Raw genomic sequence first — 144,179 nt, 5'->3', positions numbered from 1 at the left:
TAACCACGTTCGTCTGTTGTAAGAAGAGAGTCAGACCGAAATGCAGCGTGTAGGTTACTCATGACTTTAATGAAATATATCGCGGTACATGAAATAACTGAATAAAGACAAAAACAACAAACGGAACGTGAAACCTATTACAGCCTATCTGGTGAACACTACACAGACAGGAACAAACACCCACAAAATACAACGCGAAAGTCAGGCTGTCTAAATACGGTTCTCAATCAGAGACAACGACAAGCACCTGACTCTGATTGAGAATCGCCCCAGGCAGCCAAGCCTAACTAGACACACCCCTAATCAGTCGCAATCCCAAATAATACAAACCCCAATACGAATACAACATATAAACCCATGTCACACCCTGGCCTACCCAAACATATAACAAAAACACAAAATACAATGACCAAGGCGTGACACTCCTCTACTTCACCACAGGAAAACCCTTACAGGACATTTCTAAGTGACCCCAAACTTTTCAACTGTAGTGTATATTGGGTGATTGAAATTAGGTAGAATTTCAGACTTGATTAGACATATTTTATTTGACCTTGTATCAATGTTGATAGTAAAATAGTATGTTTGAATCAACATCATTGTTTCAACCTCATGCTATCAACTTAAACAAAGAGGTATATTGAAATAAAATGAGAAGCCACAGTCCAAAGATTTCTGCATGAACAGTGACTCCTCCAGGTATATGAGGGGTAATGGACATCTAAATCTGCCATCTAAATGACTACCTCTATGGACCCTGCTTAACTTGGAAACAAGCTGCATACACGTGAAATAGCTTAATCACTGTCAAATATACAATGTGAAAACAGAGCTCCTATTTTAGAGCAATAAGGATTTAAATCTTAAGAAATGTTTGATATTTAACTCCAAGAGCACTGTGAGCTTCCCCTTGCTCCCACCACGTCCTGTCCGCTCTCTCTCTCCCTCCCTCCTGCTCTATGCTTTCTCCACGCCATTCCACTACATCTTTTGTTTCTTCCTTCATCTCCATTATGATGTTACACTCCTGACAATAGAGGGACAAATGGAAGATAGAGAGGGTTTTACATCACCTTCTCCTTGTTCACAACCTGTTTCAGAACCACTCTGTCACTCCTGGAACCTTTTCTTCAAAGACAACACTGCAACATTGCCAGTTTAGGGTTTCACATTATGAAATCAAACTTTCTGCTGCACAGTTGAAGTCGGAAGTTTACATACACTTAGGTTGGAGTCATCAAAACTAGTTTTTCAACCAGTCCACAAATGTATTGTTAACAAACCATAGTTTTGGCAATTCGGTTAGGACATCAACTTTGTGCATGACACAAGTAGTTTTTCCAACATTTTTTACAGACAGATTGTTTCACTTATAATTCACTGTATCACAATTCCAGTGGCTCAGAAGTTTACATACACTAAGTTGACTGTGCCTTTAAACAGCTTGGAAAATTCCAGAAAATTATGTAATGGCTTTAGAAGCTTCTGATAGGCTAATTGACATAATTTGAGACAATTGGAGGTGTACCTGTGGATGTATTTCAAGGCCTACCTTCAAACTCAATGCATCTTTGCTTGACATCATAGGAAAATCAAAAGAAATCAGTCAAGACCTCAGAAAAAAATTGTGGACCTCCACAAGTCTGGTTCATCCTTGGGAGCAATTTCCAAACGCCTGAAGGTACCATGTTCATCTGTACAAACAATAGTATGCAAGTATAAACACCATGGAACCATGCAGCTGTCATACCACTCAGGAAGGAGGCGCGTTCTGTCTCCTAGAGATGAACATACTTTGGTGCGAAAAGTGAAAATCAATCCCAGAACAACAGCGCAAAGGCCCTTGTGAAGATGCTGGAGGAAACAGGTACAAAAGTATCTATGTCCCCAGTAAAACAAGTCCTATATCGACATAACCTTAAAGGACGCTCAGCAAGGAAGAAGCCACTGCTCAAAAACCGCCATAGAAAGCCAGACTACGGTTTGCAACTGCACATGGGGACAAAGATCATACTTTTTGAAGAAATGTCCTCTGGTCTGATGATACAAAAATAGAACTGTTTGGCCATAATGACCATCGTTGTGTTTGGAGGAAAAAGAGTGAGGCTTGCAAGCCCGAAGAACACCAACCCAACCGCGAAGCACGGGGTGGCAGCATCATGTTGTGGGGGTGCTTTGCTGCAGGGGGAACTGGTGCACTTCACAAAATAGATGGCATCATGAGGGAGGAAAATGATGTGGATATATTGAAGCAACATCTCAAGACATCAGTGAGGAAGTTAAAGCTTGGTCGCAAATGGGTCTTCCAAATGGATAATGACCGCAAGCATACTTCCAAAGTTGTGGCAAAATGGCGTAAGGACAACAAAGTCAGTGTATTGGAGCGGCCATCACAAAGTCCTGACCTTAATCGTATAGAAAATGTGTGGGCAGAACTGAAAAAGCATGTGCGAACAAGGAGGTCTACAAACCTGACTCATTTACACCAGCTCTGTCAGGAGGAATGGGCCAAAATGCACCCAACTTATTGTGGGGAACTTGTGGAAGGCTAACCGAAACGTTTGACCCAAGTTAAACCATTTAAAGGCAATTTACCAAATACTAATTGAGTGTATGTAAACGTCTGACCCACTGGGAATGTGATGAAAGAAATAAAAGCTCAAATAAATCATTCTCTACTATTATTCTGATATTTCACATTTGGCAAAAGTGTATATAAACTTCCGACTTCAACTGTATCCACATACGGGCACGTAGGCACAAATAGCCACACACACACACACACACACACACACACACACACACACACACACACACACACACACACACACACACACACACACACACACACACACACACACACACACACACACACACACACACACACACACACACACACACACACACGTTTGGAAAAGGAAGAAAAAAGAGACACTGGCTCAATGATCCTGAACATGCTTTTTCTGCATCACATCAGAGCATAGTTGATCTATAATGATTTAGATCATTCAGAACATGGTAAAAACATAACTATTGCCTCTACTTTATTATTGAAATATTCACACAAGCTTATGCCAGTCATCATTAGGGTGGCTTGCGACAGCAGCCACACTTTAGCTATTGTCATAGGTACTTCTGACTTACAGGTGTTCTTATTCTTTACAACGCAACTCCTATTAAGCTGGAAATGCCGTTCAATCTTTAATAGTGAAATAGTGTGCTTTTACACAACTTTTTGTACTTTTTGTCATGTTTTTGTCCTCCATCCATTCTATTCTATTCACTGTAAATAATGTGACTTTTATACAAATCAGCCACTTTGACCATTTTACCAACAACTTAGACAAAGAGTTTGTGAATGGAATCTTTCTCTACTTCCCTCCTATTCAAATCTGAAATCAGAACAGAATTATCTGGTACCAATCAAACATTACAGCGGTTTAAGTAAGCTTATCAACAACATTTTCATCTCAACTTTTACAAACAACTGAAATGTTGACCACTTACCCAGCACTTTAGACAAAAACTTAAATCTGCAATTAGTACAGAATGTTCTACTACTAATCAAGAGGTACGGGTGTTTTAGTAATCCCACCACCTAATTTAGATAACTTCCCACTGTTGAATTAACTGCCATGTAACTTTGTAGAACTTTCAAATGAGAACAATGGGAGAGTACATCAGACTTCTTATGCCACACAGTTTACTCCAACCCACTAAACTAACCTACCACTGTTGGGCTACATTTAGTTATCATGTACCTTTAGTACTGGTCTGAAGGTTGCCTTGACAGTAGTAAACACCCATCCAGCTGGCAGCGCTGATGTGCAATTCTGTGCTCGCCACCCACATGATCCAAGCAATTTGAACAGAACACGGAACTAGAATTGAAAACGACTTTGTTTTTATTTGAAAGATTCTTTGTGTGGAGTATAGAAAGACATTCTGACTTACCCCACACATTCACAACCCTCATTCAACCGAAAATGTCCATTCATCCATATTGCACTTAGCTGTCTGTTTGAACTACTGGTGCACAGCTCAAACACCCATGCATACCCCACAAGACATGCCACAAGAAGTCTCTTCACAGTCCCCAAGTCCAGAACAGACTATGGGATGCGCACAGTACTTCATAGAGCTATGACTCAATGGAACTCTATTCCACATCAAGTAACTGATGCAAGAGGTAAAATTAGATTGCAGATATGAGGTAGTGGTGGAATAGGGGGCTGAGGGAAAACAGTGTGTTGTGAAATTTGTTAATATATTGTACTGTTTTTAAAATGGTTTAACTGCTTTAATTTTGCTGGACCCCTGGAGCAGCTAATGGGGAGCCATAATAAATACAAAAACAAATTCCATAACTTCCTTTATCTTTGCATTCATCCCGCTGGGTCTTTCATCCCATGTACTTATTTTATTTATTTATAATAAATGTATGGTATAAGGGAGGTTACTATAGCTAAAAACAAACTTCTAAACGTCTTCCACTCGAGGCACCATCCTATTTCTCTCCCTAAATGATAGCCTAAAACTTTTCTAATTCCTTATGAGTAATTATTACAGTTTGCATATACTGTGGTTTTCTAGTAGGAGACTGTGTAAAAGTGTAGTAGTCTTACTTGGAATGAAATACAGTTAGCTTCTACTTTAAATCGTATTATTAGACAACACACGGTCTGCATGTCTGTGTGGACTCTATATGCTCCATGGAGTTGTTGGATGAAAGAAAGAAATGACTTGTGCTCTAAGAGGAAACTAGTAACCATTACAGTTTCCTGTCTGAGGTAAATCAAACACCTGACCAATCAAAAACTCCCATAGTAAGCCAATTTCACACAGACCGGCGCTAGCAGCAAGTTCAACAGGGGGAATTGTGGTGTCACAGTGATTTATGTCCCCACAGCTCCCAGCAGCAGCTCCCTACCTCCCAGCAGCCACTGACTTTGACACAACAGCCATTACTTTTTAAAGATTTGAAATGGAGATCATGAGGAATCCCAGTGGTTTCTTTGGCTTCAAAAGAGCCTTGCGTGTGAAAACAAAAGAGCCTGGGTCTGAATACTAGCTCTGTGGCCTTCCCTCCACCCATCCTTCACAACTGTATTGAGTGCCAGCCAAAGGCCCTGAAAAAGGGGAAGTGGCCCTTTCACCCTCCACCACCACCTGAGGAAAGATAGGTCACGTGACACGGTGACTGGGGGACAAGAGATTTCAAAGATTTTCCTGAGTTACAGTTCATATAAAGTCATTAGGCCCTAATCTATGGATTTCACATGACTGGGAATAAAGATGTGCATCTGTTGGTCATAAATGCTGTACATCCATGGCTGTCCTCCACATGCTGCTGTGTTGAATATGATGCTGGGGAATATGATGCTTGTCCTAATTGAAAGACAGATTACATCAATAAAGTTTCTAGAACTTGTTTCTCCTCTGAAATTCCATCAGTATTTCACAGGACAGAATACATGATCCAATGGATTTTTTTTTGCATTCGGACTCTTGACCCTTTGAAGTGGTGTCTGTGTTATAGGGGAGCAACGGGGGTGTCAGCAAAAGGTGTACCTGAAACAGCCGAATCCACTAATTTGAAGAATTTTCCACATACTTTTGTATATATAGTGTACCTTAAAAAAATCTGGCATCTTTATTTCAGCTCATTTTATTTCATTGTTTATTTAACCCTTATTTTACCAGGTAAGTTGATTGAGAACACATTCTCATTTACAGCAACGGACTGGGGAATAGTTAAAGGGGAGAGGAGGGTGGATGAATGAGCCAATTGTAAGCTGGGAATGATTAGGTGACCATGATGGTATGAGGGCCATATTGGGAATTTAGGCAGGACACCAGGGTTAACTCTTATGATAAATGTCATGGGATCTTTCGTGAGCACAGAGTCAGGACACCGTTTAACGTCCCATCTGAAAGACGGAATGAAACATGTGACCAATACTTTACATGTTGCCTTTATATTTGTTCAAAATAAAGGGATGTTCTTCATTTGAATACCGTTTAACTTTGTTAAAATCAAATCAAACATTATTTGTCACATGCGACGAATACAACAGGTGTAGGTAGACCTTACCGTGAAATGCTTACTTACATGCTTACTCGTGAGCTGTCTGAATCGCCATGTCTCCAGCTCGCCCAGCTACTCACTGGACCCAATGATCACTCGGCTACGCATGCCTCTCCCTAATGTCAATATGCCTTGTCCATTGCTGTTTTGGTTATTTATTACTACCTTATTTCACTGTAGAGCCTCTAGCCCTGCTCAATACGCCTTAGCTAAAATGGCATTGTTGGTTAAGGGCTTGTGAATTCTCGGCCCGAGAATTTAACCCTTTGGCACCCCCATAGACTGCTAGAGGTCCGGACAACAGGCCCTCTGATTTGATACACTGAACTATATTTGAGAAGTAGTTTATCGAACCAGGCGAGGCAGTCATTTGAGAAACCAAGGCTGTTGAGTCTGCCGATAAGAATGTGGTGATTGACAGAGTCGAAAGCCTTGGTCAGGTCGATGAATACAGCTGCACAGTATTGTCTCTTATCGATGACGGTTATGATATCATTTAGGACCTTGAGCGTGGCTGAGGTGCACCCATAACCAGCTCGGAAGCCAGATTGCATATCGGAGAAGTTACGGTGGGATTCGAAATGGTCCGTGATCTGTTTGTTCACTTGGCTTTCAAAGAACTTAGAAAGGCAGGGTAGGATAGATATAGGTCTGTAGCAGTTTGGTTCTAGAGTGTCTCCATCCTTTGAAGAGGGGGATGACCGCAGCTGCTTTCCAATCTTTGGGGATCTCAGACGATACGAAAGAGGTTGAACAGGTTAGTAATACGGGTTGAAACAATTTCAGCTGATAAATTTAGAAAGAGATGGTTCAGGTTGTCTAGCCTGGATGATTTGTAGGGGTCCAGATTTTGTAGCTCTTTCAGAACATCAGCTATCTGGATTTGGGTGAAAGAGAAATGGGAGAGGCTTGGGCAAGTTGCTGTGGGGGGTGCAGGGCTGTTGACCGGGGTAGGGGTAGCCAGGCTAGCCTTTGCTTTCCCAACTGCCTGTGTATAATGATTCCTAACTTCCCTGAAAAGTTGCATATCGCGGGAGCTATAATGTTATAGTTAGGGATGGAAATTTCAGGGGTTTTGGTGGTCTTCCTAAACCAGGATTCAGACACGGCTAAGACATCTGGGTTGGCAGAGTGTGCTAAAGCAGTGAATAAAACAAACTTAGGGAGGAGGCTTCTAATGTTAACATGCATGAAACCAAGGCTTTTACGGTTACAGAAGTCAACAAAAGAGAGCACCTGGGTAATAGGAGTGGTGCTAGGCACTGCAGCGCCTGGATTAACCTCTACATCACCAGAGGAACAGAGAAGGAGTAGGATAAGGGTACGGCTAAAGGCTATAAGAACTGGTCGTCTAGTACGTTCAGGACAGAGAGTAAAAGGAGCAGGTTTCTGGGCACGGTAGAATATATTCAAGGCATAATGTACAGACAAAGGTCTGGTAGGATGTGAATGCAGTGGAGGTAAACCTATTAATTGAGTGACGATGAGAGAGATATTGTCTCAAGAAACATCATTTAAATCAGGTGAGGTCACCGCATGTGTGGGAGATTGATCTAAAGTTTAAGAAAAATAAGTTTTACTAAATAAACTCAGGTTTTTAAAAGTAATGTGTGGGGGTACAGGTTAGTTGAGGTAATTGAGGAAATATGTACATGTAGGTAGGGGTAAAGTAACTATACATAGATAATATGCAGTAGCAGCATTGTAAAGAAAAAGGGGAGAGCACAGAGAGAGAAAAAAAGAGCTCAACCAGGCCAGGAGAGTGGAAGAAGCGCCAAGGGGCTGTAGGGACTATAAAAGTGGATATACCAGGGTTTTAGGGCTGGTGTGAAGGAGTGGCTGGGGGTAGTTGAGGGGGGCTAGGGAGATGGTCAAAAGAAGCATTTGGGCAGATGAAGAAGTCATCATCATTAAGCTGCTGGAAGTTTACTGTCCAGTTCTAAAAGTCATTTCTAAATTAGGGAATGGGGGAGTGCATGTGAAAGGGGTGAAGGGCTCCGAGTGATTGAGAAGGTCTGGGGGCGGTGCAGAGTAAAGCTGTGGCCTGTGGGTCTGAGGGACTCTGTGGGACTGGGGGGAAATTCATTAGGGGCACAGCCCAGCCTTTGTTCTGGCAGTAGGTTGATTGGAATGCTGACCTTGCATCCCAGCCTGCCCTGCACACTCTGCTCTGACTGGCCCAGTGGAGGTTGAGTTTAAGGGCAATGCATTTAACCTTCAACTAAATTCCAACCTCAGCCAAAGCAGACAAAGGTTGGCATAATTTATTAGCAAAGGCTTGCCTAAACAACCGCTATTAGGATGATATAGATGCTATACAAACCGAAACAATGAGTTGAAAAACTCTGTTGTGTCTCCCGGGAGGATATTTTGTCAGCTCTACGTGAAAAATCAGTTTCTGGTTCTGATTCTGACGAGTACAGTCGTGGCCAAAAGTTTTGAGAATGACACAAATATTAATTTCCACAAAGTTTGCTGCTTCAGTGTCTTTAGATATTTTTGTGAGAAGTTACTATGGAATACTGAAGTATAACTACAAGCATTTCATCAGTGTCAAAGGCTTTTATTGACAATTACATGAAGTTGATGCAAAGAGTCAATATTTGCAGTGTTGCAGTGTTTTTCAAGACCTCTGCAATCTGCCCTGGCATGCTGTCAATTAACTTCTGGGCCACGTCCTGACTGATGGCAGCTCATTCTTGCATAATCAATGCTTGGATTTTGTAATAATTTGTGGGTTTTTGTTTGTCCACCTGCCTCTTGAGGATTGACCACAAGTTCTCAATGGGATTAAGGTCTGTGGAGTTTCCTGACCATGGACCCAAAATATCTATGTTTTGTTCCCCAAGCCACTTAGTTATCACTTTTGCCTTATGACAAGGCGCTCCATCATGCTGGATTGCTGAAATGCATTGTTGGTCACCAAACTGTTTCTGGATGGTTGGGAGAGGTTGCTCTCGGAGGAAGTGTTGGTACCAATTTTTATTCATGGTTGTGTTCTTAGGCAAAATTCTGAGTGAGCCCACTCCCTTGGCTGAGAAACAACCCCACACATGAATGGTCTCAGGATGCTTTACTGTTGGCATGACACAGGACTGATGGTAGCGCTCACCTTGTCTTCTCCGGACAAGCTTTTTTCCAGATGCCCCAAACAATGGGAAAGGGGATTCATCAGAGATAATGACTTTACCCCAGTCTTCAGCAGTCCAATCCCTGTACCTTTTGCAGAATATCAGTCTGTCCCTGATGTTTTTCCTGGAGAGAAGTGGCTTCTTTGCTGCCCTTTTTGACACCAGGCCATCCTCCAAAAGTGTTCGCCTTACTGTGCGTGCAGATGCACTCACACCTGCCTGCTGCCATTCCTGAGCAAGCTCTGTACTGGTGGTGCCCCGATCCCGCAGCTGAATCAACTTTAGGAGACGGTCCTGGCACTTGCTGGACTTTCTTGGGCACCCTGAAGCCTTCTTCACAACAATTGAGCCGCTCTCTTTGAAGTTCTTGATGATCCAATAAATGGTTGATTTAGGTGCAATCTTACTGGCAGCAATATCCTTGCCTATGAAGCCCTTTTTGTGCAAAGCAATGATGACGGCACATGTTTCCTTGCAGGTAACCATGGTTGACAGAGGAAGAAAAATGATTCCAAGCACCACCCTCCTTTTGAAGCTTCCAGTCTGTTATTCGAACTCAATCAGCATGACAGAGTGATTTCCAGCCTTGTCCTCGTCAACAATCACATCTGTGTTAACAAGAGAATCACAGACATGATGTCAGCTGGTCCTTTTGTCGCAGGGCTGAAATGCAGTGGAAATGTTTTTTTGGGGGGGATTCAGTTCATTTGCATGGCAAATAGGGACTTTGCAATTAATTGCAATTCATCTGATTAGTCTTAATAACATTCTAGAGTATATGCAAATTTCCATCATACAAACTGAGGCAGCAGACTTTGTGAAAATTAATATTTGTGTCATTCTCAAAACTTTTGGTCACGACTGTATATAATGTTGGTATAATTTATTTGCATAACAGAAAAAAATGCATTCTAGGCAGCTAAATCTAAACAATATTGAAGATCACAAAATGAATTTAAATGCACATGGTCATAATTTCCTGAACAAAATACCACACTTGACCTTTTTGCTATCAGTTTAGCTATGTGATTGTGAAAAAATACCCTACTACATTTTCACTTAGTGTTCTATTTTCAACAACAAAAATGCCTGCTTTCATTTTAGGCATTGTTGACAAACTCAATCAATCCCCCTCCAAGGAACTATTATAAAATCTAACCTCATTTACTGTATTTCCACACAATTTAAAAACAAAAAATGCAATTTGGAGAACAGCAAAAACAAGCCACATTGACTCCAGACATATCCAAAAAATGTCTGCTTTCATTTAATTTAATTTCAGGCCTGGTGGACAAATCCAATTAATATGGGGGAATTACTGATCATTTTCAATGCTGCGGCTCAATGAGTAAGTCTAATAAAATGGAAGCCCTGCGAGTGAACCCACTCAGGATTTTACAATGCTGCCCAGCCTGGGGTGAACACCAGGGTTGTGTGTTCGATTGCCATGAGGGGCCAGTACAAAAATGTATGCACTCACTACTCTAAGTCGGTCTGGATAAGAACGTCTGCTAAAACGACAAAATGTATGTAAATGTAACTCTATTTGGACAAGGACAGCTTTCATAGAGCCTTAATGTATTTGCTCAGATATTCAGAGCTGCCATATTGACAGAGTAAACATGGAGATCCAGTTCCCCCATACTGACAGGCCGTCAGTATTACTGATCATTACAATTCTGTGGATAGCTGAGGAAGCCCTTTCTAAACACTTCTACATTCATGTGGATGCGTTACAGATAGTCCTGAATGAATTGTGAATAATAACGAGTGAGAACGTTACAAACGCACAAATATCAGACCCCACCAAAAATGCTAATCTCCTCTGTTATTGTCATGGTGAGAGGTTGCATGTCTTGGAGGTATGATATTTGTGTGGCTGTAACTTTCTCACTCCTCATTATTCACAATTCATTCAGGGCTATCCATAATCATTGTAGAATCCACATTAATGTAGAGGTGTTAAGAAACATATTCTATTCTTATTTACAATAGACGTGACTCCAAAATGACACAATACATTATTTACCATTCATTTCTATTCGGCACAAAATAATCTGAAACACAAACAAAACAAACAGCAAATACATCCAACAAATGTGAAGAGTCAAGCATGTAGTCACTGCATACTATGAATATGGGACTACGGCTTGTGAATTGGTCCCAATACATTTGGGACCCTAAAATGGAGGGACTATGTACAAAAAGTGAAAACACAAATGAAAACTGACAGTTCGCACTTTAACGTTATAGTCACTGTATCATTTCAAATCCAAAGCTCCCGGAGTACGGAGCCAAAACGACAGCAAATGTGTCACTGTCCCAATACTTTTGGAGGTCACTGTACATCAATAGTTCCTCCATTCTTATTAAAGAGATAGAACCTTTCTGAATGGACATAGAGAGAGTTAACAAACTCACACCACCAATCAAAGCCACCAGCTCATCTCCGACACAAGAACAGATCACATTTCTCCTTTCCTAAAAACATATAAATCTAGGCCTACCATAAAATCCTGGCTGTATGCTATCAGAAAGTAGGCAACATTAGGATAATGCTAAAACAATGTAGGAAAGGAAAAGTGTGAAGGGGGGATAGAGAGACAGCTATACATTTTTGTGTATCTGTCTTGCATAGCAGAGGTGGTCACCTAAATTGACTGTATTATCCAAGCCTAGGCTGGTGGTGATAAATTGATACATTGCAACACTGATGCATTATAAACATAGCCTACAGGACAGACAGAGACAAATGCATGCATTCATTCATTCAAACAACGAACATGTCAAATGGCAGAACACTTGTCCAGGGGAACACTTGCTATTGGTTGAACCAAAGGTTCAATAGGGGAGACACTAGCCCAACATGTTTGTGGCGTCCATGTTCCAGTTCTTTGGGGAAACAGATAGCTAATTATAATGAACAAAAAAAGTGTTGGTCCCATGTTTCATGAGCTGAAATAAAAGATCCCAGAAATGTTACATTCACACAAAAAGCTTATTTCTCTATAACGTTGTGCACAAATTTGTTTACATCCCTGATTAATGTGCATTTCCCCTTTGCCAAGATAGTCTATCCACCTGACAGGTATGACATTTCAAGAAGCTGATTAAACAGCATGATGATAACACAGGTGTACCTTGTGCTGGGGGAAATAAAAAGACCACTCTAAAATGTGCAGTTTTGTCACACACCATAATGCCACAGATGTCTCAAGATTTGAAAGAGTGTGCAATTGGCATACTGACGTCCGGAATGTCCACCAGAGCTGTTGCCAGAGAATTTCATGTTCATTTCTCTACCACAAGCCGCTTCCAACGTCATTTTAGATAATTTGGCAGTATGTCTAACTGGCCTCACATCCGCAGACCATGTGAACCCCGCCAGCCCAGGACGTCCACATCCGGCTTCTTCACCTGCGGGATCGACTGAGACCATGCAACTGTGGGTTTGCAGAACTGAACTGAAGAATTTCTGCACAAAGTGTCAGAAACCGTCTCAGGGAAGCTCATCTGCATGCTCGTTGTCCTCACCAGGGTCTTGACCTGACTGCAGTTTGGAGTCATAAGCGACTTCAGTGGGCAAATGCTCAACTTTGATGGCCACTGGCACGTTGGAGAAGTGTGCTCTTCACATGTTGTGCTTATATTTTTGTTCAGTGTAGCAGAGGTACGCCTCTGTCTTTCGTCTGTTTTCCGTAAACAAGTTCTGTAACATAGAAATATGACCGTGTGGGAACCCTAACCCCAGTCTCCCAAATTTTCCGGATTTGGTGGCTGAGGGAATGGTTTCTTGTGTGTATATATCTCTGTGCTCCATTTAGTTAGTCTGCCTTTTAATTAGTTTGTCTTTTAATTAGTTTGTGAACAACAAATGTGTTGTTCGTAACATTAGGCCAGTAAGAAATTCATGAAATTCCTCAAACCTAGTGTAGTAATTTAACGTCATTTTTATTTTAAAAAACAACATTTTTTGATGATATGAAAGATCTAGTACTTTCCTTATGTTTCCAAAACTGTACCGCAAAATATGCATTTTAACGTTCAGAAAGAGCGTCGGGGCTTGTAACAAAACTCCCCCGGCCAGAAGATACTATTGCCAATAGGCGCTAAAGGTAGTTAGCGTCTATGAATGAGCTAGGGGAGGCGAATGCAAGCAGGATGGAATAAAATATATAGGAAAACTTCCAAAACACCAAACGTAAACCGGGGAAATAACGCACAATCCTCCCCTGTGTCCAATACAAAACTTTGTAGGAAAATAAAAGTACAGTAGGCCTACCTTACAACATTAGAATGTGTTGCTGCCTTGCAATGTTGTGGTCTTAGGTCTCTCTTTATGTGGTGTTGTATTGTCTCTTTTGTCGTGATGTATGTTTTGTCCTATATATATATATATATATATATATATATATATATATATATATATATATATATATATATATATATATATGATATTTATTTATTTTAATCCCAGCCCCTGTATCCGCAGGAGGTCTTTTGCCTTTTGGTAGGTCGTCATTGAAAATAAGAATTTGTTCTTAACTGATTTAAAAGGTTAATAAAGGTTAAATAAAATAAAAGAACATCCCAGGCTTCATTTTCATCAATATCATGGAAATCATTACATGTGACATCAGAAAATTGCGAATGAAAACATGGGTAGTTCACTGGTGAGTTGAGATCAAGTTACAAGGGTTCCGGTCTCGAAGCACAGTAATGGCTGCTCCTACAGTTTTGTTTCGGTTCTGCAGTGTAACTGCCGCCTGGCCGAAAAATACAGTTTCCATACACGGCCACATAGAAAAGTCAGATTAGAAAAGTCCTAATACGATACCTTAGTCATCACTCAATTAAATTCAGGATGAGTCGTCAGGCAACCTGTTGACAGGGTTTACACTTTAAATCCCATTCCCCATAGCTGACCACAGCACAGCCATGACCCACAGTGGTCACAGTGGCAGCAGGGCTTCTCCTCTCTTCTTCTTTTTGTCTTAATGGAACAATGGTGGCCGGGGGGCCTTTGTTAGGCCATGACACAAACCTCACCGATGAGAACAGTGACAGTAAACCTATTTAGGCATAGTGCACACTTCTTAATCGGTATTGATCCTGCGGGAGAAGGGGATATTTTCCTGACAGATGTGCCAGTCAAGGCTGAGAGGAGATGAGACTGTCTCTTTGGGTCTTGATGTGGGTTGAGACAGAGACAGAGACAGAGAGACAGAGAATCAGCCCATGCCCCTGTTCTTCTCAGGTAAATATTTACTCTCCCTGAGAGAGAGAAGGGAGGAGTGAAAGAGATCTGATAGAGAGAGTTGAGAGAGAAAGAGAGAGAGAGATGGAGGGAGAAAGAGATTTCCTCTACTGTTCTTACTACAACTATATGCACATTGTTAAAAACACTACACATAGCTGATAATAGAACATTTGAAACATCCTTATAGTTGAAATCTTTATGAGTGCAGTGTTTAACGTACATTTTGTTGATGTTGTTTGTTTCTAATCAGTTTTGTTTATTGTTTAATTCACTTGCTTTGGCAATGTGTTTCCAATGCCAATAAAGCGCCTTTGAATTGACAGAGAGATAAACCAGAGAGATGGAGTGAGAGAGAGAGATGCCATACTGTTTACAGGCCACACTGTTTCCTATTACTCACTTCTTGGCCACAAGAAGTGAGTAATAGGAAACAGTGTGGCCCGTAAACAGTATGGCACCTCTCTCTCTCTCTCTCTCTCACTCCATGAATCCAGACATTGACCCTTTCTCTCTCAGCTCATTCACCGTCAAGCCACTAACACCACTGTCTGATCACAGCCAAATTACGTTGTTCCTCAAAAAAACAGACATGGAAACAACCACACATTCACAACCCAGTAAGCTGTACAACATCAGAAATTCATACAGATAGGCCCAAAACAGCACAGAAAAATACCAAAAAGCAACCTGGAATCAAAATATCCAAACACTGTTAGATAACTTTCTGGATACAACATTCACTCACAGTAAAGAAGTTAGTTAGTTAGTTAAAAAAAGTTAAAGTAAAAAAAAAAATATATATATATATCTATATATATATATATATCTATATATATATATCTATATATATATATATATATTCAGGAAAACGGCAAAAGAAGCACAACTGAAATTGATAAAACAAAAAAACTAAAAGACCACAGATGATAACTGGTTTGACACATTTTTTTTAAAAACACTATCAAACCAAAAGCACAGAGACCCAAATAATGGTGAATTATGCCTTCAATACTGTGAGACTTTAAAACTCTATAAACATACACTCTAAACCAAAAAAGCACAGTACAACAGCAAGCAGTTGACACTGAGGAGTCCATAAACACAAACAACTTCTGTCAAAATTGGAAAAAACAAATCTAAACAAGAGTGATACAAAATGTTGACATATGTACAACCCATTTTAAAACACTCTACAACTGTCACACCCTGACCATAGTTTGCTTTGTATGTTTCTATGTTTTGTTTGGTCAGGGTGTGATCCGAGTGGGCATTCTATGTTACATGTCTAGTTTGTCTATTTCTATGTTGGCCTGATATGGTTCTCAATCAGAGGCAGGTGTTAGTCATTGTCATTGATTGGGAACCATATTTAGGTAACCTGTTTGGTGTTAGGTTTTGTGAGTGATTGTTCCTGTCTCTGTGTCGTTTCACCAGATAGGTGCGGTCACTTTGGTTTTTCTTTTTACTTGTTTTGGAAGAAGAGAACGAGCGCCATTCTCCTTGCGGAGATGGTGCTAAATACATCTACACGGTCGGTCCCTGGGATTGGGCTGGCCAACACGATTCGGTTTGCTTGGAAGGAAAAGGAGTTGGAGCCTTTAGGACGGGAATCCTTTGGAAGGATAATATTGATGGGGATTCTAAAGCTGACGGTGAAGGACGTGTTTTGTTTCCAAGGCAACTCGCTGGAGGGAGCATACGACGTGGCACTATATACAGAGGAAAAACACTATGATATCCTGAGAAGGGCAAGAGCAGTGGGAGGTGAGAGGCAGATGTGCCACTACGATATAACAAGCCTGGCGAAGAATAACTTTAGGGTTGTAACTGTCAACATTTACAACCCTTATGTTAAGGACGAAGAGGTGAGGGCTTTTCTGGGGAGATACATGGATAACATCTCCTCAGCAAGGCACCTCAAAGACTCCCTTGGGTTTTGGAATGGGAGGAGAGGCTTCCAGGCCCTCCTCAAAGAGGACCCAAAGGGACATGGTGGCTACCTCCATCCTCCTGCTATGTTCTCCCTAGGGGCTGACAGGGGGACGTTGTTTTATGCACGTCAGCCCCCATTTTGCAGGCGCTGTATGGCCTACGGTCACATATTCGCCTCGTGCAGTACACGAAAATGCAGATTTTGTGCATCTGAGGATCACGAGGCGAGAGATTGTGACAAGCCTAGGACGTGCCATGGGTGTGGCTCGTCAGCACACCTGTGGCGGGGGTGCCCGGCCCGTTAGAGGTCATATGCATCTGCGGCTGGGGGGAGCAGGAGCGGGGGATGGGGGAAGAAGAGGAGGGGAAGGAAGCACGCCTCATGACCAGAGTACAGGTCCAGAGGGGAAGGCCACAAGGAAGGAGGAGGAGCAATGTCATGCAGGTGAAAGAGGACCCAAAAGCGACTTGGCGAAAACAGAGTCTTTAATCCAGTAAAGTAAATACAAACAAAAAACACAACTTTCACTCGAAATGACGAGGACAAACTGGAGACTCGATCTTGAACAGCAGGTGAACAGCAGGTTGCCTCGGGAAGGCACTTGAACCAGACAGACTCAGACACCTGCTCACCACGCAGCATCTGAGGAAAACACGACACGACAGGGCGATACACAAACACAGCACGGTGAATTCTAGACAAGGAACCGACAGGACAGGAACGGAACACAAAGGAAGAAATAGGGACTCTAATCAGGGGAAAGGATCGGGAACAGGTGTGGGAAGACTAAATGATTGATTAGGGGAATAGGAACAGCTGGGAGCAGGAACGGAACGATAGAGAGAAGAGAGAGCGAGAGAGTGAGAGAGGGAGGGGGAGAGAGAGGGATAGAAAGAGGGAAAGAACCTAATAAGACCAGCAGAGGGAAACGAATAGAATGGGAAGCACAGGGACAAGACAAGATAATAAATGACAAAACATGACAGTACCCCCCACTCACCGAGCGCCTCCTGGCGCACTCGAGGAGGAATCCTGGCGGCAACGGAGGAAATCATCAATGAGTGAACGGTCCAGCACGTCCCGAGACGGAACCCAACTCCTCTCCTCAGGACCGTAACCCTCCCAATCCACTAAGTATTGGTGACCCCGTCCCCGAGAACGCATGTCCATGATCTTATGTACCTTGTAAATAGGTGCGCTCTCGACAAGGACGGGAGGGGGAGGGAAGACGAACGGGGTGCGAAGAAAGGGCTTGACACAGGAGACATGGAAGACAGGATGGACGCGACGAAGATGTCGCGGAAGAAGCAGACAGCGACAGGATTGACGACCTGGGAGACACGGAACGGACCAATGAACCGCGGAGTCAACTTACGAGAAGCTGTCGTAAGAGGAAGGTTGCGAGTGGAAAGCCACACTCTCTGGCCGCAACAATACCTTGGACTCTTAATCCTGCGTTTATTGGCGGCTCTCACAGTCTGTGCCCTGTAACGGCAAAGTGCAGACCTCACCCTCCTCCAGGTGCGCTCACAACGTTGGACAAACGCTGAGCGGAGGGAACGCTGGACTCGGCAAGCTGGGATGAGAACAGAGGAGGCTGGTAACCCAGACTACTCTGAAACGGAGATAACCCGGTAGCAGACGAAGGAAGCGAATTGTGAGCGTATTCTGCCCAGGGGAGCTGTTCTGCCCAAGACGCAGGGTTTCTGAAAGAAAGGCTGCGTAGTATGCGACCAATCGTCTGATTGGCCCTCTCTGCTTGACCGTTAGACTGGGGATGAAACCCGGAAGAGAGACTGACGGACGCACCAATCAAACGACAGAACTCCCTCCAAAACTGTGACGTGAATTGCGGGCCTCTGTCTGAAACGGCGTCTAACGGGAGGCCATGAATTCTGAATACATTCTCGATAATGATTTGTGCCGTCTCCTTAGCGGAAGGAAGTTTAGCGAGGGGAATGAAATGTGCCGCCTTAGAGAACCTATCGACAACCGTAAGAATCACAGTCTTCCCCGCAGACAAAGGCAGACCGGTAATGAAGTCTAGGGCGATGTGAGACCATGGTCGAGAAGGAATGGGGAGCGGTCTGAGACGACCGGCAGGAGGAGAGTTACCCGACTTAGTCTGCGCGCAGTCCGAACAAGCAGCCACGAAACGGCGCGTGTCACGCTCCTGAGTCGGCCACCAAAAGCGCTGATAGACGCAAGAGTGCCTCGAACACCGGGATGACCAGCTAACTTGGCAGAGTGAGCCCACTGAAGAACAGCCAGACGAGTGGAAACAGGAACGAAAAGGAGGTTACTAGGACAAGCGCGCGGCGACGGTGTGCGTGAGTGCTTGCTTAACCTGTCTTTCAATTCCCCAGACTGTTAACCCGACAACACGCCCATAAGGAAGAATCCCCTCGGGATCAGTAGAAGCCACAGAAGAACTAAACAGACGGGATAAGGCATCAGGCTTGGTGTTCTTGCTACCCGGACGGTAAGAAATCACAAACTCGAAACGAGCGAAAAACAACGCCCAACGAGCTTGACGGGCATTAAGTCGTTTGGCAGAACGGATGTAGTCAAGGTTCTTATGGTCTGTCCAAACGACAAAAGGAACGGTCGCCCCTCCAACCACTGTCGCCATTCGCCTAGGGCTAAGCGGATGGCGAGCAGTTCACGGTTACCCACATCATAGTTGCGCTCAGATGGCGACAGGCGATGAGAAAAATAAGCGCAAGGATGAACCTTATCGTCAGACTGGAAGCGCTGGGATAGAATGGCTCCCACGCCTACCTCTGAAGCGTCAACCTCGACAATGAATTGTCTAGTGACGTCAGGAGTAACGAGGATAGGAGCGGACGTAAAACGTTCTTTTAGAAGATCAAAAGCTCCCTGGGCGGAACCGGACCACTTAAAACACGTCTTGACAGAAGTAAGAGCTGTGAGAGGGGCAGCAACTTGACCGAAATTACGAATGAAACGCCGATAGAAATTAGCGAAACCTAAAAAGCGCTGCAACTCGACACGTGACCTTGGAACGGGCCAATCACTGACAGCTTGGACCTTAGCGGAATCCATCTGAATGCCTTCAGCGGAAATAACGGAACCGAGAAAAGTAACGGAGGAGACATGAAAAGAGCACTTCTCAGACTTTACGTAGAGACAATTCTCTAAAAGGCGCTGTAGAACACGTCGAACGTGCTGAACATGAATCTCGAGTGACGGAGAAAAAATCAGGATATCGTCAAGATAGACAAAAACAAAGATGTTCAGCATGTCTCTCAGAACATCATTAACTAATGCCTGAAAAACAGCTGGCGCATTGGCGAGACCAAACGGCAGAACCCGGTACTCAAAATGCCCTAACGGAGTGTTAAACGCCGTTTTCCACTCGTCCCCCTCTCTGATGCGCACGAGATGGTAAGCGTTACGAAGGTCCAACTTAGTAAAGCACCTGGCTCCCTGCAGAATCTCGAAGGCTGATGACATAAGGGGAAGCGGATAACGATTCTTAACCGTTATGTCATTCAGCCCTCGATAATCCACGCAGGGGCGCAGAGTACCGTCCTTCTTCTTAACAAAAAGAACCCCGCCCCGGCCGGAGAGGAAGAAGGCACTATGGTACCGGCGTCAAGAGACACAGACAAATAATCCTCGAGAGCCTTACGTTCGGGAGCCGACAGAGAGTATAGTCTACCCCGAGGAGGAGTGGTCCCCGGAAGGAGATCAATACTACAATCATACGACCGGTGAGGAGGAAGGGAGTTGGCTCGGGACCGACTGAAGACCGTGCGCAGATCATGATATTCCTCCGGCACTCCTGTCAAATCGCCAGGTTCCTCCTGAGAAGTAGGGACAGAAGAAACGGGAGGGATGGCAGACATTAAACACTTCACATGACAAGAAACGTTCCAGGATAGGATAGAATTACTAGACCAATTAATAGAAGGATTATGACATACTAGCCAGGGATGACCCAAAACAACAGGTGTAAACGGTGAACGAAAAATCAAAAAAGAAATAGTCTCACTGTGGTTACCAGATACTGTGAGGGTTAAAGGTAGTGTCTCAAATCTGATACTGGGAAGATGACTACCATCTAAGGCGAACATGGGCGTAGGCTTCTCTAACTCTCTGAAAGGAATGTCATGTTTCCGAACCCATGCTTCGTCCATGAAACAACCCTCAGCCCCAGAGTCTATCAAGGCACTACATGTAGCACCCGAACCGGTCCAGCGTAGATGGACCGACAAAGTAGTACAGGATTTTGATGGAGAGACTTGAGTAGTTGCGCTCACCTGTAGCCCTCCGCTTACAGATGAGCTCTGGCTTTTACTGGACATGAATTAACAAAATGTCCAGCAACTCCGCAATAGAGGCACAGGCGGTTGGTGATCCTCCGTTCCCTCTCCTTAGTCGAGATGCGAATCCCTCCCAGCTGCATGGGCTCAGACTCTGAGCCAGAGGAGGGAGATGGTAGCGATGCGGAGCAGGGAAACACCGTTGATGCGAGCTCTCTTCCACGAGCCCGGTGACGAAGATCTACCCGTCGTTCTATGCGGATGGCGAGAGCAATCAAAGAGTCCACATCTGAAGGAACCTCCCGGGAGAGAATCTCATCCTTAACCACTGCGTGGAGTCCCTCCAGAAAACGAGCGAGCAGCGCCGGCTCGTTCCACTCACTAGAGGCAGCAAGAGTGCGAAACTCAACAGAATAATCCGTTATGGACCGTTCACCTTGGCATAAGGAAGCCAGGGCCCTAGAAGCCTCCCTACCAAAAACTGAACGGTCAAAAACCCGAATCATCTCCTCTTTAAAGTTCTGGAACTTGTTAGAGCAATCAGCCCTTGCCTCCCAGATAGCTGTGCCCCATTCTCGAGCCCGGCCAGTAAGGAGTGAAATGACGTAAGCAACCCGAGCTCTCTCTCTAGAGTATGTGTTGGGTTGGAGAGAGAACACAATCTCACACTGCGTGAGAAAGGAGCGGCACTCAGTGGGCTGCCCGGAGTAGCAAGGTGGGTTATTAACCCTAGGTTCTGGAGGCTCGGCAGGCCAGGAAGTAACAGGTGGCACGAGACGTAGACTCTGGAACTGTCCAGAGAGGTCGGAAACCTGAGCGGCCAGGTTCTCCACGGCATGGCGAGCAGCAGACAATTCCTGCTCGTGTCTGCCGAGCATGGCTCCTTGGATCTCGACGGCAGTGTAACGAGCGTCTGAAGTCGCTGGGTCCATTCCTTGGTCGGTTCCTTCTGTCATGCAGGTGAAAGAGGACCCAAAAGCGACTTGGCGAAAACAGAGTCTTTAATCCAGTAAAGTAAATACAAACAAAAAACACAACTTTCACTCGAAATGACGAGGACAAACTGGAGACTCGATCTTGAACAGCAGGTGAACAGCAGGTTGCCTCGGGAAGGCACTTGAACCAGACAGACTCAGACACCTGCTCACCACGCAGCATCTGAGGAAAACACGACACGACAGGGCGATACACAAACACAGCACGGTGAATTCTAGACAAGGAACCGACAGGACAGGAACGGAACACAAAGGAAGAAATAGGGACTCTAATCAGGGGAAAGGATCGGGAACAGGTGTGGGAAGACTAAATGATTGATTAGGGGAATAGGAACAGCTGGGAGCAGGAACGGAACGATAGAGAGAAGAGAGAGCGAGAGAGTGAGAGAGGGAGGGGGAGAGAGAGGGATAGAAAGAGGGAAAGAACCTAATAAGACCAGCAGAGGGAAACGAATAGAATGGGAAGCACAGGGACAAGACAAGATAATAAATGACAAAACATGACAAGCAAGAAGCGGCGGATGGAAGAGAGAAGGAAACGGAAGGCACGGGAGTAGGAGAACCAGAAAAAGCGTCGGAAGAAGGCAACCGAGCGGAGGAGCATGAGAGAGAAGAAAGCGAGGGAGGAGTGGTGGAGAAGGAGACTGTGGAAGAGAAAGTGGACTGGGGGGAAAGTGCAGGGCACTTTGGAAGAGATGAGGGGTATGGTGGAGGAGCTGGCGGGGGGGGGGGTGGTATCTCTCCACTGCCGCCATCACCAAAGAAGAGTATGAAGAGGAGGGGGCGATTGGCCGACAGTGAGGGGGAGGGGATGTCCAAGAGAGTGATGGGGGCGGGAGAAACCTCTGGGTTGCTGCTGGTTTCCCCAGGCCCTCAACTTCTGTTGGGTGGGGACACACCTAACAAGACTCAGGACTGGGTACAAGAGGTGGGGAGTTTTTTGTTTGGGGACTCAGCCTCCCCAATTTTTTTCCAAACCTGCTGCAACACTGGGGAGGAGGAGGATTGTGGGGGTAGACCCAGGGTGCAGGGCACCCCGGAGCCAAACACTATTCCTGCATCCTGGGATGGTGTGATGGAGGAAGAGTGGGGGATGTCGGGATTACGGATGGTGTTCTCACCGGTAGATATAGAGCAGGGGAGCATCGGGTGAGTCTCCTGTTTATGTTTTTTTTCTGTCTGGGTTTAGAATGAGTGTATTACATGTTTTTATTTTTTTCATGGAGTCTAATTTTACTTTTGTTAGTGTAAATGTAAGGGGTTTAAGGGATTTCGTTAAGAGGAGGGCGGTTTTTAGTTATTTGGAGGGTGTGGGGTTTGAATTTTGTTTTTTACAGGAGGTTCACCTGAGGGATGGAGGGGATGTTAGTAGGTTTAAGAGGGAGTGGGACAAGGGGGAGTCGGTTTGGGGTGTTGGGGGGTGCACTCATCGGGGGTAGGGATATTGTGTGGGCACAGGGAGGTAAAAGTGGAGGATTCTTTTGTGGTAATGCAGGGGAGGGTTATAGAGGTGGATGTCACGATAAGGGATTGTAAATTTAGATTAGTGGTGGTATATGGGCCACAAGTGGTGGCAGACAGGAGGGAGATGGTGGACTGTCTGACGCCCCTGTGTGTCAAAATAGGAAATTTGTGATAGGGGGGGATTTTAATACAGATTTAGGAAGAGGGGGGGATAGCAGTGCGGGCACCATTGCCAGGCTAATGGCTTGCCATGGTCTGGTAGATGGTGGTCTGCACACTAATCCGAAAATGGACGGTCCTACATGGCGCAACTCCAGGGGGGTTGAGCGGAGGCTCGACTATATTTTTGTACCCAGTTCTTTGGGTAAGTTGTCTGGGCGGCTGTTGACTGTTTTCTTTTCGGATCATGACGGGGTGCTCCTGCAGGTGGGGTCACCAGTCTGCCTCTTTGGTAGGGGGTACTGGAAGCTAGATCGGGATGTGCTAGAGGAGCAGGATTTTGTTGACGGGTTTCATGGTTTCTTTTGGAGGCTTCAGGGCCTCCGGTCCATGTGCGAGGGGGTGTTAGAGTGGTGGGAATTAGTTAAGGTGAGGATTAAGGATTTTATAATAGGGTATTGCAAGAGGGAAAAAAGGGAGGAGAGGAGGGAGGTGGATCGTATCCAGAGGTTAATTGAACTCGAATACGAGGCAGGCAACCTCGGCGGGTCGTTTGACTGGGAGAGATCCGCAACCCTAAAGGAGCAGCTCAGGGAGTTGCAGGAGCGGAAGGCTCGAGCTTTCCTTGAGCGTGCGCATAGTGGCTTTCTAGAACATAATGAGACTTGTTTTGCTATGTTCTTTAAGTTGGTTAGGGCCAGACAGAGTAGGAAGGTAATGCATGGTGTTAGGGAAGAAAATGGTAGTATAGTTAGAGAACCAGAGGATATGGTCAGGGTGACAACTGATCATTTCCAAGGTTTATTTAAGGAAAGGGAAATAGATGTAGAGCAGGGAAATGTGTTTTTAGAACACTTGTCCAGGCGGTTGCCGGAGGACATTAGAGAAGTGATGGAGGCCCAGATCTCACTAGAAGAGGTTGAGAGCACTCTTAGGAGGATGGGAAAAGGGAAGGTGCCTGGGATGGATGGGCTGCCGGCTGAGTTTTATCTCAAGTTTTGGGGTATACTTGGACCAGTCGTCCTCGAAGTCTTGAAGGCCATCCTTGAGACGGGGTCCCGGGGGGATCAATGGCTGTTGGTGTGCTGTCACTTTTATATAAGAAGGGGGAAGTAACAGACCTTGGCAACTGGCGGCCGTTGACCATGCTGTGTGTAGATTACAAGCTACTTGCAAAGGTTTTAGCTGACCGGTTGCGCACAGCCCTTCCCTACGTCGTTCATGAGGATCAGACGTGCGGGGTAGAGGGCCGCTCTATTAGATGGAACCTACAGTTAATCAGGGACTCCATCGCTTGGGTTGAAGATAGAGGACTGCCTTTAATGGTAGCAGCGCTAGATCAGGCGAAAGCCTTCGATCGCGTGAATAGATCCTTTTTATTCAGAGTGTTAGGTCGATTAGGATTTGGGGAGAAGTTTATAGGATGGATTCGTACATTATATGTCGGAGCGGGGTGGCGAGTTAGTGTAAATAGTCACTTGGGTGACGTTTTTGACCTCTCGTCTGGGGTCAGGCAGGGGTGCCCACTCTCGGCTCTCCTCTTTGTTCTGTACATGGAGCTTCCCGGGGCTGCCATTAGGGCAGACACAAGGGTGGAAGGCTTGCTGATCCCTGGAAGTGGTGGGCTGCGTGTTAAGATGACGCAGTACGCCGACGACACTTCCTTGCTGTTGTGCAAGGACTCGTGCCTGACAAGGTCCCTTGCCATCTTTGGGGATTTCACCCGATTTCACCCGAGCGTCAGGAACCATGCAAAGTCTTCCGTCAAGTTTTTCGGAAGATGGCGCGGTAGAACGGATGTGCCTGGGGGGGTTCTCTCTGTGAGGGGGCCCTGAGGATTCTCGGGGTCCATTTTGAGACCTCCGGCTCAGCGACGCTAAACTGGAACATGCGTATCGCAGTGGTACAGAGGAAGCTAGCAATGTGGAAAGCTAGGTATTTGTCTTTTATGGGCAAAGTCCTGGTCCTAAAGGTGGATGTGTTGCCGTCTCTTTTGTATTTGGCGTACATCTACCCATTGCCGGCTTGTCTGAGGAGGCCTCTAGTGAGGCTTGTGTTTCAGTTTATGTGGAGTGGCAGGTGCGAGTGGGTCGCCAGGGCACGCATGATCTGTCCCATCGGGGAGGGAGGTAGGGGGGGTACCACATTTCCCCCTCAAGCTGGACACAATTTTTGTTTCTTTCTTGTTAACGGAGCTTGCTCAGCCAGTGATACACCCGTCCGGTTACCTCCTGCGGGTGTTTTTCTCGTATCAGGCGAGAAGCATAATGGTGTGGTCTAACACGGGTCCTCGGGCGGAACAGCTGCCGTGGCACTTTGGTCATGCGGCCAAGTGGCTGCGTGCGCACCCTGAGGTTGAAGTTGCCCGAGTAGGTTTAGATCACAGGCACTTGTATGAGGAGGTCAGAAAGGCAGGGAGTCCGGCGCCTGTAGTGGGCATCTCGGAAGTGGTCTGGGAGGGAGTGCAGGCGCGGGGTCTGGATAACAGGCTCAAGGACCTGAATTGGTTGAGCCTTCATAAGTGTTTGCCGGTACGTTCCATCTTGTACCGGTATAATTTGGTGCAATCTCCCACCTGTCTAAGATCCTCTTGTGGCAGGGAGGAGACTGTGCGCCATGTCTTTTGGGACTGTGCCTTTGTCTGAGTAGTATGGGCTAGGGCACGGGTGTTGTTAGGTTTGGTAAAGGGGGATTTTGTATTGACGTGGGCCAGGTTAGAGAGGGGTGTAGGGAGAGCGAGAGGGACGGATAGGGACAGGTTTCTGCTCTGGCTTCTCATGAGTCTCTTTAAACGGGGGCTGTGGGAAGCAAGGCAGAACATGGTGAAGACAGGGAGAGATTGGGGGGTGGAAGGGATAGTGAGGAGGGTGGAAGGAGATTTGAGGGGGAGGATGAAGAGGGAGGAGAGGAAGTGGGGGCAGCATGCTGCTTGGGAGAGGTGGAAGGGGGGGGTTTAGGGCTGGGTGTCATTTAGATTTGTAAGAGGATAGATTAGGGACGGGGAGATAGGGAGAGGTATTTTGTAGGGTGACAGGGAGGGAAGATGCTCCCCTGAGGTTTTGTTTGGGGTTTATGTTTTAGTTTAATTAGTTTAGTTTATTTAAAATACCATTATTTGTGTATGTATGTAAATTATGAGTTGTAAAGAATGAATGGTATTGAAGATAATAAATTATTTTTTATAAAAAATTTTTTTTTAAAGATAGGCTGTTTAGGTTTTCATGTTTATTGTTTTTGTATACTGTTTGTGTAACCACGCTGCATTTTGGTCTGCCTCTCCTTCGATGGAAGAATCCCGTTACAACAACACCGTTCAAATTGACACAAACGCAGAACAATGCCAAATTCATGAAAAATTTAATGGATTAGAAAAAGCTATAAAGGACAATCAAAAATCCATTGGACTCCCCAATTACTGACCAGGAGTTCTATAAGAAACTTCAGGCCCTCAAATGTAAAAAAGCATGCGGACCTGATGGAATCCTAAATGAGATGCTCAAACTCACTAGTGCAAAATGTCAGTTAGCTATATTAAAACTGTTTAATTTGAACCTGAGTGTAGGTTATTTTCCTGACATCTGGAATCAAGGACTCATAACCCCAATCTTCAAGAACAGAGACAAATTTGACCCTAACAATTAGAGGCATTTGTGTGAACAGTAACCTGGGGAAGGTTTTCTGTAGTATTATAAATGTAAGAGTTCTAAACTTCCTTAATAAGCACAATGTCTTGAGTAAAAGCCAAATTGGATTTATACCAAAACATCTCACAACCGATCATACTTACACCCTACACACCCTGATAGATAAATATGTCCACCAAAATAATGCCAAAATGTACGCTTGCTTTATCAACTTTCAAAAAGCATTTGATTCTATTTGGCATACAGGACTGTTCTACAACATTATTGAAATTGGTGTAGGGTGTAGGGTGTGAAACATATGACATAATTAAACTGGCAATATGTGCAGCATCAAAATTGGCAAGAAAATAACCATTTTTTAGCCAGGGGCGGGGCCTTCATCAGGGTTGCAATCTGAGCCCTGCTCTCTTAAATAATTACATCAACGAATTGTCCATTATTCTAGAAGAATCCTCAGCCCCTGGTGTTAGTCTCCACAAATCAGAGATTAAATGCCTGCTCTTCGCAGATGACCTATGCCTGCTGTCACCCAAAGCAGAGCCTGGACCTGCTAGAGCAGTACTGCCAGACCTGGGCCCTGGCAGTAGACTAAAATAATGATTTTCCAGAGAAAATCCAGATCTCAGGGAATTAGACCAAAGTTCTCAATTGGTACAAAATATAGAGTGCTGCACACACTACAATTACTTAAGTTTAAAAATAAGCTCAGCTGGACACATTAATGATGCGGTGAATGAACTGAGAGAGAAAGCACGCAGGGTATTCTATGCCATTAAAACAAATTCAAATTGAAATACCTATAAACAATTGGCTAAAACTAATTGAATTTGTCATTGAACCAATTGCAGTTCATGGCAGCGAGGTGTGGGGTCCACTTGCAAAACAAGATTTCACCAAATGGGACAAACACCTCATTGAAACCCTGCGTCAAATCAAATTGTATCAGTCACATGCGCCGAATACAACAGGTGTAGACCTTACAGTGAAATGCTTACTTACGAGCCCCTAACCAACAGTGCAGTTTCAAAAAATACAGATAAGAATAAGAGATAAAAGTAACAAGTAATTAAAGAGCAGCAGTGAAATAACAATAGCGCGACTATATACAGGGGGAACCAATACAGAGTTAATGTGTGGGAGCACCGGTTATTTGAGGTAGTATGTACATGTAGGTAGAGTTATTAAAGTGACTATGCATAGATGACAACAGAGAGTAGCAATGGTGTAAATAGGAGTGAGGGTGGGGGGGGGGGGGGGCACTGCAAATAGTCTGGGTAGCCATTTGACTAGATGTTCATGAGTCTTATGGCTTGGGGGTAGAAGCAGTTTAGAAGCCTCTTGGACCTAGACTTGGCACTCCGGTATTGCTTGCCTTGCTGTAGCAGAGAGAACAGTCTATGACTAGGGTGGCTGGAGTCTTTGACAATTTTTATGGCCTTCCTCTGACACTGCCTGGTATAGAGGTCCTGGATGGCAGGAAGCTTGGCCTCAGTGATGTACTGGGCCGTTCGCACTGCCCTCTGTAGTGCCTTTCGGTCAGAGGCCGAACAGTTGCCATACCAGGCAGTGATGCAACCAGTCAGCATGTAGAGTTCTATAAGATTAGGCCAATATCAACTAATAATAAAACACAAATTCAATTTTGGAAACATCTAAAATACAGTGACCCCCTCTCATATCATTATCAAGCCCTGCAATGCCAAGAGCTGAGAAAAGAAAAGAGTCCCCTCATCCAGCTGGTCCTGGAGCCTCAGGACCACAACATCCAATCAATCAGAATAAACCAAATTACAACACAGTCAAAACAAAGCTACATTACTTATTGGGAAACAAAAGCACAAAGCAAAATGCAGTGCTATCTGGCCCTATATCGCCAGTGCACCATGGCTAACTATTTGACCATGGTTACTGATCAAAACCTTAGAAAAAATTGACAAAGTACAGGCTCAGTGAGCACAGCCTTGCCATTGAGAAGGGTAGACACAGGAAAACCTTGCTCCCTGTAGAGGAAAGGCTGTGTAACCACTGCACAACAGCAGAACCTGAGACAGAGCTGCATTTCCTGACAAAATGTCAAAAACATAAAACAATTAGAGAGTGTCATTTCCCCAAATTTGAAGCCCTTATTCAAGGTTTCAAATACCTCTATGATGAGAATAGGCTACCTGTCCTGTTGGGGGAGGACACAGAGAGCTGTGGGTTGGCATTGCTGCCTGCCATAAGATGAGGGACAGTGTCTGACAGACCAACCAACCTGCACATGTCCATTTATGTTGTAAATATCCAAGGTAAGCTTTGGCAATATGTACATTGTTACGTCATGCCAATAAAGCAAATTGAAAATTTTTAGAGAGACAAACACCATTGTAAATACAACCTATCTGTTCATTTATTTTCTCTTTCATACCTCAACTATTTACACATTTTTACAACATTGCCAATAATGCCATTTGAAATGTCTATATTCTATTAAAACTTCTGAGTGTATTGTTTACTGTTAATTTCTGATTGTTAATTGCCCTTTTGTTTCTTGTCTATTTTACTTTCTTTGGCAATGTAAACATATGTTTCCCATGCCAAAAAAAGCCCCTTGAATTGAAACTGAATTGAGAGGGCTGAGAGAGATAAAGAGCGGCTGACTGACTGGGTTTTGGTGACTGGTCACTGTGGCCTTGGACTGGTGACTGGTCACTGTGACTGGTCACTGTGGCTCTCTCTCCCCTCCTCTCCTTTCCTCTCCAATCCTCTCCTCTCCTGTCCCACACACACACACCACCTTGCTTTGGCAGGCCTGAAGCTGCCATGACCTTAGGCTTCAGTACACATTGTTTGTGTGGGGAGGCATGGTGAAATGACGTGGAAACAACAATGATTCAACCAATGTGTACCCAGTGGGACTGTGCTTTATAATAAGAAAACTGGAAGCATCATTACATTTTTCTGGCTGTGGGATTGGCATCTCTACACAGACAGGATATAGCATACAGTAGACTATTTAAAGTAGAGTTCAGATGCTGTGTTTCTAAGCAGCACAGAGTGATTCAGGAGATTCACCGGCAATGACTCATCCTTCATTCATTACCCTGCATTCAACATTGTGCGATTTCTAATAGAACACAACCTGATTCTGGTAGTTCATGACCTCACATCACCCACCAGGTCAGTCCAACATAGTTCATTAATACACAGTATAACAAGCATGGATGGATGTACATAGCCTACCTAGATGTATCTTTTCTGTGGAAAAGGACAACTTCAAAAAACCTACTACCAAAAAAATAACAGGATTCCTAGTCATCCTTCACCTTGGCACACACACTGTAAGGCTGACGGAAACCTCTTGCGTCGTTCTTGGCGACAGGCTTCCTGACAAATTACTCCGGCAGCATGTCCAGATAAGTTCCATTAATTTCTACTGGAGGAGAATCTAAGGAGGGGTCCTCTGAAAGCGGCTGAAGGGGACAAGGAATGGGAGGAACGAGGTGTGAGCTAGGGATTTCAGTGACCAGGGATAAGGTGCTGTCCTCCACCTCAGGCCCTGAGATAACCAGTAGGACAACAGGAAGTGACATCCATCACTGCCATCAATCACCCCGATCCACGTACACAGTCAAATGGGGTACGTCTGTAAAAAAAAAAAAAAAAGATTACTAGTCCCTCATGGGAATCAAACACACAACAACCCACAACCGAACATTGCAAGCACCATGCTCTAGCAACTGAGTTACAGATGACTTGGCACTAGGGTGTGAAGTGGGCTTGAACCCAGACCCAGCACAACAACTTCATGGCCAGAGACATGACTCCCCTTTTTTTTCTCTACTGTGTTATTGACTTGATAATTGTTTACTCCATGTGTAACTCTGTGTTGTCTGTTCACACTGCTATGCTTTATCTTGGCCAGGTCGCAGTTGCAAATGAGAACTTGTTCTCAACTAGCCTACCTGGTTAAATAAAGGTGAAATAAAATCTGACTCGTTGCTAAGAATAGTCGATAAGAACAGTTGCAATGTATGTTTACTATGGTCTCAGTCTCTTTATGACAAAGATAGTTGCAGCCCTTAAGCAATCATGGATTTTCAAGAAACAGGCCAGCATGTGTCTTTGGTGAGAAACACCATATGTTCAACTGTGAAGTTCAATAGAAAGTGAAGTTCAATACAAAGTTTAAAAAAAAATTGTTTTACTCACACTCATGAAGGCCCACTTGTCAGTCATTAGATTAAAAGTGGATTAGGGAAAAAGTCAAGGAGGAGAAACAGGCTATGAACCCTTCTTTTTTTAGGTTATACTGTTACTCTTTGTGCTTTGCCATTTACATTACTTTTACACTGTCCAGTTTCTAAATATAAGAATTGCTGTCAACATAACATGTTGTGAATAATTTCCTGGTACAAAAAACTAAGATATAACAGTTGATCTGGGCAGGCTTTGCTTTAGGGAGGAAAGAAACCCCACCTTCAGCTGAGGGATCAACGCCCAGAAATGGAAAGGGTCTGCGACCTTTGACATCTTCATTCAGAGGGAGGAGGGGCCAGGGCATTTGTTAGATTGGCTTTAATGATAGTGGGTCAATTTCCACAACAACTAATAGCATTGAAACGCGAGGCTCAACTTCTCAGCTATTTTGGTGCCCTAGCTAGCGTGAAGCGAACCCGTGCACATGAGCAGATACTGTGTGTGAGAGCGAAGTCTTGCCTATTGCTCATCTCAATATCTGTGGTACTGCTCGTGGCAACGTCATTTCGCTGAGTCTACCTAAGAAGAATACTGTAGCAAGTCAATGTTTTAAAAATTTTATATACAAAATATGTCAATTCTAGAACCCCTTAGAGAGCACTGTTATTTCTTAGCCTAATTATTAAGAAATAATAAAATAATTTACATGACAGAAAATGATCATGCCTCTTGGCCAACTGTAAGCATGAAAGCTACAGCTGTAATTTACAGCAATAAACCAAATGAAGGTAAGACTTCACAGAGAGAAACAAACAAATGTACTTATTCTGATTTTCAGCACATCTGATTATTATAAAGACTATCAGTAGCTAGGTTTCCATTCAATTGGCGACAGATCAGATTTTCATGTGAATATTCTAAAATCCGTGTAAGGAAAATATGCTATTTTTCTCACAAGTTGTGAGTTTCCACCAAACTGAATTGTTGAAGATAAAAAACAAACCAGTGAGTGATGAGGTAGTGCACACAAAATAAACTGTTTCGGTTAAGTTTCCATGTACTGAATAAACATCTAAAAGTTAAATGTGTTTCCATTGTATTTTCAACTCTACTAATAGTTTTGCCACATCTGTTGCGTTAAATAACAAATGCGCCTACTCTGGTTTTGGCACATGCGCTCTAGCCAACAGTTTGCAGGCTAGTCTACATGATGACATTATTATGGATAGGAGCAATAATATATATTTTTTGTAGTTAAGCATCGATCATCATGTCACCAGAATAAGACCCTCGATATTTATTGGAAAGGAGCATCAAGATCACTGTGCACTTTCACCACAAAATTAATCTGTAGCCAAATAAACTGCATGGTTTCCGGAATCGTAGGCGGGAGGACCACACGCAATATCATCGCGTGACTTCAAGTTTACTTCGAATTGATGGTTATTATATCAATATTTGCATATAAAGGCGTTTCCACCGCCATTTCTCGCATAATACATTTTACAGACACAAAAATATCCCACCATGTCGAACGAAATAAATATCTGTCGGCATTTATAAAATTGTACCGAAACGCCCTGTTTCCATCACAGCTGTGCTTCTTTTTCTTTTCTTTTTAAAATATACGGCATGACTTTTCTTGCAGAAAAACTGTGGATGGAAACGTGGTTAGTGTCAATGTTTTTCTTTCTATATTTTTTACACAGGGTTGACAATGAAGATGGGTTCCTGGCATTCTTGAACCCCAATAAAAAGGACAGGTTAAAAGTTTACAAGCACCTATGTAGGAAGATGGCTGGGCCAGAAGAGCAACAACTGAAAGAGGATGTCTACTAACAACTCCAGTGGTGATTAGTTCTCAGATGGCTTGTAGCAGGGGTCAAAGGTTATTGAACATTGTGGTTAACTAGACACCGGTCTGACCTAACTCCAGGTCCACTGACCTTACTTGTGCAAGTATGCTCAAGACCTCTCAACTTTAACATTTCATTGAATATTGTTGTCTCTTGGTTGACGCCTTGGAGATCGAAGGCAAATATTAATCAGAATGATGGTAGTGACATCTATGTGAAATATCTAACTCTTGATCTCTAGTGCTTGTTTTAAGGAATCCCCAAGAAGCTAACATGTATATTACAGTGTAATTACGAAAATAAAGTGCAACCTAAAAATCCATACAGAAATATTTTTGAGAATAGTAGGAAAAAGTCCATGGCACTGTGGAATTAAACAGTACCATTTGCAAAACATTTATTCAAAATGTCATGTCGTGGCAATTTGATCAATGATGGTGTTTGTTTTGGAGACCATCTATTTTCCGAGTCATCAGTTCTAAGTCGGGAGGTGTTAAGACAAAGACGAGGATTTCTCCCTGGCAGCGAACTGGATTTTGTCTCCCTTACTACCATATTCATCATCAGATAAGCCCTTTATGACCTTCATCTCAAGACATTAACAGTAGGCTAGAGATGAAACCAGGGAGACTCAAAAGTTGCTTATCAAGCTGTTACCCTGGTAACACCTGCTTAAAATAAGCATTGAGTGATCTCAAGAAATGTCAGGTGGCATTCAACTAAACCTTTGTCCCTCCCTGCAGGTTTTGGTAGTTGAAAAACAAAAGATCCTGAAAGACAGACCATGGATTGTGAAGGAGAAGAGTCTAATCTTATTGTGATGACTCACTCAAAGTATTAAAATCATAGCTGAATCAATACAGCACGTTATTGTGTTTCTCTGTTCTTATAAACTAAAGGATTGCTCCCGAGTGCTAGAGGCATCACTACAGACTCTAATTCGATCCCGGGCTGTATCACAACTGGCCGTGATCGGGAGTCCCTTAAGGCGGCGCACAATTGGCCCAGCGTCGCCCGGGTTAGGAGAGGGTTTGGCCGGGGTATGCCGTCATTGTAAATAAGAATTTGTTGTTAACTGACTTGTCTAGTTAAATAAATGAAAATAACATAAGAGCTGAATCCTTATTTGAGATAGGGCACTCATGACACGGAACTCTTGCAAGTTTCTTGAATATCTCATCAATGCCAAATTTAGGCTGCCTTCAAGCTACTTCCATGTTCCTCAAATTGAGATTGCCTTCAAAGCAGTTAACCGCTGGTGATTTCATAATGAAGCTGCACCATTTAGGAAAGAAAAAAGAGGTCCACAAACACAAGAGTTAAAAGAGAAAGAGAGTGAGAGAAAAGAGAAAAGAGAGAGAAACCTGTCTGCCACTGAGGAGGCTATTCTTATCTCCCTCAGATTAACTTTACATTGATCCCTAGGAACAATGTCAGCCTGTGAGGAAGCCAGGCCAGGGCCAGCCCCCCGAGGGCCAAATTGTCAGCTCAGAGCTCTGCTCGGGGCCCCTGACTCTGCCGGAAAGCCCCTTGCCCTCACTGACATGGCCGCACGTGCTCAGTCCTAAGCCACCCGGAGTTCATCATCATACACATCGGCCGATGACGCCAAGTGAATGTCATCAAAACTAGTATGCTACAAGGAACTGCAGGCCCAGATGAAACGCAAAGGCAACAGATCATGTGACCTTGCTTTATCACAATCACAACAACATAGTGAGGATATTAGTTAGCCTTATTAGGGTAATAATTTATTGAGATGCAATGCATGGGAATATGAAAAAGTGATGTTGGTTGCTGAGAACATATGACTGATGAGACTTCACAACCATACCTGACTCAGTATAGTCTATTAAATAGTCCAAGGCTGTAGTCACATGTAAAATACAGAGCAGTTTGATGACTGGCAACAACCCAGTATTAGCTAGCAGTCCCAATTTGTGATTAGGTACTTTCTATTTCATTTTCAAATGCTGGTCCTTTTAGGACATTTGGTCAAAAAGAAAGGTATTTGTCCAGCCATAAATTGGGAGGAGGAGGAGGAGGAGGAGGAGGAGGGAGGGATAAATGAGAGGTATTGTGGAGACAGGAGGAAATGAGTTATCCTCTAGGACATGAAACATGGGGGAGACAGTACAGTAGATTAGGATGGACAGACAGATTTGTAAAGGCAGTAATTACAGTATAAGCTCACTGACACCACATCTCCTGGTCACTCCCATCTGATGTCTCCTCTCATTGCCCATCCAAACTTACAATAAGATAAAGAAAAGGCAGCTTATTAGCCAATATTTCTACAAAGGTTCTTAGAGTAAGAAACAGAGAAAAAAATACAATGTGTCATCATGGTATATTCTATCTGAGCAAATATATATTAGACAGAACATATTTGTTATTTCAATCTAATGCAATATAGAGTTGGATGAAATATAGACAGTCTCTCTGTTTCAACTTGACCCATCACCTGCAACATGAGATGTTCGATGGAATAAGGTGAATGCACCAATTTGTAAGTCGCTCTGGATAAGAGCGTCTGCTAAATGACTTAAATGTAAATGTAAATGAAAGAAGAAAATATCAAATTCCATGTATAGCCAGCTGTAAAATACATACATTTTATAGGCCTACATCAGTCATTGAAAAAAGACTTACCAATTTGCAATTTCAGATGAGTGGATGTTTAAATGTCCATCATGCACGCACAGAATCGATCGTTTATCTTGCTCTCTCTCTCTCTCTCTGAATCTCTCTCTTCACACCGCGCTGGCAGCTCCTGTTGGTCATCTGAGCCACAGTAGACGACAGGGAGCCCTACAAGTGACGTCAAGGAATTACTCCATGTAGCGTTTGGCTTTAATTGGGAAATTGCTTGTAGTTCTTGTAATGAACAGTGGATATAATACAAACAAAGACTTCAGAACGTGCAAAACTGACGCTCAGTCATTGAAGGCTATGCCTCAAATGCGCGCAAGAGAAGCAGTCCAGTTCAGTGAAAAAAATGGTTTCTCATTTTCAGAACGAGATCGTGGTTCCTCATAATTAATAATTTTTAAAGACATACATTTATATATATATTTTCCACGCCAAAAGTGTATTGTTTTCAACAAACAAAATAGTAGACTATAGAGGTAGACTCTAAGTCTTCCTCTTCATCGTTTTTCATTTGAATTCGATTTACATTCTACACAATTAAATGTTGGTTAAGTTTGATTTATTTAATGTTTAACACTTAGGCTATAAATTGCATCATCGCATAGGCCTACATAAGTAGGACACACAAACTATATTTACTGTAAAGCATACAAAATAAAAGCGTATTAGAATACAAAGTATAGAAATGATAGGCCCACACCATCGAAACTAGAACCATATAAAAGGCCTATCTTTTGGCTACATGTTTCATTCACGCACGCACATGTTTTTCATTTCGTAGTTGCATGTAGATCTAGATGCGTTTTCACAGTATCAAACAGGTTTAACACAATTGTTCCAACGGTCATTGTGATACAAGTTGTTCATCAGCTCCTCCCATGGGGTTGGACTAAAAGTTTGAGAACATCTCCCTCTGTCGGGAAAAATGCTCGGTTGCATATGTCTACTCAAATGCAGGGTGGTAGATGACCTAGCGTCGAGATCGTTAGGCCAGTAACCCGAAAGCTTGTCACTGATGATTTGCCTTTGTAGGTGAATCTCTGTAACACTTCAAAGGAGTTTTAATTTATATTTCCACAAATAATCATTCCAGTAGGCCCATACAGCCATACTATTTAGTCTATAAACTGCAGTGTGTGCCTGAAAACACAACACGTCTAGGCTATAGCTTGTAAATAAATAAAAACTGAAATATAGCCAACCAATTTCTCTTTTCAATGAAGAGTTAAAAAAAATATATTATGTAAAAAATACATTTAAAAAAATACACGTAACTACAACAAACAAATACTTACTGATATGCTCTAGAGCTTTGGCGAATTCGATCGTGGACTTAAGGAAACAGCAGAGGGAGCGCCCCCCGATCCACATCGACGGGACCGCATGATCTGAAATGATCGACCCACACAGACAGTGTTGTGAAGAAGGCTCCACAGCGCCTCTTCAATGTCACGAGGCTGAAGAAATTTGTCTTGGCGCCTAAAACCCTCACACACTTCTACAGATGCACAATTGAGAGCATCCTTTCGGGATGTATCACCGCAGGGTACGGCAACTGCACCGCCCTCAACCGCAAGGCTCTCCAGAGGGTGGTGCGGTCTGCCCAACGCATCATCGGGGGCAAACTACCTGCCTTCCCGGACACCTATAGCACCTGATGTCACAGGAAGGCCAAAAAGATCATTAAGGACAACAACCACCCGAGCCACGGCCTGTTCACCCCGCTATCATCCAGAAGGCGAGGTCAGTACAGGTGCATCAAAGTTGGGACCGAGAGACTGAAAAATAGCTTCTATTTCCAGGCCGTCAGACTGTTAAATAGCCATCACTAGACGGCTTCCACCCAGTTACGTAACCCTGCACCTTGGAGGCTGCTGCCCCATATACATAGACTTGAAATCACTGGCCACTTTAATAATGGAACACTAGTCATTTGAATAATGTTTACATATTTTTGCTTTACTCATTTCATATGTATATACTGCATTCTATTCTACTGTATTTAGTCTATGCCACGACATTTCTCATCCTAATATTTATATATTCCTTAATTCCATGATTTTACTTTTAGGTTGTGTGTATTGTGTCTATTGTTGTGCATTGTTAGATATTCCTGCACTGTTGGAGCTTGAAACAAAAGCATCTCGCTACACCCGCAATTACATCTGCTAAACATGTGTATGTGACAAATACAATTTTATTTGATTTAGGCCCAAACAGTTTGTAAGCAGGGTTTGTCACCGTTATAGCGCAATTAACGTATTGTTTAGTGTTGTGTTGTGGCTTTGCTGGCACCAAGATGTACAAGCTACAATCGCAACGGGCAGGCACCATCATCAAAAATGGCCTGAACAACAATGCATTGGCAGGGCAATTCAAACAGGGCCAGGGTTGGGTAGGTTACTTTCTAAATGTAATCTGTTACAGTTACCGGTCCAAAATTGTAATCAGTAATGTAACTTTTGGATTATCCAAATTTAGTAATGTATTCTGATTACATTCCGTTACTTTTAGATGACTTTCCCCTTAAGAGGCATTAGAAGGAAACAAAAATGTATATTACCAATTGAACAACATTGCAGGATAAAATCAATGTTAAAGTTTACATAGCTGGCCATATATGAATGTTAAATTTTACTTTATGGGTTGGTTATGTAGGCTTCTTCTAACCCACCGCTTTCTACTACATATCTACTACATTAAAAATCAAAGTCTATCAGAATTCCAGTCATTCCAATAAATGTTATACCCCTTGATCTTCAAGAATAGGACTTGGAAATATGGAAGCATAGATTGGCCAAACTGCTTTACCTGAGCATGTTCCTAAAACGAAGAACTAATTAGCCAGCCTTACTTCGTTGTTTATGATTTTATTGTCATGGAGGACTGATTGAGCTCATTGATTCAAATTGAAAAGTAAATGCTGCAATCATGGAATGGAATGCTTTGAGCACAACTGAAAAATGCTATTTACATGTGAAAATGAATGCCATATGCTGCATTTGCTATAGGCCTATTGTTTACCATTTTGTTAGCGACACTCTGATATCTTGATAATATGCAGCTATTTAAAGGGCAAATTCACAGATGAAACAATTACAAAACGGTCGCCCCCCTCTGTTTTGGTAAAAAGCTGAGGGATGGGCCTGGAGAAATGTAACAATAATGTTGATATCATGGGTTGTCAGTCCTTGCATCCATAGCTCTGTCCATTAATCCGAGAATGGTGATATCAGAATTATTGTTTTAACCATGTTATGAGGCTATACAGTATTTGTTTACATTTACAATGTTTACAAACATGGGAGAAAAACATCTGTATATTTTGGGTTCTCGTGCAGTGTGACAGTTGAACTAAGCTAATGAGGCATTTCTAAGTTATATTCTTCAAGAATCAATGGATATATATATATATTTTACAAGGCCAAAACTATATGTAGCAACTTCAGATTGCCCCTTTAAGTCTATCAAAAGTGTGCAATTTTGAGCATGTGTCCATTAGGCCTTTGGATTTTAAAAATGATCTGTATGAATTAGATAAAAGCCCCACTTTTATTCCATAGGCTTGGATCAGCACTATGCAAGCTGTTGCAATAGCGTATTTTTCACTGGCTGTCAACTGGTTTCAAAAACAATGATTGATAGGCATCTTACATTTCTTGAATTCAACCATTATTGGGTTCAAATTCACATGTAGATTTGTGAACAGCCATCCACAACAACCACAATCTGTAAGGCGCAAATAGCTAAATGAGAGAGCAGCAGTGTGATTCACATCAATGCGCAATGAGAAGTGATATCCGTAACGCCGTAGACTACACCACCACTGCCATCCTTAACTCCAAGCATTTATTCAAATTGGATAATCTTTGGATGCCGACAGCAATGGCACCATTGGAATACATAGCTTGGACTGTAGCCTAGAAAAGCTTATTCCTGATCTTTTCCCGCGATCCATCAAACACATTTGGTGTGTCATCATAGTGGTCTCTGACTTGTGGTCAGACTTGCTCAGGTGGAACGAACTTAATTTTGCGCCTTTTTTCAATGGTGATTTGAATTTCATTGCGAAAACAGTCAAATATTTTTTTCGCAGACATCCTTTCTGAATTAATCCTCGAGGTAATCATCTAGTTTTTCAAAAGTATCTGTAATCTGATTACAATATTGTTGCTGGTAATGGAAAGGATTACAGTTACCGTTTTTTTGTAATCTCTTACATGTAATGGATTACTTGTAATCTGTTACTCCCCAACCCTGAACAAGGCTCATTTATTTATTTTATTTATCTGTTATTTTACCAGGTAAGTTGACTGAGAACACGTTCTCATTTGCAGCAACAACCTGGGGAAGAGTTACAGGCGATTAATGAGCCAATTGTAAACTGAGGATTATTAGGTGACCATGACTGTTTGAGGGCCAGATTGGGAATTTAGCCAGGACATCAGGGTTAACACCCCTACTCTTACGATAAGTGCCATGGGATCTTTAATGACCTCAGAGAGTCAGGACACCCATTTAACGTCCCATCCGAAAGACAGCACCCTACACAGGGCAGTGTCAATTACTGGCCCTCCAAAACCACTTCCAGCAGCATCTGGTCTCCCAGCTAACCCTGCTTAGCTTCAGAAGCAAGTTAGCAGTGGTATGCAGGGTGGTATGCTGCTGGTTAAATATGCAGTGATAATGTATTGGGCCTATAGCTTACTGCACAAACCTCATTACTACAGAACTTTTTAAAAATTGGTTAATGTTGCGTAGGCTTATGTTTTTTAAATTCATGTAAAAAAAATCTGAGTGGTAGATCTTGGCTTGCATTTAGACTCAGAAAGGGATCTTGACTCAAAAGGTTGGTGACCACCGTTCTACTCTGTTAACACTATCAACGTGTCCCTTTACTGTGGCAATTGTGATCGAATCAAAGCAAAATGAGCCACTATCAATGCAACATACAGAAACAAAATGAACTATGCAAAGACTGTTTGTTGTAGGTAGAACGCATCAGGGTAGGATTCTATTGCATTGACACGCACTACCCAGCCCATACTCTAGACCAGTGGGGCTTAAACTATCAGAGCTCAGGCCTATATGTGAATAGACCATTGCCATATATGGATTTGTGCCATTTACTTTGAACTGGATTGGGTTTACAGCATAAGCAGTCATGAGTAGATGCGCTTGTTTTAAGATCAAAGCGAGAGCTGCATGTAGCCATGTGTGCACATTTTGTTCATATGCTCAGCTAGTTAGTGAGTTATTAGCCCAGTTATATATGTCTTTGTAGTCAGCAAAATGGGAATGATTGCTTCCTACAAGAGCACAAAACGTGTACATCTCGGAAAATAGCCTTTTATTTTGTGTTAAAGGGGCAGTGTTGTATATTGAGACAGGCTTGAATAAGCTAAGTAGCCAATAGGGTAGCATAATTTGTCTGATTCTCTATAAAATACTGTTTTGAGAATAATAATGCATTTTATTTTGTGAAGTGGTTTGTTGCATCAAACAACACAACAGCATTTTCAATGTCAAGCCCTGCATGTTTTTTTCAGAAGTCTCACTGAACAACACACACAAGCCTACTGTAGGCTGAATGATAGAACACCTATTTCCATGTTAAAATATTATAAGATGCATTTTCTCTATTGTTTGTGATGGTATGCCACTCTGGAAAGTGTACATTATGATCAAATAGCCACAGTAGCCGACATGGCCAATGTTACAACTGTAACTTAAAGCAGGTACAGCCTCAGTGTTCACAGTAAACACACGCTGGAAGTTGCACATCATATTCATAATGGTCAAGTTTGGCTCAGCAGACCTGAAATTTGCGTGCCGAAAAAAAATGTAATATCACATTGCTTACAGGTTCTTTTCCAATAACACAGAGTTAAAGATACAAAATTAAATGTGACACAAGAAATAAATACACAGTAAATAACAATAACGAGAGAAATAACATGGCTATATAAAGGGAATACCAATTACCGAGTCACCTCCCTGCCCAAGGCCCTTCTCTTCCAATGCTCAGTTTAGCTGAGCGGCCATCTCTAGGAAGAGTTTTGGTGATTCCAAACTTCTTCAATTGAAGAATGATGGAGGCCACTGTGTTCTTCGGGACCTTCAATGCTGCAGAAATGTTTTTGTACTCTTCCCCAGATATGTGCCTCGTCACAATTCTGTCTTGGAGCTCTACAGGCAATTCCTTCAACCTCATGGCTTGGTTTTTCCAAATCATGTCCAATCACTTGAATTTACCACAAGTGGACTGCAATCAAGTTGTAGAAACATCTCAAGGATGATCAAAGGAAACAGGATGCACCTGAGCTCAATTTCAAGTCTCATAGCAAAGGGTCTGAATACCTATGTAAATGTTCAAACATTTCTAAAAATATTTTTTTGCGTCATCATTATGGGGTATTGCGTTTCGATTGATGAGGATCTACACACAATATTATTTTATTTGATCCATTTTAAAATAAGGATGAAACATAAACAAAAAAAAAAATGGAAAAATGGAAGAGGTCTGAATATTTTCCAAATGCACTGTTTATACTGTATAGTATAGGCTACAGTAGGCTACAAAATACACTTTCCAGTGACACTGACTCACCTAATGTTGAAGATGAAGCCTAAGCTACTCAGTGATTCAGTGATGGCAAATGAGCTCTTGCCAATAGCCTACGTCAAGATAAGATAGCCTACTTTGAAAAACAGTGATGTTCGCTCAGAATTGGTCAAAAGTTGTTGAGAAAACAATTGTTAGCTTATTCAAACAGATTAGTCTTCTCTTTTCGGCTGTAGGCATTTCCTTTCCAAACAGTATGCCTACCTTTTGTCATGATTGTGTTAAAAATGAGCAAAAGGCAAATTGACAGCTGTAACCAACCATATAATTATAATCCATAGATGGTAGTACCCATTCAAATCAGGACTGGCAACCATTGCTATTGTACCCATGAGTTTAACAGTCAAAATGCCAGGGTTAGAGGTTCCAAAACCTTTCTATGCATGATATGCTTTTTACCACAATGCAACAAGCTGTTTTAGAATGAACAAAAATATAAATGCAACAATTTCAAAGATTTTACTGAGTTATAGTTCATTTAACGAAATCTGTCAATTTAAATTAATTAACTCGGCCCTAATCTATGGATTTCACATGACTGGGATTGCAGCTTTGCATCTGTTGGGCGTGGATCAGAAAACCAGTCAGTATTGTGACCACCATTTTCATCATGCAGCACAGGCATATAGAGTTGATCAGGCTGTTGATTCTGGCCTGTGGAATGTTGTCCCACTTCTCTTCAAAGGCTGTGCGAAGTTGCTGGATATTGGCTGGAACTGGAACACGCTGACATTCAGGTCAATCCAGAGCATCCCAAACATGTTCAATGGATGACAAGTCTGGTGAATATGTTTACTAAAACGTTGATTAATGTGAACTGTCCCTGTAAAATAAAATAAACTCAAACTAAACTCAAACTCAAACAAGTCTGGTGAATATGTAGGCTATGGAATAACAGAGACATTTTCAGCTTCCAGGAATTGTGTACACATCCTTGCGATATGGGACTGTGCATTACATTGCTGAAACATGAGGTGATGGTGGCGAATGCGTTGCGCGACAATGGGCTTCAGGATCTCGTCACGGTATCTCTGTGCATTCAAATTGCCATCAATAAACTGCAATTGTGTTCATTGTCCATAGTTTATGCCTGCCCATAACATAACCCCACCGCCACCTTGGGGCACTCTGTTCACAACATTAACATCAGTAAACCGCTCACCCACCCAACACCATCTGCCCGATACGGTTGAAACCAGGATTAATCAGTGAAGAGCATACTTTGTGCCAGTGGCCATCTAAGGTGAGCATTTTCCCACTGAAGTTGGCTACGACGCCAAACCATAGTCCGGTCAAGATCCTGGTGAGGACGACGAGCACACAGATGAGCTTCCCTGACATGGTTTCTGACAGTTTGTGCAGAAATTATTCTGTTGTGCAAACCCACAGTTTCATCAGCTGTCTGTGTGGCTGGTCTCAGACAATTCCGCAGGTGAAGAAGCCGGGTGTGGAGGTCCTGGGCTGGGGTGGATACACATGATCTGCGGTTGTGAGGCCGGTTGGACGTACTGCCAAATTCTCTAAAATTACATTGGAGGCGGCTTATGGTGGAGAAATTAACTTTCAATTCTCTGGCAACAGATCTTTTATTTCAGCTCATGAAACATGCGACTAACACTTTACATGTTTATATATTGTTCAGTATATAAACACCATCTTTCCTCCTCCTCAGATCATGAACAGGCCTGGCCTCCTGAGTGGCGCAGCGGTCTAAGGCACTGCATCGTAGTGCTAGCTGTGCCACTTGAGATTCTGGGTATGAGTCCAGGCTCTGTTGCAGCCGGCTCCGACCGGGAGACCCATGGGGCGGTGCACAATTGGCCCAGCATTGTCTGGGTTAGAGAAGGGTTGGTAGGGATGGCCTTGTCCCATCGTACACTAGTGACTCCTGTGGCAGACTGGGTGCAGTGCACGCTGACATGGTCACCAGGTGCACAGTGTGTCCTCCGACACATTGGTGCTGCTAGGTTCTGGATTAAGTGGGCATTGAAGCAGTGCAGCTTGGTTGGGTTGTGTTTCGGAGGACTCACGGCTCTCGACCTTCGCCTCTCCTGATGACGGGAGTTGCAGCGAGGAGACAAGACTGTAACTACCAATTGGGCAGAAAAAGGGGTAAAAGTAACAAAACAAACAAAATAAAAAGATCATGAACAGGCCCAGTGGCTCTATTTTGGCAGAACCGAGCATGGTAATTCATATACTATTTGTTGTGTTTATGGAGAAACAGAACAGGGTGGGCACACATTATATTAGATATTGTGGAATAATTCTAATGTTAAGATAAGATTGGAATGTGTGTTTTCAAGATGTAGTTGCCTACTTTTGAATGGGTTTTGGCCCGGCCTCCTTATGTTGAATTGAAATTTCTATTGAAAAGACTGGGATATCGAACAAGCTCATGAGCTGGGCACTGCAACATAATTGCTGCGTTCCACTGTGACGCTGCATTCATTAACCAATGGTTGCGTACCTGTCATCGACTGTGTCATTGACTGTCAGATTGCTATAAAATATGATATGGTTAGCTGATAGGTAAAGTACTTATCCAGGCGTTGTAAGATATGACAATGTCTAACACTGCCTCTGAACTTAAGACATGAGGGCGATGAAACTACGGAAAGCCATTCATTTCCAATTGAGAAACAGCGAAGTGTGCGGAAGACCGTTGGGCAATTTGACCATGGGCGAGGGGACGTGAACGGCGCGGGACCAAAGTTGTAGAAAGTTGAACTTTATGCAAATACTCTGCGACATCGCGGAGCGCTTGCCATTCGAGGGTCACTATCGCTTCCAGTTCCTACTGGATTGGCTTTTGATGCAAGCTTGCTAGCACCCACAGGAGGGGCGAAGCTGGTGTGGCGAAGAGGAGTACAATTGCTTGGCAAAACACCAATAGAACAATGAGACAGATATTTCACCGGATGTGTAAATGTGAAGCATCAGCTTGGCGTTTCCACTCACTACTAATATGGTAGTGAGTAGGAAGCCGTGGGAGTAGATGGAAGGATATTAATTTTGGCCAACATTCTGCTAATTTTCTCATCGATGAAACATTAGAGCTTTATACAGTTTTCTGGTCCCAAATCAGAAAGCTGTATTTGTCTTGAAGCAGTGCAAATGCAAATTGAGTTATTGCACACATGCACTTCACAGAGTAGGCTTTCCATAACATAAATATGCAAATCATGCTAGAACGTGCCAATAGGATCTCGCTAGCTTGTGCTTGGCTCTGCCCATCTCCTTGCATGCTCCGCCCACTATGACTCAGTTGAAACGACGGGTTATGGTCGATCTTGGTTTAGTTATTAAAGATATTTGGTTAAAATGTACGGTAACTGCGTTTCCACATAACGTGATGGGGGCGATGACATTACAGAGCCCTATTCATTTTGAGTGCAATGGAGGGAAGTGGACAGGGGGACAGTTGGGTGATTCAGGTATGGGCGAGGGGGCTCACCATACCTTCCAGACCCTACTGGATTGGCTGTTGACACGAAGCACGACATAGCCTACTTGCTAGCTTGCTCACGCCCAGTAAGGGCGAAGCTTGAGTGGCTATCCGAATTATCGTGTTATATGAAAATCCCCAGAAAGCAGTGGAACGCGACCTTTTTTTCATCATCACGATCGCGTGCTCAACAACACAGCCTGTGAACTCCTTGAAGCGCTTCAAATGTTGCCCATGCGCAGTGCTTGACATTTCAAAGTTGCTTCTCCGGTGTTTGAACAGGAAGGCGGACATGTTGGTCAGGCAGTGGGAGAAAATCGGGCATAGTCTATTTAAAAAAAAAAACACACATCAAAAGCCGATGTATCTATGTAGAACCAGCACGATTTTCGTCTGTATCGGTCAACATCAATGGCCGATGACCATGTGATATTTACTACGAAAGGACAGTAATGAAATGTTTTAACAAGACCGTGGTTTAAACTGATCGAAATTTGGAAGCAAAGTTTTTTTTTTTTTCTTCTCGCCACTTCTACTTTGCAGCTGTCAGACTCATTTTACTTTTTTGCAAGGGTCTGGCACTGATGGACAGGCCTGGAGTAATGTGGCTAGTTTGCAACGCCGGATTTATATCGCCAGATTTAAAAAACAAGGTTTAATTTTTCTAAATAGATTTTGGATGTATAGTTATCTTTTTAAAGTCCTGCACAACTCCGCTGCTGCATCCTGTGGTCGCCGACTAATCTGTCGTCGATGCAGTTATCTTATTTTGAATAGTTGAAGTTGTCTTCGTAATCTGAGCTGGTGAAACATTTTTCTCTTAAAATGTGGCTTTTGAATATCAAATGTGTCATCGTCTGTGAAAAAACGAGAAGAAACACGTTTCTTTGATTCAAACTGCGGGTTCTACGGAATTGTAGCTAGCGTGACTTGAGTTCACGCGAAGGGAAGAACATTGGGCTAGCTAACTAGCCCTATAGCTAGATTAATTCATTTTAATTGTAACACCGGCGTGGAACTCTATTTAACTGCAACAATGTCTGCTGGAGAAAGTTTGGAGGCTCGTTTTGAGAAAATCGATGCCATGTTGAAGGACCCGAAGTCGGAAATAAACACGGATTGCCTTTTGGTAAGTTACTGTTAGCTAGCCTGACAATGAACTTGGCTTGTTGGCTAATGCTAGCGAACCAACATACGCATGCTAGCTAAGTTTGTGGTTTGTTTAAATTAACGTACTATTTAACCTAACTAATCAACTTGCTAACTACCTGATTTGTTATTAACGGCAACTAGCTAACGTTATACGAATAACTAGCTGTATGTAGGCTATAATTGGTAGCCAGTCGACATCTTGAAGATTAGCCAACTACTTAACTAGTGGGTAGTTAACGCTGTGTTAACTAACGTTTAACTGGCTAGCAAGCTGAACAAGTGGCATCCAAAACACCGATGATAAGTCATATAGCGTTACTATAGTTAGCTAGGGCATCTATGCTAGCTAGAACATGACTAAATAATTATTAATCAACAAAGTTTAATGTCTCATTCTTGTTATAATTACAATTGCCTATTTTCAAACCATCAACACTGTTGAAGTTGCTAATTGTCCTGTTTGACCCTTAGGGTATTTTGCAGACTACATAGTAAGACAGAAGGGCAACGTTACACTGTATAATTTAGTTGTTTCCATGAAGATAGTCAGTCAATCATAGTGCATAGAACCAGAAAAGGAAATTCATGTATCAAGGTGAAGTCGTAAACCTAAATGCAACCTGCAGTGACCCAAGTCACTGATATATTTGTTCATTAATTTATTTTCCATTTGAAGATTAAAGGGCCGACAGTGGAGCAAATGAGACAGGGTTCGGTGCTGCCTGCTTGATGGCCTCCTTTGTTGTATAATGGGCATTACTAGAGGACACACTTTGTAGAGTATACACGAAAAGTATATATTTTGTTATATATCCTCTGAAGTGTAAGCTACAGTATGCATCAGGCCTGTTCTAACCTGCCATCCCAGCTGCATCAGTTAACCTGCTCTAGTCTGCCAACCCTGACGATTTCCTGTCTCTCACACTCGACTCATCACTGACTCGTATCAGACTGCCACGTGCTAAACCTCAGAGATTACCTTCACAGGCTCTACTGTATCAATGATGCAAATTTTAAAATGACGGGAGGTTTGCTATTTATGTAGCCTATTCATACAGCATCTCATGCCAATATGGGCCTCTGTCTTAGGGTATTAATTGTGGGAGAGATGACAGTGACTGAGACAAAGCATGATTGGATTTCCCTTAACACTGAAAATGGTGCCTCATTCACTGATGATAAAGGGAGCATTCAAATCATCCACTCACTGGGAGGAAGGTTTTCCTGTAGCCCTACCCACCCCCACCTACCTTAGTTCACTGTTATTTTTATATGTAACAAACTCTGACTCTTAAACAAGATCAGTTGTTTAGTCTCCCTGACCTCCCTGCCTGTCTGCCACAGAGAAAGGCAAGGCAAGGCAAGGCAAGGCAATTCAACTCACCTAATGCACATGCTCCGGCTCTCCTCTGACTTTTAATGGCAAAAAGCTGTGTGGACTGTACCGCAGCGCAGGCCAAGGGCAGCTACACACAAGGGTGTTGTTCCTCTTTTCCTCCTAGTTGCAATCTCCTGATCAATGAATGGAAGCCTTTGCTTCAGCCCCCTCTCCACCACCATGCTACTCCACCCACAGCTTAATAAAATTCCATGCTAATCAAATAACCTCTTGTCTTTGACTGGCCTGGTGTCCCCTGTGTGTCCCAAAGCCATTATGTATGTGCGGCCTGCGCCTGGAAAGAGTCAGAGCTCCTTGCCCAGCCTCTGCTCTGAGGTAGCTAGATGGGTGTGTTCTCTAAATACCCATAAACCAAAATTATGTTGAATGTAGACTCGTGTTTCCGAAAGAGCCTTTCTTTGTATCGGGACATTTAACTCATAAAGCAGTTTCCAACATGTTTGGCTGCTATGCTCTGGATAATCGGTTCTATCAAAATGCACAATGGAAGTGTTTTACTTAGGCTGCTATGGTTGTTGTATCTCTAATCAGATTTGACTTGGGATTGCGTTGGTTTGCCATTAGACTGGCACCCCAGACCCCACCCAGGCTATCTGCTCTCTTGCCAACTCCTTATGGAACTGCCATGCCAAATGTTGCGAAGTGCTCTGCAAGACTAGCACCCAGGCTAGTTTGCCACTGCCTTGGCCGAAATAAGTTATGCAGTTGTTCTTTTGCCTGTTGTAGGCTGTGTTTTGCTGTGACGTTTGGCCTGCATCCTCCACTCAGGGGTGGCCTATCACTCAGATGCTGTGTTCCAGCCCAGTCATTCTTATCTTCTCCCGAAGTAATTTCTCTTGGAGAGAGAGAGGGCCATATCTGTAACACTGCCCGCCCGCATCGCTCAGCTCCAGGCAGGCTCCTGCTCCCGAGAGCCTCTGCACAACCAGAATTCTTGGCATTGTGAAGGGAAAGCTCACTGACATTAAAGGGGGCTGCTATTGTCTATGTAGTTAGCTATGTTTGTTTTTCCATAGGGCTTTTGATTGCTCACACAGGCTTAGTTTAGAAAAATTATCTTGTCCAGGAAATCCTTGAATAGAAGCCTATTTCATTCATAATTGCTAGTTGGTCTCCTTGGGTATGATCACATTTTTGTTAAATCCAAATCTGGATGGGATGGCTGGATTAATCTGTTTGAACTTGCCTGATATGGACCTTTGTTTTGAGATGGAAAGACTTCCTGGCATAGCTCAGTCTTTGTTGTTTATTTGACACTTGGCACATTTGGCTCCCTAGCCTAGATGTATTTTTGGCCTCTTCCTTGAGCGAAGACTTGAGTGTATGAAATTTACTTTGTATGGGTGGATCACACATTTTGGTCACAAAATGTCTCATGAGTTTTAGGTATGTTTACTGGCGGTGGTCGTGCAACAGAAATCAAGAAAGTTGAGGCTATAGGTGTTTATGATCAGTGCCCCCTCCCTGCACGGATAATTCAGGTGCTAAAGTTCCTTGTGAATTTGGCTACTTGCTTAATAGGTGGACGTTAACACCACAGCTATCTTAGCCCCCAAAGATGAACGGCATGCCGTTGAGAAGAAATATGGACGTATTGGTGGTAAAAGTTGAGTCCGCATTGCATCTGTGCACAGCTTTGTCAGAATGGTCCAGGCCAGTGCTGTGACTGTCAGTTGTAAACTCTAAACTGCACGCCTCAGCTAATCGCCTGCCTATTGGAACAACAATATGCCCAGCTATTCATTGCAACACATAACATTCCCCCTGAACTGACTGATCATGTGCAGGAATGCAGACTAAAATGATCCAGTCCCAGGCACTTTAATAAATGGGCAACCCAACCTCCTTCCGTGATTCATTTCCTTTAACGTCACTGACTCCTGTGTTTTTTAAATTTTTTCTATCCATTTAATATTTTCCTCTTTACCATCATTATTTGACTTTTAATCCCACTAACCAATGAATCTCCCCCTGCCTGCCCTGGCTGTGCTCAGTAGAGCCAGTCAGTCAGCAGAGCTTGTCTGAATTGAGCTGCATGTCAATGTTTAATAAGTTGGTTTATGCTTGCTAGGTTATCTCTGGGGTGAGGTCAGGAGTCCTGGCAAAGGTAAGGCAGGCAGCCATGGCTGAGTTTAATTTGCCTTGAGAATCCAGGGCTCAGTCAGTACTAAGAGACATGTGAGTGGTGCACCTCTCTCTGTTGGAATGACTCAATTATATCTTGACGTGAAAGCCTTTTTGACAGCCAGTACGACTCACTGGGGCCTCATAAGGAAATGGAATGCCCCGGTTCGCCATGCCTGGGTTCACTGTCATTGCCATTTATCCACGAATCTTGTTAGAAATGCGGTCTTTCTAGGTAAGTTGGATTTCCTGTCTGTAGATATTATGAATTGTTTCTCACTTTTTTTTTCTGGCATTGAGGACAGTCTGACTCTGCTCTCTGATGGGTCTTGTTGATTGTCAGGCAGAGTTTTCCAAAGTTCTGGCCTACATCCCCATGACACTGTATTCAGGGAATTGTCCTAGCCATGCCCATTAGTTGGATTTTTCAGCCATCGACAATGCATTGCAGAAAAAAATGAAGTATGCAAAAAGCATGGCAGTTAGACATTTTTGGAAATGGGTCTAGTATTGCTTTAGTATGAGTTGCAGACTTGAGAGAGCCGGCCATTGGCACTGTTCTGTGGTGCAGTTGGGTGGCTTTACTTACTTCCTAATCAGATTTTGCATTGTGAACTGACCATCTGTATTGCTCTTATTTGGGAAATGGAAATGAGAAGTAAGGCTTCTCCGCCTGGCCTTGCCCACAGTGCCCATTGTTGGCATTTTAGAGAAGGAAGATGTGGTTGAGTCGCCATGGAAACTTAAACTCCAACTGAAATGTCTGGAAAGAGGTTTTCTTCCACTGGATTTTTCTACCCTTCAGTTTAATATAAATAATTGTCATGTTATGTCAGTTTTCTTTAATGTAATTTTTTGTGGGGTGTAGTCTTGCAATTATAAGTGTGTTTTTCATTAATAGAGTGCTATTTGTCATTTTATTTAATAATCCTATGGATGGATACTTGTCACTCTCCTGCCGGCTGCATCAGCAGAAAGCTGTAAAAAGGCAGTGAGTTAGAAGGCTGCAATGCTGGCCTCTCATCTCCATTTTCTTTTGCTATTTCCCCTAGACTGCCATATGATTGTTTGAGGTTTGATTTTCATCAGTGTGTGAAGTGAAGCATACTGAAGCCCAGGAGTTCCCGAACTTGTTCACTCAGGGTCCCCCTTCCAGCATTGAGGAACATCCCATGCACCTTCTTTGCACGCGCCACAACTATTTCTATGGGCTCAAGCACTGTTCAGAATTTTGCACATTTAAGGCTCATTTCCTGCAATTCTACACATTTTGTCATGGGGTGCAAAGAACATATTTCAGTTTTAAAGCATATTTTCTTGCAATTTTATACATTTTGCCATGTTTAATGTGTGCGTGTGATATTTGAGTGAGGATAAAATAATATATATATTGCAACTTTCAAGAGTAAGTTTAAAGCCTGACTGAGTTCCTTAAATAGTAAAAAAATAATGGGACGGGCTGGGCGGTATACCGTTCTTTGCGATATACCGGTATTGATGCACAAACCGATTTGGGTTTTTACTTTCTATAACGGTATTTGAATGTTTGTTTGTTAAATGTGATACGCAGTGTGTACCATCCATTTTTATAGTTCACAACTTCAGTCATGCCTTGGTTTCTCAAAGGACTGCCTCGCTTGGTTCACCAACTACTTCTCTGAATGAGTTCAGTGTCAAATCGGAGTGCCTGTTGTCCAGACCTCTGGCAGTCTCTATGGGGGTGCCACAATGGTTCAATTCTTGGGCCGACTCTTTTCTCTGTATATATCAATGATGTTGCTGCTGTTGATTATCTGATCCACCTCTACGCAGACAACACCATTCTGTATACTTCTGGCCCTTTGGACACAGTGTTAACAAGCCTCCAAATGAGCTTCAACGCCAAAGAACACTCCTTCCGTGGCCTCCAATTGCTCTTAAGTGCTAGTTTAACTAAATGCATGCTCTTCAACCGATTGCTGCCCGCACCCGCCTGCCCGACTACCATCACTACTCTGGACGGTTCTGACTTGTGGACAACTATAAATACCTAGGTGTCTGGCTGGACTGTAAACTCTCCTTCCAGACTCACATTAAGCATCTCCAATCCAAAATTAAATCTAGAATTGTCTTCCTATTTCGCAAGGAAGCCTCCTCCTTCACTCATGCAAACATACCCTAGTAAAACTGACTATCCTACCGATCCTTGACCTCGGCAATATCATTTACAAATTTGCCTCCAACACTCTACTTAGCAAATTGGATGTAGTCTATCACAGTGCCATCCATTTGGTCACTAAAGGCCCATATACTACATACCACTGTGACCTGTATGCTCTCGTTGGCTGGTCCTCGCAACATACTTGTCGCCAAACCCACTGGCTCCAGGTCATTTATAATTCTTTGCTAGGTAAAGCTCCGCCTTATCTCAGCTCTCTGGTCACCATAGAATCTAGAGGTCAACCGATTATGAGTTTTCAATACTGATTTATTGGAGGACAAAAAAAGACTGCTGATTATATATTTATATATATAATAATAATAATAATAAAAACAAATTATTATATATATATATATATGAACCCTGGCTTTCTCAAGGCAAATTCAGGAGTCCTGGCCTTACCTTGCCAGGACTCCTGACCTCACCCCAGAGAACCTAGAGGAAGCATAGGTCAAATGAACTGTTGGTGTGATCACTTTTAGCTGGTTATGATAACATTGTTGCACTGATTCATTGCAAGTAGTTGCACAGGACAGACAGAGATGAGCACAATGAAAAAGACCTGACGGAATTGACAACTATTTGAAAAATGGAAATCACTTGCAAACCACTTGAGTAACAAGGCAATGATGACAAACTGTAAAAGATGCGCAGGCTAAACAGCGTTGTTGAATTCCACATTTAAATAAGAGTTAATATGTAGCCTATTTGCAGTTGTCAGTATGACAAACACACCTTTTATTAATAGGCAGCGTGCAGTAGGCAAGGATGCGTTCATCAGTTGATTGACAGGTTTAGGACTATAGAACGATGAATAAGCTTTCCTCTAGAATGGATGCTCACAAACGTTTTATAGTTAAACTATAGACTACATAGCCTATCATTACAATTTTATATATATATATTTTTTTTACTTTTAGGGTCTGTAAACTGACATTTAAAGAATTTACCGCTGCAAATTTACCACTGTGCACTGCAGTAGGGGAGTAAAGTGAAGGTTTGGCTGTGTCCATATCAAGGTTTGAAAATGAGGGGGATAGGCTTGGCTAGTCATTAGAGCTATATTAAGGCTATAGGCTACAAATGGCTCTGGCTATTGAGCTAGGCCTGCTTTCTACGAGCCATATAGGCATAGTCTATTAATTAATTAGCCCTAGTACAGGATTTCTGTTTTTACTTGGCTGAATGTATCAAGCAACAATGCCATGCCTATCAGTTGGCAGGCCTGTTAGGAATAAAATTGAGTTTTGTCATGTCCTCATGCCTGATTGGATTCAACAGTTTCTCTCCACTAGATTGTATCAAGAGACGAGGGTTGTTGTGGTGACTGTATTACAGCCACATCGGAAGTCATGAGTCATGACCGCAGTCAAAATCCACATGACCGTTGAGTCACGGTAGTCTCTTCTTATGCACTCTGGACATGCGTTAGTCTTTAGCAAATTGGGTACTACCACCAGGTCGCTAATGGCCTGGTACTCAGTGCTCTATTACCCCTCTAACCACTTACTTCAACACAAATGCAATCAAAACATCAATCTCTTATCAAATCAGTGTCTTGCTTTCAAACTCACCATTAGGCTACATTTTTTTGACCTTACCGTGGGCTCAATTTTGAAGAAATTCACTTGTTGAAACGGAGTGGTAAACATGATCATTGTTCCAAAGCCAAACACAATGTAATGGACTGCTTTCTAAGGAGATTCATTCAATGCATTTAAGACGTTACATGTGTAACACCCATACGCACATTCGAGCTTATGCATAGGCTTATATATGAGGACATTTCTTGACCGCCACAGCACTATCTGGTGGGGTTGATTTATCTTGGATACTTAATATTTTTATACAGTGTGGGTTCACCATTGACATCAGGATCTCATTTACAAGCGAGCCATGTGAACATACACAATTTAATACTCATAATGTAAGATCTCAATACAAGATTAATCAAAACAACTCTCACATATCACCTCCCTTAAACTCCATCTTAACTGTCCAATGGGAGAACAGTGAGTCTAATTTCAAGGTGGCCTGAAGGCTATTCCATGAGCTGGGGGCATAAAAACTAAAATAAATTTTCCCCACGTCAGTGGAGACTAGCGGGACCTCCGGAACCAGCCAGTCCAGAGAGCGGTTCTGAAAATGTCTATCAGCAAACAAATAAACATCCTCTCACTGTCAACTGCGTTTATTTTCAGCAAACTTAACAAGATTCAACAACTGAGACAAACTGAACAAGTTGCAGACATGTGACTAACATAAATGGAATAATGTGTCCCTGAACAAAGGGGTGTCAAAATCAAAAGTAAAGTCAGTATCGGGTGTGGCCACCAGCTGCATTAAGTACTGCAGTGCATCTCCTCCTCATGGACTGCACCAGATTTGCCAGTTCTTGCTGTGAAATGTTAACCCACTCTTCCACCAAGGCATCTGCAAGTTCCCAGACATTTCTGGGGAGAATGGCCCTACCCCTCACCCTCCGATCCAACAGGTCCCAGACGTGCTCAATGGGATTGAGATCCGGGCTCTTTGCTGGCCATAGCAGAAGGCTGACATTCCCGCCTTGCAGGAAATCACACTGGAGGGTCATGTCAGGATGAGCCTGCAGGAAAGGTACCACATGAGGGAGGAGGATGCCTGCAATGACAACAAGCTCAATCCGATGATGCTGTAACGGACCCTCCACCTCCAAATCGAATCCGTACCAGAGTACAGGCCTCGGTGTGACGCTCATTCCTTCACCGATAAACACGAATCTGACCATCACCCCTGGTGAGACAAAACCGCGACTCGTCAGTGAAGTACATTTTTGCCAGTCCTGTCTGGTCCAGCGACTGTGGGTTTATGCCCATAGGCGACGTTGTTGCCGGTGATGTCTGGTGGGGACCTGCCTTACAACAGGCCTACAAGCTCTGTCCAGCGCCTCTCAGCCTATTGTGGACAGTCTGTGCAATGATGGAGGGATTGTACATTCCTGGTGTAACTCGTGCAGTTGTTGTTGCCATCCTGTACCTGTCCCGCAGGTATGATGTTTGGATGTACTGATCCTGTGCAGGTGTTACACGTGGTCTTCCACTGTGAGGACAATCAGCTGTCTGTCCTGTCTCCCTGTAGCGCTGTCTTAGGCGTCTCACAGTACAGACATGACAATTTATTGTCGTGCCACATCTGCAGTCCTCATGCCTCCTTGCAGCATGCCTAAGGCATGGTCACGCAGATGAGCAGGGACCCTGGGGATCTTTCTTTTGGTGTTTTCCAGAGTCAGTAGAAAGGCCTCTTTAGTGTCCAAAGTTTTCATAACTGTGACCTTAATTGCCTACTGTCTGTAAGCTGTTAGTGTCTTGACGACCGTTCCACAGGTGCATGTTCATTAATTGTTTATGGTTCATTGAACAAGCATGGGAAACTGTGTTTAAACCCTTTAAAATTAAGATCTGCAAAGTTATTTGGATTTTTACGAATGATCTTTGAAAGACAGGGTCCTGAAAAAGGAACATTTATTTTTCATACTGAGTTTAGAATTCATTTGTTTAGTCTCATTTCTGTTTCAGCGTGCAATTTTCCAAATTGCTTTTGATGCGTGTAGATTTTTTTTTATTGTCAGTCACTCCTCCTGTGCTGTGCACATTCCCACTCTCACACCGACACCAAGCCCCTCCCCCTGCCACTCACAACAAAGACGAAAGATCATCTTCCTATTTGTCAACGAGCAGTTTTATCTTGCCATTTGCATTTCAGGTTTTTACTGCAATAGAGGAGAACTTAACCATTGTAATGATATCCTTTTTATGTCACAACTCCTAAAAATGTACAACTGAGCAGACCCTACTAAGATGGGAGTTAATGAACGTGTGGGAAATTAATGATCACTTTCTGCCACACACGGCATTGCAGTACCACTATCATAATTTTAGCCAAAGACTGGTGCTAGCGGGTCTAGTCTGTTTTCTTCATGTGCAATGAGCATAATAATACACATTAACTTGTGCAGTGTCTTCAGAAAGTATTCACACCTGTAGAATTTCTCCACGTTTTGTTGTGTAGTGGTCAAAATATGAAATTTACATTTTTTGTCACTGACCTACACAAAAGTTAAGTGAAGGTAACATTTTTTACTTTTTTTACAAATTCTTAAATTTAAGCTGAAACGTCTTGGATCAATAATTCAACCCCATTGTTATGGCAAGCCTAAATAAGTTCAGGAGTAAACATTTCCTTAACAAGTCGCATAATAAGTTGAATGGATAGTAGTGTTTAACATGACTTTTGAATGACTAACTTATCTCTGTACCCCAACACATATTATCTGTAAGGTCACTCAGTCGAGCAGTGAATGTCAAACACAGATTCAACCACAAAAACCAGGGAGGTTTTCCAATGCCTTGCAAAGGGCACCTATTGGTAGATGAAAAAAAGCCTACATTGAATGTCCCTCAGAATGGTGAAGTTATTAATTTCACTCTGGATAGTGTATCAATACACGCAGTCACTACAGATATACAGGGGTCCTCCTATCTCAGTTGCCAGAGAGGAAGGAAACCCCTCAGGGATTTCACCATGAAGCCAACCGTCAGAGTTTAATTGCTGTGATGGGAGAAAAGTGAGGATGGAGTTACTCCACAATACTAACCTAAATGACAGGGTGAAAAGGAGGAAGCATGTACAGAATAAACATTTCCCAAACATGCATCCTGTTTGCATCAAGGCACTAAAGTAAAACTGCAACGAATGTGGCAAAGTAATGAACTTTGTCCTCAATACAAAGTGTTATGTTTGTGGCAAATTCAACATAATACGTCACTGAGTGCTACTCTTCATATTTAAAGGAATGGTGGTGGCTGCATCATGTTATGGGTATGCTTTTCATTTGCAGGGACAAGGGATTTTCATTTTTTTTTATTGAATAAGAAGAAACGTAACAGAGCTAAGCACAGGCAAAATCCTAGAAGAATACCTGGTTTCATCTGTTTTCCGGCAGACACTGGGAGACATTCACCTTTCAGCAGGACAATAACCTAAAACACAAATATACACTGGAGTTGCTTACCAAGATGCCATTGGCCTAGTTACAGTTTTGCCTGAAAGCAGCTTAACTCTATTGCAAGACTTGAAAATGGTTGTCTAGCGATAATCAACAACCAACTTGAGTGCTTGAAGAATGATTTAAGAATAAAGTGCAAATATTGTTCTATCCAGGTGTGCAAAACTCTTAGAGATTAACCCAGAAAGACTCACAGCTGTAATCCCTGCCAAAAGTGATTCTAACATGTATTGGCTCAGGGTTGTGAATACTTACGTTAATTAGATATCTGTATTTAGTTCTCAATAAATTAGCACATTTTTCTATAAACATGTTTTTACTGTCATTGAAGGGTATTGTGTAGATAGGTGAGAAAAAACATTTAGTCCATTTTGAATTCAGACTGTATCAACAAAATGTGGAATAAGTCAAGGGGTATGAATACTTTTTGAAGCCACTGTGTATATAAGGAATTGGCAACATGTTCTCATTTTGAGAAATAAGCTTCTTATCCAGGTAGGCTACTCATTTCGACATCTTAACAAAGTGAACAGGCTGTGTTAAAACAGTTGGAGATTGACAGGAGTGTGCATTCATAACAGTTCAACCTTGTTAGAATGCAAATAGATCCAAGTTGGCAAGACTTTAAAAGCTGCAATAGGTAACGTTTTGGGATGACCTGACTAAAATCACATAGAAATGGGAGTTTTAGATCTGTCATTCTCATTGAAAGCAAGTCTAAGAAAGTGGATGGGTGGGTTCTATGTGTGCTATTTCTGTGTTTTCCGTTTTTAAGATGCATTTTTGCATTTTTGCGTCTTTGAGTTTTGTACACCAGCTTCAAACAGGTTAGAATACAATATTTTTGGTTAAGGAAAATTTCACAGCAGTTTAGATTAGAGGTCAACCGATTTATGATTTTTCAACGCAAATACCGATTTATTGGAGGACCAAAAAAAAAGTAGATGCCGATTTCATTGGAAACTTGAAATTGGTCCTAATTAATTGGCTATTCCTATTAATCGGTCAACCTCTAGATTGTACAATAATTTTCTATACTTGCTTGTTTTTACGCAAATTTTAGCAACCAGGAAATGGCAGAGCTAGATCAGTGATTTATTGCACAAAAAAGGTTAAACTATTTTGATAAAATAATACAATTCTTAGTGGGTCTTATGGTTGAGGGCTTATATTTAGCCTAGGTATAATTTGATTATTAACGACTGTTTGAAATGCAGTCTATTGACCTTTAATTGTGCAACAAAGCTTATTTTGTTATAATATATTCTTTACGAAGAGATAGTGAATCTCCCATACTTAAAAATAAATCATCTTGATTATTTTATTTTTTGGCCATGTCACCCAGCCCTTGATCCTACATTGTTTTGCTTCTTTGCTCAACTCTACTGAGCTGACATAAAGAATGGTTTGTTTTAAGATGGTCACTTATTGCAGAATCATTAACCTATATTTTTAACTTGACACTTGTTCCTGAGCTTATCCCTAAGATCTGGAAATCGTCACGAGTCCCTCACCCCCCCCCCCCCCTACACAAAGGCGGAGACCCTTGTGTCTTGATCAACTACTGTCCAATTTGCCATCTAGCCGTGGCAAAGTTTTTTTAGAGTCCCTGGCCAACTCTCAGCATAGAGCTTCTCATTATATTCTTAAAGGGCACCAATCTGGTTTTAGACCTGGACGTAGCACTGTTTCAGCAGCTACGCTCATCTTCGATGATGTGCTATATTGTTTAGACCATAAAAATCATTTTGCTGCCTTGTTTACTGACGAAGGCATTTGATACTAGAGGTCGACCGATTAATCGGAATGGCCGATTAATTAGGGACGATTTCAAGTTTTCATAACAATCGGAAATCGATATTTTTGGACACCGATTTAGCTTATAAAAAAAAAATATATATATATTTTAAATTTTATACATCTTTATTTAACTAGGCAAGTCCTTTAAGAACATTCTTATTTTCAATGACGGCCTAGGAACGGTGGGTTAACTGCCTCGTTCAGGGGCAGAATGACAGATTTTTACCTCTGGATTCAATCTTGCAACCTTAGTTATTAATGAGTGACGCAAAGGATATAATGGGAGCAGATCAGGGTGCCTTGTGAGAATTCGTTGGCGAGTGGGTAACCCTCTTTTACCAGCCGTTCTATTGGCCAACGTGCATTCACTGGAGAAAAAACTGGATGAGCTCCGTTCGAGACTATCCTACCAACGGGGCATTAAACTATAATATCTTATGTTTCACTGAGTCGTGACTGAACTACGACACATAACATACAATTGTCTGGGTTTTCTGTGCATTGGCAGGACAGAACAGCTATGTCCGGTAAGACGGGGGGGGGGGGGGGGGTCGGTCTACTTGTCAATAACAGCTGGTGTGCAATGTCTAATATTAAGGTAGTCTTGAGGTATTGTTCGCCTAAGGTAGAGTACATCATGATGAGCTGTAGACCACACTACCAAAAGTCCTTATCTATATTTTTCGTAGCCGTCTGTTTATCACCACAAACTGACGCTGGCAGTAAGACTGCACTCAACGAGCTGTATAAGGCCATAAGCAAACAAGAAAATGCTCATCCAGAAGCCGCAGAACTAGTATCTGGGGTCTTTAATGCAGGCTAACTTAAATACCACTTTACCGTATGTCTACCTGCATGTCAGATGTGCAACCAGAGAATAAAAACACTCTAGACCACCTTTACTCCACACACAGAGACGCATACAAAGCTCTCCATTTCCAATCTAGTTATATCCTTATTCCTGCATACAAGCATAAACCAAAGCAGGGAGTACCATTGACTCGCTCAATACGGAAGTGGTCGGATGAAGTGGATGCTACAGGACTGTTTTGCTAGCAGAGACTGGAGTATGTTCTGGGATTCATCCAATAGCATTGAGGAGTATACCACCTCAGTCATTGGCTTCATCAAGTGCAAGTGCATGGATGACATCGTGTCCCAACAGTGACCGTACGTACATATCCCAACCAGAAGCCAAGGAATACAGAGAACATCCGCTCCAAGCTTAAGGCTATAGCGTTCAAGGAGTGGGACACTAATTTGAATGCTTATAAGAACTCCTATTTTATTTTTTTAACCTTTTTATTTAACTAGGCAAGTCGGTTAAGAACAAATTCTTATTGACAATGATGGCCAAGGAACAGTGTGTTAACTGCCTTGTTGAGGGGCAGAACAACAGATTTTTATGTTGTCAGCTCGGGGATTCGATCAAGCAACCTTTTGGGTACTGGCCCAATACTCTAACCACTAGGCTACCTGCTGCTCCAAACAGTTGATGCTATGCCCTCAGACGAACCATCAAACAGGTAACGCATCAATACAGGACTACGATTGAATACAACTACACAGCTCTGATGCTCGTCGGATGTGGCAAGGCGAAATGCCTTTTTATGCTTGCATCGAGGCAAGCATCGAGGCAAGCATGTGATCACGCTCTCCGTAGCCAATGTGAGCAAGACCTTCTAAACAGGTCAACATCCACAAGACCGCCGACTGATTACCAGGATGTGTACTCAGAGTATGCTCGGACCAACTGGGAAGTATATTGACCGACATTTTCAACCTCTTCCTGAACTAGTCTGTAATCCCACGTTTCAAGCAGACCACCATAGTCCATGTGTGTTCTTAGTCCCCTTCTGTACTCCCTGTTCACCTACAACTGCGTGGCCAAACACGACTCCAACATCATTTACATTTACATTTAAGTCATTTAGCAGACGCTCTTATCCAGAGCGACTTACAAATGATCATTAAGGTTGCTGACGACACAACAGTGGTAGGCCTGATCACTGACAATGATTAGACAGCCTATAGGGAGAAGGTCGGAGAACTGGCAGTGTGGTGCCAGGACAACAACTTCTCCCTCAATGTGAGCAAGACAAAGGAGCTGATCGTGGACTATAGGAAAAGGCGGCCCGAACAGGCCCCCATTAACATCAACGGGGCTGTTGTGGAGTCGGTCGAGAGCTTCCAAGTTCCTTGGTGTCCACATCAAACAAACTATCATGGCCCAAATACACGACGAAACCTATTCCTCCTCAGGAGATTGAAAGTGCATGGATCCTCAAAGTACTAGAGCTGCACCATCGAGAGCTGGTTGCATCACTGCCTGGTATGGCAACGGCTCTGTCTCCAACCGACAGGCGCCACAGAGGGTAGTGCGTACAGCCCAGTTTTGTGGTTCCTCCTTTAAAAGTTGTAATTTTTTTTCTGTTAATGTAAGTTAGTGCTAGTTTGACCACTGGAGGGCATCTTTGAGAAGCATTTGATTTTCTTCCATATTGGCATTACCTGAGAATTTAAAACCTTTTTTTGTAATAACGTGGGATATGGGATTGATTTTATGATATTTATCTTAATCCATTTGATTAGTATTATGTTATTTATTTTCCGAGAAACTAAACCCTCAGTGTTTCCGATAGAATGGGAAAAATGGCGTTTACAACGTGACGGTCGGGAGTAGGCTACAGCATAAGAGGATAAATAAATAAAAATGCCCTCATTTTACAGCTTGTGTTCCAATATTTCAATCAGTGATACTTATTCCCATTGTAATTAGTAATGGAACGATCCATAACTAAGTCAACATCTGCATTTTAAAGAGTATATTTATCATTATTTTATTAACGAACGCATGAAGAAATGCAGTACTGTACAGTTTGTTTTTACATTTGGATAATAAGCATAGATATAAGCCACTTGCATTTGTTTAGTAGGCTACTGTTCAGTCTGACACGTAAACATAGCCTACAATACATACTGTAGTAAACATGGGAAAGTGTGTAATTCCTCACATAAGGGAGAGCAGGTCATGTCTCTCTACTAGAGAATGCGGGAGACTGGGGTTCAATTCCTGGATGGGGAGGAAGGAGTAGGCTGTCCTTGTAAATAATTATTTGTTCTTAACTGATTTCATGTGTTATTTCATAGTTGTGATGTCTTCACTTTTATTCTACAATGTAGAAAATAGTAAAAATGAAGAGAAATCCTGGAATGACTATGTGTGTCAACTTTTCACTGGTACTTGCTTAATTAACTTAATATATATTATAGTGTTTTTTTGCCCAAGAACATTGAAAAATCCTCTGGGTTTCCGTTAGGATGGAACGGAAAATATGTTGCTGTACATGAAGGTTGGCAGCACAGTACTGAGCTATTTAGCTAAAGTATCCCTGTGTCGTGTGGGTAGGGAACGCGGGAGACCGGGGTTCAATTCCCTGATGGGGAGGAAGGAGTAGGCTGTCCTTGTAAATAAGAATTTGTTCTTAACTGACTTGCCTAGTTTAAAAAATGTTACACAAAATGTGTAACATTTCTGCACCCTAATTTTCTAATTCTAGTCTAACCAATACCCAAACGGAGATTCTGTGAAAATAAAACTCACTGATTTTTCAAGACCACTTCAAGACCAGAAAAAGGCAATTCTTGAACATGGGGATACATTCTCACTAATTTGTAAATAAAGCAAGTTTTTTTTACTAAAATTTTTTTTTTTGGTTTCTCCAGCAATAATGATTATAACTTGATTATTTAGCAGACATCACTTGCTTATACTCAGTCAACACATATATCTTAAGAATATCATGGAATATAATTGAACATTTTCATTTCTCCATGCTTATCGCAGAGCAGCGTGTAACAGTGCTGAAATTGATGTCCACAGCGGGAAGGCTATATATAACGATATATTGGAGATTTTGTTTTCAAATAAACGACAGTGAGCAATTTGTAATATGAATAAAGGCCAAAATAATATTTATAAAGGCCATAATGTAGCCCAGCTAATGGCCGTAATGGTTCTGTACAATGTGACCGTTTGTTTGAAAGAGTATTTTCACGGCCTACCCCGGCCAAACCTGGATGACGCTGGGCCAATTGTGCCCCGCCCTATGGCACTCCCAATCACGGTCGGATGTGATACAGCCTGTATTCGAACCAGGGACTGTAGTAATGCCTCTTGCACTGAGATGCAGTGGCTTAGATCTCTGCGCCACTTGGGAGCCATGACATGCATGCACTGCTCAAAAAAATAAAGGGAACACTAAAATAACACATCCTAGATCTGAATGAATGAAATATTCTTGTTAAATACTTTTTTCTTTACATAGTTGAATGTGTCCTGACAAAATCACACACAAATTAGCAATTGAAATCAAATTTATCAACCCATGGAGGTCTGGATTTGGAGTCACACTCAAAATTAAAGTGGAAAACCACACTACAGGCTGATCCAACTTTGATGTAATGTCCTTAAAACAAGTCAAAATGAGGCTCAGTAGTGTGTGTGGCCTCCACGATCTCCCTACAACGCCTGGGCATGCTCCTGATGAGGTGGCAGATGGTTTCCTGAGGGTTCTCCTCCCAGACCAGGACTAAAGCATCCGCCAGCCCCTGGACAGTCTGGTGCAACGTGGCGTTGGTGGATGGAGCGAGACATGATGTCCCAGATGTGCTCAATTGGATTCAGGTCTGGGGAATGGGCAGGCCAGTCCATAGCATCAATGCCTTCCTCTTGCAGGAACTGCTGACACACTCCAGCCACATGAGGTCTAGCATTGTCTTGCATTAGGAGGAACCCAGGGCCAACCGCACCAGCATATGGTCTCACAAGGGGTCTGAGGATCTCATCTCGGTACCTAATGGCAGTCAGGCTACCTCTGGCGAGCACATGGAGGGCCCCCCCAAAGAAATGCCACCCCACACCATTACTGACCCACCGCCAAACCGGTCATGCTGGAGGATGTTGCAGGCAGCAGAACGTTCTCCACGGCGTCTCCAGACTGTCACGTCTGTCACATGTGCTCAGTGTGAACCTGCTTTCATCTGTGAAGAGCACAGGGCAGGGCGCCAGTGGCGAATTTGCCAATCTTGGTGTTCTCTGGCAAATGCCAAATGTCCTGCACGGTGTAGGGCTTTAAGCACAACCCCCACCTGTGGATGTCGGGCCCTCGTACCACCCTCATGGAGTCTGTTTCTGACCATTTGAGCAGACTCATGCACATTTGTGGCCTGCTGGAGGTCATTTTGCAGGGCTCTGGCAGTGCTCCTCCTGCTCCTCCTTGCACAAAGGCGGAGGTAGCGGTCCTGCTGCTGGGTTGTTGCCCTCCTACGGCCTCCTCCACGTCTCCTGATGTACTGGCCTGTCTCCTGGTAGCGCCTCCATGCTCTGGAGACTACGCTGACAGACACAGCAAACCACCTTGCCACAGCTCGCATTGATGTTCCATCCTGGATGAGCTGCACTACCTGAGCCACTTGTGTGGGTTGTAGACTCCGTCTCATGCTACCACTAGAGTGAAAGCACCGCCAGCATTCAAAAGTGACCAAAACATCAGCCAGGAAGCATAGGAACTGAGAAGTGGTCTTTGGTCACCACCTGCAGAACCACTCCTTTATTTGGGGTGTCTTGCTAATTGCCTGTCATTTCCACATGTTGTCTATTCCATTTGCACAACAGCATGTGAAATGTATTGTCAATCAGTGTTGCTTCCTAAGTGGACAGTTTGATTTCACAGAAGTATGATTGACTTGGAGTTACATTGTGTTTAAGTGTACTCTTTATTTTATGAGCAGTGTATATACATACATGCATACATACACGCACGCACACAATTTTCATGTTAACAAACTATAGTTTTGGACAGTCGTATTGGACATATACTTAGTGCATGACACAAGTAATTTTTTCAACAATCGTTTACAGACAGATTATTTCACTTATAATTCACTATATCTCAATTCCAGTGCCTCAGAACTTTACAAACACTCAGTTGGCTGTGCCTTTAAACAGCGTGGAAAATTCCAGAAAATTATGTCATGGCTTTAGAAGCTTCTGATAGGGTAATTGACATAATTTCAGGCAATTGGAGTACCTGTGGATGTATTTCAAGGCCTACCTTCAAACTCGGTGCCTCTTTGCTTGACATCATGGGAAAATCAAAAGAAATCAGCCAGCATCAGAAAAAAATGGTAGACCTCCACAAGTCTGGTTCATCCTTGGGAGCAATTTCCAAATGCCTGAAGGTACCACGTTCATCTGTACAAACAATAGTACGCAAGTATAAACACCATGGGACCATGCAGCTGTCATACCGCTCAGGAAGGAGACATGTTCTGTCTTCTTGAGGTGAATGTACTTTATTTTGACATACAATTTGATTTCCAAAGTCTCGTGGAATGTAGGCCTACATTTAACACCACACATTGGCTGTTCCTGTAGACTGAATGATAGACCTGCTATTTTCATGTTAAAATGTAATGTGAAGCATTTCCTCCATTGTTTTTATGGTATGCTACTCTGGTATGTCTGCATAATGATCAAATAGCCACAGTAGCCTACTTGGCTTCTGTTATTAACAGTCAATTTAAAGCAGGTACAGCCTCAGTGTTCCCAGTAAACACGCACCGGAAGTTGCGCCGACATTTCACGATGTTCAAGTTTGCGCTCAGCAGACCTGATTTGCTCAGTGCCAAATTTTTTTAGAGGTAACATTGACAGACGGGACACAATGAGTATGATAAACCTGTAACATTCATCTCTAAGCGGAGGATAGTTATTTATTCTTGTTCCCCCTCAGTACAGCAGGCCATTCATGACATTCAGCATGGTTTTGACTCGAATCAAACATCGTTTACTGATCTTAAACTAGTGCTAAATGCTAAGAAAGGCAAGTTTATGTAGTCCTCTAGGTCTCATAATATTGACCATGAGGACCTGCCTATTTGCACATTGAATGGAGCCTAAATTGAGCAAGTAAACCATTACAAGTACTTAGGTATTTGAATTGAAGAGAAGATAAAGATAAAATTGAAAAAAGCTGAGAATTTAAGATTGGTTTCTTTTCTAGAAATGAATCCTACCTCGCTTTGGAAAGTAGAAGGAAGATTGTTCAAGCAATGCTTCTCCCAGTACTTGATTATGGTGATATAATCTACATGCATGCAGCAGCCTCTGTTTTAAAACCTTTAGATTCCGACTATCACTCAGCACTGTGTTTTATCACTGGGGACAATTCACTGCATTTTGTAGTTCTGTAGTTCTGTTGGCTGGGAGTCTGACTACCATAAGGGCCCAGCATTGGCTACTGTTTGTACATAAAGCAGTTCTCCAGAGACTCCCCCACTACCTCAGCTCATGTAAACTCAGAAAAAAAAGAAATGTCCCCTTTTCAGGACCCTGTCTTTCAAAGAGAATTCATTTTAAAGGGTTTAAACACTGTTTTCCCATGTTCAATGAACCATAAACAATTAATGAACATGCATCTGTGGAACGGTCTTTAAGACACTAACAGCTTACAGACAGTAGGCAATTAAGGTCAGTTATGAAAACTTAGGCCACTAAAGAGGCCTTTAAACTGACTCTGAAAAACACCAAAAGAAAGATGCCCAGGGTCCCTGCTCATCTGCGTGACCATGCCTTAGGCATGCTGCAAGGAGGCATAATGACTGCAGATGTGGTCAGGGCAATGTCCATACATACTGTGAGAAGCCTAAGACAGCGCTACAGGGAGACAGGATGGACAGCTGGTCGTCCTCGCAGTGGCAGACCATGTGTAAAAACACCTGCAAGGGATGGGTACATCCGAATATCACACCTGCGGACAGGTACAGGATGGCAACAACTGCCCGAGTTACACCAGGAACGCACAATTCCTCCATCAGTGCTCAGACTGTTCGCAATAGGCTGAGAGAAGCTGGACTGAGGGCTTGTAGGCCTGTTAGGCAGGTCCTCACCAGATATAACTGGCAACAATGTCGCCTATGGGCACAAACCTACCGTCACTGGAGCAGACAGGACTGGCAAAAAGTGCTCTTCACTGACGAGTCGCGGTTTTGTCTCACCAGGGGTGATGGTCGGATTTGCGTTTATCGTCATAGCAATGAGCGTTACACCGAGGCCTGTACTCTGGAGCGGGATCAATTTGGAGGTGGAGGGTCCGTCATAGTCTGGGGCGGTGTGTCACAGCATCATTGGACTTAGCTTGTTGTCATTGCAGGCAATCTCAATGCTGTGCGTTGCAGGGAAGACATCCTCCTCCCTCATGTGGAACCCTTCCTGCAGGCTCATCCTCTCATGACCCTCCAGCATAACAATGCCACCAGCCATACTGCTCGTTCTGTGTGTGACCGGAATGTCAGTGTTCTGCCATGGCCAGTGAAGCGACCGGATCTCAATCCCATTGAGCACGTCTGGGACCTTTTGGATTGGAGGGTGAGGGCTATGTCCATTCCCCCCCCAGAAATGTCTGGGAACTTGCAAGAGCCTTGGTGAAAGAGTGGGGTAAAATCTCACAGCCAGAACTGGCAAATCTGGTGCAGTCCATGAGGAGGAGATGCACTGCAGTACTTAATGCAGCTGGTGGCCACACCAGATACTGACTTTTACTTTTGATTTTAACACCCCTTTGTTCAGGGACACATTATTCAATTTCTGTTAGTCACATGTCTGTGGAACTTGTTCAGTTTATGTCTCAGTTGTTGAATCTTGTTATGTTCATACAAATAAGAACACATCTTAAGTTTGCTGAAAATGAACGCTGTTGACAGTGCGAGGGTGTTTCTTTTAGTTTATATATCGCCCTAGCCTGATCTGAGTCAGAGAGATGACACCCCCCCCATTCATACAATCACAGATTAGACACGAATTGTTGTTCAATGAAATTCCTATCATTTCTCTTTGTTATATGCGAGGGTGAGATTCAGGTAGCTTTATCTCTTATGCAGACAACGAGACAATGGTCACTGAAATCACTAGCAAAAATCCTTTGGCTGTATACTTATGAAGGGGAGTTTGTCAAAATGGAGTTTTCTGAGTGTTTTTGTTTGGGGCGGGCTGGTTCAGTTGTCAGCGGTGCTAGATTCAGCTCAATCAGATATCTTTCAGCTATCAGAAACTGGCATCAACAAATCCAGATTAAGATCACCCAAAATATATAATTCATATTTAACATAGTTAAACAGAAGGTCAGACAATCGGCTAAGAGCATATGTTGAGGCAGAGGGAGGGCGATTTATTCCCACTTGTGTAAGTTTGGCATTATTACAATGGCCAACATTTGGGACTAAACGTTCAAATTGCTTAGGGACAGAGGTAGCTAAAGTTATCCTGCCCCTCGCCCCTCCATAAAGGGTTCTCTGAATCCTGTGAAGCATGGGAGTGGGTGGATTTCAGTGTCCTTCTCGTCAGCTGTGATTTTGGGCAGCTCCATGGTAAAAAATGTGACCGTTCCTCGTGCAAAAACAAATGTCCTATCCCGCAGTTTGATTAAATGACATTACTAAGCTTCTCCAAAATGTACTTCGTCAGGACATTGATTCTATCATAGTCCATGTGGGTTTTAATGACATTATGAAGGTCAGCTCTGAACAGTTGAAACTGGATTTTAAAGAGCTCAGTGACTCTCTGCTAGACACTAATCAAATACCCATCATATCTGGCCGCTTTAGTAGGATTCTTTCTCTTCACAACTGGCTACGTGATTATTGCAACACAGTGGGTGTAACTTTCAACTTTTTCGATACCTTTTGGAAACTAAATGCGTTTAATAAGGAGGTGGGATCCACCCCAATCATTTGCATTCCTGGATCCTTACAGCATCATAAGGCTGCGTTCAGACAATGATTTATCAATGACCCAAGCCCAGCTCATTTAATCCCTACCATTGTGACGCTGAGTTGTCATAATGCTTCAGCAAATGTACATTATACCAGGGGAGTCGGTAGACTCAATGTAAGTAACCTTATGTATGTCCCTCTAACTGCTCTGAATGCCTCTGCTGGTACTACAACCATTGTAAACAGTAATCATGTGCCTATGAACTGGGGATATACTGTTAGCACTGAGGTGGTGTGCCCTAGTAGAAAGTCCACTGTGTGCAGCTCACCCTGTACTAAATAACATGAGCATATTTACTTCTGCTAAGCTTCCCAGTAAAGCAACGAAAACAAATATGCATCCCAGAAGTGCCACAAATAGCCCATGTTAACATATTTATCTTACACACGGTTCATGAAATCAATGAAGAAATATATATATTTTAAAATTTGACCCCCTTCTCTCCCCAATTTCGTGGTATCCAATTGTTGTAGTAGCTACGATCTTGTCTCATCGCTACAACTCCCGTACGGGCTCGGGAGAGACTAAGGTTGAAAGCCATGCGTCCTCCGAAACACAACCCAACCAAGCTGCACTGCTTCTTAACACAGCGCGCATCCAACCCGGAAGCCAGCCGCACCAATGTGTCGGAGGAAACACCGTGCACCTGGCTAGCGTGCACTGCACCCGGCCCGCTACAGGAGACGCCAGTGCTTATGGATGCCACCTGTTAGATAATATAGGGAATGGTTCCGTATTTCACTGAAAGAATAAACGTCTTTTTTTCGAGGTGAGTTTCCGGAATCGACCATATTAATGACCTAAGGATCGTATTTCTGTGTGTTATCATGTTATAAGTATGTCTATTAATTGATAGAGCAGTCTGACTGAGCGACGGTAGGCAGCAGCAGGCTCGTAAGCATTCATTCGAACAGCACTTTTGTGCATTTGCCAGCAGCTGTTTATGACTTTAAGCCTATCAACTCCCGAGATTAGGCTGGTGTAACCGACGTGAAATGGCTAGCTAGTTAGAGGGGTGCGTGCTAATAGTGCTTCAAACGTCACTCCCTCTGAGATTTGGAGTGGTTGTTCCCCTTGCTCTGCATGGGTAACGCTGCTTCGAGGGTAGCTGTTGTCGTTGTGTTCCTGGTTTGAGCCCAGGAGAGGGATGGAAGCTATACTGTTACACTGGCAATACTAAAGTGCCTATAAGAACATCCAATAGTCAAAAGGTTAATGAAATAGTCCTATAATTCCTATAACTACAACCTAAAACTTCTTGGAACTTAAACGTTTGTTTTCTTACATGGCACATATTGCACTTTTAGTTTCTTCTCCAACACTTTGTTCAATTTGGTTTAAATAATGCAAAAACAATGTTTCATTTATTTGAGGCTAAATTGATTTTATTTATGTATTATAATAAGTTATAAGTGTTCATTCAGTAATGTTGTAATTGTCATTATTACAAATAAATAAATACAAAATCGGCTGATTTAATCGGTATCTGCTATTTTTGGTCCTCCAATAATTGATATCTGCATTGATAAATCATAATCGTTTGTGTGACAACTGCATATTTTAGTGGCCTTTTTGTTATCACTAGTTGCTGCACCATTCCCCTCCTGTGCTTGGAAAGCAGATAGACTGGGAGTCCTGAGCGTGTTTCTTCCCAGGGCAGGTGGGTCCACACACCTCTGGTTCTCTGTTATACCCTTTTCACACTACTGAGCTGAGCCAAGTTCTCTACCGTGTTGGCTTAGTTACACATCCACCATAGTGTTTAGAATCAAGCTGGAAAAAAATAAACATCTGTAACAGTACTGATGACATGAAAAGGGTAAGGAAACTGAACCAGTATGGTTGGAGTTGGCTTGATGGTGTGAAAGGGTAATGAAACTGAACCAGTATGGTTGGAGTTGGCTTGATGGTGTGAAAGGGTAATGAAACTGAACCAGTATGGTTGGAGTTGGCTTGATGGTGTGAAAGGGTAATGAAACTGAACCAGTATGGTTGGAGTTGGCTTGATGGTGTGAAAGGGTAATGAAACTGAACCAGTATGGTTGGAGTTGGCTTGATGGTGTGAAAAGGGTAATGAAACTGAACCAGTATGGTTGGAGTTGGCTTGATGGTGTGAAAAGGGTAATGAAACTGAACCAGTACAGTTGGCATTGAAAAGAAGGGGCCTGCCTCACTTTGCCTTTTGTATAATTACAATTTTTGTTCAGCATTTCGTTGAACTTGTTTGGCCACATACTTAAAAATAGCACTCTGACATGTAGAGTCCTGTTGAGGAATGCGAACTGCGGCCGTCCAGAGTTCTCTGCGGCAGGGAGGGAGGAGGAGGGGGATAGACTTTCTCATCTGCTCTGCACCATGGTCACATACAAGGCTCCAGTTTCCCCTCTTTATGAAACACTCAGCCCACCATTTAGAAGAGCTGCTGTGAAATCTATGCCTATCCTCAGTTCAGCCATGACTAACGGGTGGGCTGATCTAGCCAGCTCTCCCATTTTTCTTACTCTACACTCTCGCCCCCCTTTGAATATCTAGTTTTCTTTCCTCCATCTCTGTCCCTGAGGTGTTATTTCAGTCTTCATGCCTGCTACTCTAAAGAGGCCATGACCACCACAAACACTGTTACACCATCAGCAGCCATCAGAGGAGTTACTTAAGAGGGTTCATCTGCTTGTCTGAGCTGCAGCTGATTCACCATGTCTTTTTTGTTTTGTTTTTACCCATTAGGATGCAGGAGGAGGGTCGGGCCTTGGTCTTGAAGTGTCATCTGTTTTTTGTTTTTGCACAGATTGCTTGTTTAAGTCAGCTAGGTAGACAAAGGTGAAAGTCCTGTGCTCAAGAGTCATAGAACATAAGACATTACATCTAGGCCCGACTCGATCAGAATAATTAAGGGTAAGGTTCCTTCTCACTTGTGGGGAAGCCAAGGCCTGACCCTGGCTAGAACTGAACCATACATGTCCTGTTATAGGCCAGGCCCTGGATAACTGAACCATACATGTCCTGTTATAGGCCAGGCCCTGGCCACAACTGAACCATACATGTCCTGTTATAGGCCAGGCCCTGGATACAACTGAACCATACATGTCCTGTTATAGGCCCTGGATACAACTGAACCATACATGTCCTGTTATAGGCCCTGGATACAACTGAACCATACATGTCCTGTTATAGGCCAGGCCCTGGATACAACTGAACCATACATGTCCTGTTATAGGCCCTGGATACAACTGAACCATACTTGTCCTGTTATAGGCCCTGGCTACAACTGAACCATACTTGTCCTGTTATAGGCCCTGGATACAACTGAACCATACTTGTCCTGTTATAGGCCCTGGATACAACTGAACCATACATGTCCTGTTATAGGCCCTGGATACAACTGAACCATACTTGTCCTGTTATAGGCCCTGGATACAACTGAACCATATATGTCCTGTTATAGGCCCTGGATACAACTGAACCATACTTGTCCTGTTATAGGCCCTGGCTACAACTGAACCATACTTGTCCTGTTATAGGCCAGGCCCTGGATACAACTGAACCATACATGTCCTGTTATAGGCCCTGGATACAACTGAACCATACATGTCCTGTTATAGGCCCTGGATACAACTGAACCATACATGTCCTGTTATAGGCCAGGCCCTGGATACAACTGAACCATACATGTCCTGTTATAGGCCCTGGATACAACTGAACCATACATGTCCTGTTATAGGCCCTGGATACAACTGAACCATACATGTCCTGTTATAGGCCCTGGATACAACTGAACCATACTTGTCCTGTTATAGGCCCTGGCTACAACTGAACCATACTTGTCCTGTTATAGGCCCTGGATACAACTGAACCATACTTGTCCTGTTATAGGCCCTGGATACAACTGAACCATACATGTCCTGTTATAGGCCCTGGATACAACTGAACCATACTTGTCCTGTTATAGGCCCTGGATACAACTGAACCATACTTGTCCTGTTATAGGCCCTGGCTACAACTGAACCATACTTGTCCTGTTATAGGCCCTGGCTACAACTGAACCATACTTGTCCTGTTATAGGCCAGGCCCTGGATACAACTGAACCATACATGTACTGTTATAGGCTCTGGCTACAACTGAACCATACTTGTCCTGTTATAGGCCCTGGCTACAACTGAACCATACATGTCCTGTTATAGGCCCTGGATACAACTGAACCATACATGTCCTGTTATAGGCCCTGGATACAACTGAACCATACATGTCCTGTTATAGGCCCTGGATACAACTGAACCATACATGTCCTGTTATAGGCCAGGCCCTGGATACAACTGAACCATACATGTCCTGTTATAGGCCCTGGATACAACTGAACCATACATGTCCTGTTATAGGCCCTGGATACAACTGAACCATACATGTCCTGTTATAGGCCCTGGATACAACTGAACCATACATGTCCTGTTATAGGCCCTGGATACAACTGAACCATACATGTCCTGTTATAGGCCAGGCCCTGGATACAACTGAACCATACATGTCCTGTTATAGGCCAGGCCCTGGATACAACTGAACCATACATGTCCTGTTATAGGCCAGGCCCTGGATACAACTGAACCATACATGTCCTGTTATAGGCCCTGGATACAACTGAACCATACATGTCCTGTTATAGGCCAGGCCCTGGATACAACTGAACCATACATGTCCTGTTATAGGCCAGGCCCTGGATACAACTGAACCATACATGTCCTGTTATAGGCCAGGCCCTGGATACAACTGAACCATACATGTCCTGTTATAGGCCCTGGATACAACTGAACCATACATGTCCTGTTATAGGCCCTGGATACAACTGAACCATACTTGTCCTGTTATAGGCCCTGGCTACAACTGAACCATACATGTCCTGTTATAGGCCCTGGATACAACTGAACCATACATGTCCTGTTATAGGCCCTGGATACAACTGAACCATACATGTCCTGTTATAGGCCAGGCCCTGGATACAACTGAACCATACTTGTCCTGTTATAGGCCAGGCCCTGGATACAACTGAACCATACATGTACTGTTATAGGCTCTGGCTACAACTGAACCATACATGTACTGTTATAGGCTCTGGCTACAACTGAACCATACTTGTCCTGTTATAGGCCCTGGCTACAACTGAACCATACATGTCCTGTTATAGGCCCTGGATACAACTGAACCATACATGTCCTGTTATAGGCCCTGGATACAACTGAACCATACATGTCCTGTTATAGGCCCTGGATACAACTGAACCATACATGTCCTGTTATAGGCCAGGCCCTGGATACAACTGAACCATACATGTCCTGTTATAGGCCCTGGATACAACTGAACCATACATGTCCTGTTATAGGCCCTGGATACAACTGAACCATACATGTCCTGTTATAGGCCCTGGATACAACTGAACCATACATGTCCTGTTATAGGCCCTGGATACAACTGAACCATACATGTCCTGTTATAGGCCCTGGATACAACTGAACCATACATGTCCTGTTATAGGCCCCCTGGATACAACTGAACCATACATGTCCTGTTATAGGCCAGGCCCTGGATACAACTGAACCATACATGTCCTGTTATAGGCCAGGCCCTGGATACAACTGAACCATACATGTCCTGTTATAGGCCCTGGATACAACTGAACCATACATGTCCTGTTATAGGCCAGGCCCTGGATACAACTGAACCATACATGTCCTGTTATAGGCCAGGCCCTGGATACAACTGAACCATACATGTCCTGTTATAGGCCAGGCCCTGGATACAACTGAACCATACATGTCCTGTTATAGGCCCTGGATACAACTGAACCATACATGTCCTGTTATAGGCCCTGGATACAACTGAACCATACATGTCCTGTTATAGGCCCTGGATACAACTGAACCATACATGTCCTGTTATAGGCCCTGGATACAACTGAACCATACATGTCCTGTTATAGGCCCTGGATACAACTGAACCATACTTGTCCTGTTATAGGCCCTGGATACAACTGAACCATACTTGTCCTGTTATAGGCCCTGGATACAACTGAACCATACATGTCCTGTTATAGGCCCTGGATACAACTGAACCATACATGTCCTGTTATAGGCCCTGGATACAACTGAACCATACTTGTCCTGTTATAGGCCCTGGATACAACTGAACCATGTCCTGTTATAGGCCCTGGCTACAACTGAACCATACTTGTCCTGTTATAGGCCCTGGCTACAACTGAACCATACTTGTCCTGTTATAGGCCCTGGCTACAACTGAACCATACATGTCCTGTTATAGGCCAGGCCCTGGATACAACTGAACCATACATGTCCTGTTATAGGCCCTGGATACAACTGAACCATACATGTCCTGTTATAGGCCCTGGATACAACTGAACCATACATGTCCTGTTATAGGCCCTGGATACAACTGAACCATACATGTCCTGTTATAGGCCCTGGATACAACTGAACCATACATGTCCTGTTATAGGCCCTGGATACAACTGAACCATACTTGTCCTGTTATAGGCCCTGGATACAACTGAACCATACTTGTCCTGTTATAGGCCCTGGATACAACTGAACCATACATGTCCTGTTATAGGCCCTGGATACAACTGAACCATACATGTCCTGTTATAGGCCCTGGATACAACTGAACCATACTTGTCCTGTTATAGGCCCTGGATACAACTGAACCATACTTGTCCTGTTATAGGCCCTGGCTACAACTGAACCATACTTGTCCTGTTATAGGCCCTGGCTACAACTGAACCATACTTGTCCTGTTATAGGCCCTGGCTACAACTGAACCATACTTGTCCTGTTATAGGCCCTGGCTACAACTGAACCATACTTGTCCTGTTATAGGCCCTGGCTACAACTGAACCATACTTGTCCTGTTATAGGCCCTGGCTACAACTGAACCATACTTGTCCTGTTATAGGCCCTGGCTACAACTGAACCATACTTGTCCTGTTATAGGCCCTGGCTACAACTGAACCATACTTGTCCTGTTATAGGCCCTGGCTACAACTGAACCATACTTGTCCTGTTATAGGCCCTGGCTACAACTGAACCATACTTGTCCTGTTATAGGCCCTGGCTACAACTGAACCATACTTGTCCTGTTATAGGCCCTGGCTACAACTGAACCATACATGTCCTGTTATAGGCCCTGGCTACAACTGAACCATACTTGTCCTGTTATAGGCCCTGGCTACAACTGAACCATACTTGTCCTGTTATAGGCCCTGGCTACAACTGAACCATACATGTCCTGTTATAGGCCCTGGCTACAACTGAACCATACATGTCCTGTTATAGGCCCTGGCTACAACTGAACCATACTTGTCCTGTTATAGGCCCTGGCTACAACGGCGATCTTTGTGATGTGCCACTGCCCTCTGTGTGAGGCATCCTGGATTAAGGAAGATTAGGTTAAATCCCGCTGGTCTGCCGGCCACTTCTTCCCAAACAGGGCCGGACCCAGGCTCTAAGGAGGACCCTTATGTTCACAGCTGGGTGATGATTGGGGGTTAATCATCATGTTGGAGTAATATAATCATATGGATGACCTTATGTCATGATGAGCTGTAGAAAGAACTGTCTGTCACTAACGTTTACATACTTTTCCACATACTAAGTCCATTTCAGTTAAGGTGCTAAATGTCTGCCCTGCCAAGTTGAGTGTCAGTTAGGAATACTGTCAACCAGACACGTTTGCATTGAAGAGCTCCCTGACCCAAGAAGTTCAGGAAATCATCACGACCCACAGATGAAGGGCTTTATGCTACTTCAGTTGCTGTTTTGATGAGTTGCTGCTGGGTGTTGAATAAAGTCTCAATTCCTGTGTGACGCCCAATGCCTGTGGCTAAGCTGGCCATAGATAATTTGTTTCTAATGTACATCATCCTGAGGTCTTTTTTGAGATCTTGCAGTATGGTAATGAGCTGTTCCAAATGACTGAATAGGCTCTGTCCACCGTTTTGTTGAAGACCAGATAGTCAGATGTTTGACGTCACACCATTGCTGTGATTGTGTGTAGTGTAACACTAGCCCTATAATTGAATGTGACTTGGTGTTTTTTTTATAGTCCAAATCTCCCTAAACACAGATAAAGTTATAAAACGCAACCCTTTTAAACCTGTCATCAGATCTGCTATTAATCGGTTTAATTACATTATAACCGTTTAAGCTACAAGTGGCACAGAATTAGGATATTTTTGTTTGTGATTAGCTGAACCTTGGCCACTGTTGCCTAAGCCAGTTTGAGGCTACTGTTTGCAAGGTTGCTTATTTTGACGGTTTGGCCTTTAGCTGGGTTATAGCCTATAACCTCCAGGTAACATGCTTTGCACCATATATTAGTTCTACTGTAGGCTAGCTACATAATGCTAGTAGTGAGCTGGTTAGAGTATTTGCCCCAGTTGTGGTCTTAGTTTTTGAAATCTATGCTTTCTATTAATGCTTCTCTTCGTTCTCTCTAGGATGGCTTGGACGCGTTGGTGTACGACCTTGACTTTCCAGCCCTGAGAAAAAACAAAAGCATCGACAACTTCTTGAATAGATGTAAGTAACTAGCCTACACAAGGTTCCTCTCCCGCATATGTCCTCCTCCCTTTGTGCAGAATCTCTGTCACTTACATCATATTTGTAGAACACACGCACACGCACCCGCAGGCAGACTGGAGAGAGTGGAGGCTGTTTTGGGGTCACCGCCTCGCCTCTATACATTCCATGGCACTATTGTGTCTGCAGCTCAGTCTACTGGGTGTACTCAACAAAAGGTCTTTAATGAGTGGCTGGTGACTCTCATCGTGTCCCCCTCAGACTGGGGGACCACCATGTCTGTATGACTGGAACTTAGAGGTTGTGGCATTTTAGCACAAGGACTGTCTGCAACTTTGGCATGTCATTAGTTTATGAATATGGTTATATATTGTATGTGACTACAATGGTAGTAAAGCATTTACTATAGATGAGGACAATTCTTAACAAACTGTTCCCCATATTGGAAATAAACGGTCAATACGAGCTACTGTAAAGCCTTGAGGCTACATCTATCACAGGCTATTTGTTCAGTTAGTCTTGCTGGGTACTTTCAGTGTTGGAGAGGCCTTGAAGGACATTATGGCAATGGGCTAGCTGTTTTGTGAAAGGGCCAATGTCATCCCTTCAGGGGGTCTGTGCTCTTTGTACTGCTAGTGCTCTCCTCCTTAGACTACTAACCCATGACATGTAGACTTATCATATTCTGTATGAGACCAGTAGCCAATATGCCTAGGCTACACTCAATCACATTAGCCAACATCTCCGCGGACAGTACAAACAAGTGATTTGATTTTCTCCCTCCATATTTTAGTCCAAGCATGTGGGAATAAAATCATGTTTAAAATGCTTGTAATAAATGTAATTTTTATCGCACTTTTTTAAAATCACTTCTCAATCATGTACTTTACTCGATCATGTACTTTTAGTTATGAAACCCTGAAACCGTAACTGCGGGAAACAATTCTACATTCAAAATGGTCTCCTTTGAATATTTCTAGTCCTTGGCTTTATTTTTTTTTAGATCAATTGAACTCTGATGCACTGCACTCAGCCCCCTTTTTTCCCATGCATTCTTGTGCCAGTTGTGAACCATGCAAATAGAAAAACTACCCCTCCTGTTCAGCTATGACCAAATTTGTCTGAATATGATCTTCCCTTCCTTCTGGCAGGGAGGCCAGAGTTGTTACATCAGATAGGCTCTCAGTACTGTAACACTCTGTAAAGCAGTGGAGAAATCCCATCAGCTCAAAGACAGAGGTTTCTTTCACTGCTTTGTCTGCCAGAAAAAAACACAACCTGGGATGGTATGAATATCTCTCTCAACCGTATGCAACACAAATTTAGACAGCATGTCAAGGATCAATCTATCAATCAAATGTATTTATAAAGCCCTTCTTACATCAGCTGATGTCACAAAGTGCTGTACAGAAACCCAGCCTAAAACCCCAAACAGCAAGCAATGCAGATGTAGAAGCACGGTGGCTAGGAAAAACTCCCTAGAAAGGCTCAGAACCTAGGAAGAAACCTAGAGAGGAACCTGGCTATGAGGGGTGGCCAGTCCTCTTCTGGCTGTGCAGGGTGGAGATTATAACAGAACATGGCCAAGATGTTCAAATGTTCATAGATGACCAGCAGGGTCAAATAATAATAATCACAGTGGTTGTCGAGGGTGCAACAGATCAGCACTTCAGGAGTAAATGTCAGTTGGCTTTTCATAGCTGATCATTCAGAGTATCTCTACCGCTCCTGCTGTCTCTAGAGAGTTGAAAACAGCAGGTCTGGGACAGGTAGCATGTCCGGTGAACAGGTCAGGGTTTCATTGCTGCAGGCAAAACAGTTGAAACTGGAGCAGCAGCACCGTCAGGTGGACTGGGGACAGCAAGGAGTCATCAGGCCAGGTAGTCCTAAGGCATGGATCACTGGTCAAGGTTAACTGGTGTCTATGTAACATCCAAGTTCAATGGTACCTGTACTTCAGATATCTAGTGATGTTATTATTAGATTTTCATCTGCTGTTTTATTTTTGTATTCTCTGCCTAATGCGGTGGACAAAGTCCCTTCAGTAATTTACTAATCTACCCTTTTCTAACAAGTTTCCTTTTATTTTCATCTCTCCACTTCTCTTATTTAGATAAGGACACCATCAGTAAGATCCGGGACTTGCGGATGAAAGCAGAGGACTATGAGGTGGTCAAGGTTATCGGGAGGGGGGCGTTTGGAGAAGTGCAGTTGGTGAGGATTGCCATTATGGTTATGCTAAATTGTCCTGCATGAATCACACAAACTTTTTTCTGTCTGCTTTCCCTTCATACATCTAGTGCAGACAGATATAGAAGTATAACATTATTATTATATGGCTATAGGTTTGGCTTGACGCAAGCCATTCGCCCTAACTAGACTCTCTCCTCTCTCCCAGGTAAGACACAAAGCCACGATGAAGGTGTATGCCATGAAGCTGCTTAGCAAGTTTGAGATGATAAAGAGGTCGGACTCTGCTTTCTTCTGGGAGGAGAGGGACATCATGGCCTTTGCCAACAGCGCCCTGGTGGTGCAGGTATGGAACGCATAGTTGTTTATAGCGACACCTTAGTTTCGTTCTCAACTTTGCCTACTAGGAATAATCTGTAAGGAAGCACAGTGATTGAGATTCAGGCAATTGTAATGCATTTTTTTTTTTTTTTTGCTTTCCTCTTCATTCCTCATGATGTTTGGTCACTAACCCCCCCACAGCTGTTTTATGCGTTCCAGGATGACCGTTACCTCTACATGGTGATGGAGTACATGCCCGGCGGAGACCTGGTCAACTTGATGAGCAACTATGACGTCCCCCGAGAAGTGGGCCCGCTTTTACACTGCCGAGGTGGTGCTGGCTCTGGACGGGATCCACGCCATGGGATTCATACACAGGTACTACTGTTGCCGTTACTGGTACTGGACCCCTTCTCTTCTATTGTAAAGGTGGCTCTAGTGTCTCTACTTCCTCTTTTCTGTAGTGGCAGTTTTCTCCACCCGTCTAAAGCCTCCTTGACAGGAACTTAAATCACCTGTTTAATGTACTGTAGTTGGTTTGAGAATGCTTTGCTTGTATAATCAGGTTTTAGGTTCAAGAACTGCTGGTTTGTTATTTAAGCAATAAGGCCTGAAGGGTTGCGGAGTGCCAACAGCCCTTAGCCGTGGTATATTGGCCATGTACCACAAAGCCCAGAGGTGCCTTATTGCTATTGTAAGCTGATTACCAATGTAATTGGAGCAGTAAAAATAAATGCTTTGTTACATACCCGTGGTATACGGTCTGATATACCACGGCTGTCAGCCAATCAGCATTCAGGGCTCAAACCACCCATTTTACAAATTACTTTATAAAATGGCATCGTTGAATACTCCATCTGATTGGCTTGAAGGGCATTCTAGGGCATGCATTATTTCATTATAACGCACAGTATATTTGCACGGTAGAATTCAATGGCTATAGTTAATTCTTACATGTTCTGTGTTTGAGCTGCTGTTGAAAGCAAAATCGAATTGAAAACATTATTGCCGTTGTTGAATTCTATTTTATAATTGCAAGCTAGGACTGATGCCTTGGTTTGTTAAACTAGCAAGTCTGTTTGTTTACTTACCAAGGCATCTACGGTCACTCTTGACAACTTGCTAGCTACTTCAGTGGATGTTGGACACATTTCTAGTGGCAAATGAACAATTTTCTACCGGCAAATGTGTTAAATTATCGCCATGGTATTAAAGGGACAATCAACTTAGGGCTTTATGCGTTCTCTGGAAACTAATGCAACTCCATTGAAGGTCAGTTCCACTCCGCTGGCGCGTCGTGGAAGACATCTCCCACGTCATTCATTATAATCCAGAGAACGCATATCCTCTTGTTGATTATCCCTTAAGTGTCTTTCTGTCTTTCAGGGACGTGAAGCCTGATAACATGTTGCTAGACAAAGCAGGCCACTTGAAGTTGGCAGACTTTGGGACCTGTATGAAAATGAACAAGGTAGCTATCGCACTAGCCTTCCAATGCACCGTGACTGATAATGAGAAGTTAGTTGACACTATCACCCTGTAGAGTAGACTGTTGTTTAAGTTTAAACTGTTTGCTACTTCCAAATGCTCTATTTAATTCATCTTAGTGATGGTTTATCAATATTTCCAACTTTTAACACATTTACTTAGCATTCTTCATCTTACACACAGTGCCTTCAGAAAGTATTCATACCCCTGGACTTGTAACAGCCTGAATTTAAAATAATTTTTTCCTTCACCCATCTACACACAATGACCCATAATGACAGTGAAAACATGTTCATGAAAATGAAATGCGTCTATCTAATTTACATAAGTATTCACAGACCTTTGTATGACACTCCAAATTGAGATCAACTGTATCACATTTCCTTTGATCATTGTTGATCACTACAAATTGTCCACCTGTTGCCTATTCAATTGGTTGGACATGATTTAGATAGAAACACACCTGTCTAAGGTCCCAGTTGACACTGCATGTCAAAGCAAAAACATTACCATGACGTCCAATGAACTGTCCGTAGATCTCAGATTGCCTCATCACAATTCGTATATCTGGGGAAGGTTATAAAACTATTTCTAGTGTTGAAAGTTTCTAAGAGCACAATGGTCTCCATTATTGGGGAAATTGAAAAAATTATGGAGACTCTGCCTAGAGCTGGCCATCCAACCAAACTGAGCAACCAGGCAAGAATGACCTTGGTCAGGGTGGTGACCAAGAACCCATTGACCAATCTGACAGAACTAAAGAGTTCCTTGGCTGAGATGGGAGAACCTGCCAGAAGGACAAAAGTCTCTGCAGCACTTCACCAATCTGGGCTTTATGGGAGAGTGGCCAGGCGGAAGCTGCTCCTGAGAAAAAGGCACGTAAAAGACACTTAGATCATAAGGCAAAATATTCTGTGGTCTGATGATGCAAAAAAATGTACTCTTTGGCTTGAATGGAAACCGCTTTGTCTGGTGAAAACCAGGCATACCTCATCACCTGTCTAACACCATCCCTACCGTGGAGCATGGTGGTGGAAGCCACTGGTTAGGATAGAGGGAACAATGAATGGTGCCAAATACAGGCAAATCCTTGAGAACCTGCTTTAGGGTGCAGTTGACCTTAGACTGGGTTGTAGATTTATTTTCCAACAGGACAATGACACTGAGCATACAGCCAGTGCAACTCTGTACTGGCTTAAGAACAGGAATATGAACGTTCTTGAGTCTAGCTAAAGCCCAGACTTAAATTCAATTTGAAAATCTGGAAAGACTTGAAGATTGCTGTTCCACGACGCACCCTATTGAACTTAACTGAGCTTGAGAAAATCGGCAAGGAAATTTATCTCCATCCAGATGTGCAAAGCTGATGTAGAGAGATTCCCAAGATGACTTGAAGCTTTAATCGGCCCCAAATGTACTTCCTACATAGTATTGACAAAGAGTTGTTAATAAATGAGATTTCTGTAAAAAATATATATTTTTTTCACTTTCTGATTATGGGTTATTGTGTTTAGATGGGTGAGAGAAATCAATTTAATCAATTTTGAATTCTGGCAGTAATTACAACAATGTGGAATAAGTCAAGGGGAATTAATACTTTCTGAAGGTACTGTATCAGCACTTAGGCCTACAATTTGTTTGTTTTCTTGAACTATGAATGCTTATGTATTTTAGAGCGTTTTGCGCTTTGAACAATGCGACACAGCAGTGTTTATAAATATAGTAGTTTAAGATTAATGCTCTTTCAGGACGGTATGGTCCGATGCGACACAGCAGTGGGAACACCAGACTACATTTCGCCAGAGGTACTAAAATCCCAGGGAGGAGATGGATATTATGGCCGGGAGTGTGACTGGTGGTCCGTGGGAGTCTTCCTATATGAGATGCTTGTCGGTGAGTGCAATAAGAGACCTTTTCTCACGCTGTTACGATCAGAAATAAACTGGTCGTACAATTTTAACCCCTATTGTAGTTCTGAAGCAGAGTATTCCCATTCATTTACAGGCAGCAAAAATACCATTGAGGATAGTCTTCTATATTCCCTCTCTTATTTGACTCTGGTAGTACATAACATCTTCCCCTTGTTTTGTCATATTGTGTAATCATCATGCCATGAATCCATACTATGCAAAGATGAAGTTGGAAAGGATACGATCTTGTTGCTCCTTTACTGCATATACAGTATCTTGTTTCACACATTGGCCACTTGTAGCGAATCGTGTTTACTTATTATTATTTTTTATCCCGTCCCCACAGGAGGCCTTTTGCCTCTTGATAGGCCGTCATTGTAAATAAGAATTTGTTTTTAGTTGACTTGCGTGGTTAAATAAAAATAAAATAAAGACAAAAAAAAGTTTGGAAAATATTTTTAGCAGTTAGGATGGCAACAAATGATTCTAATGGGCTTCCTCCATTCTGATTGTTTTATACTCAACCGAACTAGGACAAAACTGACAGTTGTCCAATTTTGTAGAACTTTTAATTTATTTAACACTATCGAATACCTTTTTATAGACTGTATTGTAAAAATCCATACCAGTATACCTTAATATATCGCCCAGCCCTACATTGCCTCAACCTAAAGGAAGAGGCTAGGTATAGGTATCAAACTTTGTTCAAGACTAGGGTAATGGTTAAGGGTTTACGTTTAGGCTAAGCAAACCCCCATTGAGAACCATTGAAAATATGTAGTCTTGGCTGGGTTCACTAGCTAACCTCACTGCCTGTGGTTTTGTGTGTCTGTAGGTGACACACCGTTCTACGCTGACTCGTTGGTGGGGACGTACAGTAAGATCATGAACCACAAGAACGCACTGACCTTCCCTGAAGACAGCGACATCTCCAAGGATGCCAAGAACCTCATTTGTGCCTTCCTGACTGACAGGTGAGGATGATGATGACTTTATTTTTATGCGCGGTTATGAAATAAAAACTGGTGGTGCAGAAAGCCCTGATTTTTATACTGTTTTGTTTAGAGAAATCATCCATGTTTTACCAATGATTTCCCTAGTTGACAAGTAGATGGAAAGGGACTAGTGTCATGAACTCATTGACTTGATTAGACTTAGTAATCAGTCAGACATCAAGCTGTGTTCTTCTGAAAGAGCTATCAATCACGTCTAAAGCTTTCACTTCCTGTGTTCAGAGTTAGTTTCAAAGCCATAGACTCTGTATAACAATGGACATTATCAGTGGAATGCAGAATGACTAAACGGTACCCTGTTCTGATTCCCTGTTCCTAGGGAGGTGCGACTGGGCCGTAACGGGGTGGATGAGATCAAGAGGCATCCTTTCTTCAAGAACGACCAGTGGACATGGGAGAACATCCGAGAGAGTGAGTTGTGTTCAGGTCAACCGGCAGCGCTTTCATGATTCCTATGTGTTTGTAAACCCCCCCCCGCACTGCTCTGTTGGCAAACTGTTTTTAGTGTTAATACATGTTTTCCCATTGACCTACTGCGGACAGTCTCAGGAAATTTCAGAATAAGATCCATTCAGTAACCCATGGCCACACACTGAGTGATTGCAACGATTCTGCTTTTAGTGGTGTTATCAGTTTGAAACCAATTTGAACCTGGATGGTTTATTTTTGAGGGTGAGAACAGGAGGAAAGCAGTACTGGGTCATGTCCAGTAGTTGCAAAGCTTTTTGCTGCGGTGTACCCTACTGAACAGCACCTTGGCGTGAGTGTTGATGTGGTCTCCGGCTGCAGCAGAGAGAGTAGAGGCGGGGAGCTAAATGTAAATCCACTGGCTATTGCAGCTCTTTACTGGGTTTATATTAAATACGCTGAAGGTCTGCAGTCATCACTTTGGCCTGGCCACACCGCCCCTAGCCCTGTTCTGGCATGCCCTGCCATGCCACCAGCACTGGCTGTCCTCGCTGCTCCTTTAGATACTCCCCTAGATGATTAGCTGGGAGACTAATGGGAACCCTATTCCCTACACTTAATAGGGAAAAGGTGCAAAGTAGTACACCTCATAGGGAATAGGATGCCGTTTCTGAGGCATAAAAAGCACCTGAATATCTACTGTGTCAACTCACTGTATCAACTGTCGGACTGAATGCTTTGTGTTTATAGTTGATGCATTTTTATCTCTAAGTAGTCTAGATTGACAAGAGACAGTTTAAGAGGGGAGAGAAAGATTGACATATTTGACAGCAGAACTTTGTTCCCTGCCATCCAGGACCTCTATATCAGGCATTGTCAGAGGAAGGCCTGAAAAATTGCCTAAGACTCCAGCCACCCAACCCAAACACCGTAACAAAGCATTGGCTCCAAGACAGCTTTAATCCCCAGACTGCTAAATAGTCAATTAATGGTACCCAAACTATCTGCACTGACCCTACGCATACTCACTAGACATTATACACACACTCACACTTACACTCACACTACACTTACACTCACACTACACTCACACTCACACTACACTCACACTACACTTACACTCACACTACACTCACCCGCACTTACACTCACCCGCACTTACGCTCACCCGCACTTACGCTCACCCGCACTTACGCTCACCCGCACTTACGCTCACCCGCACTTACGCTCACCCGCACTTACGCTCACCCGCACTTACGCTCACCCGCACTTACGCTCACCCGCACTTTACGCTCACCCGCACTTACGCTCACCCGCACTTACGCTCACCCGCACTTACGCTCACCCGCACTTACGCTCACCCGCACTTACGCTCACCCGCACTTACGCTCACCCGCACTTACGCTCACCCGCACTTACGCTCACCCGCACTTACGCTCACCCGCACTTACGCTCACCCGCACTTACGCTCACCCGCACTTTACGCTCACCCGCACTTACGCTCACCCGCACTTACGCTCACCCGCACTTACGCTCACCCGCACTTACGCTCACCCGCACTTACGCTCACGCTACCCGCACTTACGCTCACCCGCACTTACGCTCACCCGCACTTACGCTCACCCGCACTTACGCTCACCCGCACTTACGCTCACCCGCACTTACGCTCACCCGCACTTACGCTCACCCGCACTTACGCTCACCCGCACTTACGCTCACCCGCACTTACGCTCACCCGCACTTACGCTCACCCGCACTTACGCTCACCCGCACTTACGCTCACCCGCACTTCACTTACGCTCACCCGCACTTACGCTCACCCGCACTTACGCTCACCCGCACTACACTTACGCTCACCCGCACTTACGCTCACCCACCCGCACTACGCTCACCCGCACTTACGCTCACCCGCACTTACGCTCACCCGCACTTACGCTCACCCGCACTACTACGCTCACCCGCACTTACGCTCACCCGCACTTACACTCACCCGCACTCACGCTCACACTACACTTACGCTCACCCGCACTTCGCTCACCCACTTACGCTCACCCGCACTCACCCGCACTTACGCACTCACCCGCACTACACTACGCTCACTCACTCACACTACACTTACGCTCACCCGCACTACACTTACGCTCACCCGCACTACACTTACGCTCACCCGCACTACACTTACGCTCACCCGCACTACACTTACGCTCACGCTCACCCGCACTACTCACTCACGCTCACTCGCACTACTCACTCACGCTCACTCGCACTACTCACTCACGCTCACTCGCACTACTCACTCACGCTCACTCGCACTACTCACTCACGCTCACTCGCACTACTCACTCACGCTCACTCGCACTACTCACTCACGCTCACTCGCACTACTCACTCACACTACTCACACTATTCACTCACACTACTCACTCACACTACACATACTCACTGACACTACACGTTCACTCACTCACACACACTACACGTTCACTCACTCACTCACACACACTACACGTTCACTCACTCACTCACACACACTACACGTTCACTCACTCACTCACACACACTACACGTTCACTCACTCACACACACTACACGTTCACTCACTCACTCACACACACTACACGTTCACTCACTCACTCACACACACTACACGTTCACTCACTCACACACACTACACGTTCACTCACTCACACACACTACACGTTCACTCACTCACACACACTACACGTTCACTCACTCACTCACACTACACGTTCACTCACTCACTCACACTACACGTTCACTCACTCACTCACACTCCACGTTCACTCACTCGCTCACTCACACTCCACGTTCACTCACTCGTTCACTCACTCACTCACTCACACTACACGTTCACTCACTCACTCACACTACACGTTCACTCACTCACACTACACGTTCACTCACTCACACACACTACACGTTCACTCACTCACACACACTACACGTTCACTCACTCACTCACACTACACGTTCACTCACTCACTCACACTACACGTTCACTCACTCACTCACACTACACGTTCACTCACTCACTCACACTACACGTTCACTCACTCACTCACTCACACTACACGTTCACTCACTCACACTACACGTTCACTCACTCACTCACACTCCACGTTCACTCACTCACTCACACTCCACGTTCACTCACTCACTCACACTCCACGTTCACTCACTCACTCACACTCCACGTTCACTCACTCACTCACACTCCACGTTCACTCACTCACTCACACTCCACGTTCACTCACTCACTCACACTCCACGTTCACTCACTCACTCACACTCCACGTTCACTCACTCACACACTCCACGTTCACTCACTCACACACTCACACTCCACGTTCACTCACTCACTCACACTACACGTTCACTCACTCACACTACACGTTCACTCACTCACACTACACGTTCACTCACTCACACTACACGTTCACTCACTCACACTACACGTTCACTCACTCACACTACACGTTCACTCACTCACACTACACGTTCACTCACTCACACTACACGTTCACTCACGCTCACCCGCACTACACTTACGCTCACCCGCACTACACTTACGCTCACCCGCACTACACTTACGCTCACCCGCACTACACTTACGCTCACCCGCACTACACTTACGCTCACTCGCACTACTCACTCACACTACTCACACTACTCACTCACACTACTCACACTATTCACTCACACTACTCACTCACACTACACATACTCACTGACACTACACGTTCACTCACTCACACTACACGTTCACTCACTCGCTCACTCACACTACACGTTCACTCACTCACTCACTCACACTACACGTTCACTCACTCACACTCCACGTTCACTCACTCACTCACACTCCACGTTCACTCACTCACTCACACTCCACGTTCACTCACTCACTCACACTCCACGTTCACTCACTCACTCACACTCCACGTTCACTCACTCACTCACACTCCACGTTCACTCACTCACTCACACTACCACGTTCACTCACTCACTCACTCCACGTTCACTCACTCACTCACACTCCACGTTCACTCACTCACTCACACTCCACGTTCACTCACTCACTCACACTCCACGTTCACTCACTCACACACTCCACGTTCACTCACTCACACACTCCACGTTCACTCACTCACACACTCACACTCCACGTTCACTCACTCACTCACTCACACTACACGTTCACTCACTCACACTACACGTTCACTCACTCACACTACACGTTCACTCACTCACACTACACGTTCACTCACTCACACTACACGTTCACTCACTCACTCACTCCACACTACACTTACGCTCACCCGCACTACACTTACGCTCACCCGCACTACACTTACGCTCACCCGCACTACACTTACGCTCACCCGCACTACACTTACGCTCACCCGCACTACACTTACGCTCACTCGCACTACTCACTCACACTACTCACACTACTCACTCACACTACTCACACTATTCACTCACACTACTCACTCACACTACACATACTCACTGACACTACACGTTCACTCACTCACACACACTACACGTTCACTCACTCACACACACTACACGTTCACTCACTCACTCACACTACACGTTCACTCACTCACACTACACGTTCACTCACTCACTCACACTACACGTTCACTCACTCACTCACACTACACGTTCACTCACTCACTCACACTACACGTTCACTCACTCACTCACACTACACGTTCACTCACTCACTCACACTACACGTTCACTCACTCACTCACACTACACGTTCACTCACTCACACTACACGTTCACTCACTCACTCACTCACACTACACGTTCACTCACTCACTCACTCACACTACACGTTCACTCACTCACTCACTCACACTACACGTTCACTCACTCACACTACACTCACTCACACTACACGTTCACTCACTCACACTACACGGTCACTCACTCACTCACACTCCACGTTCACTCACTCACACTACACGGTCACTCACTCACTCACACTCCACGTTCACTCACTCACACTCCACGGTCACTCACTCACTCACACTCCACGTTCACTCACTCACTCACACTACACGTTCACTCACTCACACTACACGTTCACTCACTCACTCACACTACACGTTCACTCACTCACACTACACGTTCACTCACTCACTCACACTACACGTTCACTCACTCACCACGTTCACTCACTCACTACACGTTCACTCACTCACTCACACTACACGTTCACTCACTCACTCACACTACACGTTCACTCACTCACTCACACTACACGTTCACTCACTCACTCACACTACACGTTCACTCACTCACTCACACTACACGTTCACTCACTCACTCACACTACACGTTCACTCACTCACTCACACTACACGTTCACTCACTCACTCACACTACACGTTCACTCACTCACTCACACTACACGTTCACTCACTCACTCACACTACACGTTCACTCACTCACTCACACACGTACTCACTCACTCACTACACGTTCACTCACTCACACACACTACACGTTCACTCACTCACTCACACTACACGTTCACTCACTCACTCACACTACACGTTCACTCACTCACTCACACTACACGTTCACTCACTCACTCACACTACACGTTCACTCACTCACTCACACTACACGTTCACTCACTCACTCACACTACACGTTCACTCACTCACTCACACTACACGTTCACTCACTCACTCACTCACACTACACGTTCACTCACTCACTCACTCACACTACACGTTCACTCACTCACTCACTCACACTACACGTTCACTCACTCACTACACTCACTCACACTCCACGTTCACTCACTCACACTCCACGGTCACTCACTCACTCACACTCCACGTTCACTCACTCACACTCCACGGTCACTCACTCACTCACACTCCACGTTCACTCACTCACACACTCCACGTTCACTCACTCACACACTCCACGTTCACTCACTCACACACTCCACGTTCACTCACTCACTCACTCCACACTACACGTTCACTCACTCACTCACTCACTCCACACTACACGTTCACTCACTCACTCCACACTACACGTTCACTCACTCACTCACTCCACACTACACGTTCACTCACTCACTCACACTACACGTTCACTCACTCACACTACACGTTCACTCACTCACTCACTCACACTACACGTTCACTCACTCACACTACACGTTCACTCACTCACTCACACTCCACGTTCACTCACACTCCACGTTCACTCACACTCCACGTTCACTCACTCCACGTTCACTCACTCACTCACACTCCACGTTCACTCACTCCACGTTCACTCACTCACTCACACTCCACGTTCACTCACTCCACACTCCACGTTCACTCACTCACTCACTCCACACTCCACGTTCACTCACTCACTCACACTCCACGTTCACTCACTCCACACTCCACGTTCACTCACTCACTCACTCCACACTCCACGTTCACTCACTCACTCACTCCACACTCCACGTTCACTCACTCACTCACTCCACACTCCACGTTCACTCACTCACTCCACACTCCACGTTCACTCACTCACTCACACTCCACGTTCACTCACTCACACACTCCACGTTCACTCACTCACACTCCACGTTCACTCACTCACACTACACGTTCACTCACTCACTCACTCCGCACTACACTTACGCTCACCCGCACTACACTTACGCTCACCCGCACTACACTTCGCTCACCCGCACTCACACTCCACGCTCACCCGCACTCACTTACGCTCCACGCACACTCACTCACACTACTCACACTACTCACTCACACTACTCACACTATTCACTCACACTACTCACTCACACTACACATACTCACTGACACTCCACGTTCACTCACTCACACACACTACACGTTCACTCACTCACTCACACTACACGTTCACTCACTCACACACTACACGTTCACTCACTCACACTCCACGTTCACTCACTCACTCACACTACACGTTCACTCACTCACTCACACTACACGTTCACTCACTCACTCACACTACACGTTCACTCACTCACTCACACACTCACGTTCACTCACTCACTCACACTACACGTTCACTCACTCACTCACACTACACGTTCACTCACTCACCTCACTCACACTACACGTTCACTCACTCACTCACTCACACTACACGTTCACTCACTCACTCACTCACACTACACGTTCACTCACTCACTCACCACACTACACGTTCACTCACTCACTCACACTACACGTTCACTCACTCACTCACACTACACGTTCACTCACTCACTCACTCACACTACACGTTCACTCACTCACTCACTCACACTACACGTTCACTCACTCACTCACACTACACGGTCACTCACTCACTCACACTACACGGTCACTCACTCACACTACACGGTCACTCACTCACTCACACTACACGGTCACTCACTCACTCACACTACACGTTCACTCACTCACTCACACTACACGTTCACTCACTCACTCACACTCCACGTTCACTCACTCACTCACACTCCACGTTCACTCACTCACACACTCCACGTTCACTCACTCACACACTCCACGTTCACTCACTCACACACTCCACGTTCACTCACTCACACACTCCACGTTCACTCACTCACACACTCCACGTTCACTCACTCACACACTCCACGTTCACTCACTCACACACTCCACGTTCACTCACTCACACACTCCACGTTCACTCACTCACTCCACACTCCACGTTCACTCACTCACTCCACACTCCACGTTCACTCACTCACTCACTCCACGTTCACTCACTCACTCACTCCACACTACACGTTCACTCACTCACTCACACTACACGTTCACTCACTCACTCACACTCCACGTTCACTCACTCACTCACACTCCACGTTCACTCACACTCCACGTTCACTCACTCCACGTTCACTCACTCACTCACACTCCACGTTCACTCACTCCACACTCCACGTTCACTCACTCACTCACTCCACACTCCACGTTCACTCACTCACTCACACTCCACGTTCACTCACTCACACACTCCACGTTCACTCACTCACTCACACTCCACGTTCACTCACTCACTCACACTCCACGTTCACTCACTCACACACTCCACGTTCACTCACTCACACACTCCACGTTCACTCACTCACACACTCCACGTTCACTCACTCACACACTCCACGTTCACTCACTCACTCACTCACTCCACACTACACGTTCACTCACTCACTCACTCCACACTACACGTTCACTCACTCACTCCACACTACACGTTCACTCACTCACTCACACTACACGTTCACTCACTCACACTACACGTTCACTCACTCACTCACACTACACGTTCACTCACTCACTCACACTACACGTTCACTCACTCACTCACACTCCACGTTCACTCACTCACTCACACTCCACGTTCACTCACTCACTCACTCACACTCCACACTCACTCACTCACACTCCACGTTCACTCACTCCACGTTCACTCACTCACTCACTCCACACTCCACGTTCACTCACTCACTCACTCCACACTACACGTTCACTCACTCACTCACTCCACACTCCACGTTCACTCACTCACCCACTCCACACTACACGTTCACTCACTCACCCACTCCACACTACACGTTCACTCACTCACTCACTCCACACTACACGTTCACTCACTCACTCACTCCACACTACACGTTCACTCACTCACTCACTCCACACTACACGTTCACTCACTCACTCACTCCACACTACACGTTCACTCACTCACTCACTCCACACTACACGTTCACTCACTCACTCACTCCACACTACACGTTCACTCACTCACTCACTCCACACTACACGTTCACTCACTCACTCACTCCACACTACACGTTCACTCACTCACTCACTCCACACTACACGTTCACTCACTCACTCACTCCACACTACACGTTCACTCACTCACTCACACTACACGTTCACTCACTCACTCACTCCACACTACACGTTCACTCACTCACTCACTCCACACTACACGTTCACTCACTCACTCTCCACACTACACGTTCACTCACTCACTCCACGTTCACTCACTCACTCACTACACGTTCACTCACTCACTCCACACTACACGTTCACTCACTCACTCCACACTACACGTTCACTCACTCACTCACTCACTCCACACTACACGTTCACTCACTCACTCACTCACTCCCTCCACACTACACGTTCACTCACTCACTCACTCACTCCACACTACACGTTCACTCACTCACTCACTCACTCCACACTACACGTTCACTCACTCACTCACTCACTCACTCCACACTACACGTTCACTCACTCACTCACTCACTCCACACTACACGTTCACTCACTCACTCACTCCACACTACACGTTCACTCACTCACTCACTCACTCCACACTACACGTTCACTCACTCACTCACTCACTCACTCCACACTACACGTTCACTCACTCACTCACTCACTCCACACTACACGTTCACTCACTCACTCACTCCACACTACACGTTCACTCACTCACTCACTCCACACTACACGTTCACTCACTCACTCACTCACTCCACACTACACGTTCACTCACTCACTCACTCACTCCACACTACACGTTCACTCACTCACTCACTCACTCCACACTACACGTTCACTCCACACTACACGTACACTACACGCTCACTCCACACTATACGTACACTACACGTTCACTCCACACTCACTCCACACTACACGTTCACTCACTCCACACTACACGTTCACACACTACACGTACACTCCACACTACACGTTCACTCACTCACTCACACTTCATTCACTGGTACTCCCTGTATATAGCTCAACACATTGATCTGGTACTCCCTGTATATAGCTCAACACATTGATCTGGTACTCCCTGTATATAGCTCAACACATTGATCTGGTACTCCCTGTATATAGCTCGACACATTGATCTGGTACTCCCTGTATATAGCTCGACACATTGATCTGGTACTCCCTGTATATAGCTTGACACATTGACCTGGTACTCCCTGTATATACAGTGGGGCATATATTTTGGTAACGAGTGGAGGACAGAGAAGCCCCTTAAAGAAGAAGTTACAGGTCTGTGAGAGCTAGAAATCTTGCTTGTTTGTAGTTGACCAAATACTTATTTTCCACCATAATTTGCAAATAAATTCATAAAAAATCCTACAATGTGATTTTCTGGATTTTTTTTCTCATTTTGTCTGTCATAGTTGAAGTGTACCTATGATGAAATTTACAGGCCTCATCTTTTTAAATGGGAAAACTTGCACAATTGGTGGCTGACTAAATACTTTTTTGCCCCACCCATTGTGTATTTAATTTCTTTCCTCTTGTTAGTTACCATTTTACTTGTTTTATTTTTTTTACTTTGCATTGTTGGGAAAGTTGGTAGTCAAGTCTTTCACTGTAAAGTCTACACCGTATTCGGCACGTGATGAATACAATTTTGAATTGATATGGGACTGATGTAGAGTAAAAATAATTTGGGGGGTGTTTATTTGATTTGTTACACACAAGCGTGTAATGGAAGTGTGTTTCTTGCATATCCCAACTCCCCTGAGACTGTGTTGCTTACACTTTTATCTCCCATCACCTTGTACTGGTGTACTATTTTGCACTTTGCAAGTTTCAAAGTGCAGTACACGCCTCAGTTTGACTGGCGTTTCCCCCAAAACATGATCTCAAGTTCTCAACTCAATGTGCCTCTGCACCAAAATCATCAAAACTATGAGAATAGCTCCCCACTTTCAGTGAGTCATGATTCTGTTCTGTCCTCCACCTCCTGTCTATCTGTATTTCCAGCGGCGGCCCCGGTAGTGCCTGAGCTGAGCAGTGACATCGACACCAGTAACTTTGACGAAATTGAGGAGGACCGGGGAGACGAGGAGACCTTCCCCATACCGAAGGCCTTTGTGGGTAACCAGCTGCCCTTTGTGGGGTTCACCTACTATAGCAGTCACCAGTAAGTATGTTAGCATAGCTAGGCTTCAACTACTACAGCAGTCACCAGTAAGGCGCTTGAATCATGTTTCCTGGAGAATTTCCATGAACTGCATTTTAGTCCAGGACTAGGCTTAATCTGTGTCGGGAAACGGTGTCTAGAGTATGTGTTGGCACTGTCTGCTTAGCCTGGCGTCACCAACTACAGTCAACACTGTCAGGCTTCACGAGAACACTCATCAGTCAAATACCAATTACAGTCAACACTGTCAGTCATCACCTTCCTGGTCAGCTCAGGAGAAACTCAAGGCCCTAACCATGGTCAACATACTATAGTCAGGCCTGACTTACCATAGTCAAAATAGTCTGGGTGCACCAGCTGGCGCAATCATCTGTTATTCTGTGAACTGCAAGTTGACACTTTCTAGCTTAACCTGCTGGAGCCATCAGAACTGTCAGTACTGCCGTTGTTTTATACAGCCTCATAAATCGAATGCAACTTTTATAGCAATATAGCTAATTACACCCAGAGCTTGTTAGACATGAACATATGAATGTCTCACACTGGAGAGTAATCTGACCTAGATAACAACCACAACGTGTTTGAGCCAGTGGGATGTGTTCACGATTTGGTCAGGTCATCAGTGGGTCAGGGAAGTGTAGTCCTAGTTTTGTCACTACAGTGCCTTTAGAAACTATTCACACCCCTTAACCTTTCCCACATTTTGTTCTTACAGCCTGAATTTAAAAGGGATTAAATTGACATTTTGTGTCACTGGCCTACCAACAATAACCCATGATGGCAGAGGAATTATGTTTTTAGACATTTTTACAAATGTATTAAAAATGAAAAGCTGAAATGTCTTGAGTCAAGTTTTCAACCCCTTTTGTTATGGCAAGCCTAAATAAGTTCATGACTTACTCTGTGTGTAATAATAGTGTGTAACATGAGTTTTGAATGACTACCTCAACTCTATATCCCACACATACAATTATCTATAAGGTCCCTCAGTCGAGCAGTGAATTACAAACACAGATTCAACCACAAAGACCAGGGAGGTTTTCCAATGCCTTGCAAAGAAGGGCACCTAAAGCAGACATTGAATCTCCCGTTGAGCATGATAAAGTTTATATCAGACTTTGGATGGTGTATCAATACACCCAGTCACTACAAAGATACAGGGGTCCTCCTAACTCAGTTGCCGGAGAGGAAGGAAACCGTTCTGAGATTTCACCATGAGTTTAATGGCTGTGATGGGAGAGAACTGAGGATGGATCAACAGCGTTGTAGTTACTCCACAATACTAAATGACATTGAGAAGGAAGCCTGTACAGAATAAAAATATTCCAAAACATGCCTCCTGTTTACGATAAGGCACTAAAGTAAAACTGCAAAAAATGTGGCAAAGAAAAAAAGGTTTTTGTAAAAGTTTGAATTTAGGACAAAGTTATGTTTGGGGCAAATCCAACACATCACTGAGTACTACTCTTCATATTTTCAAGCATGGTGGCGCATAATGTTATGGGTATGCTTGTCATCGGCAAGGACTAGGGAGTTTATTAGGATAAATAATAAACTTAATCGAGCTAAGCACAGGCAAAATCCTGCTGGAAAACCTGGTTCATTCTGCTTTCCAACACACTGGGAAACATTCACCTTTCAGCAGGACAATAACCTAAAACTCAAGGCCAAGTCTACCAAGACGACATTGATTGTTCCTGAGTGGCCTAGTTACAGTTTTGACTTAAATCGTCTTGAAACTATAGCAAGACTTGAAAATGGTTGTCTAGCAATTATCAACCGCCAACTTGACAGCTTGTAGAGTATTTTCTAAGAATGTGCATATATTGTACAATCCAGGTTTGCGAAGCTCTTAGACTTACCCAGAAAGACTCACAGCAGTTATCTCTGGGAAAGTTGATTCTAACATACATTGAATCAAGATATATTAATTTTAATTTTTCCATATTTTCTTTACAAATGTTAAACATTTCTTCCACTGTGACAAAGTATTTTGTGTAGATCGTTGACAAGAAAATGTCAAAATCCCCCCCCTTTGTAACACAAATGTTGATCATGTTGTTGTGGTCTATCCCCCAGGTTCTCCCGGAGCACCAGCACCAAGAGTGTTGACAAACGCAGCAGCTCCACCAAGGAGGACAAGAGCCACGTGAGTATTACTTAAAGAGATGTAAACAACACTGTTGCATCTGGAGTAGCTACTTTCTGCAATACTAAATTCTCTGCAAGTTGTTTTTGTTACATAATGTACGCTGGTATCGGTTTATTGTACTTGAACATTTTACTTTGCAATGCCAAACTGATTACAAGTTTATTGTATAGCAAAGCGTAATGTATTCTACAGTCTGTCTGTAGTGTTGTCTTACACGTTGTCTGTGTTCAGCTGGAGAACCTGCAGAAGAGGATCTACCAGCTGGAGGAGCAGCTACATAGTGAGATGCAGCTAAAGGATGAGATGGAGCAAAAGTGCAGGTAGTAATCGATTACCTGTCAATCAACTTAATTTAACTAACAAGTCAGATTTCAAGCAAAAAAATACATTCTGGTTTTGAATACAAGCAAGTGTATTTTAATGAACAATGCATCCGTTTTCCCATTTTTGAAAGATTAAGCAAAGCAAAAAGCGCTAATCATTGTTGTCCTTTAGGACGACAAATACAAAACTCGACAAGATCATGAAAGAGCTGGACGAGGAGGTGAGTGAATATCTAGTATTCTGAAACGTATACCAGGGCAAGTGCATTATCACGATCTACAGTAGTCTGCAAAAGTGCAGCAAACAAGACATGATATAGGGCCTAAGAACTCAATGTATAGAGCAATAACTCCTTTGCCGTCCTCCTCTCCTCCCAGGCCAACGTGAGGAAGGGTGTGGAGGCCAGTATGTCCCTCCTGGAGAAAGACAAGATGATGTTCCAGCACCGAGCCACAGAGTACCAAAGAAAGGTCGACCAGGAGGCCGAAAAGAGACGCAACATGGAGAACGAGGGTAAGGATAGTTGTTTTTATTTTGATCCTTTAATTCATTCTCCAATCTCCCACTGTTTTAGTCCAAACCGGTCTATACACGTGTTTATTTGAAAATAAGAGAGCCGCACACTCTAGGAGCTCAGATGCAAAAAATGTAATTACCAATGTTTTGACAGGCAAGCGGTCTTCATCAGGGTATAATCACAAACGCTGTGGGATGACTCGTTTATTTAGTGTCAAAAGACACAGGTGTCTGTAATCATGGCCAAGAGTGGCCTAATATCATTGGTTAATTATCAAATATTAAAATGGCATACAAAGAACAGCATACAAACAACGAATGGATAGCATACAATCACAAATTCCTTTTAGACTACACAAGCTTACAAACAATTACAATGGGAAAGTCACAATAATCACAAGAATGACTTCAGATCAAAGTCTACGTTGAGACCGAAGGGAACAAGGGTCTTTAAGTTAAAGATCCAGGCAGCCTTTCGTTTTAACAATAAATTATCAAGGTCACCCCCTCTCCTAGGGAGGGTGACATGTTCGATGCGAATATAACGCAAAGATGAAATCGAGTGGCCTGCCTCCAAGAAGTGGGCCGCAACTGGGTAAGTAAAGTTTTTACACCTAATGGTGCTACGATGCTCTGAGATACGTACTTTTAATTTGCGCTTTGTTTTACCCACATAATTTTTACCACAAGGACAAGTTATAAGATAAATAACTGCCTTAGTGGAGCACATAATAACACCTTTGATTGGGATCGATTTCCCTGTTTGTGGGTGTTTGAAGGATCTACATTTATAAGTGCCATTGCATTGAGCACAGCCGTTACATTTGTAATTTCCATCCAGTAGGGGCGCAAATAGATGTTGTTCAGGAATATCTTGGGGTGGTAAATCAGAGTGTACCAATTGGTCTCTGAGATTTCTGCCCCGCGAGAATACGACAACACATTACCGAGACTATCATCGGACTTTAGAATGTGCCAATGTTTGAAAAATTCCCTTCGGCATTTGTTTAGAACGCTTTAAATAGCGGGTAGTTAGAACACAAGAATGCGTCTTTGCGAGATTGACCTTGAAAAAGGTCAGGTCTCGTTTTGAATTTTCTCAATGGCAATATTAATCTGACTTTTGTAGCCCCTCTCCTTGAACTATCTTTGCGTCTCAGCCATATTTTGTGTCAATCTGATCGATTTTTGCATCTGAGCTCCTAGTGTGCTTGAAAATAAAAGTTTCTACTCCGCTAGCCAGCACCTCGCCTAAATAGGTGTGCGTTTCATTTTCTTCTAGATTATACACGTGTTTATAACACTGATTATAAACCCATACACAATCCATGTCTGTCTCGAGACTTAAAAATCCTTCTTTAACTTGTCTCCTCCCATCTACACTGATTTTAAGTGGATTTAACAGGTGACCTCAATAAGGGCTCACCTGGATCCAACTAGTCAGTCTGTCATGAAAAGAGCGGGTGTTCCTAATGTTTTGTACACTCAGTGACGGGATTTGTACAGGGTAGGTGCTACTACAGTATAATCTAGTACCACTGGAGTAGCATCTTTCCTCCCTGTATTCATAAAGCATCTCACTCGGAGTAGGATTACTGATCTAGGATCAGGTCATCCCTGTCCATGTTGTGTTACTATGATCTAGAAGGGAAAGTTGATCCTATGTCTGTGCTCCTACTCTGAAATGCTTTATGAAAACAGGCTCAGATGTTATTGAACCTAGCCCTAACAGGTGTTTTCCCAACTGGATTATTAGTGCTCACACTGACCGATACTAGAGCAGCTTGACCTGCTAGTCTAGTTGTCTGCCAGTCTGACTCCCCCTGCAGTGCAAACTAGCAGTCTTAACCCAGACACTCACCCTCTGAGACCTTCCCATTAACTCTGACCAGAGGATCGCTGTGAACTAAGTGGATTTACACGCATTAACTCTCTTAAACTAGCAGATCGCATAACAACATACACGTAAACAGCACTTTAAATGCAACACATGAGCAACTCCATGCACAAAAAACATGTTTCTGGATACAGTTTGTTTAGTGTCATGTTTTGAAAGGGAGATGTGCAATAAAGATGACTTGATCTTTCATTTAACTCTCATCCGTACTCTGTTTCTTCTCAGTTTCCACTCTCAAAGAGCAGCTTGAGGTCATGAGGAAAATCAGCCAAAACTCTCAGGCCTCAAATGACAAGATCCTACAACTGCAGAAGCAGGTACGTTATCTCTCTTACAGCTTTATTTTTGGAGAGAAAATATTTTCCCATTCAGAATCCTATTATACTAACCCTAAACCTAACCCTTTATTCTAAACTTAATCCCTTACCCTAAACATGAATACTAAACTTAAACCTTAAACCTAACCCGTAAGCCTAAAATAGTGTTTTAAAATGTTTTCCTACCTTGTCAGGATACTCTGACGACTTGTCAGGACATTGTGGTCCTGATAAGGTAGGAAAACGTGTGTATACACACACACGCACACACACTGCTCTCTTCAATTGCCATCCACACAGCTTAGGGTGTTATTCTAGTTTTGAGATCTTGTTTGAGGGTCAGTATGTGAGTCAAGGGTATGAACCGTGCAGGGAAGGGGTTTTGTTTTGAGGAATGTAATTTGAATGGTTGATACAGTTCAATGAGAGGGAAGGCCAGGTTATCACCACAGTTCTAGGAACAGATTACTCCATCCTAAATTTGAACCTTAACCATGACAAAGATGAACAATATCTGACCCTATTTCATCACCATATGGCTTTTACTTTACATGCATTGATGTTTATCAGCAAATTGAAGGCTAATTTATTTCCATATGAGGAAGTGAAGGACCGAGGAATCAGTACCTCATGTTAGACTGGTATAGATGGAAGTCTTTGCCTATGAACTATTCCTGGAAGTGCATGGATGGATATGATTCTATAGTAACATTAGACATCCACCCACATATTAGTTAAAAACCCCAACAACCGTTTCAGAATCAAACATTCTGCAGCAACTGAGGAGATCGTCTGTGTCAGGAGGTAATATTGATTCTGAGCTCTCCCAATGGTTGTTTCCTTGATTGACAGCTGGAGGAGGCCAATGACCTGCTGAGGGTGGAGTCAGACACGGCGGCTCGGCTGAGAAAGAGCCACACTGAGATGGCCAAGTCCATGAGCCAGCTGGAGGGGCTGACCAGCGAGCTGCAGGAGAAGAGCCGCTCGGCCGACGGGGGGAAGGCCCAGCTGGAGAAAGAGCTGCTGCAGCTGCAGAGCACCCTGGACTCTGAGAGGAGGAGCTACAGTCAGGGATCAGAGGAGATCCATGAGCTACAAGGTACCAGAACACATTCCTGGCTACATTTCAGTTCTCCATGCTTTAATCTTTATTCAGATCCCCATTAGCTGACAGCTACTCTTCCTGAGGTCTATACATACAACAACAAAAGTACAGCTAAGCACTCATGTAAGCATGGTATTTTATATATATGTAGGGGGGTGCACAAGTGCACCAGAAAAGGAAAAGTATGGAGAATTGGGACACTCAGTGGCTCACACCCAAAGACTGCAATCATTGTTCTATGAGTAAATATGACTTGGACATGACTCAGTGTTTGAGTAAATAGGTCTGACCACAACCCTGCATTCACTTGGGCATGTGTTAGAACGAGAAGGGATGAACATGATTTCCCACACCATTTTAGTTTGCTTTACTGTAATTCCTCACTCTTAACTGTTTTTCAGTCTTGGCATGTTCAACTAACTTCAAATGATCTGAAGTGATCTGTCTCTCCCTCTTAACTATTTAAGAGACTGCTGGGGAATCTTAGCTCCAGTTCTAACCATTCTCGTTCATCACATTAGACGTGCCAAGGCACTTCCCATGCCCACAGAACTCACATCCGACTTATCTGTCCAACAGTCATGTTTTATCTGTAGAGGAGCGCTTTGAAGAGTCTTGGGGATGAATATATCTGATGGATTGTGTTGAAATAATATTGCTATTAATTCAGACTGAATTCCAAGTCTACAGGCATCCATATGGAATAGAAAAATAATACTTTATTGTCCAGTTTCATTAGTCCACAAAAATAGTTTTCCAAATCTGAAAGCTATGCATTATGGTGTTGTCAACATGGGTTTAGCACGTTGCACAAACCACTGTTTTGAAGGTGACTCTTTGTTTCTCTCTCTCTCTCTGTGTGTCTGTAGCACGAATGACGGGTCTTCAACAGGACAATAAGAACTTGAAGCTCAGCCTGTCCAAAGTGGAGACGGAACGCAAGCAGGCCCAGGAGAGGAGCAACAACCTGGAGAAGGTTTGGGCACTCTATCTCTCCACGTCACTCACATACCATGCTTTATCAGGCTAACATGTCCACTTATTGTGAGTAGTTGTCCAAATGGAAGTATCAAAGACAAAATAGATGTTGGTTGTTGTGAGAACCACATGTATATCTAACTGGTATTTTAGTCCCATTTACACCCAGTTAAGAGCCCCTCTACCATAGAGATCAGCAGAATTAATGTTTTACTGGTCATTTTAAACACGCTGCCTGGATGCCAATTTCCATTCTAGGGATTCTATATGTAATTCTACGCTTTCTACCAACAGGATAAGAACAACCTGGAGATCGACCTGAACTACAAGCTAAAGACACTGCAGCAGCGTCTGGACCAGGAGCACACAGAACACAGGGTGACGCGGGCCCAGCTCACTGACAAATACGAGTCCATTGAGGAGGCCAAGTCGGCTGCCATGCATGGTATATCTGGGCCCTTGTTAGAGCATGCCCTACCCACCACTACTGTCTGTCTCTCCCTCCGTTGTCTGCCTCTCCCTCGTTCTCTGTCTGCTTTCTCCCTCTTTCTGTGTCCCCCTCTATCTCTTCCCTCTCTTTCTCACCTGCACCACTCATACCCAGGGGGCACTGGACGGATGGGGAGGAATTCAGGGAGTGGACTCCACTCCATGTGGCATGTCCAGACGTTACCTCCCTACATATTAACAGCTGGACACAATCCCACCTTCCAAGTTTTTGGAAGGTGGGATTGACTAGCACTGTTTGAAGCAACATTTACTTGTCTTCCAGACATTTGCCTATATGCAGACTACACGCTGTGCATAGGGCCCCGCGGTTGCTAGGGAGCCCCGACCCCGTATGGTTGAGTTAGAATAGTAGAATACACATCGGGCAATTTAGACATTTTGTAGTGCATCAGTAGTTTTCCACTTGTCAGTCACTCAATTAGCCCATATCAGCTAATATTATTTTATATTGCTAGGTAAAGTAGTCTAGCCAGCGATCTAAACCTAGTAGTAATCACCAAATTACCATTGGGGCATGCAGTACTTGTACCCAGGGGGCCCTCATTTAATTTTGTTAGTCACTCTCACTCATATGAACATGGCATACGTCATGGCAAAATATGTAGAACTGCAGGAAATGTACTTTAACACTACAAAACAAATGATCCACTGCCAAGAGGGGGGTGCAATAAAATGTTTTGTTCTGTGTGGTGGGTTGGTCATTTCAAATGACTGAGCACAAATGTCCTATTAAATCTGTCAGTGAGGTTCTTCCATTGAATGATGGATAGTTGCAACTGAGTGATATCTCCTTCCCTCATTCTGTCCCTTCAGCGGTGCAGCACAAGGTGTCTGAGGAGAGCGGGGCGCGGATGCGAGCGGAGAGCAGGGTGGTGGAGGTAGAGAAGCAGTGCTCCATGCTGGAGTTTGACCTCAAGCAGTCGGTGCAGAAGATGGAGCAGCTGATGAAGCAGAAGGAGAGGCTTGAGGACGAGGTGAGCACCAGCACCACTCAACACCATCACCCCAGCATTGACTCACCCTGTCTGAGGTGGAGGTCCATGGGCACTGGCCCTAAAAATGTTTTGCCACTTTTCTGGATATCTAACAACTTTCCCCCTGTACAAAAAAAATCACGTTAATCATGAGTCAATACTAATGCGGCTTTCGCAATAAATAACGTTTTCAACGAGCAGATCTCAAGTTAGGATTCGGCCCTCCAGAAAAAACTGGATTTCCTGAGCAGAAATCTGGTATAATCCCAGCGTAGTTAGGACATACTGTGGTTCTCTTGTCCTAACATCCCTGGTTTTCCCCTGCAGGTGCAGGCTCTGCGGATCCATCTGGAGCAGGAGTCCAGTAAGAGGCTGCTGGCCCAGAACGAGCTCAAGAGCCGCTCCCAGGAGGCGGACCGGCTGAAGGGCTCGGAGAAGCAGCTGAAGCAGGAGATCAACACGGCACTAGAGAACAAGCGCTCTCTCGAGTTCCAGCTAGCACAGCTCACCAAGTGAGAATACCCTCCAAAGTTGCCACATGTCATCACAGCCCACCACAGTTTTAACTTTACCTAATCCCCTGTGTGGGGGTATATAGTTCAGTTTACCCCTAGTCACTGATACAAGGGTCAGATATATTTTCACCCCCCCCCACCCTAATGGTTAATTTTGGGATAGGGTTTTTTCTAGATCTGTGGGTAACTTCTAGCTTGATCCTTGACAGGCTACATTGAGTGTCGTCTCAATGTGTGTACCTCCCTTCCAAATGAATGCAATACCTTCCAGACACACTTCTGACTCCATTGGCTAAACGCTATTCTGAAAGTTTGTAATAGTCTGTAGTTTTACATTCCTTGCTGCTGCTAGCTAATATTGCTTTGGGAGTCTGTTAAATGGCCCTACAACTGGTCGTTATTCCAGTAAAATGGCTCTTATTTCAGCTTAGACATTGACTGTAGCAAAGCTCCCCTGTGACAATGTTTACACCACAGGGTTAAGGATTAGCCAGAGTCGAGCTCCTCCCATTAGAATGACTGGACTGTTAATCCGTCTGCTTCCTGTAGCTTTCTGACTACGGAGCGCTGCAGGGAGGGGTGTTGGTATGCCCGGGCTACATACAACCCTGGGACATACTGTATAGTGTAATTAAGTTAATAATCTATACACTAGAGTTTTGTGTCTGAAACATTTAAAGGCTTTTTAAGGATTTTACCAGAGTTTGCGTTTCCCCTTCAGCACTTTGTTTTGGTTTTGAAATGTTTCTTTTGCTACTGTATCCAATATGTTAACCATATGGTTTGTGTCCGTCTTCCAGACAATACAGGGGCAACGAGGGACAGATGAGGGAACTTCAGGACCAGCTTGAGGCCGAACAGTATTTCTCAGTGAGTAGGGGCCATCTACCTCACTGCCCTATAACCCTGCTCAGTGGCTCACTGACTGATGCCATATCTCCTGTCTCTACCTCCAGACTCTTTATAAAACTCAGGTGAAGGAACTGAAGGAAGAGATCGAGGAGAGGAACCGGCAGGTCCAGGAAACTCACAAGAAGGTGCATGAGCTGCACAGCGAAAGGTAACAAATGGAAAAGTGCGGCCGGGTAGCCTAGCGCTTATGAACACTGGGCAAGTAACCAAAATGTCGCTGGTTGGAATTCCTGAGCTGACCAGGTGAAAAATATGTCTCTACCCTTGAACAAGGCACTTAACCCCAATTGATCCTGTAAGTTGCTCAGGATAAGAGCATCTGTGAAGTAACTAAAATATAGGTGTAATGTAATATCAGGCCTTTGTCATTATAGCAACAATCAGTGTTGTCAAAATATGGGGGTGCAGCTTTTCTCGACCAGCCTACTTCCCAAATCAACACACAGAGCGATTATGAATCCGTTTTTAAACCATGTTTGTCTGTCCTTCAAAGGGACTCCCTGTCAGCCCAGCTGGATCTGACAGTGACCAAGGCGGAGTCTGAGCAGCTGGCCAGGGCGCTCCAGGAGGAGCAGTACTTTGAGCTGAGCCAGGAGAACAAAAAGGCCATGGCCAGACACAAGCAGGAGGGTTCCGAGAGGGATTCAACCATCGCACGGGTCAGGACCGCTTCACTCAATACACACCTCTCCTACATTGTAAAATTCTTCAAAGTTAGGGAAAATACATCTCTCCAGGAATGTGGGCACAGCGGAAACAACAGCTTAGTATACTTCCAACTTTGTTCTATTTAATAATTACATTGTTTTTGTGTGTCTCAGGCAGCTGTGAACACCTACACTACCGGTCAAAAGTTTTAGAACATCTACTTATTCAAGAGTTTTTATTTTTACTATTTTCGACATTGTAGAATAATAGTGAAGACATCAAAACTATGAAATAACACATGGAATCATGTAGTAACCAAACAAATTAAACAAATCAAAATATATTTTTCAAATAGCCACCTTTTGCTTTGATGACAGCTTTGCACACGCTTGACATACTCTCAACCAGCTTAACCTGGAATGCATTTCCAACAGTCTTGAAGGAGTTCCCATAAATGCCGAGCTCTTGTTGGCTGCTTTCCCTTCACTCTGTGGTCTGACTCATCAAACCATCTCAATTTGGTTGAGGTCTGGGGATTGTGAAGGCCAGGTCATCTGATGCAGCACTCATCACGCTCCTTGGTCAAATAGCCCTTACACAGCCTGGAGGTGTGTTGGGTCATTGTCCTGTTGAAAAACAAATGATAGTCACACTAAGCACAAACCAGATGGGATGGCGTATCGCTGCAGAATGCTGTGGTAGCCATGCTGGTTAAGTGTGCCTTGAATTCTAAATAAATCACTGACCGTGTCACCAGCAAAGCACCCCGACACCGTAACACCACCACCTCCATGCTTTACGGTGGAAATACACATGCGGAGATCATCCGTTCACCCGCAATGTGTCTCATAAAGACGCAGAAATCAGACCAAAGGACATATTTTCACCCGTCTAATGTCCATTGCTTGTGTTTCTTGGCCCAGCAAGTCTCTTCTTATTGGTGTCCTTTAGTAGTGGTTTCTTTGCAGCAGTCCTGCAGTCTCTGAACAGTTGACCTTGAGATATGTTACTTGAACTCTGGGCAGCATTTATTTGGGCTGCAATTTCTGAGGCTGGTAAACTCTAATGAACTTATCCTCTGCAGCAGAGGTAATGCATGCGTCTTCCTTTCCTGTGGCGGTCCTCATGAGAGCCAGTTTCATAGTGCTTGGTTTTTGTGACTGCACTTGAAGAAACTTTCAAAGTTCTTGAAATGTTCTGTATTGACTGACCCGCATGTCTTAAAGTAATGATGGACTGTCATTTCTCTTTGCTTATTTGAGCTGTTCTTGCCATAATATGGACTTGGACTTTTACCGAATAGGGCTATCTTCTGTATACCACCCATAACACAACTAATTGCCTCAAACTCATTAAGATGTAAAGAAGTTCCACAAATTAACTTTTACCAAGGCACACCTGTTAATTGAAATGCATTCCAGGTGACTACCTCATGAAGCTATTTGAGAGAATGCCAACAGTGTGCAAAGCTGTCAAGGCAACGGGTGGCTATTTAAAGAATCTCAAATATATTTTGATTTAACACTTTTTTTGTTACTACATGATTCCATATGTGTTATTTCATAGTTTTGATGTCTTCACTATTATTCTGCAATGTAGAAAATAGGAAAAACAAGGAAAAACCCTTGAATGAGTAGGTGTTGTAAAACTTTTGACCGGTAATCTACATTCTTAAACCTCTGAATGTCTCTCTTCTTGTCCTCCCCAGCTTGAGGAATCCAACAAAACCCTGACCAAAGACGTGGAGAACCTCAGTAAGGAGAAGGCCGAGCTGGACCACAAGCTTCGCACTCAGAAGGAAGGTAATGTCAAGACACCATTTTCATAACTTGGTCTAATTAGTATATTCTCTGCTTATTCTGTTACAATCTAGGCCTATGGGTAATTTCTTCATAGGCACTTATGTCCCCTCTGTCAGTTAGATCCCTGTAAGACTGTCTGGTGTCCTCTCGCTGTCTGTCCCCTTCTCTGCAGAGTATGACTCCCAGAAAGAGGAGATTACAAACACAATCAAGGCCAACTATGAGAAGGTTCTCAGCACAGAGCGCACGCTCAAGACTCAGGTAAAGAGACTTCAACCTTTGACTAACATTACACCAATAGTTATGAGCTCCTTTGGCCTCATTTACATCTCAAACTCAACCCCATAGTTTTTCTATTCAACGTTTTTACACGTCAACCCATTGCCCTACTTGTTAAACCTCAACCTTACCTTACCTGTTTGCCCAATTTTGTTAAACCTAAACCACAACCTTCCCTCAACGTGTTGCCCCGTTTTGTTAAACCTAAACCATAACCTTCCCTCAACGTGTTGCCCCATTTTGTTAAACATAAACCTCAACCGATTGCCCCAATTTGATCCCTCCCTCAACCTTGTCTCTCTCTCCAGGCGGTGAACAAACTGGCAGAGATCATGAACAGGAAGGACATGAAGCTTGACACCAAGAAGAAGGGGAGCACGACCGATCTGAGGAAGAAGGAAAAGGAGAACCGCAAGCTGCAGGTGGATCTCAACCAGGAGAAGGAAAAGTTCAACCACATGGCCATCAAGTACCAGAAGGAGCTCAGCGAGATGCAGGCGGTCAGTAATAATGCATTATACAGTCAGTCAGTTTCTGTCAATTTGACAGTAGGGTCAAATTGGTCTCAATCATTTGACGACGATCCTTTGAACCTTTTTAATTAATAGTATTCTTTCAAAAAAAAAAAAAAAAAACAGACAAGTATGACCACAATAGGACAATTAGGAAGATTTAGTCAAATCCATTCCTAATTTAGAACGGAGTGAAACTCTATAGTGAAAGGCAGCACCGCATCCCCCCTTGAAGCTACAGTGCTTCTGATCTTCCCTAAATGAACTGCGTATTCATGACTGCGTATTCTGCTTGCCTTTCCTCTTCTACAACAGCAACTGTCGGAGGAGTGCACGTACCGCAACGAGCTGCAGATGCAGCTGGACAGCAAGGAGAGTGACATTGAGCAGCTCAGGGAGAAGCTCAACGACCTGCAGCTGCGCATGGACAACTCCAGCGTCATCAGCCTGCAGACGGATGAGATGGACAGCAACATCGCTGGTAAGGTCACCGCGGGATCAACTAACAAAAGGCGGCTGTGTCAATGTACCGGCTCGGCCAAAGAGGCTCAGTCCTGCTTCTGTCAAGCCACACACACACACGACTCAGCTAATGAAGGTCTGATGGTACTAAGCTAGGACAAATCTACTGTATGATGGCTCTCCAGGAGCAGGATTTTGGATCACTGAAATTGATGTTTGGTCCATCAGGCTAGCTTTAATTGTCCAACAATCACCCGGGCATGATTTAAAATCGATTCATTCAATCCCAGCCATTTCAAGTAATTGTATTTTATTAGGATCTCTTTTAGTCCTCATTTGGACTAATCTTTTAACTTTAATATACAATATACAATACAATATGATATCTAATGAATATATAATTGAGTGTTTGAGTTCTGACAGTATGGCTCTGAAGCAGTAAAGTAAGTATAGAAGAACGCTTATTTTCGTCTTTCTCAAACCCACCTGTTTCAAGTGTCAGTTAGTAGACCTGCTAACGATGTTTACTGTACATGGAATTCCTGAGTGTCTGTGGTTAAAGTCCTCTCTCATCTCTTATTCCCCATGTCCGTTTGGTTCTCCTTGCTCGCCTCCTTACCTTTGTATCTTCTATCCTTTTCTTTCTGTGAGTAACTCGGAGTTGGGGGACCGTCATTGTGCCTGGCCCGTTGCTACATTGTCTTTTGCCTCTTATTTTTTTTTCTAACTTTTTGGAGCATTTTTTTTTTGTGGTGAAAAGGAAAGCCCTCTTGTATGTTCTCAACAACACTTTTTTGAAAGGCCATTCTGAGTGACAAAAGGATCAGTTAAAGCCCCATTTTCTGGTCTTTTAACAAAGCTATTTTAATTTTTTTAACCAAGTGTGCCAGGCTGGGGGCATTTTCATTTACTAACCGTGAATCATAATTCACATAAGCCATTTGAAGGGGTTAAAAACCAATTACAGTATAGAACAATCATCTAACATTATTTCAGTACAAATGCTGACTTTACCATATCAATTACCCTTCTGTAGGTAATCGGTTTCATTGTCAGCTGTACATTTATTTTGTAGCAGGACAAGCTATCATACAATCTGAATGACACCTAAAGTAAAGTGACTACATGAGAGGTTGGCTACTGTAAAACTAGACAACAACACTGTGGTTTAACTCATCACTCTGAGCACCTTTCAAAATGTTTCTGGAGACCATGAACCAAACCCTTCCTTTGATTTCCTGTACCTTGTTCTTCAAACAAACACTCACCGTTTTTAAGTTTTGTTTTGTTGGCATGATCACCTCAGAACAGAAGCAATGCCTTTTCAGAACCAAGGAAATCTCCCACACTTGAAGTGAAGCTTTTGATCAATTCACTCTTCTTTTGTAGCTTGTTGTGCCGAAGCATGCTCTTAATGTTAGTGTTACCAACTCAACGTAATGGAAAGGTACACTACATGACCAAAAGTATATGGACACCTGCTCGTCGAACATCTCATACCAAAATCATGGGCATTAATATTGAGTCGCCCCCCCCCCCTTTGCAGCTACAACAGCCTCCACTCTTCTGGGAAGGCTTTCCACTAGAACATTGCTGAGGGGACTTGCTTCCATTCAGCCACGAGCATTAGTGAGGTTGAGCACTGATGTTGAGTGATTAGGCCTGGCTCGCAGTCGGCGTTCCAATTCATCCCAAAGGTGTTCGATTGGGTTGAGATCAGGGCTCTGTGCAGGCCAGTCAAGTACTTCTACACCGATTTCGACAAACCATTTCTGTACATACCTTGCTTTGTCCATGAGGGCATTGCCATACTGAAACAGGAAAGGGCCTTCCCCAAACTGTTGCCACAAAGTTGGAAGCACAGAATCGTCTAGAATGTCATTGTATTCTGTAGTGTTAAGATTTCCCTTCACTGGAACTAATGGGCCTAGCCCTAGACCATTATTTCTCATCCACCAAACTTTACAGTTGGACGTGTGCATTCGGGCATGTAGTATTCTCATGGCATCCACCAAACCCAGATTCATCCGTCGGACTGCCAGATCACTCAAGAGAACGCATTTCCACGGCTCAAGAGTCCAATAGCGGCGAGCTTCACACCACTCCAGCCATCGCTTGCCATTGGGCATGGTGATCTTAGGCTTGTGTGCGGCTGCTCAACCATGGAAACCTATTTCATGAAGCTACCGGCAAACAGTTCTTGTGCTGACTTGTGCTTCCAGAGGCAGTTTAGAACTCAGTAGTGAGTGTTGCAACTGAGGACAGACGATTTTTACGCAGTACGTGCTTCAGCACTCTGCTGTCTCGTTCTGTGAGCTTGTGTGGCCTACCCCTTCGCGGCTGAGCCCTTGTTGTTAAGTGGAAACGTCTAGGAGCAAAAACAGCACCATACAGTTGACCGGGGCAGCTCTAGCAGGGCAGAAGTTTGACGAACTGACTTGTTGGAAATCCTATGACGGTGCCACGTTGAAAGTCACTGAGCTCTTCAGTAAAGCCATTCTACTGGAGATTGCATTGCAGTGTGTTTGATTTTATACACCTGTCAGCAATGGGTGTGGCTGAAATAACCAAATCCACTCATTTGAAAGGTTGTCCACATACTTTTGTATATAAAGTGTATCTTCAATGAAATAGGCTATAGGCTCTGTCCTCTGACTGGAGACCGAGGCATCAGAAGCTCAGTGTTGGACAGCACCTTTCAATTTGAATTGGCTAGTGATTCTAATTATATCGACAGGATGTCCATGTTCTGTCAGCCATTGGCTGAATAGAACATTATTTTACAACACATCTATCTAACCTCTTCCTCATGGAGTAGAATGTACTCCTTGATATTGAACTTGCTGGATAAATAACATGGATGTTACATGCTTTAGTGATTTCCAAACACTCCGACTTTCTGTATATCCCTTTAAGGCTCTTGTGCATGGGTTCTAAAACTACTGAGCTTGAATTGGCAGCATGGGATATTTAACTCCTGCCTGTCACATAATACAGTTGTTTTAAAGTGTAACCTGAGCAGAGAGATACTCAGTAAGTTGAACTTGAAACTTCTAAGGTAGTATGGCTCAGCCTTGTCACGTGACTTTTCTGTTCTTCCCCCAGTTAAGTTTGAATTTGATCACTGCATGACTTTTTGGGGACAGTGTTACACAGGCTTGGTTTTCATTTGTGTCTATCTTGTGTCTCTATGTAGAATCCAGACTGGAAGGTTGGCTGTCCATTCCTAATAAACCTAATATCAAACGATATGGCTGGAAGAAGCAGGTAAGTCACCTGGAAGCTTTTCATCAATTTACTGACATTAACTGACACGTAACATATATTTATTCATATTAAATGGCACAGTACGGGTTGTGCTCATGGTGCTGCCTAGTGCCTACTCCTTATGGCCACCACAATTCTTCCTTACATTATTTCTTGATTCTATTTTTCCTCAGTATGTGGTGGTGAGCAGCAAGAAGATTCTGTTCTACAACGATGAACAGGACAAAGAACAGTCCAACCCCTCCATGGTACTAGATATCGAGTAAGTATGCTTGTTTTATGATTTTGGATTGAATTGTAATTCACTTTACACTAGAAATGTGTTTTGGTGACAAAATATCAGTCATAGTAGTTTTTTATGATAATTATTGCTTAATCATAAAATAGATAATATAACAGTTTGTCTGAGACGGTGTATTCTGGTACTCAATCATCAGTCATTGCTTGTTGTGTGCAGCAAACTGTTCCACGTGCGTCCAGTTACCCAGGGTGATGTGTACCGAGCAGAGACTGAGGAGATCCCAAGGATATTCCAGGTAGGAAGGAACCTTCTGACCTGACCAATCAACTTTCTAACCCATTGTCTTACGTGGGATAGCACGACGGCCGTCTGCACTGATGGTTCATGGCAACGCGGTCGTGTTAGAATGACCCAGAGGCCTTCTCACCTAAACCAATCAGCTTAACCAGCTCAGTCTTTTTAGTTCTTCAGTCGCCTTACTTGCCCATTCTCAAACGGATGATTACAATCCCATTTTAGATTTTGACAGCTGTCTTGAGTGGACTCTAGTCTACATGCACAGTTAGTTATTAAGCTGATGCCTTTTTCCCCCAGATAGACTTTCAATGAGCGCTTAAACATTTCAATGTGTGTTTCAGTAGTATACAATCCTTTTCTTTAATGGCTCAGACGCGAAGGATTTACTGCTGATTTACAGCAAATCCCCATCATTCGCATCAAGAAGAGATGCCGATACAGGGGAGGTGTGGGTGCCTTGTGAGAAATAGTCGGCGAGTGGGAAACCCGCCTCTACCATCCGTCCTATTGGCCAACTTGCAGTCATTGGAGAATAAATTGGATGAGCTCTGTTCGAGACTATCCTACCAACGGGACATTAAACTATAACTTAAGTTTCACTGAGTTGTGGCTGAACCACGACATGGATAATATACAGTTGGCTAGGTTTTCCATGCATCAGCAAGGCTGAACTGCTACCTCCGGTAAGACAAGGGATGGAGGAGGTATGTGTCTATTTCTCAATAAAAGCTGGTGCGCAAAATCAATTATTAAGGTTTCCAAGTTTTGATCGCCTGAGATAGATATCTCATTATAAGCTGTAGACCACACTATTTACTAAGAGTTATCAATATTTTTCGTAGCTGTCTATTTACCACCACAAACTGATACTGGCACTAAGACACAGCTCAATGAGCTGTATAAGGCTGTAAGCAAACAATAAAATGCTCATCCAGAGGCGGCGCTCCTAGTGCAGTGAAACTTTAATCCATTTTACCTCATTTCTACCAGCATGTCACGTGACAAATAATAACTTTAGACCTTATTTACTCAACACACAGAGATGCATACAAAGCTCTCCCTCGCCCTACATTTGGCAAATCTGACCATAATTCTATCCTCCAGACTGGAATTCATCCGATGGCATTGAGGAGTTAACCACCTCTGTCACTGGCTTCATCTATAAGTGCATCGACAACGTCATCCCCACAGTGACCGCACGTACCCCAACTAGAAGCCATGGATTACTTTCAAGGAGCAGGACTCTAAACTGGATGCTTAAAAGAAATCCTGCTATGCCTTCCGAACCATCAAACAGGCAAAGTGTCAATACAGGAATAAGATTGAATCCTACTACACCGGCTCAGACACTCGTCGGATATGGCAGGGCTAGCAAACTATTAGACTACAAAGGTGAGCCCAGCCGCGAGTTGCCCAGTGACACAAACCTACAGGACGAGCTAAATGACTTCTATGCGCGCTTTGAGGCAAGCAACACGGAAGCATGCATGAGAGCACCAGCTGTTCAGACTGTGTGATCACGCGCTCCATAGCTAATGTGAGTAAGACCTTTAAAACGGGTCAACATTAACAAGGCCACAGGGCCAGACGGATTACCAGGACGTGTACTCCGAGCATGCGCTGTCCAACTGGCATGTGTCGTCACTGACATTTTCAACCTGTCCCTGACCCGAGTCTGTAATGCCTACATGTTTCAAACAGACCACCATAGTCCCTGTACCGAAGAACACCAAGGTAACCTGCCTAAAAGACTAGTGACCCGTAGGACTCACGTCTGTAGCCATGAAGTGCTTTGAAAGGCTGGTCATGGCTCACATCAACACCTTTATCCCAGAAACCCTAGACCCACTCCAATTTGCATACCCCCCCAACAGATCCACATATGACGCAATCTCTATTGCTCTCCACGCTGCCCTTTCCCACCTGGACAAAAGGAACACCTATGTGAGAATGCTATTCATTGACTTTAGCTCAGCGTTTAACATCAAAGTGCCCTCAAAGCTCATCATTAAGGACCCTGGGACTTAAACACCTCCCTCTGCAACTGGATCCTGGACTTCCTGACGGGCAACCCCCAACGTCACTTCTGCCATGCTGATCCTCAACATGGGGGCTCATCAGGGGTGCGTGCTTAGTGTCTTCCTGTACTCCCTGTTCACCAATGACTACGTGGCCAAGCACATCTCTAACACCATCATTAAGTTTACCGACGACACAGCTTTGGTAGGCCTATTGGGAGGAGGTCAGAGACCTGGCAGTGTGGTGCCAGGACAACAACCTCTCCCTTAACGTGATCGAGACAAAGGAGATGATTGTGGACTACAGGATAAGGAGGGCCGAGCACACCCCCATTCTCATTGACGGGGCTGTAGTGGAGCAGGTTGAGAGCTTCAAGTTCCTTGGTGTCCACATCACCAACAAACTGTCATGCTCCAAACACAGCAATACAGTCGTGAAGAAGGCACCTCTTCCCCCTCAGGAGACTGAAAAGACGGCATGGATCTTCAAAAGGTTCTACAGCTGCACCATCGAGAGCATCCTGACTGGTTGCATCGCTGCCTGGTATGACTCGGCCTCTGACTGCAAGGCGCTACAGAGGGTAGTGCGTACAGCCCGGTACATCACTAGGGTCAAGGACCATCCAGGACCTCTATACTGGGCAGTGTCAGAGGAAGGCCCAAAAAAATGTCAGACTCCAGCTACGCTAGTCATACACTGTTCTCTTTGCTACCACACGGCAAGCGGTACCTGAGTGCCAAGTCTAGGTACAAAATGCTTCTTAAGTTTCTACTCCCAAGCCATAAGACTGCTGAGTAGCTAATAAAATGGCTACCCAGACTATTTGCGTCCCCCCCCCCCCCCCCACATTGACTTGGTATGGATACCCCCTGAACATAGCCTCGTTATAAAAACATTGTTTAATAGAGACTGATTCTCTCTTGTCTACCCTCTTCAGATCCTGTATGCCAACGAGGGGGAGTGCAGGAAGGAGGCGGACATGGAGACTGTCTCGCAAGGGGACAAGACCAACTGTCTGCCCCACAAAGGTCACGAGTTCATCCCCACGCTCTACCACTTTCCTTCTAACTGTGAAGCCTGCTCCAAGCCCCTGTGGAATGTCTTCAAGCCTCCACACGCTTTGGAGTGCCGCCGCTGCCACGTCAAGTGCCACAGGGACCACCTCGACAAGAAGGAGGACGTCATCGCCCCCTGCAAAGGTACGGTGATAGAGGTTAGGTTAGACTGACAAGACCTGACTCTGTGTTGTAAGGGGGAAAAAATGTACTTTAAGGCCCAATGCAGCCATTTTTATATATCAAATCATTTCTGGGTAATGATTAAAGGAAAGTTCCACCCAAAAACATTTGTTTGGTATTTGTTACATTGGTCCATTGTTGATATAGTCCCACAATGTTTTGCATGTCAGCAATCAAGTTATTTTGAAAGAACACACAATTTAATAATATAACTTGATTTTGTTAACTGGCAAAATCCACCTCCTTAGGGACGTCGAGACATCTTGAGTTTGTGTTTTCAATTTTCTACCTGGTTTTGTCTCCTCCAATAGTGAACTACGATGTGACCTCTGCCCGGGACATGCTCCTGCTGGCCTTGACACAAGACGAGCAGAAGAAATGGATCGGCCACCTGGGCAAGAAGATCCCCAAAACACCGCCCTCCTCCTTCCTGAGGGCGTCGCCCCGCACCCTGTCCACCCGCTCCGGAACCAACCAGTCCTTTCGCAAGAACCCCAAAAGCATAACGGGCAAGCCAAGGTAACCTTACACACGTACGCTCTCTGGGCATGAAATAGCATCATATTCCTTATATAGTGCACTACTTCAGTCATGAGCACCCTACTCCCTATGTAGTGCACTACTTTTGGTCAACAGTAGTGCGCTATATAGGGCAAAGTGTGCCATTTTGGACACCACCTGTGATTGTTCCACGAAGCAGCCCTTTCAACCTAAAAGTTGTTCTGTAGTTTTCTTCTATCCTCTGGTAGGGCCTGAGCGGACACACCTTGTTTTCTATTGCTTGATGCTTGTTTTGAACAGTACAGAACATTAAGGAATTGTGGGCTTCTATTCTGGGGAGTTAAGAGTGTGTGCGAAGGTCCAGAAGTCCTCTGTACATCCCTGCTGCTGGACTGTCTATTTCGGTTTTGTCTTCCAGTCCGGTCAGTCACGTGACTTGCTATTTGTCTTCTACTGCCCTTTGTGACTGTAACAGGTCGCAGTCTCATTCTGCTACCACAGCCTCCAGCCTCCAAGCAACAGACACAACATCCAGCACTTGTTGACAACTCCTCCACACCAAATTTACAGAAGTCTTAACTTTTTAGACCATCTCCTTCCTGTTTTGGCCTGACTATTTATTTATTATTAACTGACTGCGTTGATGGTGTATATAACATCAGTGGAATTGTCCTCCTTTGTGGTTCTTTCTCGTTTGACTTGGGGAACTCTTTCTATCTAATTTGACACTAAAGTGTTGTTGGTTGGTTGGTTTCATTGACTAACTCTTAGCCCTCTATGCAACCTTTCCTGAAGCAGGTGCCCCATATATGGGTTGTTGTATTTCTCTCTAGCAAGAATGATGCCAGAGGCCATCAAAGACATAATGAAGTTGCAGTTACTATGTCTTTAAATCCATTTTTCTATGTAATATATTAATATCTATCGGGGGTACTAACCAAGTGTCAAATGTCTTCCACTCTTTTACTGGACACCTGTTTTCTCTTCTTTCTTCCAGCTAACCATCTGAACATTTGGATTCTATTGGGACTTTGTATTTTTTCTTATCCCCTCCATTATCCCTCACGTTAAAGGAGAATCCTTATTTTATGTAACAGTAAATTAAATCAATCTGACCAGGGACGGAAATTGGGACAATTATCTGACACAAGGCATCAGGGACATTGAGAAGGCCTGCTATTTCCCTCACCCCCTCCTCCCCGATCTTCACCGCGGAGCCTCAACTAAGACTTCCTCACCCAGGCACCACATACTTGCAACTCTTCGTTTCTTCCAGAAGATGGCGTGGGCGACTTGGAACCTGAATGGAAGATGAAGAGCAATAGAAAAGGGCTCATGGTATGCAGTGGGTAGTACATATTCCATATCAGTCATGGGAAGGGATTCCGGTTGAATGAATGACTGCAGGTTTTTCTGGGGCTCTTGCATGTCAACATGGAGGTATTGTAGTACAGGGTTTAGCTTAACTATGCGGTGAATGGGTACATCTCGGGGATACGGAAATGTGGTTGTTTTTTCTTCCCTTGTCAGTAACTCTGTTTCCTTCAATGTACTTTGATGCCTTTGACTGGTGGCCTTTACGCTTCTATCCCCTATTACTCTGCACATCAGTTATACCAGGGGTCGGTTGGGACAGAGTATGTATTGGGAACTGTGTATTAGATGTTTTTGAGTATTGAGTGAGGAGCATGCAAGATCATTTCAATCTATGCATTATTATTTTTATTATAATTATTGTTATTGCTCCAAGCCATAAGGAAATTCCATTGTAATGGCATATAGGAGACCTAAAAACTTCAGTTTTTTTTCTGTGTTCATTGGGTACCTTGTTTTCTGTAATATTGTTTTTTTTTTTCATGTATTTTTTGTATGTATTGCCTTACATTGACTCATAGATAAATGGTTCAAAAGGAAAACATTAAGTTAACAAATGTAAAACTGCACTGTTTGAATTGTAAATTATTTGTAGAAAACTAAACAGGTGTAGCATTTGGCCCACCTAGTGCCTTAACGTTTGGATAACAATTTTACTGCCATATCTGTTTGGTCTTGTTTTTGGAGATAAACAATCTTAACTCTTACATCAATCTTTTTTAAATATCTGCCACACTGGTTTTATCAGAACGTTCCGTCTGGTTTGGGTATATCGAATGCCTCTATAGACTCATTGCAATAGTTTAATGTGTCAACACAAAGTTCCCAGAGTCCAGTATGTATCTCACGAAAGTTTCTGGATGGTGTACCTTGTTAAAGATGTTATATTAATATGGTATTGTTTCAAGCAAACCCCACTCAGTGTACAATATTAGAAATAAAATAAGGATCATGAATACCTCAATTCTAAATGTTTAAAAAAAACTGTTCAGTAAAAAGAGAAAAGCACTGGAACTATGATCTACTCTATTTTGTCTTGGATGAATCACATGTTTAATTGCAATGGAGGCCACACTGATGGATAGGTGTCAATAAACATATCTTTATCATCTATGCACTTCACTTTTGTTATGCATGTAGGCTGAGATTGATTTTGATATACTACTCTTTATTCTGAGCAACTGCATATAGACTTACTGCTAACAAAGTAATTTACCAATCCAAGTGCTGTGATTGTAGCAGTCAAAACTGTTCGCTGCTCTGGCTCCCCAATGGTGGAACAAACTCCCTCACGACGCCAGGACAGCGGAGTCAATCACCACCTTCCGGAGACACCTGAAACCCCACCTCTTTAAGGAATACCTAGGATAGGATAAAGTAATCCTTCTCACCCCCCCCCCTTAAAATATGTAGATGCACTATTGTAAAGTGGCTGTTCCACTGGATGTCATAAGGTGAATGCACCAATTTGTAAGTCGCTCTGGATAAGAGCGTCTGCTAAATGACTTAAATGTAATGTAATGTAATGTAGCTAGTCATTCAATGGTTAGTGCAATATGGGCTCCTTGGGACGTCCCTATCCTAAACCCTATCCTTAACCCTTACCAGTTTCAACTTCAATGGGATGAAGTCAGATTTGGGATGTCCCAATGATCCAGTTTTAGACTTTTCCCTTCAACAATCACAGTGCTGGGAACAGAGAAGAGCTGTGTTACTGGGATTGAGCGTCACTGTTTGGCAGAAAACACAAGGTAAGTTAGGTTATGAAGAACCACTAATGTGCTGCTTTTAACACCTGGGAAGATTTAGGCTAGTGATTTGCTCCTTTTACAGTAATTGGGCTACTTTTAACAGATCATGATTAATAAGTGTCATTAGGACAGTCAACCTTTTTGGAGACTGATGCAGTATTTTGTAGAACATTTAATTTTTGTTTTGTTTAAATTGTATGTGTTAGTGGGAAGTGAGATGTATAATTACAATTTTCAACAAATACATTTGTGAAGGTACTTTTTAAATAAATTATACTGTCAAGGGCCAACTCTGATCATAACATATTTGGGAGTGTTCTTGTGAATGGATGCAAGTGTCTGCTAAATGCCTTTTCCTAGGATGAATTACTTAATATTGTGTTTCTTGATGTGGGCGTTCCTTGATATCAGAGAACGCCCATTGGTGCCTGCCATTGGTCAATTCTGGCGTTAAAACTGGTGGGGGGGTTTTACACAGATTTGTTTACATAGCAGATTAGGATGAAATAACGTGGCAGGTTGGGCAATGCTACAGTTGTCCCAGATTACGAAAGAAACTGCCACGGACAAATGGCGAGCATCAATGGGTGTAACTTGACATCAAGAAACGCCAATGTCAGTAAACGCCCCTAAATGCATCTGCAATTACACCCTTCTCCCTCACATGTTGGGCTGTCCAGGCTGGATAGCTACCGGCAGAGCGCATCGATACATTTTCAGCGTACACTGCCGTGCAGTTGCAGCGTCATTGTGCAAACTGTTTGAATGAATTTCGGTGTAGCTACTAGCTAGCTGGACAGAATCATATCGTAGCCAACTACACCCGACAGCGAATTCGCGCCCCGGTGACTGGAGTTTGAGAATAGCAAACAAAACATCCTAAAAGATGACCGTATTTACAGGTAAGCTAATGCTGTAAAGTAACCACTTAAAGTAACCAACAATGATGACCTTTTTCTGAACTATTTATACACGTGTTTCAATGATCACAATTGGACCGCTATCTAGCAAGCTAACTAGCTAGTGTTAGCTAGTCATCATAGGCCGTAAAGTAAATCAGTGGAGTCGCCAACTAGCGAGCTGCCCGACAAAAATAACAGATTCGAGTGTTCTTTCTGATTTAAGAAAATATGACAAACGAACTATCTAGTTAAGTAATCTAGATACGTGTTGGTGGTGTTGACAACTAGTTAAGTAATGTCTAACTAGCTAACTATTTAGCTTTATGTTGTGCTAACGGCACCAGTTAACTTCATGCAGTCACGTCAATATTTAGCTAGCTAGCCTGCTAACTGTTAAGCTAGCCATAAAATAAACTGTCTTACACTGTACGCAAAGAGCCCAACGTTACTGTATGAAAATTGTACTGCAACGTTACATCTGACCCAAATAAACTATCTAAGGAGCTAGTCTAACGCTAGCCAATTTGTTTCCGCTAAATTAGTTTTGTGATTATTTTGCTAACTAACTTGCTAGCTAGGTAGCTAACGTTAGCTAACGTTAGTTAGCTATCGAATTTAGGTAGCATCTTACTTAAGTCATTTTACCATCTCTTTTATGCAATCTTCCTAGTCAGCACAGTAGTAGCCGCAGTTTTTCACTTGCTTCTAGCGAACAGGTGATCAAGAGTTAATAACCAAAACATTCGATTCTTATTTAAAGCCATCCTCTGCAGCACAGGTTATCACTGTACAATATGATTGTGCTGTGTCATTCATGACAAGACACGATGCATCAGAGATGCCTTCCACTCCCTGCTGGTTAGCAATAACAAATACCTGTGTTTGTTTTTTTCTCAGTGAATGTGAAATGGGGAAAAGAGAAGTTTGATGCAATAGAGCTGAACACAGAAGAACCTCCCATGGTCTTCAAGGCTCAGCTCTTTGCCTTGACCGGGGTACAACCAGAGAGACAGAAGGTTATGGTCAAGGGAGGCACACTTAAGGTAAAGTTGTCTCATTTTAGTTAATCAATTAATGTCATCACTTGGACCACGGATGATCAATACACTATTTCCAAAGATACCTAATAATTTGTATATCTTTTTTCAGGATGATGACTGGGGAAACATCAAATTAAAGAATGTAAGTATAGCCTAAGAGTTGTCATGTTACTTCTGTCAATATTGTGGAAAGTAGACTGATATATTGGCACATTTCATTGTAATTTAGTGGACCTGTGTTGGGGTAGTGTTAAGATTATCAAACCTAATGCTGCAGGGTAATCTATTTTCTTCTTTGATTACCATCACCAGATATCCTATTGTACACAATGTGACATGGAATACTCTTCCTCCTCTCTCCACTCTCTCTCTGTCATTCATCCTCCACCCTCTGTCCTAGGGGATGACTCTGTTGATGATGGGCTCAGCGGAGGCCCTGCCCGAGGAGCCTGCAGTCAGGCCCATGTTTGTAGAGGACATGACTGAGGACCAGCTGGCCTCAGCTGTGAGTTAATGTTTACTCGTTGGATGTCTGTTTGTTTAAAGGGAATGGATGCTGTCTGGGTTTGCCAGCACAGGCAGTCAGAGAAACTAACCCCATTTTGCTTGTTGTCTGTGTAGATGGAGATGCCTTGTGGACTGACCAACCTGGGAAACACCTGCTATATGAACGCTACAGTGCAGTGTCTTCGCTCCGTACCAGAGCTCAAAGGAGCCCTCAGAAGGTGGGCTCATGATTTTTGCATTAATGCCACTCTGTGATGATGCAAGCAACTTGTCAGTGATCTAATCTATAGTGATGATGCAATATGATTCTTATTAATTTGATATCTATATACAGCTGACAATTATATCACATGTATTGTTAGTCTTAGGAGATGCCGCTTTCAGGCTCTTCAACATTATATAGTTGTTTTTTTCTCGTTTTGATTGCTACCTTGCCATGAGCAGGTGACCAGGGTGTGTCTATAAGGTTAGACAATAGACTGTTTTTGTTCTTAGACGTGTTTTATGGCTTTGATCTTATTTATGAGCCCTCTGTCTCCCCCTACAGGTACGCAGGTGCTCTGGGGTCCTCAGGGGCCAACGCATCATCCCAGTACATCACAGCAGGTCAGTGCCTGGCATTTGTATCTGTTGTATTTATATTTTTGTATCTGCCAGTGTAGATGTAATGGTATGACTCAGTGAGTTGTAGCCATAGAGATCCTATTCCACTAAGTATTTCATTCCTAATTCTATGGTCAGAGCACAGTGCTGTCAATACCCGCATTGTGTGGTGTACTATAAACTGTAGATGGCTTTGGATAAAGGGTCCGCTAAATGTCCATGTTATAACTGTTAAATAACCGTTTGTATTCCCTTCCTCAGCCCTCCGTGATCTCTACGAGACCATGGACGAAACTTCCTCCAGCATACCCCCAATCATCCTGCTGCAGTTCCTGCACATGGCTTTCCCCCAGTTCGCTGAGAAGGGAGACCAGGGACAGTACCTTCAGCAGGTGAGACCAGGGCCCCTGGCTTGCACCAGTCACTCACTCATCACCAGAAGATGCTGCTTTGCTAATACTGCTTGGTACTACTCAGTAACACACATCTAGACTGAACCACATTGATTGCTGTTTCAAATAGCCCAAGATGACATTTGAATAATTGTGCATACAGAATGTGGTCTGAAGAGTGGAAATGGGCTTCATTAATGAATGTCTCTCCATCTCTAGGATGCCAACGAGTGCTGGCTGCAGATGATGCGAGTTCTTCAGCAGAAGTTAGAACCACAAGACCCAGACGCTCCCATGGAGGTTTGTGTATAAATAAATATGTAAGCTGTCAAGGTAGATGTGGATGTCTTTCCTAACTCCCTTTTTCTGTCTGTCATAGACTGACACTGAGAGTGGGGCTGCTGCTGTCGCTGCCAAGAAGAACTTCATTGACCAGTATTTTGGAGTGGAGTATGAAACCACGTATCCTTAGTCGGAACGCCTGACCAATTGAATCTGAGATGAGCGTATGATCTATTAGGGAAAGGAATATGGCTTCCAGGGTTTATTGGATGTGGCAAGTGGCACGGCAACATTTTCTAGGCCCCCATCTTGGCAGTGTAGAGACATTTTTCCATTTCTAAGCCAATTTCCTGCAATTCTACACATTTCTCCTTGGAGCCGAGATACATTTTCGCAGTTTTAAAGCAAATTTCCTGCAATTCTATGTGTTTTGCTATGGCTAATCAATTCTCCTGACTGTCTAGCTTTAATTTTTGTGATTTGTTATGTGTGTGTGTTTTTTTTTTCTACATACTTTATCTGGTTACACTGAAATACTTTCCCCCCTATCCTGCGCATGTCATTTTATTTTACACTGTTTGGATTAAGGCGACCCGGGGGAAAAAAACGTTTAGCGGCCCGGCCCACCTAAGGATTTGAATGGCAGAAAAATCCCTGGCTTCCACATTAGTATATTATTTCAACAAACCTTTTGCTCTCTCCTCCCAAGAATGGGGAGGCAGGTAGCCCGAGTGGTTAGTGCGTTGGACTAGTAGCTGAAAGGTTGCAAGATCGAATCCCTGAGCTGACAAGGTGAAAATAAGAATTTGTTCTTAACTGACTTGCCAAGTTAGTGGTGTCCTTCCTGTCTGGCAACTATGTTAGGAAGGACACCTGGGCTTCATTAATGAGTCTCCTGTTTCTTTCTTAAAGATATGCTCAAGTTATTTTTTTACCTCCCACTTTGGGCTGGATGTGTCGATGCGCAATTAGTCTCAATTCCGAGTTTGAAAGCAACCGTTTTTTGGAAACTGCGGTGCCATTTTTCCCACATGGGCCAGCCCCCCTGGCAATTTGAGTTCTATCCAATGCGCTTAAGCTCTTTGCAATGTGATGTAGTACGCAATTTCCGTTGACCACTTTTCATAAGCTACTTTTAGACCGACTGGCTAAAGTATACAAAAGTAGTAGAAAATCTCTTTAACCCCGGTTCTCAGTATGAAATGTACAGAGTCTGAAGATGAGGAGCCAGCTAAAGGTAAAGAGAGCCAGCTTCAACTCAGCTGTTTCATCAACCAGGAGGTCAAATACCTGGCCACCGGGCTCAGGCTGGTGAGTAGTACCACAGCAACACGCACAGGAACACATGGACGCATACATACAAATGCACAGAAACACACATGTGCACACAACGACCGTGATGTCTCGAAGGTGGTCTGTCACCATGGCAACACTGATCTAATCCCGTCATGTCCCGCTGTTTCTTTCTCCAGAGACTGCAGGAAGAAATCACCAAGCTGTCCCCGTCTTTGCAAAGAAATGCCCTGTACATAAAATCTGTAAGTTTGTAGTTTGGGCCGGGCCGTAAGATTTTTCTACACTAGTGAGAGCTTGTGAAATGTGTTTTGTTGTTTTAGTTGGTTGGTTACGGTGATGTTCACTTGATCTCCCTTCGTCTAGTCTAAAGTCAGCCGCCTCCCTGCCTACCTGACCATTCAGATGGTTCGATTTTTCTACAAAGAGAAGGAATCTGTCAATGCCAAAGTCCTAAAGGTAGGTCTTCTGATGTTTTAGGAATGTCCTCCTAATTGATGGGATTATCATCAGAATACTGGATGACAGGATGAAAGAATATTGTCCTGATGCTTTTTTCCCCTATTGAATTAATTCTCCAGGATGTCAAGTTCCCACTGATGCTGGATGTGTATGAGCTGTGTACCTCTGAGCTGCAAGAGAAGATGGTGGCAGTCAGGTCAAAGTTCAAGGAGATTGAGGACAAGAAGCTGGAGAAACAGTCACAGAAGGTAAAAATATATATTTATTTGTGGACCATCTCTACTGCATTTCAGCTTTGAACTGCAAATTTATACTCTAGAAAATAAACCCAAACCTCCAAGAAATATATTTCCGTTTTGTCCTTTGACCAAACAAAGCAACTCTGTGTGAATGAACGTCTCAAACAACATGCGTGTAGTATGCGTAGCTTACATTTTCTCTTTGTGAATCAAGCAGGTGGAGAAGAAAGTGGGAGACAAACCGAAGGAAGTGAAATATGAGCCCTTTTCATTCGATGACGGTTGGTTACTTTACGTATTGTTTTGTGGCATACCTTTACAAACTAAGAATCAGTCAGTCGTGTGAGGGATAGGTTGTTAATGTTTCTAAGCATGTGTCTTCCTTGCAGACCTGGGCTCCAACAACAGCGGTTACTACGACTTGCAGGCAGTGCTGACACACCAGGGCCGATCCAGCTCCTCCGGACACTATGTCGGCTGGGTCAAGAGGAAAGAAGGTAACCTCCATGGCATTAAGAAAAGTCTCCACCGTGCGATGAATAGATACATCAACCTGCTGCTTAAATGGGTAGTTCACGGACAAAGATATTTTAGATCACTTTACTTTGGTGAACTATCCCTTTAAACTAAGGTTCAGCTGTATGACGTTGCCAAGTAGCGGCCAGATGAGCACAAGTGCCTTTCGCTCTGCAGAAATGTCATAGCTGCGGGACCAAAACGGTGGAAGTATGCGCTTAGTTGTGGAAGTCGGCCTGATTTATTATTTACCTTGTAAACAAACTACTATATTCATTGATTTGAATGAATGACTTTTCAATACATCCATGTTTTGCCATTACAGACGAGTGGGTGAAGTTTGATGACGACAAGGTGAGTGTGGTGTCTCCAGAGGATATACTGAGGCTGTCCGGTGGAGGAGACTGGCATATAGCCTACGTCCTACTGTACGGACCCCGACGACTGGAAATACTTGAAGAGGAGAAACAGTAATCAACCTAATGCAAAAAAAACTAATCTAACCAACAAATGCCATTTCCAAGCACTGTCTACCCTGCATAGATGTGCAATAAATTCTGGGTGTCTTTATAAAGTAACTTTGACAGATGTTTGTAAAGCCATCCTATATCAACATGAGTGGAGGAAGATTTTAAATGGTTTATTGAGCCAGGCAATCTCTGGACTGGATCATTGAGCGGTTGAGTTTCTAGTTCTGCAGTTTCATTGTTTTATACACATTGTATATTTTTTAAATCCTTGAACAAGGTGCTCATGTCAGTACTTCTCTGTAGTCATAACTAATCAGCTGTACAGTCTTTGGCCAAGTGATCCTATCTGGTTCAGGTGTCTTTCAATTTACCCTGTACCTTTAATTCAAATGTATTGGAGACCACCCCTATCACCTACAGTGCCCACTATTCAAACCATAATGAATTCTTACACCCCTTGCATCTCTTTTGGAAACGGAACTGTCTTGCACATTGCTTTCGTCATTGTGATTTGTCATCATACGAGCGGTTCAATACCTAATACAGTGTGACTATAACGCTTCTCTCTCATACATGCAGTCATTATCCTGATGGCTTTTCATAAATGGTGAAAATAAACTTATACCAAACCATGTTCTGATTAAATGACTCGCCTTTATCCATCTAAATGCCCGTCCTATATCTATTCATGGTCCCGTAAGTGGTTAGCGCTAAATGAATGAAGCTCTGGTCAAAGTTGAGTGTTTATTTAACTATTCTATGGAGGATGAAATTACAGTACATGTCGAAGCATAAATACCAACGAAAGGAAGGCCTTGATCTATGTCTCGTTGAGGATGTCTGCGATCTTGGGGAAGCCAGCAGCATTGAGCACTGGAACCAGGCTCCCCTCAAGGTCCTGCCAGGCCACCAGCAGCAGCTTGGCTGCGTCCTTGCTGTCTCAATCTCCTGGATCTTCGCTGCTTTTATCTCCAGCTGTCCAGCCAGGGTCTTCCATTGGGAACCTTGGGGCACACAAAAGGGATGTGATCAGGTCAATATGGAAAATCTGCAGTCCAACTAGAGCTTTGATTTTACAACTACATATCTAGAAGCTTTACATTTTAGTTGTGCTAGAACTCACTGTCATTGCTCTCTTTGAGAACGGTGTCGCCATTTGTCTTCTCCTGTCTTAATCTCCTCAGATGGGAGGTCCTTCTGTGATGACAGGGCAAAGGGGTTCCAATCCATCAAGAGAGGGTAGGTCATGGGGAACATCTCAATTACATACTCCTTGTGTCCTCTGACCTCATGGGTTGTGAGGAGTATGAAATTGAGATGCTCCCAAAGGGAGCCTTGTAATTTATTAACATTTTCAGTATCCAAGCACCCATAGTTCCAGCCAGACCAGACAACTCACAGGCAGCTCCTTGGCCAGTTTGATGACCATGCTCTCCAGGTAGTCAGCCAGGCTGCTGGTTGGTGGGCTGGAAGAAGTGGGGACTCCTAGACAAGACGCATGGCTCGCCAGCCAGTTTGAGTTACGCACCACCCAACAGGACGGGGCGTGGAGGTGAGTGGATAATAATGAACCAGAACACTTCACACGGCAGGATCTTTCTTGACACCATTGGACAAGTCTTAGGACAGACAATCAACAGTTACAGTGTACAAAACATTAGGAACACCTTCCTAACATTGAGTTGCACCCCCTCAAATTGCCTCAATTCATTGAGGCATGAACTCTACACGTATCAAAAGCGTTCCACAAGGATGCTGGCCTATGTTGACTCCAATGCTTCCCAGAGTTGTGTCAAGTTGGCTGGATGTCCTTTGGGTGGTGGACCATTCTTCATACACACAGGAAACTGTTGAGCATGAAAAACCCAGCTGCGTTGCAGTTATTGACACTCCAGCTAGTGTGCCTGGCATCTACTACAGTGAGATGCTGTTCAAAGGCACTTAAAATCTTTTGTCTTGCACATTTACCCTCTGAATGGCTCACATACACAAATAAGGCTTAATAATAATTCTTCTTTAACATGTCTCCTCCCCTTCATCTACACTGATTGAAATGGATTTAGCAGGTGACATCAGTATGGGATCATAGCTTTCACCTGGTCAGTCATGGAAAGAGCAGGTGTTCCTAACGTGTGTATACTTGTACTTGTACTCATCGTCCATCCACCATGTTGGCTAGGTCAGCCTGTTCAATGGCCTCTTCAAAGAACTCCTCCAGAGTAGGCATGAATTCCCTGTGGACAAGAAATTAACATTTAGGGTTAAAGAATAAGTTATATCTTTTTTTTAACCAAATCTCTTTGTATGTAAATGGCAAGTTACAGAAGGGTCCATACCAATGTTTAGCCACCTTTTTTTGGCACCGAGCAAATTTCTGGTCTGCTGAGCACAAACTTCAATGTTGGGAAAATTCAGTCCAACCTCCAGCATGCGTTTACTGTCAACACTGAGGGTGTACCCGCTTTAAGTTACAGTGTTCAAGTAGGTTGCTGTGGTTTTTGGAGCATTTGTTCATGTCTTTTCTGAGCCCCTTACTGTACGAGGATGAGCAAGTGAATCGCTGGTTGCGATAAGTTTCTCAAAAACAAGTCAAGTCACAAAAAGTGTCTGGACCCTTCTATAATATGTCATTTACATATATATATTTTTACATTTGGTTGTAAAAAGCTAAATTCTCCTTCAAATGTTATACACCAAAAACGTATAGGTAGATAAGTGGGCTATGTGCAGTGCCTTGCGAAAGTATTCGGCCCCCTTGAACTTTGTGACCTTTTGCCACATTTCAGGCTTCAAACATAAAGATATAAAACTGTATTTTTTTTGTGAAGAATTAACAACAAGTGGGACACAATCATGAAGTGGAACGACATTTATTGGATATTTCAAACTTTTTTAACAAATCAGAAACTGAAAAATTGGGCGTGCAAAATTATTCAGCCCCTTTACTTTCAGTGCAGCAAACTCTCTCCAGAAGTTCAGTGAGGATCTCTGAATGATCCAATGTTGACCTAAATGACTAATGGTGATAAATACAATCCACCTGTGTGTAATCAAGTCTCTGTATAAATGCACCTGCACTGTGATAGTCTCAGAGGTCCGTTAAAAGCGCAGAGAGCATCATGAAGAACAAGGAACACACCAGGCAGGTCCGAGATACTGTTGTGAAGAAGTTTAAAGCCGGATTTGGATACAAAAAGATTTCCCAAGCTTTAAACAGCCCAAGGAGTACTGTGCAAGCGTTAATATTGAAATGGAAGGAGTATCAGACCACTGCAAATCTACCAAGACCTGGCCGTCCCTCTAAACTTTCAGCTCATACAAGGAGAAGACTGATCAGAGATGCAGCCAAGAGGCCCATGATCACTCTGGATGAACTGCAGAGATCTACAGCTGAGGTGGGAGACTCTGTCCATAGGACAATAATCAATCGTATATTGCATAAATCTGGCCTTTATGGAAGAGTGGCAAGAAGAAAGCCATTTCTTAAAAATATCCATAAAAAGTGTTGTTTAAGGTTTGCCACAAGCCACCTGGGAGACACACCAAACATGTGGAAGATGGTCAGATGAAACCAAAATTGAACTTTTTGGCAACAATGCAAAACGTTATGTTTGGCGTAAAAGCAACACAGCTCATCACCCTGAACACACCATCCCCACTGTCAAACATGGTGGTGGCAGCATCATGGTTTGGGCCTGCTTTTCTTCAGCAGGGACAGGGAAGTTGGTTAAAATTGATGGGAAGATGGATGGAGCCAAATACAGGACCATTCTGGAAGAAAACCTGATGGAGTCTGCAAAAGACCTGAGACTGGGAAGGAGATTTGTCTTCCAACAAGACAATGATCCAAAACATAAAGCAAAATCTAAAATGGAATGGTTCAAAAATAAACATATCCAGGTGTTAGAATGGCCAAGTCAAAGTCCAGACCTGAATCCAATCGAGAATCTGTGGAAAGAACTGAAAACTGCTGTTCACAAATGCTCTCCATCCAACCTCACTGAGCCCGAGCTGTTTTGCAAGGAGGAATGGGAAAAAATTTCAGTCTCTCGATATGTAAAACTGATAGAGACATACCCCAAGCGACTTACAGCTGTAATCGCAGCAAAAGGTGGCGCTACAAAGTATTAACTTAAGGGGGCTGAATAATTTTGCACGCCCAATTTTTCAGTTTTTAATATGTTAAAAAAGTTTGAAATATCCAAAAAATGTTGTTCCACTTCATGATTGTGTCCCACTTGTTGTTGATTCTTCACAAAAAAAATACAGTTTTATATCTTTGTTTGAAGCCTGAAATGTGGCAAAAGGTCGCAAAGTTCAAGGGGGCCGAATACTTTCGCAAGGCACTGTAACTTTGACCTTTGACCAGCTGCACCACTGCTGTAAAACCACTCACCTGCTAACTGACTGGCAAGCTGCCATATTGTTATGATTCAGATTACATAGTCTTGTGAGTTCATCACTGCAAGAATTGAGAATTGAGTTTTGACAAAGCCAAATACAAGGGAAGCTGTGTCACTTGTCCCCCATATTGGCAACATGCTATGTCTCCTCATTTTCATTAGGCTCCAATGTGAGGGCTAGACATGGTAAATAATTCAACTGGCATACCTCAACTTTCCTAAACCAACTACGGTTTTGGGGAACACATTACTATTCTGTCCCAGTTATCATTGCCATACAGAGTTCGGATATGAACAAAATGTCCAATTCACACATGCGTATAATACAGGGGCTGACAAGGTAAAAATCTGTCATTTTGACTCTGAGCAAATCAGTTAATCAACTGTTCCGCCAGGCACCGATGACGTGGATATCAATTCAGGCAGTCCCCCCCCGCACCTCTATGAATCAGAGGGGTTGGGTTAAATGCGGAAGACATTTCAGTTGAATGCATTCAGCTGTACAACTGACTAGGTACCCCCCCCCCGCCCGCCTTTCCCAACAGACTTGAATCTTTGATATTAATCAGGGCAAGGTGACCGGAAACATGACCGAATACAAACAGTGTAACTATTCCCTCCGCAAGGCAATCAAACAAGCTGAGCGTCAGTATAGAGACAAAGTAGAATCTCAATTCAACGGCTCAGACACAAGAGGTATGTGGCAGGGTCTACAGTCAATCACAGATTACAAAAAGAGAAAACCAGCCCAGTCATGGACCAGGATGTCTTGCTCCCAGGCAGACTAAATAACTTTTTTGCCCGCTTTGAGGACAATACAGTGCCACTGACACGGCCCGCAACTAAAACATGCGGACTCTCCTTCACTGCAGCCGACGTGAGGAAAACATTTAAACGTGTCAACCCTCGCAAGGCTGCAGGCCCAGACGGCATCCCCAGCCACGCCCTCAGAGCATGCGCAGACCAGCTGGCTGGTGTGTTTACGGACATATTCAATCAATCCCTATCCCAGTCTGTTGTTCCCACATGCTTCAAGAGGGCCACCATTGTTCCTGTTCCCAAGAAAGCTAAGGTAACTGAGCTAAACGACTACCGCCCGTAGCACTCACTTCCGTCATCATGAAGTGCTTTGACAGACTAGTCAAGGACCATATCACCTCCACCCTACCTGACACCCTAGACCCACTCCAATTTGCTTACCGCCCAAATAGGTCCACAGACGATGCAATCTCAACCACACTGCACACTGCCCTAACCCATCTGGACAAGAGGAATACCTATGTGAGAATGCTGTTCATCGACTACAGCTCGGCATTTAACACCATAGTGCCCTCCAAGCTCGTCATCAAGCTCGAGACCCTGGGTCTCGACCCCGCCCTGTGCAACTGGGTACTGGACTTCCTGACGGGCCGCCCCCAGGTGGTGAGGGTAGGCAACAACATTTCCACCCCGCTGATCCTCAACACTGGGGCCTCACAAGGGTGCGTGCTGAGCCGTCTCCTGTACTCCCTGTTCACCCACGACTGCGTGGCCACGTACGCCTCCAACTCAATCATCAAGTTTGCGGACGACACAACAGTTGTAGGCTTGATTAGACGGCCTACAGGGAGGAGGTTAGGGCCCTCGGAGTGTGGTGTCAGGAAAATAACCTCACACTCAACGTCAACAAAACTAAGGAGATGATTGTGGACTTCAGGAAACAGCAGAGGGAACACCCCCCTATCCACATTGATGGAACAGTAGTGGAGAGGGTAGTAAGTTTTAAGTTCCTCGGTGTACACATCACAGACAAACTGAATTGGTCCACCCACACAGACAGCATCCTGTCAGGCTGAAATTTCTTCAGGAGGCTGAAGAAATTTGGCTTGTCACCAAAAGCACTCACAAACTTCTACAGATGCACAATCGAGAGCATCCTGTCAGGCTGTATCACCGCCTGGTAAGGCCATGAAGATCATCAAGGACAACAACCACCCGAGCCACTGCCTGTTCACCCCGCTATCATCCAGAAGGCGAGGTCAGTACAGGTGCATCAAAGCTGGGACCGAGAGACTGAAAAACAGCTTCTATCTCAAGGCCATCAGACTGTTAAACAGCCACCACTAACATTGAGTGGCTGCTGCCAACACACTGACTCAACTCCAGCCACTTTAATAATGGGAATTGATGGGAAATGATGTGAAATATATCACTAGCCACTTTAAACAATGCTACCTAATATAATGTTTACATACCCTACATTATTCATCTCATATGTATATGTATATACTGTACTCTATCATCTACTGCATCTTTATGTAATACATGTATCACTAGCCACTTTAACTATGCCACTTTGTTTACATACTCATCTCATATGTATATACTGCCCTCAATACCATCTACTGTTGCCTATGCCGCACTGTACCATCACTCACTCATATCTTTATGTACATATTATTTATCCCCTTACACTTGTGTCTATAAGGTAGTAGTTTTGGAATTGTTAGCTAGATTACTTGTTGGTTATTACTGCATTGTCGGAACTAGAAGCACAAGCATTTCGCTACACTCGCATTAACATCTGCGAACCATATGTATGTGACAAATAACATTTGATTTGATATTCTTTCTGTAATGAAAAGCGCTATAGAAGTTGAATAAACTTATTGTACATTATAAGTACCCACCAAATTATTATTATTATGTTAGGATTGATACTTACTTCCCCATGAAGACCTTCCTGTCAGGGCCTTTACCTAGGAAGTATTCTGGAGCTTGTCTCTTCCTCATGGGTCTCTTGGGTTTGTCATCTACTGGTCTTGATTTTTACAGTACCTTCAAAAAGCATTCATACCCCTTGACTTATTCCACATGCTGTGTTACAGCTTATATTCAAAATATATATAATTTTTCTTCTCACACACACATTACCCCATAATGAAATGTCTTATTTAAATAAGTATTCACACCCCTTAGTCAATAGTTCATAGAAGCATCTTTGGCAGCAATTACAGTCTTTTTGGGTAAGTCTCTAGGAGCTTTCCACACCTGGATTGTGCAACATTTGCCCATGATCTTTTTCAAAATTCTCAGCTACTCAGGAACATTCACTGTCTCCTTGGTAAGCAACTTGTGTAGATTTGGCCTTGTGTTTTAGGTTATTGTCCTGCTGAAAGGTGAATTTATCTCCCAGTGTCTGGTGGAAAGCAGACTGAACCAGATTTTTTTGAGGATTTTTCCTGTGTTTAGCTCCATTCCATTTCTTATTTTATCCTGAAAAACTACCCAAAGTTTAAATAAAACATTTAAAAATCCCAGTGGTGTCCTTCCTGTCTGGCAACTATGTTAGGAAGGACACCTGTATCTTTGTAGTGACTGGGTGTATTGATACACCAGCCAAAGTGTAATTAACTTCACCAAGCTCAAAAGGGAGATTCAATGTGAGCATTTTTTTTTTTGAAAACCTCCCTGGTCTTTGTGGTTGAATCCGTGTTTGAAATTCACTCCTCGATTGAGGGAACTTGCAATTATCTGTATGTGTGGGGGACAGATGAGGTAGACATTCAAACATCATGTTAAACACTTATTGCACACAAAATGAGTCCATGAAACTTGTGACTTGTTAAAGCACATTTTTACTCCTGAACCTATTTAGGCTTGCCATAACAAAGGGCTTGAATACTAATTGACTCAAGACATTTCAGCTTTTCATTTTTTATTAATTTGTAAGCATTTCTAAAAACATCATGGGGTATTGTGTGTAGGCCAGTGACAACCTCAACTTAGTCCATTTAAAATTCAGGCTGTAACACAACAAAACGTGAAAAAGGTCAAGGGGTGTGAATATCTTCTGAAGGCACTGTATATACAGTACCAATCAAAAGTTTGGACACCTAATTCAAGGATTTCTTTCTAAATTGTAGAATAATAGTGAAGACATCAGAACTATGAAATAACACATATGGAATCATGTAAATAACAAGTGTCAAAATATATTTCATATTCTTCAAAGTAGCCACTCTTTGCCTTAATGACAGCTTTGCACAATCTTGGCATTCTCTCAACCAGCTTCATGAGGTGGTCACCTGGAATGATTTTCCAACAGTCTTGAAGGAGTTCCCACATATACTGAGCACTTGTTGGCTGCTTTTCCTACACTCTGCAGCCCAACTCATCTCAATTGGATTGAGGTTGGGTGATTGTAGAGGCCAGGTCATCTGATGCAGCACTCCATCACTATCCTTCTTGGTCAAATAGCCCTTACACAGCCTGGAGGTGTGTTTTGGGTCATTATCTGCTGAAAAAAATGATAGTACCACCAAGTGCAAACCAGATGGGATGGCGTATCGCTGCAGAATGCTGTGGTAGCCATGCTGGTTAAGTGTGCCTCGAATTCTAAATAAATCACTGACAGTGTCACCAGCAAAGCACCCCCACACCTCCTCCATGCTTCACGGTGGGAACCACACTTGCGGAGATCATCCCTTGACCTACTCTGCGTCTCACAAAGTCATGGCGGTTGGAACCAAAAATCGAATAATTTGGACTCATCAGACTTAAGGACATTTTTCCACCAGTCTAATGTCTAATGCTCGTGTTTATTGGCCCAAGTAAGTATCTTCTTCTTACTGGTGGCCTTTAGTACTGGTTTCTTCGCAGCAATTCGACCATGAAGGCCTGATTCACACAGTTTCCTCTGAACAGTTGATGTTGAGATGCGTCTGTTAATTTAATTCTGTGAAGCATTTATTTGGGCTGCAATTTGAGATGCAGATTTCTGAGGCTGGTAACTGTAATGAACTTATCCTCTGCAGCAGAGGTAATCTGGGTCTTCCTTTCCTGTGGTGGTCCTCATGAGAGCCAGTTTCATAGTGCTGGGTGGTTTTTGCGTTTTAAGACACTTTCAAAGTTCTTTAAATCTTCCGGATTGACTGACCTTCAGGTCTTAAAGTAATGATGGACTGTCGTTTATCTTTGCTTATTTTACCTGTTTTTGCCATAATATGGACTTGGTCTTTTATCAAATAGGACGATCTTCTGTATGTAGAAAATAGTTTAAAAATAAAGAACTAAAAGAACCCTGGAATGAGTAGTAGGTGTGTCAACTATTGACTGGTAATGTACACTGCTCAAAAATAAAATAAAGGGAACACTTAAACAACACAATGTAACTCCAAGTCAATCACACTTCTGTGAAATCAAACTGTCCACAAGCAACACTGATTGACAATAAATTTCACATGCTGTTGTGCAAATGGAATAGACAACAGGTGGAAATTATAGGCAATTAGCAATACACCCCCAATAAAGGAGTGGTTCTGCAGGTGGTGACCACAGACCACTTCTCAGTTCCTATGCTTCCTGGCTGATGTTTTGGTCACTTTTGAATGCTGGTGGTGCTTTCACTCTAGTGGTAGCATGATACAGAGTCTACAACCCACACAAGTGGCTCAGGTAGTGCAGCTCATCCAGGATGGCACATCAATGCGAGCTATTTGCTGTGTGTCAGGGTAGTGTCCAGAGCATGGAGGCGCTACCAGGAGACAGGCCAGTACATAAGGAGACGTGGAGGAGGCCGTAGGAAAGCAACAACCCAGCAGCAGGACTGCTACCTCCGCCTTTGTGCAAGGAGGAGCAGGAGGAGCACTGCCAGAGCCCTGCAAAATGACCTCCAGCAGGCCACAAATGTGCATGCGTCTGCTCAAACGGTCAGAAACAAACTCCATGAGGGTGGTATGAGGGCCCGACGTCCACAGGTGGGGGTTGTGCTTACAGCACAACACCGTTCAGGACGTTTGGCATTTGCCAGAGGCCACCAAGATTGGCAAATTCGCCACTGGCGCCCTGTGCTCTTCACAGATGAAAGCAGGTTCACACTGAGCACATGTGACAGACGTGACAGTCTGGAGACACCGTGGAGAACGTTCTGCTGCCTGCAACATCCTCCAGCATGACCGGTTTGGTGGTGGGTCAGTAATGGTGTGGGGTGGCATTTCTTTGGGGGGGGGCCCTCCATGTGCTCGCCAGAGGTAGCCTGACTGCCATTAGGTACCGAGCTGAGATCCTCAGACCCCTTATGATATGCTGGTGTGGTTGGCCCTGGGTTCCTCCTAATGCAAGACAATGCTAGACCTCATGTGGCTGGAGTGTGTCAGCAGTTCCTGCAAGAGGAAGGCATTGATGCTATGGACTGGCCCGCCCGTTCCCCAGACCTGAATCCAATTGAGCACATCTGGGACATCATGTCTCGCTCCATTCACCACAGACTGTCCAGGAGTTGGCGGATGCTTTAGTCCAGGTCTGGGAGGAGATCCCTCAGGAGACCATCCGCCACCTCATCAGGAGCATGCCCAGGCGTTGTAGGGAGGTCATACAGGCACGTGGAGGCCACACACACTACTGAGCCTCATTTTGACTTGTTTTAAGGACATTACATCAAAGTTGGATCAGCCTGTAGTGTGGTTTTCCACTAAGTTTGAGTGTGACTTCAAATCCAGACCTCCATGGGTTGATAAATTTGATTTCCATTGATAATTTTTGTGTGATTTTGTTGTCATGTAAAAAAAAGTATTTAATAAGAATATTTCATTCATTCAGATCTAGGGTGTTATTTTAGTGTTGCCTTTATTTTTTTGAGCAGTGTATATTCCTCACTTTAATGAATGATATATATTTTTGATTTGGACTTTGTCTTGATAATAATATTTTCATAAGTATAGGATCATAAACATGAGGTTGTTGAATTCTGCTGCTATACCTTTCCTTCACAAAGCTTGGGCATCCCTCATTTTTCTACGATTTCCAGTTCTCCTCTGTGTTTAGGACATGCTGTCAAAATATTAGGGGACTTTTCAATGTCATCAATAACCCTTATGCTGTCAACCTTGACTTGTAGTAATACAGAAGGCTATACAGTACCATTTGAGGGTTGTTCTTTTTTTATATTTTTTTCTACAATGTAGAATAACAGCAAAGACATCAAAACTATGAAATAACACATATGGAATCATGTAGTAACCAAAGAAGTGTTAAACAAATCTAAATATATTTGAGATTCTTCAAATAGCCACCCTTTGCCTTGATGACAGCTTTGCACACTGTTGGTATTCTCTCAACGAGCTTAATGAGGTAGTCACCTGGAATCCATTTAAATTAAACAGGTGTGCCTTGTTAAAAATGTAATTAATGTGTTTGAGCCAATCAGTCGTTGTGACAAGGTAGGGGTGGTATACAGAAGATAGCCCTATTGAACTTGACCTGTCCCTTGGAGGTACTGGAACAGGATAAGGTACTGCAGGAGCGGGGCGGCAGCGTAGCCTAGTGGTTAGAGCGTTGGACTAGTAACCGGAAGGTTGCGAGTTCAAACCCCAAGCTGACAAGGTACAAATCTGTCGTTCTGCCCCTGAACAGGCAGTTAACCCACTGTTCCCAGGCCGTCATTGAAAATAAGAATGTGTTCTTAACTGACTTGCCTGGTTAAATAAAGGTAAAATAAAAGGAGGATGTGTCGTCTGAAGTTACTGTCACTGAGCTGCAGGTCCATCAACTAGAGAGGCAAAGACAGAGACTGTCATTGTATTTGAAGGGATCCATTTGAGAAAGGTGAGGTATAGACTTCCTAATCTCAATCACATAATGAGTAGTTACTTGGGACGTAAGGTGATTTGTAGAACAGTGACTGTGTAGTCAATCTATATTCTGTTCTATTCTTAATTGATGTAAGTTGAGATGTCACCTTCTCACTGGTGAGGAACTTGGCAAAGTAAACGTGGTCTCCTCCTGCCGTCCTCAGCTCTTCCAGCTTCTTTTTAGAAGCCTGCATGTCGTCCAGCTTGAAGCTTCTAAACACTGCCAGCGTCTCGTCTGAATACTACAGACAACATACAGAACATTTCTATTAACTCAAACAACTTTTCAGTGTCTTCTCACAGAAACAAAGACAGACAGCACCTGTCTTGATACTTCACAGGACATACAGAATAGTAACAGTTTTGAACAAGACATTTTTTTAATGCAAAGTGTCATACTTTTGCTAGATGTCCATAGATGGGTCATGTCACAAAGCTATTTTGGGAGGGAAAGAGGGCAGAAAAGTAACTTTGAGGAAAGTCATCCAGGAAAACTTCTCATAACACTGAACAGGGTTTCTGAAGTAGTCCTGCAGATTCCAGAACTTCCTGTAGGTTGTAGTCGATAGGGATGGAACTACAAACAGGGAGCAATTTTATAGATGACAACTTGTTTTAGCAAGCTGCAATCAAACTTACAAGACTTGCCAGCATAAGGATCAGTGCAACAGCTATGTTGATGAAAAACTACTGATGATTCCAAGCATTGCGATAGATGGAACAAGGACTCATGTTGCTTACCATGGAGCAGGTGCACTAGGTTCCCCATCTCCAATCTCTCCCTTCTCCACGTCCATTCCATCCTCCTCCTCTGTGGGCTGTAGAAGACAACACAGAACAGAGGTAGAGAGAGTGGTAATTCATTGTTAAGCACATTCAACAGCACACACATCACTCAACAGCTTACACAATACACAGTATCTATAATCCTTAGAACAAGGCCTTACCTTCTGGCCAAGAGTGCTCTCTTGCTCATTTTTGTTGAACACTGTGATGTTGTCGAGATTAAACTGGCTCTGCAGGTTCAGACCTGAAACACACAAAGGAACACAATAGTGGCCACAAGTCCACATCCATGATAAAACATAAATGACGTCAGTTCCTGTAGCTCCATGTAACCCTCTCACCTGATTTCTCACACAGGGGAAAGAGACGAGCCAGGACCAGCTGGATCCGTCCACAGAAGACTGTGTTCTGAGACTTGGACAACCTCCTCAAAAGATCTGCAAAGTAAGAAGATGGGGTTTAGTGATGGAATATCTGCACAAATAAAGATAACAAACAGGGCCGGCAAGTAGCCTAGACGTTAGAGAGGCGAGCCAGGAACCAGAGGGTTTCCAGTTCGAATCCCGGGTCCTACAGGAACCATCTGCCAGGAAGTGATCTTAATGTGTGCCTTTATCCTCACCATTACACATCCTTAACAAGTAGTTCTTCCCAGCAGTGTAAAAGGAGTTCTGAAGTGAGAGAGGAGAAAGTTGTTGGTAGCATTTCCTCAATAACTAAAAGGAAAGATCTATAAGAAACTAAGAAACCTGTCATCAAGTAAACATTGACTGTTACTCTAAGAACGCAGAGAAACAGACTAAGCTACTTACAGACTTCCAGGTGGAGACATTCTCTTCAACAAAGGAGAAGACCTTATCACACTGGTACAGAGGAAGAAAGTCCAGAACATCTCCCAACAGTAGGAAAGGAGTGGTGGCGGAGCAGATACCTACATGGACAAGTGAATTTACTACACTTTTCTACACAATTACTACATAATTTGCTGTCTGGTGTGTATATCGATGAAATACCAAGGAGGTAAAACAGAGGGAGATGTAGCGATGTTATGACGTGACGTTCAGCCTGCTACTTACCTTCAGTGACTCCATCAATGCTAAGATAGATGAGAGACAGGAAGTCATCGACGAGTGCTTTCCACCTGTAAAAGAAAAGGAGAGAAAGAGAGAATGTTGCTCGACTCTTGGTGAAGCATATTGAGCATAAGCAAGACCACGTTTGGTCACTAAAGCACCTTATACCACCCACCACTGCGACTTGTATGCTCTAGTCGGCTGGCCCTCGCTACATATTCGTTGCCAGGCCCACTGGCTCCAGGTCATCTACAAGTCCATGCTAGGTAAAGCTCCGCCTTATCTCAGTTCACTGGTCACGATGGCAACACCCATCCGTAGCACGCGCTCCAGCAGGTGTATCACACTGATCATCCCTAAAGCCAACACCTCATTTGGCCGCCTTTCGTTCCAGTACTCTGCTGCCTGTGACTGGAACGAATTGCAAAAATCGCTGAAGTTGGAGACTTTTATCTCCCTCACCAACTTCAAACATCAGCTATCTGAGCAGCTAACCGATCGCTGCAGCTGTACATAGTCTATTGGTAAATAGCCAACCCATTTTCACCTACCTCATCCCCACACTGTTTTATTTATTTACTTTTCTGCTCTTTTGCACACCAATATCTATCTCTACCTGTACATGACCATCTGATCATTTATCACTCCATTGTTAATCTGCAAAATTTTAATTATTCGCCTACCTCCTCATGCCTTTTGCACACATTGTATATAGACTCCCCTTTTTTTCTACTGTGTTATTGACTTGTTAATTGTTTACTCCATGTGTAACTCTGTGTTGTCTTTTCACACTGCTATGCTTTATCTTGGCCAGGTCGCAGTTGCAAATGAGAACTTGTTCTCAACTAGCCTATCTGGTAAAATAAAGGTGAAATAAAAAATGTACTAGCAGTATACTTAGACAGATTTTTCACCTTGTCGGCTCAGGTTTTCGAACCAGCGACCTCGCTAACCACTAGGTGGCAGGTAGCCCTTGAGCTAGGCACTTAACCCTAATTTGCTCCAGGGGCGCCGTACTACTATGTTTGACCCTGTAAAACAACACATTTTACTGCACCTATCTGGTGTATGTGACAACAAAACAAACACACGTATATATACACATACATATAAATATACTAAACAAAAATATAAATGCAACATGCAATAATTTCAAAGATTTTACTGAGTTACACAGTTCATAGAAGGAAATCAGTCAATTGAAATAAACTAATTAGGCCCTAATCCATGGATTTCACATGACTGGGCAGAGGCATAGCCATGTCTGGGCACAGGCCCACCCACTGGGGAGCCATCCAATCAGAATGAGTTTTTCCCCACAAAAGGGCTTTATTACAGACAGAAGTACTCCTCAGCATCCCCACTCCTCTCACTATCCCACAGGTGAAGGATGTGGAGGTCCTGGGCTGGCATGGTTACACGTGGTCTGCAGTTGTGAGGCCGTTTGGAAGTACCGCCAAGTTTTCTAAACTACGTTAGAGGCTAAATTAACATTACATTCTCTGGCAACAGCTCTGTTAGACATTCCTGCAGTCAGCATGACAATTGCGTGTTCCCTCAACTTGAGACATCTGTGGCTTTGTGTTGTGTGACAAAACTGCATATTTTATAGTGGCCTTTTATTGCCCCCAGCACAAGGTGCACCTGTGTAATGGTCATGCTGTTTAAATCAGCTTCTTGATAAGCCACACCCGTCAATTGGATGGATTATCTTGGCAAGGGAGAAATGCTCATTAACAGGGACGTAAACAAAATTGTGCACTAAATTTGAGAAAAATTGGCTTTTTGTGTGTATTGAACATTTCTAGGAAATTTTATTTCAGCTCATTAAAAAAATGGGACCAACACTTTACATATCTAAAACAAATTACACACATACACACATACATGCATGCATACATACATATGTGCTACATTTCTTTAAACTCACAATCTACTCCTCCAGGACCCGCCTCAGAGCTTGGTCAAGGGTGGTCTTCTCTGTCTCACTGTGAAGAGACAAGCCGGCAGACAATGTCTGTGGTGATGTGGACAGAGGCATAGCCTAGAGATTATAGAATTCATGTTAACAGCTAACGTTAGCTATGTAACGCCATTCACTCACTTTCCAGTGATCTGGTTGAATGCGTTTATCAAAGGTTTGCTGGTTTTGTTGACCAACGCACTTCTGGTTGAGGCCTGGGTGAGAGTTATAACAATTGAACAAATAATAAAAGCTTAGTATTTTCTTGGGACTATCGTTACACGTTAACCTGCTAACGTGATTAAGCCAGCCAACTAACGTGTCTAATAAATATGACTTGGCTTGCAAAGGTATTGTAAGCGTTTCTACAAAGATGTGATAAACCATTTAAATTATGCATAGAATAGTCTGAAATACTCCGTATTGAAGACAAGTTCTTAATGTAAATATATATTTTGCATCGTTGAAATTGAATAAAATCAGTACAGACATCTTTCCTCTTCAACAACAAACGTGACCCCGACTAAAGTTGTATATCCGGTTCAAATCGGGCGCAATCAGGGTGTCAACATTTTAAGCCTTAAGGCATGGTTCAGAAAGTAATGTTTATACTTTGTAACATGAATACAATTTACGGATAATCTTCTGCCCTAGCAGTATTTTGATTTTGTTTACAAGGAACATCAGAGCCACAGGTTCCTATCGACAACATTAGAGTAAAACGTACTGTTCAACTAGGCCTATTCCAAATCAAATGCTTTGCTGGACTTTAGATATCTAAACTTTATTTTTTATAACCAGTGTAATAAGGGATGTAGCATATTGCTTTTCAGGGATGATC

The 144,179-nt window shown here is 43.5% G+C and overlaps 2 protein-coding genes, 1 long non-coding RNA gene and 1 pseudogene across 5 annotated transcripts; 2 read left to right on the top strand and 2 right to left on the bottom strand.

Annotated features, from left to right (window-relative positions):
- Window positions 1-29,419: 29,419 nt before the first annotated feature.
- LOC124009124 lies at window positions 29,420-41,809 on the bottom strand. 2 transcript variants are annotated; one of them, XR_006834228.1, is made up of 4 exons: window positions 41,636-41,809; window positions 36,946-37,038; window positions 35,651-35,809; window positions 29,420-30,588 (listed from the first exon to the last, which is right to left on the bottom strand). It is a non-coding gene; the product is annotated as an uncharacterized LOC124009124 (long non-coding RNA). The 2 variants fall into 2 exon arrangements; XR_006834227.1 differs by lacking the exon at window positions 36,946-37,038.
- A 4,004-nt stretch (window positions 41,810-45,813) lies between these two features.
- On the top strand, window positions 45,814-120,159 carry LOC124009341 (rho-associated protein kinase 1-like). Its single transcript, XM_046321032.1, is given in 34 exon segments — window positions 45,814-46,852; window positions 77,776-77,857; window positions 79,971-80,071; window positions 80,256-80,393; window positions 80,570-80,665; window positions 80,667-80,746; window positions 81,755-81,839; window positions 83,605-83,749; window positions 84,602-84,740; window positions 85,099-85,190; window positions 96,047-96,206; window positions 98,286-98,355; window positions 98,590-98,678; window positions 98,854-98,902; window positions 99,060-99,195; window positions 101,321-101,412; window positions 102,265-102,511; window positions 103,387-103,493; window positions 103,790-103,940; window positions 104,819-104,979; window positions 105,307-105,491; window positions 106,295-106,364; window positions 106,451-106,554; window positions 106,900-107,065; window positions 108,763-108,856; window positions 109,029-109,117; window positions 109,444-109,635; window positions 109,963-110,128; window positions 113,306-113,376; window positions 113,550-113,638; window positions 113,834-113,912; window positions 116,871-117,132; window positions 117,483-117,690; window positions 118,670-120,159. Coding segments are annotated over 34 exon segments (4,092 nt in total). The 5' UTR covers window positions 45,814-46,759; the 3' UTR covers window positions 118,674-120,159.
- A 1,237-nt stretch (window positions 120,160-121,396) lies between these two features.
- On the top strand, window positions 121,397-128,136 carry LOC124009294 (ubiquitin carboxyl-terminal hydrolase 14-like). Of its 2 annotated transcripts, none has more exons than XM_046320938.1 (16): window positions 121,397-121,699; window positions 122,597-122,742; window positions 122,849-122,881; window positions 123,140-123,244; window positions 123,361-123,464; window positions 123,794-123,852; window positions 124,111-124,241; window positions 124,461-124,541; window positions 124,621-124,703; window positions 125,720-125,834; window positions 125,996-126,061; window positions 126,183-126,275; window positions 126,398-126,526; window positions 126,735-126,798; window positions 126,907-127,014; window positions 127,359-128,136. In XM_046320938.1, exons 1-16 carry the CDS (start codon window positions 121,684-121,686, stop codon window positions 127,505-127,507), a joined length of 1,482 nt encoding a protein of 493 aa, XP_046176894.1. In that variant the 5' UTR covers window positions 121,397-121,683; the 3' UTR covers window positions 127,508-128,136. The 2 variants fall into 2 exon arrangements, with proteins under 2 accessions (XP_046176894.1, XP_046176893.1); XM_046320937.1 differs by having other exon boundaries at window positions 121,409-121,699; window positions 126,732-126,798.
- Window position 128,137: 1 nt separating this feature from the next.
- On the bottom strand, window positions 128,138-142,788 carry LOC124009414 (annotated as a pseudogene).
- Window positions 142,789-144,179: the final 1,391 nt, after the last annotated feature.

The sequence above is a fragment of the Oncorhynchus gorbuscha genome, linkage group LG22 (genome assembly GCF_021184085.1).
Source record: "Oncorhynchus gorbuscha isolate QuinsamMale2020 ecotype Even-year linkage group LG22, OgorEven_v1.0, whole genome shotgun sequence".
Taxonomy (NCBI): domain Eukaryota; kingdom Metazoa; phylum Chordata; class Actinopteri; order Salmoniformes; family Salmonidae; genus Oncorhynchus; species Oncorhynchus gorbuscha.
Note: the sequence above shows the minus strand (reverse complement) of the source record. Positions and strands in the feature narration are given on the sequence as shown.

Coding starts and splice junctions, on each gene's coding strand:
- LOC124009294 (XM_046320937.1), top strand. Junction 123,245..123,360: donor AGGACCAGCTGGCCTCAGCT/GTGAGTTAATGT, acceptor TTGTCTGTGTAG/ATGGAGATGCCTTGTGGACT. Junction 124,542..124,620: donor ACCCAGACGCTCCCATGGAG/GTTTGTGTATAA, acceptor TGTCTGTCATAG/ACTGACACTGAGAGTGGGGC.